Source organism: Rana temporaria, chromosome 1 (assembly GCF_905171775.1).
Source record: "Rana temporaria chromosome 1, aRanTem1.1, whole genome shotgun sequence".
Taxonomy (NCBI): Eukaryota; Metazoa; Chordata; class Amphibia; order Anura; family Ranidae; genus Rana; species Rana temporaria.
The window spans coordinates 682998137-683133052 of NC_053489.1; the positions used below are offsets into that span (position 1 = coordinate 682998137).

A 134916-nucleotide genomic window follows, 5' to 3' on the forward strand; every position below is an offset into this window, starting at 1 on the left:
ACTACGCCACCGCAACTTACAGCGTGAAATCGTTGAGGATTCGAAATTCCGCCAGGTAAGGTACGGCGGCGTAGCGTATCTCTGATACGCTGCGCGGATGTAATTCTCTCTGGATCTGGCCCTATAACTTTTGCGCAAACCAATCAATAAACGCTTATTGCGATTTTTTTACCAAAAATATGTAGAAGAATACGTATCGGACTAAACTGAGGATTTTTTTATATATATTTTTGGGGGATATTTATTATAGTAGAAAGTAAAAAATATTGAATTTTTTTCAAAATTGTCGCTCTATTTTTGTTTATAGCGCAAAAAATAAAAACCGCAGAGGTGATCAAATACCACCAAAAGAAAGCTCTATTTGTGGGAACAAAAAGACGCCAATTTTGTTTGGGAGCCACGTCGCACGACCGCACAATTGTCAGTTAAAACGACGCAGTGCCGAATCGCAAGAAACTGGCCCGGTCTTTGGCCAGCCAAATGGTCCGGGGCTTAAGTGGTTAAAAGAAAGTTCTATTTGTGTGAAAAAAAATTATAACAATTACATTTGGGTACAGTCTAGCATGAGTAATTGTCATTCAAAGTGTGAGAGCGCTGAAAATGGGCCAGGGCAGGGGGTGAAAGGAAGCCCGGAGCAAAAGACAGACAGCACTAAGCGCAGGGCGGCATGAGAAGGTGCCCAGCGGCCTGGGCTAGTGGGGGTTACTCTTTCCAGCGGGACGCAGGCAAGCAGGGGATTGGCCATGGCTGGGAGGCTGGGCAGTATGGGGGGGTCACAGGGCACGCAGCAGCTTCCGGTCAGCACATGAGGCGGAGAAACTTTTTGGAGTTTGGGTAGTGTGTGTGGTTGTCCTTTATTTAGATGTTTTCGGTTACATGGGATGCGGTTGGATCTTTGGAGGCATTGTAAAACAGGCTTATGGAATTTGATGGGTGGGGACACATCTGAGGTATGGGTCCCCGGTGAATACCAGTTATGTGGATTAACTGGGAAGGGAATGGTATATCTGCTGAAGGTGGTCATCCCCGAGTCGGTGCAATGCGGCTGTCACGTACCTGGTGATAGAGCCTGACGTGCAGGGAGCGGCTACTCTTGCTCCTCTGACTCCGGAGCCCCTGGTAGTGTGGACAGGGAGTGCGGGAGTACAGAGTCGCACAAACGCCTGGCAGGAACGCTGTGCAGGAACTGAGGTGGACTCCTGTAGACTCCAGGAAAGATGTCAGTGATGCCGGGAACAGCAGGATGACAGGTAGCTGGAGCTTGGTGCAGGAAGCCGGGATCAGCAGGATGACAGGTAGCTGGAGCTTGGTGCAGGAAGCCGGGATCAGCAGGATGACAGGTAGCTGGAGCTTGGTGCAGGAAGCCGGGATCAGCAGGATGACAGGTAGCTGGAGCTTGGTGCAGGAATCCGGGATCAGCAGGATGACAGGTAGCTGGAGCTTGGTGCAGGAAGCCGGGATCAGCAGGATGACAGGTAGCGGGAGCTTGGTGCAGGAAGCCGGGATCAGCAGGATGACAGGTAGCTGGAGCTTGGTGCAGGAACCCGGGATCAGCAGGATAACAGGTAGCTGGAGCTTGGTGCAGGAAGCCGGGATCAGCAGGATGACAGGTAGCTGGAGCTTGGTGCAGGAAGCCGGGATCAGCAGGATGACAGGTAGCTGGAGCTTGGTGCAGGAACCCGGGATCAGCAGGATAACAGGTAGCTGGAGCTTGGTGCAGGAAGCCGGGATCAGCAGGATGACAGGTAGCTGGAGCTTGGTGCAGGAAGCCGGGATCAGCAGGATGACAGGTAGCTGGAGCTTGGTGCAGGAACCCGGGATCAGCAGGATGACAGGTAGCGGGAGCTTGGTGCAGGAAGCCGGGATCAGCAGTATAACAGGTAGCTGGAGCTTGGTGCAGGAAGCTGGGATCAGCAGGATGACAGGTAGCTGGAGCTTGGTGCAGGAATCCGGGATCAGCAGGATGACAGGTAGCTGGAGCTTGGTGCCGGAAGCCGGGATCAGCAGGATGACAGGTAGCTGGAGCTTGGTGCAGGAAGCCGGGATCAGCAGGATGACAGGTAGCTGGAGCTTGGTGCAGGAAGCCGGGATCAGCAGGATGACAGGTAGCTGGAGCTTGGTGCAGGAACCTGGGATCAGCAGGATAACAGGTAGCTGGAGCTTGGTGCAGGAAGCCGGGATCAGCAGGATGACAGGTAGCTGGAGCTTGGTGCAGGAACCTGGGATCAGCAGGATAACAGGTAGCTGGAGCTTGGTGCAGGAAGCCGGGATCAGCAGGATGACAGGTAGCTGGAGCTTGGTGCAGGAAGCCGGGATCAGCAGGATGACAGGTAGCTGGAGCTTGGTGCAGGAAGCCGGGATCAGCAGGATGACAGGTAGCTGGAGCTTGGTGCAGGAAGCCGGGATCAGCAGGATAACAGGTAGCTGGAGCTTGGTGCAGGAAGCCGGGATCAGCAGGATGACAGGTAGCTGGAGCTTGGTGCAGGAAGCCGGGATCAGCAGGATGACAGGTAGCTGGAGCTTGGTGCAGGAACCCGGGATCAGCAGGATAACAGGTAGCTGGAGCTTGGTGCAGGAAGCCGGGATCAGCAGGATGACAGGTAGCTGGAGCTTGGTGCAGGAACCCGGGATCAGCAGGATAACAGGTAGCTGGAGCTTGGTGCAGGAAGCCGGGATCAGCAGGATGACAGGTAGCTGGAGCTTGGTGCAGGAAGCCGGGATCAGCAGGATGACAGGTAGCTGGAGCTTGGTGCAGGAAGCCGGGATCAGCAGGATGACAGGTAGCTGGAGCTTGGTGCCGGAAGCCGGGATCAGCAGGATGACAGGTAGCTGGAGCTTGGTGCAGGAAGCCGGGATCAGCAGGATGACAGGTAGCTGGAGCTTGGTGCAGGAAGCCGGGATCAGCAGGATGACAGGTAGCTGGAGCTTGGTGCAGGAAGCCAGGATCAGCAGGATGACAGGTAGCTGGAGCTTGGTGCAGGAAGCCGGGATCAGCAGGATGACAGGTAGCTGGAGCTTGGTGCCGGAAGCCGGGATCAGCAGGATGACAGGTAGCTGGAGCTTGGTGCAGGAACCCGGGATCAGCAGGATGACAGGTAGCTGGAGCTTGGTGCAGGAAGCCGGGATCAGCAGGATGACAGGTAGCTGGAGCTTGGTGCAGGAAGCCGGGATCAGCAGGATGACAGGTAGCTGGAGCTTGGTGCAGGAACCCGGGATCAGCAGGATGACAGGTAGCTGGAGCTTGGTGCAGGAAGCCGGGATCAGCAGGATGACAGGTAGCTGGAGCTTGGTGCAGGAAGCCGGGATCAGCAGGATGACAGGTAGCTGGAGCTTGGTGCAGGAAGCCGGGATCAGCAGGATGACAGGTAGCTGGAGCTTGGTGCAGGAAGCCGGGATCAGCAGGATGACAGGTAGCTGGAGCTTGGTGCAGAAAGCCGGGATCAGCAGGATGACAGGTAACTGGAGCTTGGTGCAGGAAGCCGGGATCAGCAGCAGGAGGGAGGTGTACTGTAGTACAGGCAGGGTCAGGCAGGACGGGTCAGACGCAGGCGGGCGGATCAGGTACAGAGGAGAGGCAAGAGCAAAGTCGTAGTTCAGGCCGGATCAGCAACAGGTGGGCAGCAGTCAGTTTGAAAGAGAAGGCAGAGACAAGGTCAGACAAGCCGGAGGTCAGGGCAGGCGGAGGTCAGGGTGATCAGAGACAAACCGGGTGCACAGGAACTGAAGTCAATCGGTAACAGGTGTTAGGTGGGTAACGGGAAGACCGCTGAAGACCGAGCAGCAAGAGGCTGCAAGATGAGACCCATTAAATAGCCTGAACTGGCACCAAATTGGCGTCAGCACGTGCCCGCGCGCCGTTGCCGCGATTGCCCGTGCGCGCCAAAGAACTGCGATTGCGCGCTCCCGTGTGCGCCAATGTGCTGCTAGCGCCACCTAGTGGCCTACTTCATCCATGACAGCGGCAGGGACCAGGTAGTGGTTAAGCAGATATAAGGTTAAAAAGATTTCTAGGTAGTGCCTCCAAGGATCGGAAGCCAAATAAGATGCTTTGCTTGGTTTTTGGTTATATTGTTAAATTATTTTATTTTAATAAAGGGGCCGTAGAACGGCCAGTTTTTTCCCAACCTTTGGTGTCAGTCTATTTTTTGATAAGTTATAGTGGGTGGATATATGTGGGATGGTCTAGGGCAGGGGTGCCCGACCTTTTGAAGAGGGAGGGCCACTTAAGCAACTTAACCAGTCGAGGGCCACAATGAGTGGAGCAGGCAGATGACAGGTCACGGCTACTCTATCGGCCCTCCGATCCGCCCAGATGAAAGGGGACCAATTCCATTCTGTTTTTTGGATTGGAGGTAGGCGGCCGTAAACAGACATCTGTCGCTCTATAGAGGTGAATTGAGGGTCCCATTTGGTCGGACTTGGCGCTTTCTTCCTCTACCACCAGCTTCATTCACAACACTGATGCTGTGGTATGGCGGGTCGGCAACCTGCGATCTGGGCTTGCCAACCCACCATTTCAGCGCAAGAGGTCATGGGCCACATCAGAGGGCTCCGCGGGCCACATGTGGCACCCGGGCCACTGGTTGGCCACCCCTGGTCTAGGGGGTTTCAGTGGGGGCCAGGTAAAGTATGGGTTACCCTTTCAAGTGTCCAGTAGGCAAGTGGTTAAACAACTCACTGCCGTGGACTTGCATGACGACCCCTGTGGCCTGCCTGTTGTACTTGTCCAGATGTTCCATTAAGAAAGATAAGGTCTCCCTCACCATTCAGCTCCTGACTGTGGCCAAGGCTTGCATCCCACAAACTTAGGGACTTGGAGGACCTCACAGCCACTTTACACAACAAAGAAGAGACCTTCCGAGACACTTGGCACCCATGGCAACATTTTGTCTTTACAGATGCCTATTTGGCTAGGGTGACCAGACATCCCCGGTTTTCGGGGACAGTCCCCGGATTGAGAACACTGTCCCCGGACCAAGTCTGTCCCCGGATTTCATTTTTAAAAATCTGGTCACCTTATATTTGGCTGAACCCACCCCCCCTGAAGTCTCGTACACACGGCCCGGTTTTCCTGACGGGAAAACTGCAAAGAGAGCTTTTGGCTGGGAATTTCCGGCTGTGTGTATCCTCCCTTGCAGTTTTTCCGACAAGAAAACTGTCAAAAACCGCCGGACAAAAAAAAAGAGAGCCAGCTGTCTTTTTTCCTGCCGGGAAAACCGGCGGACTTTTTCCCGGCTATTTTTGGCAGTTTTCCTATGGGAACAACCGCGATGGAGCATACACGCGGCCAGGATTCCCAACCAAAGCTCCATTGCAGTTTTCCCGTCGGGAAAAACTCTTGTGTGTAGGGGGGAAATACTTACCGAGCAGGTTCTCGGTTTTCCCCTCGGGATTTCCGACGTAAACTTTTCCCGCACGTGTGTACGGGGCACCAGTCAGACTTTTTCTTTTCTGCTCCCCGGGAGAGGATGCATGATTTTCTTTGCTTTTTCATCTGCTCACCCCCCTATTCTTCCTTTAATTTGTCCTTTTTTTTACCCCCCCGTTCTCTGAACATTCCATGCCATTGATATTGCAGTACACATGCATGTGATTTATTTTTAGGTCTCATTCCTAACACCGCTAGAAATGGTGGACAACGCGCTCCTTGCCGTCCTATAGTCCGTAGTGAATTGGAAAACCTCAATCCACCTTAGTGATTGTCCCAACCCTTTGTATCTTCCAGTAATTCCCACCACCATCTCCACAGAACTTTGTCTGTGATGTTCCCAATGAACCATTACCTTGTTTCTGCCTTGTTATGCCCCTTCATACTGGCTATGACAATATTTCTTCATTATTTGTATGATATTGCACCCTCTTCAGTGAACTTCCCAAGATGGTACTTACCTTATTTGTGCAATACAGGAAGTGAGAGGAAATCCCGATGTGTCACCCGGACTAGTGTCCCCATTGGAAGATTTTACCTCTGTCTGTTCTGGTGTCAACCCAAACTTTGGGATTTTGTTTTACTTTTACTTTTGGTGATAACTGTAAACAGGATGAATAGAGAGGGGGGGGGGGGTATAGAGAGAAAGAGAGAAAATATAGAGAGGGAGAATAGAGACAGGGAGAGGAGATAGAGAAGAGAGAGAAGATAGAGACAAGATGGAGAGGGAGGATAGAGAGAAGAGAGAGAGGAGACAGAAGATAGAGACGAGAGAGAGAAGACAGAAGACAGAAGATAGAGACTAGAGAGAGAGAGAGGAGACAGACGAGAGAGAACAGAGGGAGAGATAGAGGAGAGAGAGAAAGGAAAGAGAGACAGAGAGAAGTTAGAGAGAGGAGATGGGAGATAGAGAAGAGAGAGGAGCGAGACAGAGAGAAAATAGAGAGAGAGAGAGAGAGAAGAGACAGAAGATAGAGGAGGAAGAGAGAGAGAGAAACAGAGAGAAGATAGAGACAAGAGGGAGCGATAGAGTCAAAGAGAGGAGAGAGACAGAGCGAAGATAGGGAGGGTGGGAGAGAGACAGAGAAAAAGGATAGAGAGATAGAGAAGAGAGAGGGGGATACAGAAGATAGAGAAGAGAGAGAGAGACAGAGAGAGGGGGAGGAGGAGAGGGACAGAGAAAAAGGATAGAGAGACAGAGAGAAGATAGAGGGAGATAGAGGGGGGCAAAGAGAAAGAAAAGAGAAACAGAGAGAAGTTAAAGAGGAGACAGACGTTAGAGACGTTAGAGAAGAAAGTGAGAGAGAGAGAGTGAGAGAGGAGACATAAGATAGAGAAGAGAGAGAGAAAAGAGTGAGAGAGGAGACAGAAGATAGAGAAGAGAGGGAGAGAGACAAAGAGAAGATAGAGACAAGATGGGGAGAGATAGAGAGAGAGAGAGAGACAGAGAGGGTGGGAGAGAGACAGAGAAACGTGATAGAGGGGGATGGAGAAGAGATAGAGGGAGAAGAGAGAGGGGAATACAGAAGATAGAGAAGAGAGGGATAGAGAAGAGAGAGAGAGGGGGGAGGGAAAGAGAAAAAGGATAGAGAGACAGAAAGAAGATAGAGGGAGAGGGAGAAGAGAGAGTGGAGACAGAAGATAGAGGAGAGAGGGAGATATAAGGGGGGACAGAGAGAAGGGAAAGAGAGACAGAGATAAGTTAGAGAGGAGACAAAAGACAGAGAAGAGAGTGAGAGAGAGGAGACATAAGATAGAGAAGAGAGAGAGGAGACAGAAGATAGAGAAGAGAGAGGAGAGGAGACAGAATATAGAGAAGAGAGAGAGGAGACAGAAGATAGAGAGAGAGAGGAGGCGGAAGTTAGAGAGAGAGAGAGAGAGAGAGAGAGAGGGAGAGGAGAGGAGACATAAGATAAAGAGAGGAGATAGAAGATAGCGAAGAAAGAGAGAGGAGACAAGATAGAGAAGAGAGAGAGGAGAGGAGACAGAAGAGATAGAGAGAAGGGAGACAGAAGATAGAGAAGAGACAGAAGAGAGAGAGAGGGGAGACAGAAGATAGATAGATATATATAGAGAGAGAGAGAGAGAGAGAGGAGGCAGAAGATAGAGAAGAGAGAGAGAGAGAGAGGAGACAGAAGATAGAGAAGAGAGAGAGAGAGAGAGAGAGAGAGAGAGAGAGAGCGAGAGAGGAGGCAGAAGATAGAGAAGAGAGAGAGAGAGGAGACATAAAATAGAGAGAGAGAGAGAGAGAGAGAGAGAGAGAGAGAGAGAGGAGACAGAAGATAGAGAAGAGAGAGAGAGAGGAGACAGATGATAAAGAAGAGAGAAAGAGAGAGGAGACAGAAGATAGAGAAGAGAGAGAGAGGAGACAGAAGATAGAGAAGAGAGAGAGAGGAGACAGAAGATAGAGAAGAGAGAGAGGAGAGTAGACAGAAGATAGAGAAGAGAGGAGACAGAAGATAGAGAAGAGAAAGAGGAGAAGAGACAGAAGATAGAGAAGAGAGAGAGAGAGAGGAGACAGAAGATAGAGAAGAGAGAGAGAGGAGACAGAAGATAGAGAAGAGAGAGAGGAGACAGAAGATAGAGAAGAGAGAGAGGAGAGTAGACAGAAGATAGAGAAGAGAGGAGACAGAAGATAGAGAAGAGAAAGAGGAGAAGAGACAGAAGATAGAGAAGAGAGAGAGAGAGAGGAGACAGAAGATAGAGAAGAGAAAGAGAGGAGACAGAAGATAGAGAGGAGACAGACGATAGAGAAGAGAGAGAGAGGAGACAGACGATAGAGAAGAGAGAGAGAGGAGACAGACGATAGAGAAGAGAGAGGCGGGGGGGCAGAGAGAAAGGATAGAGAGACAGAGTGAAGTTAGAGAGGAGACAGAAGATAGAGAAGAGAGGGAGAGAGGAGACAGAAGATAGAGAAGAGAGGGAGAGAGAAGAGAGAGAGATTATTTTCTAACGTTGCATGTATATATTATTATTATATTTATATATCAATATTATCTGTGTATTATCTTTAATGTTACATTTATATATTATCATTATTGGTATCATTGTCATTATTATTGTATTGTGGGATTTTATGATTTTTAATATATTATTTTATGACCTTATCTTTATTATTATTATTATTATTATTATTATTATTATTGTATGACCTTATCTTTTATTATTATTATTATTATTTTCTGTGTATGTTCTTATTTTTAATATATATATATTATTATTATTATTATTATTATATGTATATATTATTATCTCTGTATTATCTTTTTTCACAGCACAGCACCCAATTTATTACACAACATGCACACAATATAATCCTGCCCCTGCATTGTGTTACACAGTCAGTGAGGATGAAAGAAGACAGCAGTCCATCCAATTATTATTGTTATATTCTGTGTGTTTATTATACAAGAAACAGCTAAAAACACAAACAGGATTTTCCTGCCTGTCCCCCATTGTTCTCCGGGATTGTAGATGAATACAGAGGAGTAAAACCAGAATGGATCCGTGGTGGAGATCGCACGCAGCGACATCGCTGACGTTGTCCAATCACAGAGCGACCCTCCTTCCTGCACACACAGACTACTTCCAGCTGCTGCCTGACCCCCTCCATCTCATTACACATGCATGGCTCAGGAATGTTTTTTTTTTTTTTTTTCAGCCCCTGGTGTGTGATCACACTCCAAAAACTCCACCCGGCGCCAAAAAAAAGTGCACACACCTAAAGAGCGATACACAAAACATGCAAAGGGTTGTGTTGTGTTGCTATGATCAGGGGATGGCTCAGGCATGATGGGAGATGTAGTCCCATAGCAGAAATGGCTAATGTATGATCAGTGGTGTAAGTCTGATCACTGGGGCATGATGGGAGGTGTAGTCTCTTGTAGGAGGTGACTGGGGCATGATGGGAGGTGTAGTCTCTTAGAGGAAGTGACTGAGGCATGATGGGAGGTGTAGTCTCTTAGAGGAAGTGACTGAGGCATGATGGGAGGTGTAGTCTCTTAGAGGAGGTGACTGAGGCATGATGGGAGGTGTAGTCTCTTAGAGGAGGTGACTGAGGCATGATGGGAAGTGTAGTCTCATAGAGGAAGTGACTGGGGCATGATGGGAAGTGTAGTCTCATAGAGGAGGTGACTGAGGCATGATGGGAGGTGTAGTCTCATAGAGGAAGTGACTGAGGCATGATGGGAGGTGTAGTCTCTTAGAGGAAGTGACTGAGGCATGATGGGAGGTGTAGTCTCATAGAGGAGGTGACTGAGGCATGATGGGAGGTGTAGTCTCTTAGAGGAGGTGACTGAGGCATGATGGGAGGTGTAGTCTCTTAGAGGAAGTGACTGAGGCATGATGGGAGGTGTAGTCCCTTAGAAGAGGAAGTGGATGTCTGGTAAGAATCATGAAGCCAGGAAGGAGAAGTCTCCCTCTTGTACAGGAAAAGGCTCCGCTGGAAGCTTTCCTCTGGATGGTTGGGGTGTGACGGAGGTCTGTATAGGAGGTAGGATGTGGGGGGGTCACCAGAGGACACACTGACATTGTATGGATGGGGACACGTCTCTATTATCCAACACTGAGCTGATCCAGGGAAAGAGACCGGTTCTCTTCAATGACAGATCCCCCCCCCCTCCTCTCCACCCCTATGTGCTCTGATGGGATACATTGTTAGTAGATCTGTGATAGGATACATTGTTAGTAGATCTGCAATGAGATACATTGTTAGTAGATCTGTGATGGGATACATTGTTAGCGGATCTGTGATGGGATACATTGTTAGTGGATCTGTGATGGGATACATTGTTAGTGGATCTGTGATGAGATACATTGTTAGTGGATCTCTGATGGGATACATTGTTAGCGGATCTGTGATGAGATACATTGTTAGTGGATCTGTGATGGGATACATTGTTAGTAGATCTCTGATGGGATACATTGTTAGTGGATCTCTGATGGGATACATTGTTAGTGGATCTCTGATGAGATACATTGTTGACGGATCTGTGATGGGATACATTGTTGCTCTCCCCAAGGACTACAAAACAACCCCCACCCATGTTATAGAGAGGGGGAGGTGTCCTGTAGTCCTGTCAGCATTACTCCTCCATTAATACAGTGAGTGAATGTTGTCATCTTTAGGACAGGAAGCGTGTTACTGTCAGGATCACCGGGTTTGTCAGGATTGAGCCTGGTGATTGGCTGCTCGGTCCTGGGAGTAAGGTGGGGGTCACATATACCTGGAAGCACCCCATATTTATTGCCCGCTGTTACATGCCCCCCCCCCCCAAGTCCGGGACATTACAGACCCTCTGTTATTGGGCTGATGTCATAAAGCATGGTCTGGGGGGGGGGGGGGGGGGGTGTTGATGTCACTTTGCTCGCTTGCCATTCTGTGCTTTTATTTTCTGCGGTGGCAGAAGGAACTTGTAGTCTTCCCATTCACAGATCCCTGTGATTGGATGATGAGGCTGTGAAGGCGGAGCTTCCACCGCAGCGCTAAATTTATATGGTCAAGGGAGAAGCCCCCTGTGATTGGAGTATATGGGAGGTGTAGTCCCTTAGAGGAGATGGCTGGGGCATGATGGGAGGTGTCCTCACTCTACATACTCATGCCCGGTCTTCTAGAATGCCCTCACTCTGCATACTCGTACCCGATCTTCTAAAATGTCCTCACTCTACATACTCGTACCCGATCTTCTAAAATGCCCTCACTCTACATACTCGTACCCGATCTTCTAAAATGCCCTCACTCTACATACTCGTACCCGATCTTCTAAAATGCCCTCACTCTACATACTCGTACCCGATCTTCTAAAATGCCCTCACTCTACATACTCACCCCCGATCTTCTAAAATGCCCTCACTCTACATACTCACCCCCGATCTTCTAAATTGCCCTCACTCTACATCTCACCCCCGATCTTCTAAATTGCCCTCACTCTACATCTCACTCCCGATCTTCTAAAATGCCCTCACTCTACATCTCACCCCCGATCTTCTAAATTGCCCTCACTCTACATCTCACCCCCGATCTTCTAAATTGCCCTCACTCTACATCTCACTCCCGATCTTCTAAAATGCCCTCACTCTACATCTCACCCCCGATCTTCTAAAATGCCCTCACTCTACATCTCACCCCCGATCTTCTAAATTGCCCTCACTCTACATCTCACTCCCGATCTTCTAAAATGCCCTCACTCTACATCTCACCCCCAATCTTCTAAAATGCCCTCACGCTACATACTCACCCCCAATCTTTTAAAATGCCCTCACGCTACATACTCACCCCCAATCTTTTAAAATGCCCTCACTCTACATACTCACCCCCGATCTTCTAAATTGCCCTCACTCTACATCTCACTCCCGATCTTCTAAAATGCCCTCACTCTACATACTCATCCCCGATCTTCTAAAATGCCCTCACTCTACATACTCATCCCCGGTCTTCTAAAATGCCCTCACTCTACATACTCATCCCCGATCTTCTAAAATGCCCTCACTCTACATACTCACCCCAGATCTTCTAAAATGTCCTCACTCTACATACTCGTACCCGATCTTCTAAAATGCCCTCACTCTACATACTCGTACCCGATCTTCTAAAATGCCCTCACTCTACATACTCGTACCCGATCTTCTAAAATGCCCTCACTCTACATACTCGTACCCGATCTTCTAAAATGTCCTCACTCTACATACTCGTACCCGATCTTCTAAAATGTCCTCACTCTACATACTCGTACCCGATCTTCTAAAATGTCCTCACTCTACATACTCGTACCCGATCTTCTAAAATGTCCTCACTCTACATACTCGTACCCGATCTTCTAAAATGCCCTCACTCTACATACTCGTACCCGATCTTCTAAAATGCCCTCACTCTACATACTCGTACCCGATCTTCTAAAATGCCCTCACTCTACATACTCACCCCCGATCTTCTAAAATGCCCTCACTCTACATACTCACCCCCGATCTTCTAAAATGCCCTCACTCTACATACTCACCCCAGATCTTCTAAAATGCCCTCACTCTACATCTCACCCCCGGTCTTCTAAAATGCCCTCACTCTACATACTCGTACCCGATCTTCTAAAATGCCCTCACTCTACATACTGATCCCCGATCTTCTAAAATGCCCTCACTCTACATACTCACCCCCGATCTTCTAAAATGCCCTCACTCTACATACTCACCCCCGATCTTCTAAAATGCCCTCACTCTACATACTCACCCCAGATCTTCTAAAATGCCCTCACTCTACATCTCACCCCCGGTCTTCTAAAATGCCCTCACTCTACATACTCGTACCCGATCTTCTAAAATGCCCTCACTCTACATACTGATCCCCGATCTTCTAAAATGCCCTCACTCTACATACTCACCCCAGATCTTCTAAAATGCCCTCACTCTACATACTCACCCCAGATCTTCTAAAATGCCCTCACTCTACATCTCACCCCCGGTCTTCTAAAATGCCCTCACTCTACATACTCGTACCCGATCTTCTAAAATGCCCTCACTCTACATACTGATCCCCGATCTTCTAAAATGCCCTCACTCTACATACTCATCCCCGTTCTTCTAAAATGCCCTCACTCTACATACTCGTCCCCGATCTTCTAAAATTCCCTCACTTTACATACTCATGCCCGGTCTTCTAAAATGCCCTCACTCTACACACTCATCCCCGTTCTTCTTCTAAAATGCCCTCACTCTACATACTCGCCCCCCGATCTTCTAAAATGCCCTCACTCTACATCTCACCCCCGATCTTCTAAATTGCCCTCACTCTACATCTCACTCCCGATCTTCTAAAATGCCCTCACTCTACATCTCACCCCCAATCTTCTAAAATGCCCTCACGCTACATACTCACCCCCAATCTTTTAAAATGCCCTCACGCTACATACTCACCCCCAATCTTTTAAAATGCCCTCACTCTACATACTCACCCCCGATCTTCTAAATTGCCCTCACTCTACATCTCACTCCCGATCTTCTAAAATGCCCTCACTCTACATACTCATCCCCGATCTTCTAAAATGCCCTCACTCTACATACTCATCCCCGGTCTTCTAAAATGCCCTCACTCTACATACTCATCCCCGATCTTCTAAAATGCCCTCACTCTACATACTCATCCCCGGTCTTCTAAAATGCCCTCACTCTACATGCTCATACCCGGTCTTCTAAAATGCCCTCACTCTACATACTCATCCCCGGTCTTCTAAAATGCCCTCACTCTACATACTCATCCCCGTTCTTCTAAAATGCCCTCACTCTACATATTCCTACTAGATCTTCTAAAATGCCCTCACTCTACATGCTCATACCCGGTCTTCTAAAATGCCCTCACTCTACATGCTCATCCCTGATCTTCTAAAATGCCCTCACTCTACATACCCGTACTTGATCTTCTAAAATGCCCTCACTCTACATACTTGCACCGATCTTCTAAAATGCCCTCACTCTACATACTCGTACCCGATCTTCTAAAATTCCGACAACAAGGCTGCATTTGATGGGCGCTGGTGAGGCTGCATTTGATGGGCGCTGGTGAGGCTGCATTTGATGGTCAAGGGTGGAGCCGGGGGGGGGGCGGCAAAATTAGGTTTCCCCCTAGGGTGTAAAAAATCCTTTCACCAGCCCTGCACAGTCTAACCATCGGTCCCAAACTCTAAGGTTAATTGGCATGGGTATCATTGAGGACGGAGGAACCCCGTTAGTTTCTGTTGAAGTTTTTATACATTAGAAATTGGCTTATGCAGGAAAGCCTCCCAAGGACCCCAATTTAGGATCAACATGGAGAACCAAACCCACAAAATTATAGACCTTAAGCCAAAAAGGGGAAGCTGCAGGACAAGTCCACCAAATTCGAATTATGAGTGCCTCGTTCAGTACAACCTCCAAAGCACTGCGAGGAAGCTTTGGGGACGACTTTAGATAAGTGATCTGGGGTCATGTACTAACGGGACAATAATTTGAAAGCATGTTATGACACAATTATATGAAATGCTCTCCAGATCCTCGCTCGCCTCCCAAATGACTCCTGGCATTTCTTCTTGCAGGACCCGTGCCCTAGTTGCTTTTGGCCGCGCTCTCTCCATCTTTGGGAAGCCAGGTTGGATAAATGAATTCAATTTCCCCAACGGCGGCTCAGTATGGCAGTCCTGGAAGTAGACGTAAGACAGAGGTGCTCAGGAACCTGAGTGGTCACCAAGAACAGGCCAAGATGGGCTACCAAGGATCACCCCGAGATGGAGAGACGGATGAGGTGGACAAGTTAAAAAGCAAGCTGATGATGGCATGGAACAATGTTAAATACGGTGAGTAGGAGATACAAGCATTTTATGATCAGGATACTTTTCCCGTTTGTGGTTTTATACACATCAAATTTTGTTTCTGTATACTGTAACTTCTGGTGAATCCATTCTTAACCAGGGTTTCTCCAGAGGGCGCTGGAGGCTCTTTCATGAACCCTTCCCTCACTGTCTAACAATTAAAGAGGGCCCTTCTCCACTCGCCACTTTGCCCTCAAGCCACCAAGATAAGGGGTCCTTCTTTGCAGACCTCCAACGTGAAGGGGTGTTTCTTCACTGACCACCGAAATAAGGAGGTCCTTCTCCCGGTGACCAGCAATATACTGCTGACAACCAATGTAAGGAACCCGTCTCCAATAACTATTTATGTACAGGAGCAATTCTCTACCAATGGAAAAGGGGCCCTTCCACCACCATCCACCAATGTAAGGAGCCCTTTACTGACCATTAATGTCAGCAACCCTTGCGTATCTGCTGACCATTAATGTGAGGTGGGCCTTTTTCTGCTGACCACCAATGTAAGGGTGCGGTTCTCTACTGACCACAAAAAAATAAGGAGGTCCCTCTCCCAATGACCAGCAATGTATGGGAGTTTTTCACTGCTGACAACCAATGTAGGGTGCCCTTCTCCACTAACCATAAATGTACAGGAGCACTTCCCAACTGTATACCAATTGAAGGGTGTCCTTCCCCACAATCCACCAATATGCGTAGCCCACATTGACCATTGTTGGGAGGTGAGCCCTTCTCTGCTGATCAACAATGTAAGGGGGTCCTTCTCTGATGATCACCAATAAAAGCAGGGCCCTCCCACTGACAACCAATGTAAGGGGGTCCTTCTCTGATGATCACCAATAAAAGCAGGGCCCTCCCACTGACAACCAATGTAAGGTGGGTCTTCTCCGTTGACCATCATAAGCTGTACAAGTAATACTTTTTTTTTGGAAGGACTTCCTTGAGACCTGAAAATGAGGGTTCCTCTGTGGTAAATGGGTTGAGAAAGTCTGTTCTGCCTCCGGCAGCTGTGGGAGCAATGAGGTGGAATCTGTATCATGATGCATATCTGAGTATCCAATGAAAGTACTTGAAACATTCTTAGATTTATTAAGGAAGATCTAATGTGTAAAAAATGTAGACGGTTCATAACGTGGTTGCAAACCGTTCCATAAGCTGAATATTATCTTTGCTGAGTGATGGACATCTGTGTCCAGCTCTTCTAGTAGATAACACCAATCACCATTACCACAGCTGTTAAGTCTTGTGAGATTTCGCTCAAAATCTAGAGCTCCTGTCCACTTTAATGCATCAACAGAACTCCTTATACACCATGTTTACCTTGCCGAGGTTCTCATCACAGAGATACAAAATCGTTTTTAGCCTCCTGGATATTTTGTTTGCATAGATCAGCCTTTTTCCACCTTTTTACCACAGAGGGACCTTTTGAAACCATTTTCAGGCCTTGGGGAACATCTGTTTGGTGGTCATTGGCAAGAATTCCCCTTACGTTGGTGGCCAGTGGCAAGAATGCCACTTACGTTGGTGGCAAGAATGCCCCTTACTTTGGTGGCAAGAATGCCCCTTGCGTTGGTGACCAGTGGCCAGAATGCCTCATACATTAGTGGCAAGAATGCCCCTTGCGTTGGTGACCAGTGGCAAGAATGCCCCTTGCGTTGGTGACCAGTGGCAAGAATGCCCCTTGCGTTGGTGGCAAGAATGCCCCTTGCGTTGGTGGCAAGAATGCCCCTTGCGATGGTGGCAAGAATGCCCCTTGCGTTGGTGGCAAGAATGCCCCTTGCGTTTGTGACCGGTGGAAAGAATGCCACTCCTTACAGATGACTAAAAAAAAATACTATTGGTGTTATGCCTCTGGCTCTTCCAAGTTGTGTTTTGCCCCAGATGTTGGTGGCCAGAATGCCTCATACGTTAGTGACAAGAATGCCCCTTGTGTTGGCGGTCATTGGCAAGAATGCCCCTTACTTTGGTGGCCAGAATGCCCCTTGCGTTGGTGGCCAGTGGCAAGAGAGCCCCCTGCGTTGGTGGCCAGTGGCAAGAATGCCCCTTGCCTTGGTGGTTAGAATGCCCCTTGCCTTGGTGGCAAGAATGCCCCTTGCATTGGTGGCCAGTGGCAAGAATGCCCCTTGCCTTGGTGGCCAGTGGCAAGAATGCCCCTTGCCTTGGTGGCCAGTGGCAAGAATGCCCCTTACGTTTGACCAGTGGCAAGAATGCCACTCCTTACAGATGACAAAAAAATAAAATAATAATATTGGTGTTATGCCTCTGGCTCTTCCAAGTTGTGTTTTGCCCCAGAACTATCAGCTACTATGCAATCGGCCACAGTTAATGGAAACCCTAGCAACCCATGGAGGAACCCTGGTTAAGAGTGGCTGGCTGACTGGTTAGAATGCCCTCTATAAGGCCAGACAGGCCTGGATGGACATAGACTTCTTGAATGTCCACATTCAGACACTGCTCCTTTAGCAACGTGTCTCCAGAGGAGGTAGCCCTGACTGACTGGAGAATTCTCGCATTAGTGGTCAGCGCCTTCCTGTCTCCAATCAGTCTCACACCTTATCAGTGAGAAACAAAATGTTTCCCCAGCTCCACTGCCAATAGAGAAGTCCACGAACTGTGATCCGGTGCCCTAGCCAGGACCACAAATACAATACTTGAATCAAAAAGGGCTGGCAACTCGGATGCTCTTGAATAAAAGTCCTTTATTGGTTACACGGGTACAGTGTATACGCTGATGCGTTTCGGCTAAGAGGCCGTCTTCATCAAAGCAGGCTTCTTAGCCGAAACGCGTCAGTATATAGCCTGTACCCGTGTAAACAATACAGGACTTTTATGATCAGTGACCCTTTCCCTGCTGAACCAGGCACTATATACGTCTTTACACCATGACCCACCATCTGTAGGTCACAGTTCACCTTTTAACCCTTTGTAACGACCTGAACTGCGAGGTGCAAGTGACCAGGCATTCACAAATCACATTGTCACTTGCCTCTCTCCTTCCCTTTTTGTTTTCCCCCTCCAGGGTGGACTGTGAAAATGAAGACAACTTTCAGTAGATCATCTCCTCTGTACCTGCTGGGCAAACACTACAACTTCAGAATGGAAGGTGAGAGCCAGTACATGGGTATGGTTTAGTTGGGATGTAAGACCGGTCATTCATGGTCCGTATGTGCGACCCATGGGTTTTTTTTCTCTAAAAGGACAGGGCCCTCTTTGTTCAGTCATCATCCGGAGTCCACATCTACATCCTGGAATGAGATGTTGGCTCAGAGACGACACATCATGTAGCCCCCGTTGCAGCTTTTCACCTTGTGACTTGCTACAAGGTTACAATGTTTCAGGCTGGTTATTGGGGGAGAAGAGATTGAGAAAATGCTGCCTCTGCCTGCAGCAGATTGATGACATTATGTCCGCCTAGACAGAGTCACTGGACTGAAGGGTGTTTTATCATTAAAAAAAAAGGTGGAGCCTTTCTGAGAAATGATACAGTTTTTGTGTACTTTGACATGTCAGGAATGTATTCATGCTTGCTAGTATTCAGAGGCAGCTGGTGCATAGAATTTTTGGGGGGTGCAAAAAAAAACATCAAACGCAGCCGCCACTGTGCCCATCAAATGCTGCCAGTGTGCATCCCCCCGTCTGCCTGGCACTTGCCTGTCTCGGTGGGGCAGTGGGTCACGGCTTCAATCCACGCTCTTCAATGTCTTTTCCCGTCCTCCTTTTTTTTTTTTTTTTTTTTGTCCTCTCTCTTCTCTTCCCTTCCCGTCCTCTCTTCCCTTCCCGTCTTCCCTTCCCGTCTTCCCTTCCCGCCTTCCCTTCCCGCCTTCCCTTCCCGCCTTCCCTTCCCGTCTTCCCTTCCCGTCTTCCCTTCCCGTCTTCCCTTCCCTTCCCGTCTTCCCTTCCCTTCCCGTCTTCCCTTCCCGTCCTCTCTTCCCTTCCCGTCCTCTCTTCCCTTCCCGTCCTCTCTTCCCTTCCCGTCCTCTCTTCCCTTCCTGTCCTCTCTTCCCTTCCTGTCCTCTCTTCCCTTCCCGTCCTCTCTTCCCTTCCCGTCCTCTCTTCCCTTCCCGTCCCGTCCTCTTCTTCCCGTCCTCTTCTTCCCGTCCTCTTCTTCCCGTCCTCTTCTTCCCGTCCTCTTCTTCCCGTCCTCTTCTTCCCGTCCTCTTCTTCCCGTCCTCTTCTTCCCGTCCTCTTCTTCCCGTCCTCTTCTTCCCGTCCTCTTCTTCCCGTCCTCTTCTTCCCGTCCTCTTCTTCCCGTCCTCTTCTTCCCGTCCTCTTCTTCCCTTCCCGTCCTCTTCTTCCCTTCCCGTCCTCTCTTTTCTTCCCTTCCCGTCCTCTCTTTTCTTCCCTTCCCTTCCCGTCCTCTCTTTTCTTTTCTTCCCTTCCCTTCCTCTCTTTTCTTTTCTTCCCTTCCCGTCCTCTCTTTTCTTTTCTTCCCTTCCCGTCCTCTCTTTTCTTTTCTTCCCTTCCCGTCCTCTCTTTTCTTTTCTTCCCTTCCCGTCCTCTCTTTTCTTTTCTTCCCTTCCCGTCCTCTCTTTTCTTTTCTTCCCTTCCCGTCCTCTCTTTTCTTTTCTTCCCTTCCCGTCCTCTCTTTTCTTTTCTTCCCGTCCTCTCTTTTCTTTTCTTCCCTTCCCGTCCTCTCTTTTCTTTTCTTCCCTTCCCGTCCTCTTCTTTTCTTTTCTTTTCTTCCCTTCCCGTCCTCTCTTTTCTTTTCTTTTCTTCCCTTCCCGTCCTCTCTTTTCTTTTCTTTTCTTCCCGTCCTCTCTTTTCTTTTCTTTTCTTCCCGTCCTCTCTTTTCTTTTCTTTTCTTCCCGTCCTCTCTTTTCTTTTCTTCCCTTCCCGTCCTCTCTTTTCTTTTCTTCCCTTCCCGTCCTCTCTTTTCTTTTCTTCCCTTCCCGTCCTCTCTTTTCTTTTCTTCCCTTCCCGTCCCGTCCCGTCCTCTTCTTCCCTTCCCGTCCTCTCTTTTCTTTTCTTTTCTTCCCTTCCCGTCCCGTCCCGTCCTCTTCTTCCCTTCCCGTCCTCTCTTTTCTTTTCTTCCCTTCCCGTCCCGTCCCGTCCTCTTCTTCCCTTCCCGTCCTCTCTTTTCTTCCCTTCCCGTCCTCTCTTTTTTCTTCCCTTCCCGTCCTCTCTTTTCTTCCCTTCCCGTCCTCTCTTTTCTTCCCTTCCCGTCCTCTCTTTTCTTCCCTTCCCGTCCTCTCTTTTCTTCCCTTCCCGTCCTCTCTTTTTTTTTTTTTCTTCCCTTCCTGTCCTCTCTTTTTTTTTTTTCTTCCCTTCCCGTCCTCTGCTACGGTTGGACGCCTGGTAGGTGGCTTCCATTCACAGCGCCTGTCGTTTCAGCCAATCAAGTGATGGGTAACAGACCCGAGCACCTGATTGGCTGAGGGCGGGTCAGTGTTAGGAAAAAAGTGAATATATATATATATATATATATATATATATATATATATATATATATATATATATATATATATATTTGCTCTAATCGGGTGCTTCCAAAAAATACCCCGCCACTGTAATTCAGGTGCCCGGCGCCCGAAAAGAGGTAGGGCACACGAATAGGAGGTGGCCACGGCAACCATAGATGGATAGATTCATGCATTGCATGAATCTATCTATGATGATGGAGAGGTGGCAGGAGAGAGGGAGCAGCGCCCCTTATGGACGCACCACCACTGCTAGTATTGTTGGTGAAACGTCTAAGATGTTGCCCTCGGCAGACACATTGTGGCCCCTTTAAAGACTTATTCTACTCCGTGTGGCCCATTGTATATAACGTTACATGCTTAGCTTAGCCAGATTTTTCTGAGACCTGTTTATGGTTGATCTTATTGGCTTAACCACTTCACGCAAAACGAGGTACCCGTACATCAGTACTTTGACGCTAAATACCAGGGTAATGGCAGCAGCTAGCTGCCATAACCCCAGTGTTTTCGGGAATGCCGTGCATTTCTCTTTAAGATAAGTTGCCCACCCCCCTCCCGCCGCAGTACGGTCGTCTCCACTGCTTACCGGATCCGCTGGTAGTACTGGAGACGATTGTGTCCTCTCCTGTGTATGCCTGGCTGCCGACTAAGGGGAAGATGGCCTTTGCTCGGCTCCATGGCATTGGAAGGCGGAAGGAACAACAGCCCATAGCTCTTAAAGGAGAATTATTATGATTATTTTTTTTTTTTTAAATCGCCCCGTCCCGACAAACTCGCACGCAGAAGCGAACGCTTACGTGAGTCGCGCCCGCATATGAAAACGGTGTTCAAACCACATGTGAGGTATCGCCGGGATCGTTGGAGCGAGAGCAATAATTCTAGCCCGAGACCTCCCTCTGCAACTCAAAACATGCTACCTGTAGAAATTTTTAAACCTCACCTATGGAGATTTCTAAGGGTAAAAATTTAACTCCATTTCAGGAGCGGGCTCAATTTTTGAAGCGTGACCTGTTGGGTATCAATTTACTCGGCGTAACAATATAAAAAAAAATATTGGGCTAACTTTACTGTTGTCGTTTTTTGGGTTTCAAAAAAGTGCGCTTGTAAGACCGATGCACAAATATGGTGTGACAGAAAGTATTGCAATGACCGCCATTTTATTCTCTAGGGTGTTAGAAAAATATATATAATGTTTGGGGGTTTTAAATAATTTTCTAGCAAAAAAAAAAATGATTTTAACTTGTAAACAACAAGTGTAGGAAAGAGGTTAAAATGTAAAAAGTGAACTCTGCTCAGCCATTAAAAACTATTTTGCCTCCATAGTAGTCTGATACTCGGCTAGTCTGGGGAGCATGTAGTAGACTCAATCACTTACCTTATTCTTTGCTCCCATGAGCTTCCTCGCCACCAGAGACAACCAGTCCCACAATGTACTGTTCAGGTGTCAGTGCGGCCGCCCCATACTGACATCTTCAAGCAAAATTACAACATGTAGCCCCCCAAATATGATATTAAAGGCATCTAAGAACACATTGTGACCTGTACAGCAGTGGCGTAGCGTGGGGGGTGCGAGGGGGGCCACCGCCCCGGGTGCAAAATTTAAAGGGGAGCTGTCACGAGTGTGGAGAGGAGGGAGCGCCAACAACAGATGGGACATCGGAACATATGCATGATGTCACCAATCCAGGCTTTACTAGTCATTATCAAGCACGCTCTCCTCTTCCCTACAGCCACTGCTGTCTCACACAGTGGATCATGTGACCAGACTGGAGCTAGCTGAAAATAGGTAAGTTCACGGGTCGGGGGCGCAAAATACTTGCCTTACCCCAGGCGCTGACAATCCACGCTACGCCACTGCTCTGCAGGCACCCCCTGACTATCTATCTATCTGATTTCCCAAAATATTTCCACTAAATTAAGGCTAGAGTTGGGGGATCTAAGGACGTAAACATGGACACCACTGTGGAAGGAGCATGTACGTTTATGTCCGAATCATCCAACCATCTCGTGGTTGTGTTATTGACCCACCGTCCTGGCAGCAAACCTGCCCATACATGCGTGCCACCATCCTCCCAGCTGAGCACACTCCGATATTTCCTTCTCTTGTATTCACAGATGACATCGAGAATTTCCAGAGGGATTTTGTGTCCCGGATTTGGCTGACGTACAGACGAGATTTCCCTGCACTGGAGGGGACACAACTGACCACAGATTGTGGTTGGGGCTGTATGATCAGGAGCGCCCAGATGTTGCTGGCTCAGGCTCTCCTGGTGCATCTTCTAAACAGAGGTCAGTCCCACTCACAAATGGAGGTCAGGACAATGAAGTGGGGGGGGGGGTTGTGATGGGAACAGGACTGTTACTGTATATAAGGGGGAGGGTGTGATGTTAAGGAGGCTGTAATGTGAAGTGGACTGTGATATAAGGGGGTGGCTGTGATGTGAAAGGGGGGGGGCTTTGATGTGAAGGGGGCACTTAGGACTGTGATGTGGAAGGGGGGGGGGGGGGTCTAAGGACACTGATGTCAAAAAGGGGAGGGCTGTGATATGAAGGGGACACTGAGGACATTGATGTAAAAAGGGGGGGGGGATGTGTATACCCCTAGAGGATGCCCAAAGAAATATAATAAGATCTGGGACAGGTGGCTGGAGGACCCCTCCACTTGCAATGCAGCGGACTAGACGTGGTCTCCGTCTGATGTCCGCCTACTCCCTCTGTAAACTCCCCCCCCCCCCTTTTTTTTTCTTTTGTTGCTCGGTGCCCCACGGGCTATGCCACGTCCACACTCCCTCTCCTCGATTTTTCCCACCAACCCCCTTTTTTTTTTTTTTTTATGTACATGTCTTCGTGAATGTCAAAAGGATATTATTTGTACTTGTAGTGCATGTTGCTCTTATCAACCGTTTGTTCATCTGTTTTTCTCTATGCTCAATAAGTCATTTTGATAAAAAAAAAAGGGGGGGGGGGTGTGATGTAAAGGGGAGATTGAGGTCTCTGATGTAAAGAGGGGCTGCGATATGAAAGGGAGGACTGGGGACATTAATGTAAAGGGGGGCAGGGGGCTGTGATGTGAAGTCAGGAATGAGGACAGTGATGTAAAAGAGGGGGACTGTGATGTGAATATGGAACTGAGGGCATTGATGTAAAAAGGGGGGGATGTTATGTTAAGGGGGGTCTGAGGACACTGATGTAAAGGGAAGTGACTGTGATGTGAAGGGCAGACTGAGGACACTGTTGTAAAAGGGGGAGGCTGTGATGTGAAGGGGGGACTGTGAACATTGATGTAAAAAGGGGGTGCTGTGATTTGAAGGGGGAGACTGTGGACATTGATGTAAAAAGGGGGTGCTGTGATTTGAAGGGCGAGACTGTGGACATTGATGTAAAAAGGGGGGACTGTGGGTATTGATGTAAAAGAGGGGGACTGTGGTGTAAAGGGCAGACTCAGGACAATAATGTAGGGGGGGGGGATATGTGATGTCAAAGGGTGACTGAGGACACTGATATAAAGGGGAGTGACTGTGACATGAAGGGTGGACTGAGGACACCCTTGTAAAAGAAGGGAGGAAGGAACAAACCTGAGGACTTTTTAGGTGTTGATACAGTAAAGAGATTAAAATTGATAAAATGTAATACATTTTATTGTAACACTAAAACATGGTAAAAAAATTCCTTATATCATTTGTTAGATTCAAGGCATATACAGACACTACCACTCGACATGTTTCGCTTCAGAAAAAGCTTCATCGGGAGAATCAGGTGTACTATATTGTATGTTTTTAAATGACAAAGAGACAGGAAAAAATTGCATATATAATTTGTAACAAGACCCTTGCTCGCTCGGTTCCGCTCTCCCGACACTCCTCTGCTGCTATTGAATCAGATTGCAGATCGCAGCGTCTGATGGTTCGGTCATCCAAGGCTCCGGGATCCGAACTACAGCTCTGTGCCGTTCGAAATCCATCAGAACAAACACCAGGCAGGCTGTATGTAAGTTCAAACAGGAAACCTCTTTTATTGGATGCACACAACACACTTTTATACAGCAGTTTGAACACCCCGCCCCCAACAACCGCTTTCCTATTGGTCAATTGTAAAGTACATTGTAGTTCTCGATTGGGTCCTCTTAGCCATGCAAATGAGGACTTGAAACGGGATCAGCAGGGATTGGTGCGATAGCTTGAATAGGAGGACTGCTATGTGTAATGAGACAGAGGCCCCAGGGGGCAATCAAAGTAAGCAAACAGCCAGACACAGAGCAATGCTTTTCCTCCAGATCATTGAGCTGTCTGGAGGGGGGGGGGGTTAGCCTTAAAGCGGGGGTTCACCCTATCGACCAAAAAAAAAATATTTTTTTTCTTTTACCTTAAAATCAGGCATTGTAGCGCGAGCTACAGTATGCCTGTCCCGAATTTTTTACCCCCGTACTCACCTTGTAGTCGTCCATCGAAGATACCGGGGAATGGGCGTGCCTATGGAGACGGAGGATGATTGACGGCCGGCTCTGGCGCGTCACGCTTCTCCGGAAATAGCCGAAATAGGCTTGGTCTTCACGACGCGTGCGCATAGCCTGTGCGCAGGCGCCGTGAAGAGCCGAGACCTACTCCGGCTGTCTTCGGGGAGAGTGACGTGCCAGGGCCGGCCGTCAATCATCCTCCCTCTCCATAGGCACGCCCATTCCCCGCGGGAGCCGAAATCTACGATGTCGGATTACAAGGTGAGTCCGGGGTTAAAAAAATCGGGACAGGCATACTGTAGCTCGCGCTACAATGCCTGTCTCGATGGTAAAATGTGTCGGGGGGGGGGGGGGGTGAACTACCGCTTTAAGACAGGGCAGAAGACCCCCCCACTGTGTAACTGATTCAAATACTTCAGCATTTCAAGGTCCATGACAATACTCCCCCCTGAGAAACAGTCCAACAGCCACAGTGGGACCCCGAACGGGTCAACTCGAGGATGTTGGAAAAGTAGTCCTAAGGTTCCAGGTCTGTCTGCAGGGATAACCCATCCGCCTTCCTGTTTTTGAGGCCCTGGCCCATAATTGGAAGGCAAGAGGCTAGCATTCAGTCCTCTCCAAAAGCCTCTGTCGCAGCTAGGTCTATCGCATAATTTTTTTTTATCATTTAAAGCATACAATATAGTACACCTGAATCTCCTGATGAAGCTTGTTTCTGAAACAAAACATGTAGAGTGGTAGTGTCTGTATATGCCTTGAATCTAACATGATATAACAAGGATTTTTTTTACCATGTTTTATTGTTATAATAACATGTATTAAATGTTATCTATTTACTGTATCAACACCCAAAAAAAAAATCCCCAGGTTTGTTCCTACCTCCTTTTTCTTATGATATATTGGAATGTGGTGTATTTTCTGATCTTTTTGCCCTTACTTTCATAAACTGTTGTAAAAGAGGGGGGGCTGTGATGTGAAGAGGGGACTTTGGACATTGATGTAAAAAGTGGAGGTGGACTGTGATGAAAAAGGGTGACTGAGGGCACTGATGTAAAAGGGAGGGGGGGGGCAGTGATGTGAAGGGGGACTGAGGACACTGATGTAGAAAGAAAGGGAGGACTGTGATGTAAAGGGGGAAGGGGGTGGGGGGCTGTGATGTAAAGTGAGATTCGGTCCACTGCTGGAAGAAAACTTTACTAATCAGATCTTAATTAAATACCCCTGCCCCGGGGTCCGGTCCCAGAACTTTGTCAGATAAGGAGAGGAAAGGGCCTGATAGAATTAGATCTACAGTGGAACCTCGGATTACGAGCATAATCTGTTCCAGGCGAATTCTGGTAATCCAAAATATTCACATATCAAAGCCACTTTCCCCATAGAAGTCAATGGAAACGAAAATAATTTGTTCCGCATTGAATTCAATGGCATGCAATACCGTGTGTGGCCAGAGGTGGGGGCGCTGGAGAGCCTCCGAAATGATCGGGGACAGCTCGCCTGACCTCGGAAAAGCCCGGGAACTGAGTATTTCCGATCGGCTCCGGCGCCCCCCGCACCTCTGGCCAAATGCGGTACTGCACACGCCATTCGCTTGAATTCTGCTCATTTTGCGGGACAACACTCGTGTAACGGTCACCACCGTTTACGATATTCCCATTCCATCGCCCCCACAACAGCTTATCCGACAAGCCAGCAGACATCAGACATGATCCAACTCTTTTCCCAGAATAACCGAGACACAAGCTCTAGTAACTGGTTCCAAAATGTATGAACACTTTTAATGGTATCTTGGCTTTCTTATATACAGTACAAACATGTTAAAGTTAATCACAGGGACAAAGAAACTCTCCACCCACACATCACACAATGGGGGCTTCAGTACACATTCAGATGGGCTAATTACTAATCATCCCCCAGACGTCCCGTCTCCGCATTAGAGGGATTAATTACTACAGCTTGACAAGTTCCCCTCACCTGTTACACAAAACACATTCCTTTACTAAACATAATTGACATGCTAATTCCCTACCCCTGAAAAGAGACATCTGACCTTTCCGACTTAGTTAGCATCTCACAATGGAATGTCTAGGAGCAGCCCCAATTAACATCTCAAAAGCATGTGTCCTCACATTGAATGAAAACACTCCACTGACCTGGTGGGGTCAGAATAACCACTTGTAATATCTCAAGATATCCTGCAATATGAATTATCAGTTATCAGTCACCCTCTGCCCAAAAGGGGCACAGGGTGACCCAAGAGTCGTTAGTGACGCTGGCACAGGAGTACCCCCCCCCCCATCCTTCAAAAGTCTCTGGGTGTCACGGGTCATTCCGTTACAACTCGCAAAACCGAGTCAGAATTAAAAAAAAATCTTCTGTCTGTTACCCAGAGCTCATACAGAAAGAGTCCTTTTCTCCCGAAGATGAGTGCCTGGTTTCCTTCAAAGACCTAATGGAAAGGCATCTTTTCTTCTTCCAGCTCAGTTCTGTGCCCAACTTCCCCACGTACCTATTTCAGCAAGGCCAAAGACATTTGGGTATGCCATCTTCATCATCTTCAGGAATTTTGCCTTGTTGAAACTGCAGCCTGGTCTTCTAATTACATCTGTGAAGCCTTCCTAGAGGAACCTACCTTGCCACCTGTGCCCCTTCCTCTGGTATAGTCTCAGCATACCCAACCTCCTCTGGATTCAGTGGACGTTCTTGCTGAGGTCACACAAACAACAAATTCAGTAACGGAATACTCGCCATTATTGTTGGGTAGAAGTGATTTGGGACAGTCTGCCAATTTGACAGTTTTTGCTTGTCTCGGCTTTATCTTTCAGATTGGTACTGGCCAGAAGCCTTAAACGTGCACTTTGTAGACATGGATCCCATTCGATCGTCCTCTCCGTCCAACATGAGTCTGTTCTCTACGGCATCATCGGCCTCCTGTCAGCCGAGTCATATACACTCCCCCTGGGAATCCCTTCCACATAGACGTCTTTTACAGCACCCTCACCAGGAGCAGATCCACAAGGACATCCTGCAATGGCTGTCGGACTACCCTGATGCCCCCTTTGGTCTGCACCACATGGTGAAATTGGGGGAGAGCTTCGGGAAGAAGGCTGGTGATTGGTATGGTCCCAGCATTGTGGCTCACATTTTAAGGTGAGATTGAAAGGTACTCTGTCCTCCCAAGTGTTTTTCTTTTTTTAATGGAACTAATATTGTTTTTTGGTCAACTATTTTTTAAATGTTTACATATTTATTAATCGATGTATATAAAGGGAACCCTCAAATCACTAGCATGGCAGAATGCGCCTTAATCTGACTTTGTTGTTATTTTAGGAGCCACCTAGAGTCCCATTCGTCAAGGAACACAGTGACCACTGTAAATCTATTTATCTCCTCACATGGGTAGTCCAGTAGAGAAGGGCCGCCGTGCATTGGTAGTCCAGTAGAGAAGGGCCCCCGTGCATTGGTAGTCCAGTAGAGAAGGGCCCCCGTGCATTGGTAGTCCAGTAGAGAAGGGCCCCTGTGCATTGGTAGTCCGGTAGAGAAGGGCCCCCCGTGCATTGGTAGTCCGGTAGAGAAGGGCCCCCCGTGCATTGGTAGTCCAGTAGAGAAGGGCCGCCCGTGTATTGGTAGTCCAGTAGAGAAGGGCCGCCCGTGCATTGGTAGTCCAGTAGAGAAGGGCCGCCCGTGCATTGGTAGTCCAGTAGAGAAGGGCCGCCGGTGCATTGGTAGTCCAGTAGAGAAGGGCCGCCGGTGCATTGGTAGTCCAGTAGAGAAGGGCCGCCGGTGCATTGGTAGTCCAGTAGAGAAGGGCCGCCGGTGCATTGGTAGTCCAGTAGAGAAGGGCCGCCGGTGCATTGGTAGTCCAGTAGAGAAGGGCCGCCGGTGCATTGGTAGTCCAGTAGAGAAGGGCCGCCGGTGCATTGGTAGTCCAGTAGAGAAGGGCCGCCGGTGCATTGGTAGTCCAGTAGAGAAGGGCCGCCGGTGCATTGGTAGTCCAGTAGAGAAGGGCCGCCGGTGCATTGGTAGTCCAGTAGAGAAGGGCCGCCGGTGCATTGGTAGTCCAGTAGAGAAGGGCCGCCGGTGCATTGGTAGTCCAGTAGAGAAGGGCCGCCGGTGCATTGGTAGTCCAGTAGAGAAGGGCCGCCGGTGCATTGGTAGTCCAGTAGAGAAGGGCCGCCGGTGCATTGGTAGTCCAGTAGAGAAGGGCCGCCGGTGCATTGGTAGTCCAGTAGAGAAGGGCCGCCGGTGCATTGGTAGTCCAGTAGAGAAGGGCCGCCGGTGCATTGGTAGTCCAGTAGAGAAGGGCCACCTGTGCATTGATAGTCGGTAGAGAAGACCACCCCCCCCTGCATTGGTGGTCAGTAGAGAAGGTCCCCCTAGAGAAGGTCCCCCGTGCATTGGTACTCAGTAGAGAAGGACTTTCTTGCAGTGGTGGTTTGCACATAAGGCCCCTGTTGTGTTTTTTTTTTTTTTCTGACTGTCACTAGAGAAGAACCCTCATCTGCTGGTGGTCAATAAAGAAGGTCCCCCATCCATTGGAGAAGGGCCCCTATGCATTGGTGATTAGTGAGAAGGGTCATATTTTCATTTGTGGTTCATAATAATAAAGTACCACTTCTATTGTTGGGCATCAGAAAAGGTCCTCCACTTGCAGTAAATCAAGTAACCTCTAGCAAGCCCTTAGGGTTCCACATGTTGAGAAAAGCTGGTGTAGATGTCACACTTCAGACAGAATGTGATTTTGGTGAACTCCTTGCCCTCTTCATTCATGTGTCTCTGTATCTCTGTCAGGAAAGCACTGGAGAACACGTCACACGTCCCTGAACTATCTGTGTATGTTTCCCAGGATTGTACAGGTATGATCTGCTCTCTGTGGTGGTGATGTTCAGGATTTACATAACACTTTAAAATTAAACAGTACAGTTGCAATACAAGAGGGTTAGGAGGGCCCTGCTGCTGAGCGCTTACGATAAGAGTGGAGGACATTGATCAGAAGCCAATGGAGGGATGAAAAACACTGAATGGAAACCAGTAGATGGATTTACAGTAAGGGGTGGAGGACACTGATTAGAAGATAGTGGAGGGATTGGCAGAAATGGGTGGAGGACACTGAATGGAAGCCATAGGAGGGATTGGCAGAGAGGGGTGGATGATAATGAATAGAAGCCAGTGGATGGATTTACAGTAAGGGGTGGAGGCCACTGATTAGAAGATGGTATAGGGATTGGCAGAGAGGGATGGAAGACACTGAATGGAAGCCAGTGGAGGGATTGGCAGAGAGGGGTGGAGGGATTGGCAAAGAGGGGTGGAGGACACTGAATGGAAGCTAGTGGAGGGATTGTCAGAGAGGGGTGGAGGACACTGAATGGAAGCCAGTGGAGGGATTGGCAGAGAGGGGTGGAGGACAATAATTAGAGGCCAGTGGCAGGATTGGCAGAGAGAGGTGGAGGCCAGTGGAGGGATTGGCAGGTTAATGATACTGAATGGAAGCCAGTTGAGGGATTGGCAGAGAGGGGTGGAGGGATTGGCAGAGAGGGGTGGAGGGATTGGCAGAGAGGGATGGGGGACACTGAATGGAAGGCAGTGGTGGGACTTGCAGAGAGGGGTTGAAAACACGAAATGGAACCCAGTGGAGGGATTGGCAGAGAGAGGTGGAGTCCACGGAATGGATACCAGTGGAGGGATTGAAAGAGATAGGTGGAGGACACTGAATGGAAGCCAGTGGAGGGATTGGCAGAGAGGGGTGGAGGACACTGTATGGAGGCCAGTGGAGGGATTGGCAGAGATAGGTGGTATACCCTGAATAGAGGTCAGTAGAGGGAATGGCAGAGATGGGTGCAGTACCATGAATGAAAGCCAGTGGAGGGATTGGCAGAGAGGGGTGGAGGACACTGAATGGAAGCCAGTAGAGGGATTGGCAGAGAGGGGTGGAGGACACTGAATGGAAGCCATAGGAGGGATTGGCAGAGAGGGGTGGAGGACACTGATTGGAGGCCAATGGAGATATTGGTAGAGAGGGGTGGAGGACTCTGAATGGTGGCCAGTGGAGGGCTTGGCAGAGAGAGTGAAGGCCATTGAATGGAAGCCAGTAGAAGGATTGGCAGAGAGGGGTGGAGGACACTGAATGGGAGTCAAAGGAGGGATTGGCAGAGAGGAGTGGAGGACACTGAGTGGTTGGTATGATGTATGAGTCTGGCAGCAGGAGTCATGACAGACTGAGGTGTCGGGGGGGGGGGGGGGTAGCCTGTATAGGGGGAGACCAACTACGAGGGAGTTGTATTGTGCGTTCACGCATCCATTAAAGCTAAACATGCTTCTGGAACATCCCCTGTCATACCCCCCCCCCCATAAACATTACCCAAAGTATCACTGACCTGCAAGAATATATATTTTTTAATATTGTTATACGAATATCTGTACCACAGATGTGTAATGTACAGGACTGTCCCCCGTCCCGTTCTCTCTATGGGTATCTTCTTTGTTGTGCAGTGTACAAGATGGATGTGGAGCGGCTGATGGATCCTGGGGATTCCCTCTCCGAGAAGAACCATGGAGGGAGGGCGGTTATCATCCTTGTACCCGTTCGTCTTGGCGGAGAGCATTTTAACCCAGTATATAAGCAGTGCATTAAGGTAATGTGATCCGTGGGGGGGGGGGGCTGGAGATGAGCCTGTTCTTTGCCATGAACAGGCGTACACTATTAACCCCTTCCTACCAGCCCTGGTGTCCCTTTAACTGGGCTATTACACCCATAGGGCGGACAGGTCTGCCTAGCGGTTTAGACATTTAATGGCTGTGCGTTGTTATTTTGAGGGGACAGCAAATTGACACTGTTATACAAGCTGTACACTCACTACACAACATTGTAGCAAAGTGTAATTTCTTCAGTTTTGTCACATGAAAAGATTTACAAAAATGTGAAGCAACGCAAACACAATGTGTTAACAGGGCCCTTTTATTTAGTGATGGGAGCTTTGATTGGCTTTCCAAGACCATTTGTAGACCCCAATAAGATGTAGTTATTGTCCATGTTATCCGGCACACCTCCCACCTTCAATGTTCTTCTACTAGGAGTTCCTGCAGATGCCGTCCTGCCTGGGCATTATTGGTGGAAAACCAAAACATTCGCTGTATTTCATTGGCTACCAAGGTTCGTACCCGCATCCGATTTGTTTTTCATAGCTAGTTAAGTATCTGCAGGACTTGATTATGTGATCACCTTTTTGTATATCTTTAGATAACCATTTATTGTACCTGGATCCACATTACTGCCAGAACTACATCGATTCCGGCAAAAAGGACTTCCCCTTAGAAGTAAGTTTTATGTTCTGCCGAAATCGGCGGAGGAGGAGGAGGCGAGGGGAGGACTCTGTTTTGTCTGATATTTATGTATTACCTCTGCAGAGTTTCCACTGCAACTCGCCTCGGAAAATGTCCATCTTGAAAATGGATCCCAGCTGCACATTCGCTTTCTACGCTAGGAATCGAGCGGACTTCGGAGCTCTGTGTGACCATCTCTTAAAGGTACAGGACAAGGCCTCTCCTAATTAATCTGCACAAGGAGGGTGTGTGGGGTCCCAGGATTAACTGTACCCAGTCAGCTGGTCGTCTTCACAGGGCCAGACCAGGGAAGGCTCCCTATTCCATACGGCTCCCTATTCCATACGGCTCCCTATTCCATCCATCCGGATCAGGGAAGGCTCCCTATTCCATACAGCTCCCTATTCCATCCATCCGGATCATGGAAGGCTCCCTATTCCATACAGCTTCCTATTCCATCCATCCGGATCAGGGAAGGCTCCCTGTTCCATAGAGCCGGACCGGGGTACTCTTCCCTATTGCATAGAGCCGGACCGGGGAACTCTTCCCTATTGCATAGAGCCGGACCGGGGGGACTGTCCCTATTCCATAGAGCCGGACCGGGGGGGACTGTCCCTATTCCATAGAGCCGGACCGGGGGGGACTGTCCCTATTCCATAGAGCCGGACCGGGGGGGGGACTGTCCCTATTCCATAGAGCCGGACCGGGGGGGACTGTCCCTATTCCATAGAGCCGGACCGGGGGGGACTGTCCCTATTCCATAGAGCCGGACCGGGGGGGACTGTCCCTATTCCATAGAGCCGGACCGGGGGGACTGTCCCTATTCCATAGAGCCGGACCGGGGGGACTGTCCCTATTCCATAGAGCCGGACCGGGGGGGACTGTCCCTATTCCATAGAGCCGGACCGGGGGGGGTGACTGTCCCTATTCCATAGAGCCGGACCGAGGGGGACTGTCCCTATTCCATAGAGCCGGACCGAGGGGGACTGTCCCTATTACATAGAGCCGGACCGGGGGGACTGTCCCTATTCCATAGAGCCGGACCGGGGGAGCTCACTCTATTCATGATTCACAAATTGGCATCTAAAGCGGAACCAAACTTCATGCAAATATGCTCTGTAAAGTCAATTACAGTTCCATAGGGCTGGACCGGGGAATTCTCCGTATTCCATAGGGCCGGACCGTGGGAATGCTCTGTATTTTATAGGATTCATAGTCCATTACAATTGCTCTAAGATCTTGTCAACATGGTGGCCTGGCTGGCAAGAGTTCAGTAGATGGTAATACTCCACAAAAGATGACATTTCAGTATATCAGTTGACGAGTTTCAGCCTTGTCGGCCTTATTCATAACGAAGAACCATCTGCCGACTGCCCACAGTAAATATATACGTCATTACTTTGACGTTAAATACCGGTGGTATGGAAGCAGCTAGCTGCCGTAACCCCGGTATCTTTATTCACTCTGGTTGATTCTCTACAAGATCAAAGTGGTCTCACAGGAGGCTTCTCCGCAGGGTCACTTTTTTTATAGGCAGCCGGAGAGCTGACCCCCCCCCCCCCCCCCCCCTTCCGCCACTTACTGGCCCTGTTGGCTGGACAGGAAGTCAAGTGAGGGCAAGATGGCCCCGACTTGGCTCTGTGCCCTTGGAGGACTGGAGCGACCTCTGACATCACTTCCCGTTCTCGGGCATAAACATTTATTATTTTTTTTTTCTTAAAGCCAAAATGTCAAATAATTAAAATAATTTATTTTGCTTTTTGAAGGTAAATGAGGGACACAAATACCCCTGATCTCTTAATAAAGAGGACCTGTCATGTTTATTTATATTACAAGGGATGTGTACATTCCTTTACATTCTATTTTATTTATATTCTATTTCAGGGGTCTCCAAACTTTCAAAACAAAGGGTCAAGTTTACTTGACTTTAAAACTTTCAGGGGGGTCGGACTGTAGCCAGTAGGAGTAGAAAATGCCTTGGCATCAGTGGGAGTAAATCATGCTATAGAGTTGGTGGTCAGTGGGGAAAAAAACGTTTTTAAATCATTGGTGTCAGTTGGGAGGAATGGTGCCCCACCATTGGTGTCAGTTGGGAGGAATGGTGCCCCACCATTGGTGTCAGTGGGGAGAAGTAGTACCCCACCATTGGTGTCAGTGGGGAGAAGTAGTACCCCACCATTGGTGTCAGTGGGTAGGAATAGTACCCCACCATTGGTGTCAGTGGGTAGGAATAGTACCCCATTGGTGTCAGTGGGTAGGAATAGTACCCCACCATTGGTGTCAGTGGGTAGGAATAGTACCCCACCATTGGTGTCAGTGGGTAGGAATAGTACCCCACCATTGGTGTCAGTGGGTAGGAATAGTACCCCACCATTGGTGTCAGTGGGTAGGAATAGTACCCCACCATTGGTGTCAGTGGGTAGGAATAGTTCCCCATTGGTGTCAGTGGGTAGGAATAGTTCCCCATTGGTGTCGGTGGAGAGGAATAGTTCCCCATTGGTGTTAGTGGGGAGGAATAGTTCCCCATTGGTGTCAGTGGAGAGGAATAGTACCCCATTGGTGTCAGTGGAGAGGACTAATGCCTTATCATTGGTATCAGTGGGAGGAATAGTGTCCCATCATTGGTATCAGTGGGAGGAATAGTGTCCCATCATTGGTGTCGGTGGGAGGAATAGTGCCCCAAGGGCCACATAAAGGCAAGCAAAGGGCCACATCCAACCCACTGGCCACAGTTTGGGGACCCCTATTCTATTATTTTGTTTTCTGTTATACTGTGTTCTATTTTGTTTTATTCTATTCGTTTCTATTCCATAAAGCAGCCTAAGAATTATTTCACTTTTATGTCTTACTGTATTTTTTGCAATATGTTTCGTATTTGGATAATTTGTTGAAATTTGTTACTATTGTGTTTTGGAAATTCAGATACATCTGACTCTCTGAATAACAAAAAATTTGTCCCGATTTTGATTCATACGGAAACAAGTCGCACATGTTAAAGTCTTTTTCCACTGTATAGCTCTGCCCAAATTTAAGACCTTTTAGGGACCCCGTTTTGATGTGGGTATTGGTAAGTAAACATGTACTGTATAATGGGCAAAACACTTGTTCGACCTTTGTCATATATATTCTATTTTCTTTGCCCACTAGGTATTAAGTTCTCCATCAGCAGAAGAGAAGTACCCCGTGTTTAGTATCTCTGATGGCCAGGCTCAGGAATTTCATGCCCCCGAGGGACTGGCACTCTCCTCTTTTGCCTTTGCTCGCCAGAAAAGGAGTGCAATGACTAAGAGGCCAAGCTCAGATGAGTTTGAGTTCCTATAGACCACAAAGAAAGGTGCCTTCTCCGCTTACACAGTGCAACACTGGAAACAGATCCAACCAATGGTGTGAAGACCAGAGGGCAGCAATTAAAGAGGAACAATCCATTTTATGTGCGTCTGTCCGAAAAAAATTGCTGTAACATGGATCTCTCATCTCGTCATTCAGTCACTTTCTGTTCTGATACACTGGTACGCTATGCTGTTACATGGAGGGCTCTACTCTGTTCTACAACCACTCCTTAGAAGTCCGAAATTCAAGAATCATCCTTTACTACAACCCTCAGCTCCTTAGGTGGCCAGAAACTCCAGAGCTATCCTATTCTACAACCCTTGGCTCTTCAGGTGGCCCAGAGCTCAAGGGTTATCCTTTTTTCTACAACCCACAGCTTTGAAGGTAGCCTGAAGCTCAAGTGTTACTCTGTTTCACAATCATCAGCTCCTCAGGTGTCCAAGAGCTCAAGGATTACCATGTTCTCCAACCTTCAAGTCCTTAGGTGGATCAGAGCTTGAGGGTTATCCTTTTCTACAACTCTCAGCTCCTTAGGTGGCCCAAAGCTTAAGGATTACCTTGAGCGACAACCTTTAGGAGGCCCAAAATGTAAAGAGGAAATTGATCTACAACCCTTAGGTTCTTAGGTGGCCCAAAACCTAAGGATTACCTCGGTCGACAACCCTTAGGTGGCCCAAAATGTAAGGATTACCTTGATCTACAACCCTTGGGTTCTTAGGTGGCCCAAAACCTAAGGTTTACCTCGGTCGACAACCCTTAGGTGGCCCAAAATGTAAGGATTACCTTGATCTACAACCCTTAGGTTCTTAGGTGGCCCAAAACCTAAGGATTACCTCGGTCGACAACCCGTAGGTTCTTAGGTGATCCAAAACTTAAGGATTATTTTGATCTACAACCCTTAGGTGGCCCAAAATGTTAGGATTACCCTGATCCACAACCCTCCGTTTCTTAAGTGGCTCAGAGCTTAAGGGTCAGGATCTCAGCCTGCAACGACTCCAAAACTGCTTTTCATACCAGGGTTTTTTTTGGGTATTGATAGACCTTTTGCCTGCTCTGATGGGACCCCATGTGTCTCAGAGTCTAGCTTGTCCCTTAAGCTATTATGGACCTGGCCATCTGTTTTGTTTGTGGAATTCCTATTGCTGTTTTGAAGAAGAACTACATCTCATCTTGAGAACTTTTCTTTTTCATGAAACGCCCCTTTTTTTGCAGCTGAAGGCTGTATACATACAGAGAATCTCCATGCTGCTTTTCCCGCCAAAAGGTGCAACGACAACACAAGTGCATACTGTACACTGACATTCAGGCCTCCGTGCAGATAAATTGATCTTGGCAGCTATAAGTTATGTATTTTAATGGGTTCCCCCACCCCCTCTTCCCTTTCTTTCGTTTTTAATTGGGTGTGTGTTGGGTACAGCTGCTGAGGATACCCCCCCCTCACAGTTTTTAAGGTAAAAACTAAAAAAAAAAAGAAAATAAAAAAAATAGCAACTTTTACTACCGTAGTACAGAACGCAAAAGCCATGCTGTATTACTTTCCTTACATGTGTTTTTATATTTTTTAATGTTGAATTCTATTCAAACTTGTTTCTTAAGCTGACCATACACTGGTAGATTTTCTTTTAGTTCAGCCTGACATCCTTCGTATGATGTCAAGTAGGAGGGGGCCAACAGAGCCACCCACAAAGAGAATTTTGTCTGGTTAATCAGGAAGCCGCCCAAATTTGCTCAATGTATGTCCAGTATTAAACAAAAAAAATTTAAGGGACAAGAGGTAACAAGCCTAGGGACTTTTGAGGTGTTGGATATAGGGATAGAAAGTGAATAATACAACCTATAAAATATATAAAATGAAGGAATTTTATTACAAAGGTAAAAAAAAAACATGAGAACAGTTTTACATTCATATCAGAAAATCACTTGTTCCGTCAGCATATTAAACAGACTCTACAGCTCTCAACGTGTTTCGCTCAGCAGAGCTTCCTCAGGAAAAGGCGGGGTGTCTTGTGCACACATGGAACTCGCATTTTCTTATCTAAATCTCAAGTGATATATTGACATAGAACAGCTTTGGTAAGGTTCATTTTCCCTGTACCCATATACACTTTTTTCTATGCCCTGACATTATTACTTTGTATACCGTATATACTCGAGTATAAGCTGAGTTTTTCAGCACGTTTTTTTGTTGTGCTGAAAATGCCCCCCTCGGCTTATACTTGAGTCGCCTTTTTGCGCCTGATCTCCCAAACTTTGGGAACTTGACACACATGTAGCTCCACTCTTTCTCTACAAGTATGCAAAGTTTGTTGTCCTGGAGACCTACGGCCGGGGAGCACCAATTTTTCAAAGGCGGGCACCCCTTCCATAGACTCCCATGTTAAACGGTAATTTCTCCGGTGAATTTGGGGACCCGGTCGTAGGTCCCCTGGACCCGGAACTTGGTACACATGTAGCCCCATTTCTCCTCTACAGGTATACAAAGATTGTTGTTTGGGGGACCTACGGCTGGGGAGCACCGATTTTTCAAAGGCGGGCACCCCTTTCATAGACTCCCATGTTAAACGGTCATTTCTCCGGTGAATTTTGGGACCCGGTACTGGCCGGTTGTAGGTCCCCTGGACCTGGCACACATGTGGCCCAATTTCTCCTCTACAAGTATACAAAGTTTGTTGTTTGGGGGACCTACGGCTAGGGAGCACCGATTTTTTTTTTTTTTTTTTTTTTTTTTTTTCAAAGCGGGCCACCCCTTCCATAGACTCCCATGTTAAATGTTAGTCTAGTCATGGGCACAGTGAGGCATGGGCACAGTGAGACATGGGCACAGTGAGGCATGGGCACAGTGAGGCATGCAGATGCACACCCTAGGCTTGTACTCAAGTCATAGAGTTTTCCCATTTTTTTTTTTTTGTGGTAAAATTAGGTGTCTCTGCTTATATTCGAGTCGGCTTATACTCGAGTATATACGGTACTTTTCTCAAAGCGTTCCTAAAGGATTTTTTTTTTTTTTTAAATAACACACATGTCATACTTGCCTCCACTGTGCAGTTCGTTTTGCACAGAGTGCCCCCGATCCATGTCTTCTGGGGTCCCTCGGCGGCTGTCTCTGGTCCTCCCCCCGCAATTGGTCACCACAGTCTTGCGGGCGCGCTCCCGTGATACAGCGAGCGGCCATAGCCGCTCACTGTATCGCTCGGCCCCGCCCCTCGGCGCGCCACGTCACTGGATGTGATTGACAGCAGCGCCAGCCAATGGCTGTGCTGCTCTCGATCCATTCGCTCTAGCCAATCAGCGGCCAGGCGAAGAGGATCGCGGGACTTTCGAGGGGTCAGGTCAGGGGGGCTCCGGGGGGGGGGGGGGCGGCGGCAGTATCAGATGTTTTTTCACCTTAATGCATAGATTGCATTAAGGTGAAAAAACATTTTCCTTTACAACTCTTTTAATATACTTGCATACGTTTTATATATGCCAATTTGTTTGTTTCACATGTTTTTGTGTAAAACCTAAAAACGAAAACCAACATGAGCATTCATTTCACTTTTTTGTTGTCTATAGCATATAAAACTCCACACCGGAATCTCTTGAGGAAGCTCTGCTGAGCGAAACATGTTGAGAGTGGTAGAGTCTGTTCAATATGCTTTTAATGGAACAAGTGATTTTCTGATAAGAATGTAAAACTGTTCATGTTTTATACCTTTTTGTAATAAAATTCCTTCATTTTATATGTTTTATATGTTGTATTAGTGACTTTCTAACACTTCAAAAGTCCAGAGGCTTGTTACCTCTCATCCCTTCAATTTTTGTGTTTATCTATATATTGGGATGTGGTGTTCTATTTGATCTCTCTGTCTTACCCTGTCAAAGTATGGCCAGTATTTCTTTTTGAGTAGAGGTAGGGAAGGATTAGATGCTTTAAAGAGGAAGTAAAACCTGATGGGTTTTTACTTCCTCTTTTGCTCGCAGCAAACCCTGCAAATTAAAAGAATACTAGCCCATTATGTGACACTTGCCTGCGAACGAATCCAGTGCTGTCCCCTGTGCAGGCTGCGTCCATCTTCTCGCCCCTCCTTTCTTTCCGGGGGCCACAGACTCCGACTCTGTGATTGGCCGGAGCCGCGTGAGGTCACTCCTGTGCATGCAGATACAGGGGAATATTTCTCAAACCGTGCAGGTTTAGGCAAGGCTGGACTGGGACAAAAATTTGGCCCTGGACTTCATCCAGACTGGCCCACTTTGACAGATCTCTCCCATGGAGGCCGGACAACTCCTGCCCCCCCCCCCCGGGCACCCAAGCCCCCTCTCCCCCTTCACTAGCCACTAGCCGTTCTTCTTTATTAGAGAACAAGGGCTGGTACTGGTACTCTTATAGGCAGTACCAGTGAGACCCAGATAGCAATAAAAACTACCAGGGATCTAAAGCCAGCCATAGATGGAGCGTGGTTGCAGGAAAGAACATCACAACAAACCTGCTCACAGAACCATTGTGTTGCCTCGTGTGGTGGGGGGGGGGTTGGAGCCATTTCCACTGGGTGAACACCGTGATTAATAGCCACTAGCTATAATCGCATGTTAAATTTGACAGGCTGGTTATACCCAAGTTGCTTGATCAACCCATTTTTGGTACATGCAGCCTGCCCATACATGGTTTGAATCTCGGCCGCCCCCTGCTGAACCGGCTGAGATTCGAACTGTCTGTGGTCGGCTTGATTCTTTTCCACTCCATCCAAAATGGAGCTCAATTGTATGATAATAGTCCATTCTGCTGTAATAATCTATATACAGCGGAAACTCGGATTGCGAGTAACGTGGTTTGCGAGTGCCGTCTTGCAATACGAGCAGGGTTCAAGCCAAAGCGGTGTGTGCAATACCGCGTTTGGCCTGAGGTGGGGGGGTGGCGCCGATCGGAGCCTTTCATAAATGCTTGGAAATACTCTGTTCCCGAGGTGTCCTTTCCGAGTGATTCTGAGGCTCTCCGGCGCACCCCCGCCTCTGGCCACATGCGGTATTGCATGCCATTGAAGTCAATGCAGAACAAATTATTTTAGTTTCCATTGACTTCAACGGGTAAACTCGCTTTTGATATGCGAGTACAGTGGAACCTCGGATTGCGAGTAACGCGGTTAACAAGCGTTTTAGAATACGAGCGCTGCGTTTCCTAAAATCCTTACCCGTTTTGCTAGTGTTGTCTCACGGAACGAGCAGGATTCAGGCCAAAGTGGTGTGCAGTACTGCGTTTGGCCTGAGGTGAGGGGGGGGGGGGCGCCTGAGCCGAACAAATTCATAGGAAATTAGGCTTCATTGATGAGTTTATCTGATTTGTAACCTATAGCATTTAATCGGAATGGGTCTCGTTGGGAGATTCTGATTGGTTTGAGCACTATGCTGGGGAGGATTTATGTCTGGGTTCGTTCACACTTGGTGGTTTGTTGTGCTGATGGTGTTCTTTTCCACTCCAAACTTTTTATTGAGTTTGCTTTTACTTTATTATAGGAACTGTAAGACACGCTTGGTGGTCATCACAGCTAATTACCGGTAACAGAGGGCTGGGGGGGATATCTGGGATGTAGAGGGGCAGCCAGGGGTCAAGGACCATCTGCATGGGGGGCCCCTGCCCTTTCCTCAAAGCAGATGGTCCTTGACCCCTGGCTGCCCCTCTACATCCCAGATATCCCCCCAGCACTATGACCCCTCTACACCCCAGATATCCCCCCCCCAGCACTCTGACCCCTCTACATCCCAGATATCCCCCCAGCACTCTGACCCCTCTACACCCTAGATATCCCCCCAGCACTCTGACCCCTCTACACCCTAGATATCCCCCCAGCACTCTGACCCCTCTACACCCTTCCCCCCAGCACGCTGACCCCTCTACATCCCAAATATCCCACCAGCACTCTGACCCCTCTACACCCCAGATATCCCCCCTAGCACTCTGACCCCTCTACAACCCAGATATTCCCCCAGCACTCTGACCCTTCTACACCCCAGATATCCCCCCCAGCACTCTGACCCCTCTACACCCCAGATATCCCCCCAGCACTCTGACCCCTCTACACCCTGGATATCCCCCCCAGCACTCTGACCCCTCTACACCCTAGATATCCCCCCCAGCACTCTGACCCCTCTACACCCTAGATATCCCCCCAGCACTCTGACCCCTCTACACCCTAGATATCCCCCCCAGCACTCTGACCCCTCTACACCCTAGATATCCCCCCCAGCACTATGACCCCTGTACACCCTAGATATCCCCCCAGCACTATGACCCCTGTACACCCCAGATATCCCCCCAGCACTCTGACCCCTCTACACCCCGGATATCCTCCCAGCACTCTGACCCCTCTACACCCTAGATATCCCCCCAGCACTCTGACCCCTCTACGCCCCAGATATCCCCCCAGCACTCTGACCCCTCTACATCCCAGATATCTTCCCAGCACTCTGACCCCTCTACACCCTAGATATCCCCCCAGCACTCTGACCCCTCTACGCCCCAGATATCCCCCCAGCACTCTGACCCCTCTACATCCCAGATATCCTCCCAGCACTATGACCCCTCTACACCCCAGATATTCTCCCAGCAGTCTGACCCCTCTACACCCTAGATATTCCCCCAGCACTCTGACCCCTCTACATCCCACATGTCCCCCCAGCACTCTGACCCCTCTACATCCCAGATATCCCCCCAGCACTCTGATCCCTCTACACCCCAGATATCCCCCCAGCACTCTAACCCCTCTACACGCTAGATATTCCCCCAGCCCTCTGACCCCTCTACACCCCAGATATCCCCCCAGCACTCTAACCCCTCTACACGCTAGATATTCCCCCAGCACTCTGACCCCTCTACATCCCAGATATCCCCCCAGCACTCTGACCCCTCTACACCCTGGATATCCCCCCAGCACTCTGACCCCTCTACACCCTGGATATCCCCCCAGCACTCTGACCCCTCTACACCCTGGATATCTCCCCAGCACTCTGACCCCTCTACACCCCATATATCCCCCCAGCACTCTGACCCCTCTACATCCCAGATATCCTCCCAGCACTCTGACCCCTCTACACCCTAGATATCCTCCCAGCACTCTGACCCCTCTACACCCTAGATATCCCCCCAGCACTCTGACCCCTCTACGCCCCAGATATCCCCCCAGCACTCTGACCCCTCTACATCCCAGATATCCTCCCAGCACTATGACCCCTCTACACCCCAGATATTCTCCCAGCAGTCTGACCCCTCTACACCCTAGATATTCCCCCAACACTCTGACCCCTCTACATCCCACATGTCCCCCCAGCACTCTGACCCCTCTACATCCCAGATATCCCCCAGCCCTCTGACCCCTCTACACCCCAGATATCCCCCCAGCACTCTAACCCCTCTACACGCTAGATATTCCCCCAGCACTCTGACCCCTCTACATCCCAGATATCCCCCCAGCACTCTGACCCCTCTACATCCCAGATATCCCCCCCAGCACTCTGACCCCTCTACATCCTAGATATCCCCCCAGCACTCTGACCCCTGTACATCCTAGATATCCCCCCAGCACTCTGACCCCTGTACATCATAGATATCCCCCAGCACTCTGACCCCTCTACACCCCAGATATCACCTACCTCCTACCTTCTTGATTTCTGTTTACCCTCACTGTCTCCATTGTAGGGGCCCCAGAGCATTACTTTGACCAGGGGCCCATGATGCTATTAAGATGGCCCTTTGTATGTGGCCCGTGATTCAAGGAATTTCTGCTACCATCAGAGGTAGTCTTCGACCAGATAACCCAAACGCCACAGACCCTTTATTGTTGAGTAAGTGCCCTCAGGTTCCTGCAGAAAAGGGTGGTGCCCAGAGAATGAAATGTTGGCCGGCTCTTGTGTCTGTTGGTCGTGGCCCCTACTTGCCCATCTCTTGATTTTCATTACAAAAACCTTGAATTGTAGCAATGGGCTATTGGCATAACCAGCAAACCCTTCCTTGATCAGAGCATCTTTCTTTTTCTAGGATCGCCCTTCAACATACCATAGAACATGCTGGTACTATTAATGAATAGTGAAATCTTGCCTCCCATTGACTCCTGATGCATTTACCTATAAGAGAATAAAGGGATGCATTGGAGTCAGACCGTTGTCTGCTAATTTAGCTTTGAAAAATATCACCTAGTTGGATCCCTGAGGTACCATCTACAATATGTGTCTGCTACATGTGTTATTTAACCAAAGGTTCACCAATCCTCCACCCAAATCCATTTACAGTGGAACCTCCAATTACAAGCATAATCTGTTCTCAGGAGATTGCTCGTAATCCAAAGTACTTGCATATCAAAGCGAGTTTCTCCATCGAAGTCGATGGAATCTAAAATAATTAGTTCCGCATTGACTTCAATGGCATGCAATACCGCATGCGACCAGAGGTGGGGGGGGCGGAGAGCCTCTGAAACAGCTGGAAAGGCCAGAGGACAGCTCGGCTGACTTCGGAAAGGCTTGGGAATGTAGACTTTCCGAACGGCGCCGTTCGTCTCCAGCGCCCCCCCCTCCCACCTCAGGCCAAACGCGTTACTGCACACTGCTTTGGCCTGAATCCTGCTTGTTTTGAGAGACCACACTCGCAAACCAGTGCTCGTATTGCGAAACGCTTGTCAAACACATTACTCGCAATCCGAGGTTCCACTGTACTTCTAAGAGGGGGGTTATGCCGACAGCCTGTGTTTATAAAAAAAATTATAGGGAAAAGGTGACAGGGTTTTTTGTAGTAACCCCCCCCTCCTCCACTTTGTATTCACCTTCTACCGTATATGCTCCCCTGATGCTTCCTCGAAGCCAGGAATCCAAGCTCTGTCCAAGCTCCATGTTGGGTGGTATTGGAGCTTACACAGGGTTGAAGACCTCCTCCTACTTGATATGGTATGGGCCTGGTTATTGGTTACTTCAGGCCTGACTACTGCATCTTGGGAAGAAGGTTTCTCCTTCTATACCCAGAAGCCCTCCAACAAGGCACAGCATAGGTGAATATATATATAAGGTTGGGGGGTGCATGCCAACAATTGACGGTGGACCTTCCATTAAGATGAAAGGTCTACTTTACCGATGGCCTCCCCTCCTCCCCGCTGCTTTTGTGAGGCAGTGCTGTGCCTCCTAGGAATGCTGGGTACTTGATGTCTTATGAGAATGAGCTGTGGTCTGGAGAACATTCTGGTGGGACTTTCAGCAACCAGCATTCCTGGCAGGCCACGGTGAGGTACAGTGGCATCACCCACACTACATTGTTGAAAGCCATGCCCAATGTATTTATTGTGTTTTCTCAAACCTTTTTTTTAAGCAACATGTATTGGATATGGTGGGATGTGAGAAAAATGGAGATTATGTTTGCAGTCTATAGGCCCCGTTATGAGGTTCCACTCACGGCCAGAATTGGGTGTTGCTCATGTTGGCGTTGAACGTTCCACAAGCCCCAGAAAATGTGAGCTCTGAGCCGAAAAGGCCCATAACGGACCTTCTCAGAGCCAGGACTAAGAAGCATGGTGTAGGTTGGTGATGGTGAACCTTAGCACCCCAGCATCATGGTAAATGTAGTTCCAAAACACCTGCCAAGGTTCTCCATCACTGGTGTAGGTCATTAGACGAGGTGCCCATTGACCCACCTGCAGTAACATGTCCCATGTTGAGGTATTCTTAGACCTGCTAAGGAGAGTTTTCATAACCGTACACTGGATACATGTGTGTCTTCGCCTGTCTTTTACACTGAAGGGATAGAATCAATCTGTATATTGTAAGAGATTGCTTTATTTATCTAGGGGAATAAAGCTTTTTAAATGGGGTTTCTTGCTGTGTGTGGTGTTCATAGACCTGAATTTATAGTCTGATTTATTTATTTTTTCATACATCACAGGACACAGAGTTGGTTATAAATTGTGACTACCAGAGCACTTTCAAATACATTTTGACAACCAAAACCACCTCTAATGTGTGAAGGACCCCCCCCCACCCTGGTGACTGTGGCCTGGGCAAAAAAAAAAGTCAAAACAATGTACTGATTAACGAGAGGGGGTGGGGACCAGAGGAGGCTCTAGACTTTGTGAGGCCTTAGGCAAAACTTGACATGGGGCCCCACTCTCGCCCATAATTGGAAAAATAATTCAAGGACAAGAGCCTCTTCCCCACAACCCTGGGTGGTGGTTGTGGGGGTCTGCGGGCGGGGGGGGGGCTTATAATCTGGAAGCCCCCTTTACCAAGGTGGCCCCCAGATCCTGCTCTTTAGTAACTAAGGGGCAGAAGCCACCCGGTGATGTCACCTGGTGAACCCACCCCCCTTGTGACATCATTGACTGAGGGCATGCTGGGTCATTGACGTCACAAGGGGTGGTGTCACCGATATTCACTGGTTGTTAGGGAAGCTGGCGGCCCCGCTCCTGAGTCAGGGCTCTTAACGCTGACTGAGCAGCCTTAAGGTCCCCTGTCCCTCAAAACTGGGGTAATGCATTGGGCAAATTAGGCAGCCACGAGGCTCCTGCGAGGCCTTAGGCAACCGCCTAATTTAAGAGCCGCCTCTGGTGGGGACAAAGGGACAGTGACTGATGCTGACCCTATAGCAGTGATGGCGAACCTTGGCACCCCAGATGTTTTGGAACTACAATGCTCAACTACACAGCAGAGTGCATGAGCATCATGGGAAATGTAATTTAAAAACATCTGGGGTGCCAAGGTTTGCCATCACTGCCCTATAGCTTTCCCTCCCCATGAATTGATGGACTATCTCGGTTCTGATAAACAATGACATACATATTATGCAAAAATAAGGTTTATTACAAAGAGAAGAACATATAGGGCCAGATTCTCAGAGGAGATACGACGGCGTATCTCCAGATACGCCGCCGTATCTCTGAGTCCGGCCGGTCGTATCTATGCGCCTGATTCATAGAATCAGTTACGCATAGATTTCCCTTAGATCCGTCAGACGTAAGTCTCTTACGCCGTCGGATCGTAACTGCATATTTACGCTGGCCGCTAGGGGCGTGTATGCTGATTTACGCGTCGAAATATGTAAATCAGCTAGATACGCGTATTCACGAACGTACGCCCGTCTGACGCAGTACAGTTACGCCGTTTGCGTTAGGCTTTTCCCGGCATAAAGTTACCCCTGCTATATGGTGGCGTAAGTGCGGCGTACCAATGTTAAGTATGGCCGTCGTTCCCACGACGAAATGTGAAAATTTTACGTCGTTTACGTAACTCCTCCGTGAATGGGGCTGGACGTAATTTACGTTCATGTCAAAACCAATACGTCCTTGCGGCGTATTAGGAGCAATGCACACTGGGAGATTTCCACGGACGGCGCATGCACCGTTTGTGAAAAACATCAATCACGTCGGGTCACATAGCATTAACATAAAACACGCCCCCCTGTCCCGCATTTGAATTAGGCGGGCTTACGCCGGCCGATTTACGCTGCACCACCGCAACTTACGGAGCAAGTGCTTTGAGAATACTGCACTTGCCCGTCTAAGTTGCGGAGGCGTAACGTAAATCAGATACGTTACGCCCGCACAAAGTTACGCGTCCCTTCGAGAATCTGGCCCATAATGTACATTTTAAATTTGAAAAAACTGAACCTCAAGAAATATCTGTTATTACAACATATAGAATGGTCTGGGTCTCGACTAGTTCCGCAGTGTTACCGCTTTCTCAGGAGGACCAATTTATGAAACAAATAACACAGTAAAACACAAACCTAATATGGTTCGACGATAGTAATACTGCAGCGTATATAAAAAGATAATAATAATGATGATGAAAATAGCTTACTCAGTGAGCCGCCCAAGCCGCCTAAACATGTTCCTTCCACGGCTTGGTGCCGCACACGACGACCTATTCACTGGGTAAGCTATTTTCTTCATCATTATCTTTTTTATATACGCTGCAGTATTACTATTTTCAAACCATATTATGTTTGTGTTTTACTGTATTGTTTGTTTAATAGATTGGTCCTCCTGAGGAAGCGATAATAGCACGAAACTAGTTGAGATCCAGGCCATTCTATATGTTGTAATAACAGATATCCCTTGGGGGGAATCCTGAGTTTTTGTTTTTTCAATTTTAAAATCTACATGATATATTCTTCTATTTGTAATAAACCTTATTTTTACATAGTAGGTATGTCGTTGTTTATCAGTAACAAAATAGTCCATCAATTCATTGGGAGGGAATGTCGTACGGTCAGCATCAGCCACTGTCCCTTTGTCCCCACCCGCCTCTTGTTTCTCTATACCCGGGGTCTCCAAACGTTTCAAATAAAGGGCCAGCTTATTGTCCTTCACACTTTAGGAAGGCTGGATTGTGGCCAACGAGGGCAGAACATTTCCCAGGCCCGGCATTGGTGAAAATAAATGTGGCCTCAGGGTTGGTGGTCAATAGGAGGAAGAGTAATGCCCCTATTAGTAGAAGAAGGAAGTGGAAGAAATTGTGCCCTATTGTTGGTTTCAGTGGGAGGAATAGTGCCCCATGGGCCAGCTAAAAGGCTAGCAAAGGGCCACATCTGGAGACCCCTGCTCTATACTAATCTGGATGATGGTACGTTGCTAAGACAAGTTATCTTCTGATTATATGAGGCTATACTCGAAATCTCCCCAACGTCCTGATTAAGATGAAAATATGAAACGACCTTCAGCAATAACGACAGCGGAGGTCGAAGAACCACCCCATTATAACAAAACAGTCCTTTGCCAGAGACCTGACACTCTTCTTGCCTAAGTACCCTTTGCCACCTTCAGACACTGGTGAAAAAAATGGAAGTACTTCCTGTATGGGAGGAGTTTATATAGGGGAGGACTTCCTGTCTGTTTCTGCAATTGTTCATTTCACCTATAGGTGGTGCAAAACCCAGGTAGTCCTGATTGATAACCTGCTCTGTGTCCCGTGATGTACTCCAAGAAATGGATTTTACAGGTAAGTACAAAAATCTTATTTTTCTCTTTTTTTTTTTTTTCCATCTCCTCTTTCACTTTTTTTTTACCTAGATGCCTTTACCACAACCTCTTTGGGTGCAATCTGTGTGCCCGCTGTCTCTGCCCACGAAATGCTCACCCACCCAGTCCTCACTTGGCACACAAAGCGCTCTTATTTTCGATAAAATAAGGGGAAATTATTTAGTCACATCACCCCCTGCCTCCATCCCCCTCTGTCACCAACACCCCCTGCCTTCACCCCCCTCTGCGGTGCCTACAATCACCCCCTACCTCCAATCTCCCCCTGCCTCCATTGCCCCCTACCTCCATCCCCCTCTGCGGTGCCACCACAGCCTCCAATCACCCCCTGCCTCCAATCTCCATGCGCAGTTCCAAGCCAAACCGATCTTGGCTATTTTTACTGGTACATTCCCGACATTTACGAATGGGGGAAAAAAGTGCCAGTTTTTACGAACTGTCCGTAAAAATACGGACGGTTGGCAACACTGCTCTATGGTAAACCACCACCGCCAGCGGCGGATTCCTTCTCTGGCTTCCTGATCGCACAGGAGAGACTGGAGAAGCACTGGAGATGGCAGCAGGAGGGGGGACGTCTCCTCCCGCCACCCGTATAAGCAATCATTTGGCCAAACAGCCACTAAGATGGCTTTTACATTATCGGTAAATCGCCGGCTGAAATAAAAGATATCTGGAGGACGCCTCTAGCTGCGCCCATCATTCAGATATCTCCACTTCAACTAAATGACGTGATTTAATCTGGTCACCTTACTTTAGAAAGCAGCCATAGTTGAGCAGACAAGCCTGTCTCCTGCCAGCAAGGGCCCCTGCTCTCTGTGTGGAAGCAGCGGCCTCCCTGCATAACTCCAAAACTCAAGAAAGTGGCTGCTTTATTTAGAAAGAATGTTTAGCCAGCAATAGATCACTAAACAATGATCTGTTGCTGCTGGGAGATGCTGGACAGAAGTAGAACAGCTCTGTGCCGGTAATATACATAGAAAGGTTGAGTGGGATTTTTAAGGTGCGTTAAAAAAACACAAAATATTTTAGATTTTATTATACAAAAATAAATAAATAGAATAGAAAAAATCTGAACCCGCAGAGTTGTCCCTTTTACATCAGAGTCCGCAGTAATAAAATTAATTGAAATTAAATAAAAAATTAATACATTGTAACCATTCAAATATAATAAAATATAATAACAATTTAGTAAAAATAAAATGAACAAAACAAATAATAATTATAATAAAAGTAAAATAACAAATAATAGTACTGTAGTAGCAATAATTAGTCAAAAATAAATAAAACAAATAAAAATAATAAGTAAAAGAAAAGCTACAACAAAAATAAGTTATTATAAAATAAATACAAATAATACGTGTATTTATTTTATGTTTAATAATAAATATTTTTTTTTTTTTTCCTTTTACTTATTATTAGGAATGTTATTAACAACTGATTATAAAATAAATTTAAATAATAATAATTAAAAAAAATTGTAACAATAAAATGAATAAATAATTACAAATAATAATATATATTTTTTTATAACAATTAGTAAAAATAAAAATGAATACAACAAATAATAATAAAACGTCTGTCAGTGAAGGGGTTAATGAAGATGGGGTGACACTCGGCAGGCATCGCCCTTTCTATTTATAGAACTGATCCCTCCCTCCTCCCTTCATGCCTTGTAAAGCACTCCAGACACTAGAGGTCAATCTCTTTCCCTCAGGACTCCCGAACGGCGGCTGCCATTTTGCGGTAGAGCAGAAATGAACAAGATTCTATAGGAGCGCATTCCAGACTCTAGAGGCCAAAGCCTGCCCGTCAGCACTCCGGGGGCCATTTTTGAATAGACCAGAAAATGAACGCTGTATATAAGACTACACCTCCCAGAATCCTCCAGGCCTCACTGCTCACCCCCCCAACTTGACTGACAGCTCAGCCGGCCAATCAGCGGTTTAGATCAGCTTCCTGCACTTCCGGGAGCCCAGGCTGGAGATAGCTACAGAGAGGGTGCAGAGTGTGGCCCCCGGGGGCCCCCCAGATAAAGGTGTGTGATATATTATCTGTGTATATTGAGAGACCCTGAGTTTCCCATTCTATAAGGAGTTTTCCAATGTATCTGGGATGGGATTATACACAGTGGCCCAGATTCATGTAGGGGCGCGCACTGATACGGCGGCGCAGCGTATCGTCTTTACGCTACGCCGCCGTAAATTACAGGAGCAAGCGCTGTATTCACAAAGCACTTGCTCCGTAATTTGCGGCGGCGTAGCGTAAAAGGGGCCGGCGTAAGCGCGCGTAATTCAAATGATCCGGTAGGGGGCGTGGATCATTTAAATTAGGTGCGTTCCTGCGCCGAACCTAAAATTTCCCGACGTGCATTGCGCTAAATGACGTCGCAAGGACGTCATTGGTTTCGATGTGAACGTAAATGGCGTCCAGCGCCATTCACGGACGACTTACGCAAACTACGTCAAATTTTCAAATCGCGACGCGGGAACGACGTCCATACTTAACATTGGCTGCGCCTCGTAATAGCAGGAGCAGCCTTACGCCGAAAACGAGTTACGCAAACAACGTTAAAAACTACCGCCGGGCGCACGTACGTTTGTGAATCGGCGTAAGTATGTAATTTGCATACTCTACGCTGACAACTACGGAAGCGCCACCTAGCGGCCAGCGTGAGAATGCACCCTAAGATACGACGGTGTAAGAGACTTATGCCAGTCGTATCTTAGGCTAATGTCGGCGTATGAATACAGAAAATAGATACGCCGGCGTAGCTTTGAATTTACGCGGCGTATCTATGGATACGCCGGCGTAAATATTCCTGAATCTACCCCACTGTATCATACTTCACATCCCAGAGATACAATGTATCATTATATGATAGATCTGAGGTGACAACATTTAAAAAAAAAAAACTATTTCCGGGGGCCCCTTTTTTCGCCGTGCGTCCAGCGAGCCATTGTTGGCGGAGAATGTATTTTAATTAGGGGGCGTGGCTTTCATTTTACATGGGTGTGGTTTTACAAGCAGAATATCATTACCTTAATTAAACATCTGCACCAATCAGCCAATGTATTGTGACCACCCACCTAATATCGGGTAGGTCCCCCTTTCCTGACCCGTCCAGGTATGGACACCTCTAGACATCTGAAGGAACGCGGTGGTCAGTATCACCAAGCCTTCAGTAGCAGGTCCTTTAAGTTGGGAGGTGGGGCCTCCATGGGTCAGACGTCCAGCACATCCAACAGATACTCGATTGGATGGGGATCTGGAGAATTTGGAGGCCAAGTCAACACCTCAAACTCGTGTTCCTCAAACCATCCTTGGATTCATCAGACCAGGCCACCTTCTTTCGTTGCTCTGTGCTGCAGTTCTGATGCTCATGTGCTGATTGTAGGTGTTTCTGTCTGTGGACACGGGTCAGCATGGGCACCCTGACCGGTCTGCGACAATCCAGCCCCCATAGATCAATGAGCCTTCCCTCAGCCACCTCCATCAATGAGCCTTTTCATCAGCCACCTAGCCACCTCCATCAATGAGCCTTCCCTCAGCCACCTCCATCAATGAGCCTTCCCTCCCCACCTCCATCAATGAGCCTTCCCTCCCCCACCTCCATCAATGAGCCTTCCCTCCCCACCTCCATCAATGAGCCTTCCCTCCCCCACCTCCATCAATGAGCCTTCCCTCCCCACCTCCATCAATGAGCCTTCCCTCCCCACCTCCATCAATGAGCCTTCCCTTCCAACTTCCATGAATGAGCCTTCCCTCCCCCCACCTCCATCAATGAGCCTTCACTCCCCCACCTCCATCAATGAGCCTTCACTCCCCCACCTCCATCAATGAGCCTTCCCTCCCCACCTCATCAATGAGCCTTCCCTCCCCACCTCCATCAATGAGCCTTCCCTCCCCACCTCCATCAATGAGCCTTCCCTCCCCCACCTCCATCAATGAGCCTTCCCTCCCCCACCTCCATCAATGAGCCTTCACTCCCCCACCTCCATCAATGAGCCTTCCCTCCCCACCTCCATCAATGAGCCTTCCCTCCCCACCTCCATCAATGAGCCTTCACTCCCCCACCTCCATCAATGAGCCTTCCCTCCCCACCTCCATCAATGAGCCTTCCCTCCCCATCTCCATCAATGAGCCTTCACTCCCCCACCTCCATCAATGAGCCTTCCTCCCCACCTCCATCAATGAGCCTTCCCTCCCCATCTCCATCAATGAGCCTTCCCTCCCCACCTCCATCAATGAGCCTTCCCTCCCCACCTCCATCAATGAGCCTTCCCTCCCCACCTCCATCAATGAGCCTTCTCTCCCCACCTCCATCAATGAGCCTTCCCTCCCCACCTCATCAATGAGCCTTCCCTCCCCACCTCCATCAATGAGCCTTCCCTCCCCATCTCCATCAATGAGCATTCCCTCTCCACCTCCATCAATGAGCCTTCCCTCCCTATCTCCATCAATGAGCCTTCCCTCCTCACCTCCATCAATGAGCCTTCCCTCCCCACCTCCATCAATGAGCCTTCCCTCCCCACCTCCATCAATGATCCTGCCCTCCCCACCTCCATCAATGAACCTTCACTCCCCCACCTCCACCAATGAGAATTCCCTCTCCCACCTCCATCAATGAGCCTTCCCTCTCCCACCTCCATCAATGAGCATTCCCTCTCCCACCTCCACCAATGAGCCTTCCCTCCAAACCTCCATCAATGAGCCTTCCTCTCCCCACCTCCATCAATGAGCCTTCCCTCCCCACCTCCATCAATGAGCCTTCCTCTCCCCACCTCCATCAATGAGCCTTCCCTCCCCACCTCCACCAATGAGCATTCCCTCTCCACATTTATCAATGAGTCTTCCCTCCCCACCTCCATCAATGATCCTTCCCTCCCCACCTCCATCAATGATCCTTCCCTCCCCACCTCCATCAATGAGCCTTCCCTCAGCCACCTCCATCAATGAGCCTTCCCTCAGCCACCTCCATCAATGAGCCTTCCCTCAGCCACCTCCATTATTGAGCCTTCCTCCCCCTCCTCCATCAATGAGCCTTCCCTCAGCCACCTCCATCAATGAGCCTTCCCTCAGCCACCTCCATCAATTAGCTTTCCCTCAGCCACCTCCTTCAATGAGCCTTCCCTCAGCCACCTCCATCAATGAGCCTTCCCTCAGCCACCTCCATCAATGAGCCTTCCCTCAGCCACCTCCATCAATGAGCCTTCCCTCAGCCACCTCCATCAATGAGCCTTCCCTCAGCCACCTCCATCAATGAGCCTTCCCTCAGCCACCTCCATCAATGAGCCTTCCCTCAGCCACCTCCATCAATGAGCCTTCCCTCAGCCACCTCCATCAATGAGCCTTCCCTCAGCCACCTCCATCAATGAGCCTTCCCTCAGCCACCTCCATCAATGAGCCTTCCCTCAGCCACCTCCATCAATGAGCCTTCCCTCAGCCACCTCCATCAATGAGCCTTCCCTCAGCCACCTCCATCAATGAGCCTTCCCTCAGCCACCTCCATCAATGAGCCTTCCCTCAGCCACCTCCATCAATGAGCCTTCCCTCCCCCACCTCCATCAATGAGCCTTCCCTCCCCCACCTCCATCAATGAGCCTTCCCTCCCTTACCTCCATCAATGAGCCTTCCCTCCCTTACCTCCATCAATGAGCCTTCCCTCCCCCACCTCCATCAATGAGCCTTCCCTCCCCACCTCCATCAATGAGCCTCAGCCTTCCCTCCCCATCTCCATCAATGAGCCTTCCCTCCCCACCTTTATCAATGAGCCTTCCCTCCCCACCTTTATCAATGAGCCTTCCCTCCCCACCTCCATCAATGAGCCTTCTCTCCCCACCTCCATCAATGAGCCTTCCCTCCCCACCTCCATCAAGAGCTTTCCCTCCTAACTTCCATGAATGAGCCTTTCCTCCTCATCACTATCAATGAGCCTTCCCTCCTCATCACCATCAATGAGCCTTCCCTCCCCCACCTCCATCAATGAGCCTTCCCTCCCCACCTCCATCAATGAGCCTTCCTCCCCCCACCTCCATCAATGAGCCTTCCCTCCCCCACCTCCATCAATGAGCCTTTCCTCCTCATCACCATCAATGAGCCTTCCCTCCCCCACCTCCATCAATGAGCCTTCCCTCCCCCACCTCCATCAATGAGCCTTCCCTCCCCCACCTCCATCAATGAGCCTTCCCTCCCCCACTTCCATCAATAAGCCTTCACTCCCCCACCTACATCAAGCAGCCTTGGCCACCCATGACTGTGTCGCTGGTTCTTATTGGTGTCCATGGAATGATGTATATCAGCTGGGGGGTAGGAAGTGGCCAGGAGTGATCCCTGTCAGATGGAGGTGTGCAGTGGTCTGTAAGTAATGTAAGCTGAGAACAGTTTGGGGCTAAGAATTGGCCACATAGTGATGTGTGGCAGCCTGGGGTGGAGCTGCAGAGGAGTGACAGCCTGGGTCATGGTGAGCAGTATGTAGTGGCAGGACGGTCAGTGAGCAGTATGTAGTGGCAGGACGGTCAGTGAGCAGTATGTAGTGGCAGGACGGTCAGTGAGCAGTATGTAGTGGCAGGACGGTCAGTGAACAGTATGTAGTGGCAGGACGGTCAGTGAGCAGTATGTAGTGGCAGGATGGTCGGTGAGCAGTATGTAGTGGCAGGACGGTCAGTGAGCAGAATGTAGTGGCAGGACGATCAGTGAGCAGTATGTAGTGGCAGGACGGTCAGTTAGCAGTATGTAGTGGCAGGACGGTCAGTGAGCAGTATGTAGTGGCAGGACGGTCAGTGAGCAGTATGTAGTGGCAGGACGGTCAGTGAGCAGTATGTAGTGGCAGGACGGTCAGTGAGCAGTATGTAGTGGCAGGACGGTCAGTGAGCAGATTGTAGTGGCAGGACGGTCGGTGAGCAGTATGTAGTGGCAGGACGGTCAGTGAGCAGTATGTAGCGGCATGGCGGTCAGTGAGCAGTATGTAGCGGCATGGCGGTCAGTGAGCAGTATGTAGCGGCATGGCGGTCAGTGAGCAGTATGTAGCGGCAGGGCGGTCAGTGAGCAGCATGTAGTGGCAGGGAGGTCGGTGAGCAGTATGTAGTGGCAGGGAGGTCGGTGAGCAGTATGTAGTGGCAGGGAGGTCTGTGAGCAGTATGTAGTGGCAGGGAGGTCAGTGAGCAGTATGTAGTGGCAGGGAGGTCGGTGAGCAGTATGTAGTGGCAGGGAGGTCGGTGAGCAGTATGTAGTGGCAGGGAGGTCGGTGAGCAGTATGTAGTGGCAGGGAGGTCGGTGAGCAGTATGTTGTGGCATGGAGGTCGGTGAGCAGTATGTAGTGGCAGGGTGGTCAGTGAGCAGTATGTAGTAGCAGGGCGGGCAGGAAGCAGCATGTAGTGGTAGGACAGTAAGCAGCTCAGTGGTAAGGCAGTCGGCGAGTAGTATGTAGTGTAAGTGAGCAGTATCTAATGTTAGGGTAGTCGGTGAGCACTATGTTGTGTATCATAGTATTAATAATTATTATTTATTTGTTACTTTACAGATCTGAATACGGAAGTAGGACAGCATGTGATGTCTCCAGCCAGTCAAAAATGTTCTAGCCCCTCCCATCTGTTCCCGTGCAAGGAATCACTGCAAATATCCACCACAGCCAATAAGAGCGAATGTTCACTCCGATACGATTACCGGCATAGCCAGTAAATGCTCCTGACAAGCTCAGCCAATCACCACAGGGCCAGACTCTTCTCAGCCAATCACCACAGAGCCAAACTCCTCTGAACCAATCACCACAGAGCCATACTCTTCTCAGGAAATCGCCGCAGAGCCATACTCTTCTCAGCCAATCACCACAGAGCCAGACTCCTCTCAGCCAATCACCACAGAGCCAGACTCCTCTCAGCCAATCACCACAGAGCCAGACTCCTCTCAGCCAATCACCACAGAGCCAGACTCCTCTCAGCCAATCACCACAGAGCCAGACTCCTCTCAGCCAATCACCACAGAGCCAGACTCTTCTCAGCCAGTCACCACAGAGCCAGACTCTTCTCAGCCAATCAGATCCCGCTCCTGGTATAGGTGGATCTTAGATCTGCCCTTCTATTGGCTGTTGGCTCTTTGGTGTCCAATGTGAGTGTAGATGCGTCGGTTGCTGTTGCTGCTGGTTTGTCCCGGTGTGTTGGGGCTCCTCCTGCAGCTGTGGCTCTTCTCAACTTCACACCACCCACTGGTGATTGGTATACTGTCAGCCCGCCAGCACCGCCCACTTCGGGATACGATCCGGAACACTTGGGGATCCCAGAGGCCCTACAAACCTTTCCTGCGCTTCATTGTTGGCTCCGAGCCCTGCTCGGTGCCCCCTGAGGATCGTGAGGACCCCTATTCCTGCCATCTGCTAAATATTACTTCCCCCACACTTCATCGTGAGATCCCAGCCTTTACCGGACCGCTGCCCTCTAGCTCCACCCACAACACACTCAGTGTCACCTTCCGAGTCCTCCACCCTATAATCATCACCCGCTTGGGAGCTTGGTGTCCAGGGTCCTCCCGGAACTTTATCGTTCGTCTTTTCCAGGCCGAACATGAGGAGCCGCTGTGCGGAGCCCGGTTCACCCCACTGAGCCCAGGGACACCTTCCCGAGTGGCCCCAAACAGTCTCAGGAAAACCGCCTGGGTCACCCCGACCAACCAAGAGACAACTACTGAAATCTGTTACAAGCCAGTGGAGCAGTTTATCCTTCCAGAAGGTTTCCATGGTACCATACGGTGGGACAGCCATGACCCAGAAGGTTTACCCATATGGAGCGTTCACCAGGTCACCCTGAACAGCGGCGGTGGGGTCCTGCGTCTTATCACAGCAGAAGAAGGGCTGCTACCCTATGACTTCTCACAGGGCGTGGAGGGCATCGCGGGAGGTTTCATCTACTCCATCCATGATGGCGAAGCCCTTCTACAGCACCTGCACACCTACCCACAGCGCCTGCAAGAGTACCAGGCCAAGCTTAAGGCAGAGGAGTCCGACCTGCGGGAGGAGAGTGACACCCACAGGGACATCGTCTTTGTGGACCTGGTGGACACTTACCGGAACGTCCCACGCAAGTTGCTGCTGTTCTATCGCTGGCTAGTGGGTTCCGTAGACTTTGACTTTCTACTGAAGACGGACGACGATTGCTTCATTGACTTGGATAACGTCTTCCGGGCCCTGGAGGCCAAAGAACTGAAGGGGCCCAATGCTTGGTGGGGCAACTTCCGCCTGAACTGGGGAGTGGACCGCACCGGCAAATGGCAGGAGCTGGAGTACCTGAGCCCCGCCTACCCTCCCTTTACCTGCGGTTCCGGGTACGTTTTATCGCAGGATATCGTACGCTGGCTTGCCGACAATGCCAACCGGCTAAAGACCTACCAGGGGGAAGATGTGAGTATGGGCATCTGGATGTCTGCCATTGGCCCCCGGCGCTACCAAGACGAGAACTGGTTGTGTGAGAAGACATGCGAGGGCGGGATGCTGTCCTCGCCGCAGTATTCGCCGCAAGAGTTATCCGAGCTTTGGCAGCAGAAGGAACGTTGCGGGAGGGCATGTGGATGTCCTAACAGATAACCAAAGATGAGATGTGCTTTATATCAGGGCAACTCCATATCTGGTACCCGGACCCCAGGGGTGGTACCCGACTTACAAGGAGACTAGGGTCAACTCCACCCCTAAGTTATGTTGAAACTTGAGCTAGCCCACTTTAAGGGGAAAAACAGGGTAAATAAAAATATGGAGAGGATTTGGGGCCCCAGGGTCAGTCATACCTGTATCCGGTACCCAGACCCCAGGGTGGGGGGGGAGTTGACTTCCAAGGGGACAAAGGTCAATTCCACCACCTAAACCACGTTGAGACTTGAGCAAGCTTACTTAAAGGGGAAAACACGGGTAAATAAAAATATGGAGTGGATTTGGGTCCCCAGGGTCAGTCATACCTGTATCTGGTACCCTGACCCGGGGAGGGGACTTGACGTCCAAGGGGACAGAGGTCAATTCCACCACCTAAACCATGTTGAGACTTGAGCAAGCCCACTTAAAGGGGAGGAACAGGATAAATTAAGGAATGGAGAGGATGTGGGGCCCCGAGGTTGGTTTTACCTTGAAGCTGGACTGTACCCCGGGGGGGAGGGATGGGGGTACCTGACTTCAAAGGGGGGCAACGATCAATGTCACCTCCAAAGATTTTAACCTGTTCATACTTGAGCAAGCCCTCTTAATGGGGGGAAAAACAGGGTACATCAAATATGGAGGGGATTTGGGGGCCCCCGGGAAGTCTTACCTTAAAGCTGAACTTCAGCTAGATAAATAAAAAGATACAAATGAATGCAGCTCTGTAATCAATGATACGTCAATAAATTTATTTTATAAATACGAGCAGTGTACATCAATGAAAGTAGAAGAGGAAGCACTCACACCGCCACATCTGTAAGTTTAAGAGGGAACAAAAAAAGGGTAACCCTGGGCCGGACTTTAAAGGCATAGAAAACAATGGAGAAGTAGAAAAAAATAACACTATTTATTAAGAAAAATACATGATATAAACAGAGCATTCAGAAAGAGTTAAAAATCATATAAAATTATACAAATTGTACAGTGAGCCCTTGTACGTCAACGCGTTTCGCCGTTAGGCTTCATCAGGACACGATCAAGGTTCAAAAGATAGCAAAAGAGAAAATCTGCACAGTGGTGCAGTGAGTAGCACTTTTGCCTAGCAGCAAAAGGGTCACTGGTTCGAATCCCGACCACGACACCATCTGCCTGGAGTTTGCATGTTCTCCCTGTGCCTGCGTGGGTTTCCTCCGGGTACTCCGGTTTCCTCCCACACTCCAAAGACATGCTGGTAGGTAAATTGGATCTTGTCCAATTTGGCCCAGTATATATATGTATCTGTGTGTATGACTGTGTGTCCCAAGCGTGTCATGATCCTACGGGGTAAAATGACCGCACCAGCCAAGCAGACTCTGGCTGGAAAAAGCGCCCAGAGGCGATTCAGTTCGCATGAGTTGCGCTATACAAGTCATTCATTCATTCAAAATCTCACTGTCTGAAATGAAACACATTCGAATTACAAATCTGATAGTGATCACATATGCATTAAAAAAAAGTGAGACTTGTTTTCTCTTTTGCTATCTTTTGAACCTTGAACGTGTCCTGATGAAGCCTAACGGTGAAACGCGTTGATGCACAAGGGCTCACTGTACATTTTATATGATTTTTAACTCTTTCTTAATGCTCTGTTTACATCATGTATTTTTCTCAACAAATAGTGTTATTTTTTTCTACTTCTCTATTGTTTTCTATGCCTTTAAAGTCCAACCCAGGGTTACCTTTCTAGTACCCTTTTTTTTTGTTCCCAGTGTACATCAGTGTAACCTTGAATCCCGCCTCCTGCAGTCCCTGTCCAGCAGGGCTGGAGCTTGTGAGGAAGAAGCAGCACAAGGAGCCCATTGGTTCATGCATGCTGATGTTAACATTGGTTCATGCATGCTGATGTTAAATCCAGGAAGTGAACAGGCAGCAGCTTCAGCTGCCCACAGTTAAAATGGCTGCCGCCAGACTCAGCGGAGGGAGATTTCTGCAGCATATTTTGGCAAGCACAGAATCGCAGTAGATACAAAATAATATGCAAAGGGGGTTGGAGGGGAAGCTTCAGAATGGCAAAGAGGTTTTTATTACAAGTGATGTGAGCGGACTGCAGTTCCTCTGTAACCCTTAATGAATTATTTAAACTAAATAATTAAGAGGAGAGATGGAAATCATACCTCACACTGACGCTTGTTGTTCTATAGGAAACTTCTCAGCATGTAGTTTAAATAATTCATTCCGGGTGCGTCCCCCTCCCTCCCTTTAGGCAGGTGGTATGTGACTCGGGCTCCTGTTTTCCTCTCTGATATCCTGGTGCTGCATTCACGTCCGACACCTAACAGGCATTTTTTTACATGAAGTAATAAGGTGAGTGTACCCCCACCCCAATTTAAGAGAGAAATTTCAGGATTTAAAAATAAATAAATAAAACACTTAGAAGCAAAATAATGGTCAGTGTCCCTCTGCAGCCGGTGTGTCCCTCTGCAGCCTGTGCATCCCTCTGCAGCCTCAAGTCATCTCGTACAGCCGTCATCGTGTCCCTCTGCCGCCTCGTGTCCCTCTGCAGCCCGTGTGTCCCTCTGCAGCCGGTGTGTCCCTCTGCAGCCTGTGTGTCCCTCTGCAGCCTGTGTGTCCCTCTGCAGCCTGTGTGTCCCTCTGCAGCCTGTGTGTCCCTCTGCAGCCTGTGTGTCCCTCTGCAGCCTGTGTGCCCCTGTGAAGCCTGTGTGCCCCTGTGAAGCCTGTGTGCCCCTCTGCAGCCTGTGTGCCCCTCTGCAGCCTGTGTGCCCCTCTGCAGCCTGTGTGTCCCTCTGCAGCCTGTGTGTCCCTCTGCAGCCTGTGTGTCTGGCCCTCTGAAGCCTGTGTGTCCCTCTGCAGCCTGTGTGTCCTCTGCAGCCTGTGTGCCCCTCTGCAGCCTGTGTGCCCCTCTGCAGCCTGTGTGCGCCTCTGCAGCCTGTGTGTCCCTCTGTAGCCTGTGTGTCCCTATGCAGCCTGTGTGTCTGGCCCTCTGAAGCCTGTGTGTCCCTCTGCAGCCTGTGTGTCCCTCTGCAGCCTGTGTGTCCCTCTGCAGCCTGTGTGTCCCCCTGCAGCCTGTGTGTCCCCCTGCAGCCTGTGTGTCCCCCTGCAGCCTGTGTGTCCCTCTGCAGCCTGTGTGTCCCCCTGCAGCCTGTGTGTCCCCCTGCAGCCTGTGTGTCCCCCTGCAGCCTGTGTGTCCCTCTGCAGCCTCAAGTCATCTTGTACAGCCGTCATCGTGTCCCTCTGCCGCCTCGTGTTCCCTTTGCAGCCTGTGTGTCCCTCTGCAGCCTGTGTGTCTCTCTGCAGCCTCAAGTCATCTCGTACAGCCGTCATCGTGTCCCTCTGAAGCCTGTGTGTCCCTCTGCAGCCTGTGTGTCCCTCTGAAGCCTGTGTGTCCCTCTGCAGCCTGTGTGTCCCTCTGAAGCCTATGTGTCCCGCTGCAGCATGTGTGTCCCTCTGCAGCCTCAAGTCATCTCGTACAGCCGTCATCGTGTCCCTCTGCAGCCTGTGTGTACCTCTGCAGACACACCATCTCTTCACGCAGCCGCCCGCCATCTCTTACAGCCGTCATCGCTCGGCGTCTGCAGTCACATGCACAGTCCCGCCCGTGTGTGACGTCAGAGCCGAGTAAAGGGAAGATGAAGGCTCGGTGAATTCCGGCGGCACTCGTTCCCCTCTGAGTCCGAGGTGCGCTCTCGGCGTATAACGCGCACCCCTGCTTTGTCCCCGATTTTCAGGGGAAATAAGTGCGCGTTATACGCAGATAAATACAGTATGTGAAAAGTGTGGGGGGGGGGGGGCATTTGTATGGCGCCCCCTTTACTCCGATAACTAAAATCTAGTGGAACCAATCGCCTTCAGAAGTCCCCTAATTAGTAAATAGAGTCCACCTGTGTGTCATGTAATCTCAGTATAAATACAGCTGTTTCATGAAGCCCTCAGAGGTTTGTTAGAGAACCTTAGTGAACAAACAGCATCATGAAGGCCGAGGAACACACCAGACGGGTCAGGGATAAAGTTGTGGAGAAGTATAAAGCAGGGTGAGGTTATAAAAATAAAAAAAATCTCCGAAGCTTTGAAGATCTCACGGAGCTTCTGTTCAACCCATCATCGGAAAATGGAAAGAGTATGGCACAACTGCAAACCTACCAAGACATGGCCGTCCACCTAAACTGACCGGGCCGGGCAAGGAGAGCATTCATCAGAGAAGCAGCCAAGACAAGCCATGGTAACTCTGGAGGAGCTGCAGAGATCCACAGCTCTGGGGTGGGGGGACAACGCCCACCTTATTACTTAAAGCGGAACTTCAGTCATTTTTTCATCTATTAAATATTCTGCCCTTGTTGTTGTTTTAACTTTGGATAGTAAAACTTTTTGTTTTCTGCCAGTAAATCCCTTATACAGTCCACTTCCTGTTTCCTTATACAGTCCACTTCCTGTTTCCTTATACAGTCCACTTCCTGTTTCCTTATACAGCCCACTTCCTGTTTTCCTTATACAGCCCACTTCCTGTTTTTCCTTATACAGCCCACTTCCTGTTTCCTTATACACTACAGCCCACTTCCTGTTTTCCTTATACAGCCCACTTCCTGTTTCCTTATACAGCCCACTTCCTGTTTTCCTTATACAGCCCACTTCCTGTTTTTCCTTATACAGCCCACTTCCTGTTTCCTTATACACTGAATGAATGAATGAATGAATAACTTGTATAGCGCGGCACATGCGAACTAAATCGCCTCTGGGCGCTTGTTGTTCCTGTCTCTTTTGGTATCAGAAGAGATGAGTTTTGATCTTTCTCCTGAATGCTAAGTGGTTTTCCTCCAACCGAATGCTGGTTGGTAAAGCGTTCCATAGTCTGGGACCTTGGACAGCAAATCTTCTTTGTCCTTTGGACTTGTAATTGGCTTTTGGTATTTGGAGCAGGTTTTGGTTGGTGGATCGCAAAACGCGATTGGGATTATGAGTTTTTATTTTTTCGCATAGATAATGGGGAGCATTCCCATGGATACATCTATGGGTTAGGCAGAGTGCTTTAAAAGTGATTCTGTCTTTTACTGGCAGCCAGTGAAGGGTTCTCAGTGAAGGTGAGATTGATTCCCAAGGTTTTTTCCCAGTCACTAGTCTGGCGGCCGTATTTTGCATGACTTGCAGACGAGCGATTTGGTACTTTGGGAGACCGAGGTAGAGGGCGTTTGCATAGTCCAATCTGGAGTTTACAATCGCTCCCACCACGGTCGCTATGTCTTCTTTGGGAATAAAAGGAGTAAGTCTGCGTAGTAGGCGCAGTAGATGGTGAGATCCGCTGACCACTGACCCTATTTGTGCATCCATTGTCATGTAGGAGTCAAAGATGACCCCAAGACTTTTGACTTTGGCGCTAGGGGTGATGATTTTGCCCAGAATGGGCGGGGGGGTCCAAGTTGTTGCAGGTTGATTCGTACGCTTAGCGTGAAACAGGAGAAGTTCTGTTTTCGCTCCGTTGAGTTTGAGATAACTCTTTGTCATCCAGTTCTCTATCAAAGAGAGGCATGTCTCTAGATTGAGATGGTGATCCTTTTTGTTGCAAATGCGGAAATACAGTTGCGTGTCGTCTGCATATGACTGGTAGAGCAGTTTTTGTCTGCTAATGATTTTGAAAAGAGGACGAAGATAGATGTTAAACAGCACTGGCGATAGAGGCGATCCTTGGGGGACTCCGTGCGATAACGTGCGTTTTTCAGAAGTGAAAGGTCCCAATTTCACTGTTTGTGATCGGTTTTCCAAAAAAGAGGAGAACCAAGATAGATCACCTTCTGCGACTTTGGCTACGTCTGCTAGCCGAGTCAGTAACAGTTTGTGGTCTACGGTGTCAAAGGCAGCGCTTAGGTCCAGCAAAACCAGGAGACAAGATTCTCCTTCGTCTGCGGCCTCGAGGGCATCGTCCCATATTTTGAGCAATGCTGTTTCTGTACCGTGTCCGGGGCGAAAACCCGATTGAAATGGATCAAGTAGGTTGTGGGTATCTAGATGCTGTTGCAGCTGTTGTACCACTACTTTCTCCATGACCTTGGAGAGAATGTTTAGGCCTGTTATGGGACGACGATGAAGTGGATCCTTGGGGTCTAGGGTGGGTTTCTTCAAGATGGGTCGGACTATGCCCTCTTTTAACTGTGAGGGCACTATGCCTTCCTTGAAAGAGTGGTTTATAAGCTGCGTGATAGGAGGTGCCAGGATGTCGGCGCATTCCTTCAGCAGTTTAGTGGGAATTATATCATTTGGCGCTGTGCTGTTTCGCAGAGTCCCGATGATATTTTTTGTGGCCTCAGTGGAGATGGGTTCTAGGGTGAACTTTTCAGATTGTGGTGAATTTCGGTGAATGTTGTGTGAGTAATTGCAGGGGGGGGGGTGAGGGGGGTATTGTTCTGCTGAATGCTTTCTCGGATTCCCTCAATTTTATTGATGAAGTAATCCGACAATTCATCGCAAAACTCTTGGGTGTCTGAGTTGGGGGCTTCCAGGCAAACGGGATTCATGGTCTGAGTGACCATCTTGAAGAGTTCGCGGGGGCGATTTAGGGCGCTGTTGATAGCCTTTGAAAAATAGTTTTTCTTGGCTTTGAAAATTTCTTTATGGTATTTTCTTGTTGTTGCTTTGTAGATGATGAGGTTGTCTTCTGAAGAGCTTCTTTTCCAGGCGGCTTCCGCCCTTCTGCGCTCTTGCTTCAATAACGACAGCTGGTTATTAAACCAGCTTGACGTGTTTTTCCGGATGCAGGTTTTCCGTTTTGGCGCTATTAAGTCGGCTGACTGTAATAGGGCTGTGTTAATGGCATCCAGTGTTTCTAAGGCAGTTTGATGAGGTTGAATTATTTTTACTTTTTCACTTAATGTGGTTTTGAAGAGTTCCGAATGGAGCTTCTTCTGACATCTAGTCCAGTGTGTTGTCACTGGTTTTGATGTTTTTGTTAAGGGGGAGATTTTGGAAATTGTGAATTTAATTGCATGGTGATCTGTCCATGGCAACGGTTCATTTTCCAAAATGTTTATTTCCAGATCTTGTCTGAAAATAAGATCGAGCGTGTGACCTGAAGTATGTGTGGGCCCACATACTAATTGCTGTAGCCCTAATCCTTCCAGGTGGTCGATGCAGGCGTCGGCAACGGGGTCTTGTGAGGAGTTGGCCCAAAGGTTGAAATCCCCGAGCAGCAACAAATGTTTGCTGTTCAGGGTGTAAGTAGAGATGAACTCCGTCAATGATGGCGGAAACTGCGATTTTGGCCCAGGTGGTCTGTAGCAGAGTAGAATACGGACGGTCTCCTGGGGATTTGTTTGCAGTTGCAGAGTAAGGGTTTCCATGAATGGAAGAGGGTTTTGGAGGACAGGTTTAGTGATCGCCAGGTGATTCCTGTGGATCACCGCCAGGCCTCCTCCTCTTTGTCCTATTCTGTTTTCGGTTATGATACGATAATTTTCTGGCACCAGTTCTCCGAGAATGGTGTTACAGTCGGCTGTGAGCCAGCTCTCTGTAATGAAGAGGCAGTCTAAATCGTGTTGCAAAATGAAATCATGGATTTCTAGTCGGTGTTTTACTGCCGATCTTTTGTTGATTAAAGCACATAATATGTGCTTAGGCTCGGGTATATGGCTGAGATTCTTGGGAATCGATCGTCGATCGATCCTCAATAATCGATCAATTCTTAGGGCTTTTTTGGCGATGGCTGGTAGTATTGCGGAAAAACGCCTCAGACCCCATATGGTTTCAGCAGAATATTGCCGAATAACCATGGTCGCCAAGCCTAGGGGGGGGGGGGGAGGGGGAGTTTTGGGTGATTGAGGGAAGATTAACTTAATCCTCCCTCCTGGCTTGGTCCAGAGGAAGGCAAAAAACCCTGGCCCAGCTGTGCCAATATGCTGTGGCCGGGGAAAAAATTCCTTCCTGACCCCTTGACAGGCGATCGGGCAGAGCCCTGGATCAAGTGCAGATTGAATTGTGGGGGGGGGGGAGTGAGGGGTTCTCCTTGTGGCTGGGTGTACCAAGATGGTTGCTGAACAAACAGCAGGGTCCAGGTTCGGGGCTGACTTTTACTGGATATGGTTCTACTGTAATGCTTCCGGCCGTTGTAGGTATCCTTTAGGGGTAGGGGGGGTGGAGGGGAGATACTGAGCAGTTGGTGGAAGATTGCAGGGTGTGGGAGGCTGCGCGCCGCTAGGCCTCAAGTGAAGCCGCGGTCTTTCCTAGATCGCGGCTGCCGCGATTCTTCACAGGCCGGCGCGGATGTCCGGAGAGATGCTGAAGAGCGGCCAGCGGTTGAGACGGGCAGTTGTTGGGGGGGATGCCTTGATGAAAAAAGTGGTGGTGTGAAAGAGGGGGTGAGGAGAAGAGGAAAGCCGAACTATGTGGGTTGCTGCAGCAGCTTGTCCTGAAAAGGACGGCCGCCGGCGATCCCAGTAGATGGCCCCGAGAGCAAGGGCTTACCTGTAGGCTCCCTGTGGAGGGAAAGAAGGAGGGAGCCACTGGACGTCGGGGGAAGCCAAGTAGTAGGTCTGCGGCGAAGATCTGACAAGCAGAGGCCGGGGAGAGCAGACAGCCGTGACAGGGAGGAGGATCAGGCTGAGCTGGAGGTGGAAACCCTGCCTGTCTGGCTCCAGGAGCCGTACGTCCTACTGCTAGGATCCGCACGACGATTACTACTGGAGCTCAGTTCTAGCCCTGGGGAGGAGTCACTCTTTCAGACTCAATCCTGGATTACTCAATCCTCAATCCTGGATACACTACAGCCCACTTCCTGTTTTCCTTATACAGCCCACTTCCTGTTTCCTTATACAACCCACTTCCTGTCTCCTTATACAGCCCACTTCCTGTTTCCTTATACAGCCCACTTCCTGTTTTCCTTATACAGCCCACTTCCTGTTTTCCTTATACAGCCCACTTCCTGTTTTCCTTATACAGCCCACTTCCTGTTTCCTTATACAGCCCACTTCCTGCTTTCCTTATACGGCCCATTTCCTGTTTTCTTATACAGCCCACTTCCTGTTTCCTTATACAGCCCACTTCCTGTTTTCCTTATACAGCCCACTTCCTGTTTCCTTATACAGCCCACTTCCTGTTTCCTTATACAGCCCATTTCCTGTCTTCTTATACAGCCCACTTCCTGTTTCCTTATACAGCCCACTTCCTGTTTCCTTATACAGCCCATTTCCTGTCTTCTTATACAGCCCACTTCCTGTTTCCTTATACAGCCCACTTCCTGTTTTCCTTATACAGCCCACTTCCTGTTTCCTTATACAGCCCACTTCCTGTTTCCTTATACAGCCCATTTCCTGTCTTCTTATACAGCCCACTTCCTGTTTTCTTATACAGCCCACTTCCTGTTTTCCTTATACAGCCCACTTCCTGTTTTCCTTATACAGACCACTTCTTGTTTCCTGATACATCCCACTTCCTGTTTCCTTATACAGCCCACTTCCTGTTTTCCTTATACAGCCCACTTCCTGTTTTCCTTATACAGCTCACTCCCTGTTTTCCTTATACAGCCCACTTCCTGTTTTCCTTATACAGCCCACTTCCTGTTTCCTTATACAGCCCACTTCCTGTTTCCTTATACAGCCCACTTCCTGTTTTCCTTATACAGCCCACTTCCTGTTTTTCTTATACAGCCCACTTCCTGTTTTCCTTATACAGCCCACTTCCTGTTTTCCTTATACAGCCAACTTCCTGTTTCTTGTCTGATCATTAGCCTAGGCTTATGACATCATGCACAGCTTATTACTTAAATCAGAACTTCAGTCATTTTTTCATCTTTCCATCTATTAAATCTTCTGCTCTTGTTGTTGTTTTAACTTTGGATAGTAAAACTTTTTGTTTTCTGCCAGTAAATCCCTTATACAGCCCACCTCCTGTTTCCTTATACAGCCCACTTCCTGTTTTCCTTATACAGCCCACCTCCTGTTTTCCTTATACAGCCCACTTCCTGTTTTCCTTATACAGCCCCTTTCCTGTTTCCTTCTACAGCCTTCAGTCATTTTTCCATCTATTAAATCTGCTGCTCTTGTTGTTGTTTTAACTTTGGATAGTAAAACTTTTTGTTTTCTGCCAGTAAATCCCTTATACAGCCCACTTCCTGTTTCCTTATACAGCCCACTTCCTGTTTCCTTATACAGCCCACTTCCTGTTTTCCTTCTTCAGCCTTCAGTCATTTTTCCATCTATTAAATTTTCTGCTCTTGTTGTTGTTTTAACTTTGAATAGTAAAACTTTTTGTTTTCTGCCAGTAAATCCCTTATACGGCCCACTTCCTGTTTCCTTATACAGCCCACTTCCTGTTTCCTTATACAGCCCACTTCCTGTTTCCTTATACAGCCCACTTCCTGTTTTCTTATACAGCCCACTTCCTGTTTTCCTTATACAGCCCACTTCCTGTTTCCTTATACAGCCCACTTTCTGTTTCCTTATACAGCCCACTTCCTGTTTCCTTATACAGACCACTTCCTGTTTCCTTATACAGACCACTTCCTGTTTTCCTTATACAGCCCACTTCCTGTTTGCTTATGCAGCCCACTTCCTGTTTTCTTATGCAGCCCACTTCCTGTTTTCCTTATACAGCCCACTTCCTGTTTCCTTATACAGCCCATTTCCTGTTTTCTTATACAGCCCACTTCCTGTTTTCCTTATACAGCCCACTTCCTGTTTTCTTATACAGCCCACTTCCTGTTTTTCTCATACAGCCCACTTCCTGTTTCCTTATACAGCCCACTTCCTGTTTTCCTTATACAGCCCACTTCCTGTTTTCCTTATACAGCTCACTCCCTGTTTTCCTTATACAGCCCACTTCCTGTTTTCCTTATACAGCCCACTTCCTGTTTCCTTATACAGCCCACTTCCTGTTTCCTTATACAGCCCACTTCCTGTTTTCCTTATACAGCCCACTTCCTGTTTTCCTTATACAGCCCACTTCCTGTTTTTCTTATACAGCCCACTTCCTGTTTTCCTTATACAGCCCACTTCCTGTTTTCCTTATACAGCCAACTTCCTGTTTCTTGTCTGATCATTAGCCTAGGCTTATGACATCATGCACAGCTTATTACTTAAATCAGAACTTCAGTCATTTTTTCATCTTTCCATCTATTAAATCTTCTGCTCTTGTTGTTGTTTTAACTTTGGATAGTAAAACTTTTTGTTTTCTGCCAGTAAATCCCTTATACAGCCCACCTCCTGTTTCCTTATACAGCCCACTTCCTGTTTTCCTTATACAGCCCACCTCCTGTTTTCCTTATACAGCCCACTTCCTGTTTTCCTTATACAGCCCACTTCCTGTTTTCCTTATACAGCCCCTTTCCTGTTTCCTTCTACAGCCTTCAGTCATTTTTCCATCTATTAAATCTGCTGCTCTTGTTGTTGTTTTAACTTTGGATAGTAAAACTTTTTGTTTTCTGCCAGTAAATCCCTTATACAGCCCACTTCCTGTTTCCTTATACAGCCCACTTCCTGTTTCCTTATACAGCCCACTTCCTGTTTTCCTTCTTCAGCCTTCAGTCATTTTTCCATCTATTAAATTTTCTGCTCTTGTTGTTGTTTTAACTTTGAATAGTAAAACTTTTTGTTTTCTGCCAGTAAATCCCTTATACGGCCCACTTCCTGTTTCCTTATACAGCCCACTTCCTGTTTCCTTATACAGCCCACTTCCTGTTTCCTTATACAGCCCACTTCCTGTTTTCTTATACAGCCCACTTCCTGTTTTCCTTATACAGCCCACTTCCTGTTTCCTTATACAGCCCACTTTCTGTTTCCTTATACAGCCCACTTCCTGTTTCCTTATACAGACCACTTCCTGTTTCCTTATACAGACCACTTCCTGTTTTCCTTATACAGCCCACTTCCTGTTTGCTTATGCAGCCCACTTCCTGTTTTCTTATGCAGCCCACTTCCTGTTTTCCTTATACAGCCCACTTCCTGTTTCCTTATACAGCCCATTTCCTGTTTTCTTATACAGCCCACTTCCTGTTTTCCTTATACAGCCCACTTCCTGTTTTCTTATACAGCCCACTTCCTGTTTTTCTCATACAGCCCACTTCCTGTTTCCTTATACAGCCCATTTACTGTTTTCTTATGCAGCCCACTTCCTGTTTTCCTTATACAGCCCACTTCCTGTTTCCTTATACAGCCCACTTCCTGTTTTCCTTATACAGCCCACTTCCTGTTTTCCTTATACAGCCAACTTCCTGTTTCTTGTCTGATCATTAGCCTAGGCTTATGACATCATGCACAGCTTATTACTTAAATCAGAACTTCAGTCATTTTTTCATCTTTCCATCTATTAAATCTTCTGCTCTTGTTGTTGTTTTAACTTTGGATAGTAAAACTTTTTGTTTTCTGCCAGTAAATCCCTTATACAGCCCACCTCCTGTTTCCTTATACAGCCCACTTCCTGTTTTCCTTATACAGCCCACTTCCTGTTTTCCTTATACAGCCCACTTCCTGTTTCCTTCTACAGCCTTCAGTCATTTTTCCATCTATTAAATCTTCTGCTCTTGTTGTTGTTTTAACTTTGGATAGTAAAACGTTTTGTTTTCTGCCAGTAAATCCCTTATACAGCCCACTTCCTGTTTCCTTATACAGCCCACTTCCTGTTTCCTTATACAACCCACTTCCTGTTTTCCTTCTACAGCCTTCAGTCATTTTTCCATCTATTACATTTTATGCTCTTGTTGTTGTTTTAACTTTGAATAGTAAAACTTTTTGTTTTCTGCCAGTAAATCCCTTATACAGCCTACTTCCTGTTTCCTTATACAGCCCACTTCCTGTTTTCCTTATACAGCCCACTTCCTGTTTTCTTATACAGCCCACTTCCTGTTTTCTTATACAGCCCACTTCCTGTTTCCTTATACAGCCCATTTCCTGTTTTCTTATACAGCCCACTTCCTGTTTTCCTTATACAGCCCACTTCCTGTTTTCCTTATACAGCCCACCACTATTAGTGGTCTCTCCACAAATCTGCCCTTTATGGAAGAGTGACAAGAAGAAAGACATTGGAGAAAGAAAGACATAAGACATCCTGTTTGCAGTTTGTGAGAAGCCAGGTGGGGGAGGGGACACAGCAAACATGTGGAAGAAGGTGCTCTGGTCACATGACACCAAAATTCAACATTTTGGCCTAAAAGAAAAGCGCCATGGGCCGGATTCTGATACAATGGAGTATCTTTCTGCGGGCGTATCGTATCTCAGATACGTTACGCCGCCGTAAATTAGAGCGCAAGTTCCGTATTCAAAAAGAACTTGCGCCCTTTGTTGCGGCGGTGGCGTAACGTATGTGGTCCGGCGTAAGCCTGCCTAATTCAAATGTGGATGATGTGGGCGTGTTTTATTCAAATGTAGTGTGACCCCACGCATTTGACGTTTTTTACGAACGGCGCATGCGTATTTTTACGTGTGACCCCACGCATTTGACGTTTTTTACGAATGGCGTATCTACCTAATTTGCATATTCGACGCGTAAATATATGTAAGCGCCACCTAGCGGCCAGCCTTAAATTGCAAATAAGATACGACGGCGTAAGGGACTTACGCGGGTCGGATCTTAGTCAAATCTATGCGTAACTGATTCTATGAATCAGGCGCATAGATACGACGCTGCACACTCAGAGATACGACGGCGTATCTCCTACATGAATCTGCCCCTATGTGTGGAGAAAACTAACACTGCACATCACCCTGAACACACCGTCCACACTGTGAAACATGGTGGTGGCAGCATCATGTGGTGGGGATGGTTTTCTTCAGCAGGGACAGGGAAGCTGGTCAGAATTGATGGGAAGATGGATGGAGACAAATACAGGACAATCTTAGAAGAAAACCTGTAATGCCCCGTACACATGATGGTGATTTCCGACGGGAAAAAGTCAGTCGGAAATCCCGAAGGGGAAAAAAAGAGAGCCAGTTCCCTTTTTTGCGGGCGGGTTTTGGCAGTTTTCCCGTCGTAAATCCCGGTCGTGTGTACGGGGCATTAGAGTCTGCAAAAGGCTTGAGACTGGGGGGCGGAGGTTCCAGCAGGACAACGACCCTAAAGTACAGCCAGAGCTACAATGGAATTGTTTAGATCAAAGCCTATTCATGTGTTAGAATATCTCATTCACAGTCCAGACCTAAATCCCATCGAGAATCTGTGGGCAAGACTTGAAAATTGCTGATCACAGACGCTCTCCATCCAATCTGACAGAGCTTGAGATATTTTACAAAGAAGAAGAATGAGGGAGAAATGTCCCTCTCTAGATGTGCAAAGCTGGTAGAGACATCCCCAAAAAGACTTGTAGAGAAAGGGGGTTCTACAAAGTATTGACTCCGGGGGGCGCCATACAAACTACAGAGATTGCTTCTGCCCCCCCGGGTCCCGTGCCAAGCGACTTCCCTGCTGCGTATAAACATAGGGCGTCACTCGCTTGTCATGAGCGCCATTCACAGGACAACTTTTTTTTTTTTTCTCTGATTGGATGGGGTGGAGACTGTGACATCACTGCTCCGCCTCCTCCAATCAGAGAACGCCTTGCATTCATTGAGGAGGAATACAGGACAACAATGTGAAAGGAGAAGGATCCATAAGCAGCACATCATGAAGCAGACCCACTGCACACAAAGCGAAATGAATGGCAGCCTCAGCCGGGACACGCCCCCCCCCCCCCAACGTGTTTCGCTCTGCCCCTTGGAGCTTAATCATGGGGAAGCTCCAACTACTACAGTGACAGCCGGCTTCTCCGGTGACCCCCCAGCTATGGAACATGTTTACATTTTCAGCGTAGTCGCATTCTTATAGCTGTAGTTGTCTTTTATCTCTCAGTGATCTTCCCACCTCCTCCGGCCATTGCAAAGCCCAGTGATGGTGTCACCTTCCTGTGACAGAGTGACACCTCCGGCCTTGTGTGGGGGAGGGGTGCGTGGAAGCGTGGCAGGTAATGTGCGTAGTCTGAGCTCCTCCCATCCCCAACAGCTAATTTGCATAGTCTGAGCCTACCCCCCCCCCCCCAACATCTAATGTGCATAGTCTCTTCTTCCCTCATCTTTCTGTTAGGTATAGTGATTTAAGTGGGGGACTCTGTTGGGGACAGTAATGTAAGGGGGACTCTGTTGTGGACAGTGATGTAAGGGGGACTCTGGGACAGTGATGTAAGTGGGGACTCTGGTGTAAGGGGGACTCTGTTAGGGGCAGTGATGTAAGGGGGACTCTGTTGTGCACAGTGATGTAAGGGGGACTCTGTTAGGGGCAGTGATGTAAGGGGGGACTCTGGGACAGTGATGTAAGTGGGGGGACACTGATGTAAGGGGGATTCTGTTAGGGACAGTGATGTAAGGGGGACTCTGTTGTGGACAGTGATGTAAGGGGGGGACTCTGTTAGGGGCAGTGATGTAAGGGGGACTCTGTCGTGGACAGCGATGTAAGGGGGACTCTGTTGGGGACAGTGATGTAAGGGGGACTCTGTTGAGGACAGCGATGTAAGGGGGACTCTGTTGGGGACACTGATGTAAGGGGGACTCTGTTGGGGACACTGATGTAAGGGGGACTCTGTTGGGGACAGCCATGTAAGGGGGGACTCTGTTGGAGACAGTGATGTAAGGGGGACTCTGTTAGGGATAGTGGTGTAAGGGGGACTCTGTTAGGGACACTGATGTAAGGGGGACTCTGTTGGGGACACTGATGTAAGGGGGACTCTGTTGGGGACAGCCATGTAAGGGGGGACTCTGTTGGAGACAGTGATGTAAGGGGGACTCTGTCGTGGACAGTGATGTAAGGGGGACTCTGTTGGGGACAGTGATGTAAGGGGGACTCTGTTGAGGACAGCGATGTAAGGGGGACTCTGTTGGGGACACTGATGTAAGGGGGACTCTGTTGGGGACACTGATGTAAGGGGGACTCTGTTGGGGACAGCCATGTAAGGGGGGACTCTGTTGGAGACAGTGATGTAAGGGGGACTCTGTTAGGGATAGTGGTGTAAGGGGGACTCTGTTAGGGACACTGATGTAAGGGGGACTCTGTTGGGGACAGCGATGTAAGGGGGACTCTGTTGGGGACAGTGATGTAAGGGGGGACTCTGTTGGGGACACTGATGTAAGGGGGACTCTGTTGGGGACAGCGATGTAAGGGGGACTCTGTTGGGGACAGTAATGTAAGGGGGTACTCTGTTGGGGACACTGATGTAAGGGGGACTCTGTTGGGGACAGTGATGTAAGGGGGGGACTCTGTTGTGGACAGTGATATAAGGGGGACTCTGTTGGGGACGCACAGGGCATGCCAGGTGTGCCTAATCACCCCATGTGATGCAGAGTCCCCCTGTTTGGACCCCTGATATTTCACCAAACCCCCCTAACGGGGCTCCTAAGAAAGTAGAATAAAAAAATATATAAAAAATAAATAAAAAAATAACAAAACATTTAATAATAAAAATAAAATCTACTGCCACCAATCTCTGCCCTCCTGACACCGTCCACCTCTCTAACGCCCCCGTCAGTATAATACACAATCACACACACATAAGTGTTTGAGCTTTGGGGTGCACACCTAGGCCAGCACCGGGTAGGAGGTGAGTATTGCAGCGGGCTGCTTTGTATTATAGAGAGCGGATTGGGCTCCTCATATTCATTTCACGTGCCGGTGGTGATCCTTCAGGATCGGTCATCATTGAAAAATCTCCTTCCTTCAGAAAAGAAATCCCCGGTGATCCTACCAGTCCACGTCCCTTCCTCCCGCAGGGTGACAACGCTATTTACCCGGCAAGGAATTCCCCAAAGTGTTGTCACCCTGAGCAGCTGTGTCACTGTGTACATGGAGGAGGGGGGGCAGGTCAGCATTGTCACCGATCGAACCACCCCCACCCCCGCAGGGTCCATTCTTTAATCCTGACTCCAGCAGAGTGATGACCTCAGCAGCCCCTGTGATCATCTCCATGACTGTCGGAGGCCGGGCGCGATGTGATGACATCACACCCAGGCACCCGGAAGTAAACAAAGCCGCGATGGCGGCTAGTAAGAATGAGATATCTGTGAATTTTTTTTTTCACGATCTCATGCTTTCCAGCCTGGAGGAGAGATGTGGGGTCCCCCCCGCCTCTCTCCATAAAGAGGACCTGTCACACACTATTCCTATTACAAGGGATGTTTACATTCCTTGTAATAGGAATAAAAAGTGATAACATTTTATTTTATTTTTTAAATTGAAAAAATAAATAAAATAATAAAACCAAACATTTTTTTTTTTTAAACGCCCCTGTCCCCGGTAGCTCGCGCTCAGAAGCGAACGCGCACGTACGTCCCGCCCACGTATTTAAACACCGTTGAAACCCCACATGTGAGGTATCGCCGCGCGCGTTAGAGCGCCAGCAACAATTCTAGCGCTAGACCTCCTCTGTAACTTTAAACTGGTAACCTGTAAAAAAAAAATTCAAAGCGTCGCCTATGGAGATTTTAAAGTAACAAAGTTTGGCGCCATTTCATGAGCGTGCGCAATTTTAAAGCGTGACATGTTGGGTATGTATTTACTCGGCGTAACATTATCTTTCGTATTTTACAAAAAATTTGGGCTAACTTTACTGTTGTTATTTTTTAAATTCATGAAACCATTTAAAAAAAAAAAAAAAGGAGTTTAAAAAATGATTGCGCACATACCGTGCAAGATAATAAGTTGCAATGACTGCCATTTTATTCCCTAGGGTGTCTGCTAAAAAAAACATATATAATGTTTGGGGGTTCTGAGTAATTTTCTAGTAAAAGAATGATGATTTGTACATGTAGGAGAGAAGCGCCAGAATAGCCGCGGTGTGGAGGTGGATATAAAAGCCCGGTATTGAAGGGGTTAATCTCGTGTCAAATCTGATGAGTTTACTAAAGTCGCGAAAATTCTCGTACGACAGAATAAAAAATTCGGAAGTGATGTCACGTGTTGTAATGCATTTGTATTGCATTTTCGAACGACATTTCCGTGCATATCCGATAGAATAATATCGGATGAATTGTCCTCATTGGCTCTCGAAAGCTCTGCACTAACGATCCAATTATCGTACGATCGATAGCCGAATATAGCCGAATATAGCCGAAATAGGACTTCACGGCGCATGCGCAGTCAGCTCCTAGTCTGTGCGCAGGTGCCGTATAGCGCCGTGAAGAGGCCGAGTCCTACTCCGGCTATTTTCGGGAAGCGTGACGCGCCATAGCCGGCCGTCAATCATCTTCCCCTCTGCATAGGAACGCCTATTCCCCGCGGCGAGTCTGAAACGAAAGTAATGGATTAAACTGTGAGTACGGCGCAAAAAAAATAAATAAAGGCATACTGCTACGCTAGTATGCGGAATGGCATGGTAGAAACTTGGGGCCAGATTCACAGCAGAAATACGCCGGCGTATTTTCAAATTTGCCGTGTCGTATCTTGATTTGGAATCCTCAAACCAAGATACGACGGCTTTTGGCTAAGATCCGACAGGCGTACGGCTTCGTACGCCTTCGGATCGTAGGTGTAATACTTCGGCGCCCGCTGGGTGGAGTTTGCGTCGTTTTCCAGCGTCGGGTATGCAAATTAGCTGTTTACGGCGATCCACGAAGGTACTCGCGTTCGTCGCATTCTCTTACGTCGTCGCTAGTCGGTTTTTCCCGTCGCAAACTTAAGCCTGCTATTTCATGGCTTAGATTTAGACCAGCCATGTTAAAGTGTAGCCGTCGTTCCCGCTTCGAATTTCAATTTTTTTTTTTTTTTGCGTAAGACGTCCGGGAATACGAAAGTACGTTACGCACGTCGCCGTTCAAAAAACACGTCGGGGCGCCGTAATTTTGTGCAAAGCATGGCGGGAAATTTCCAAACGGAGCATGCGCAGAACGTTCGGCGCGGGAATGCGCCTAATTTAAATGGTACACGCCCCATTTGAATTAGGCGGGCTTGCGCCGGACGGCTTTACGCTACGCCGCCGCAAGTTTAGAGGCAAGTGCTTTGTGAATCAAGCACTTACGCTGGAAACTGGCGGCGGCGTAATGTAAACGGGATACGATACGCCTACAAATCTACATGAATCTGGCCCTTGTTTTTTAGGGTGAACCTCCACTTTAACTCAAATGTGAGACGTCTTAGGAACAGTGCTTAGGGAACTACAACTCCCAGCATGCTCTGCAGCCTCTGGTCACCAGGTGGGATGCTGGGAGTTGTAGGATTTTGAGGGCAGGGCTCTCTGTAGAGGGGGAGAAGCTGTGTGTGGGCATGTGACTGCAGAGAACTACATTTCCCATAATGCTCCACAACCCCCCCCCCCAGCCAATCAGGAGGTGAGAGGAACTTCCTGGATCTCAGACTGCAGAGAGGAGCACAGAAGGCTGCAGAGTGTGGCCCCTGGGAGCCCCCAGACACAGGTCAGTGATAGGTGGGGGGGATGTGGGCTGTGATAGACTGTGCTGGAGGTTGTGTGTGATCAACAGATACATTGTATACAATCTACATACACTGAGAGATGCATTGTTTACATGATCTGTACACAGCGATACATTGTATAAGATCTCTACACACTGACAGATACTTTGTATACAATCTCCATACACAGCGATACATTGTATACAATCTCCATACAGAGATACATTGTATACGATCTCCATACAGAGATACATTGTATACGATCTCCATACACTGATACATTGTATACGATCTCCATACACTGATACATTGTATACGATCTCCATACACTGATACATTGTATACGATCTCCATACACTGATACATTGTATACGATCTCCATACACTGATACATTGTATACAATCTACATACACAGCAATACATTTTTATACATGATCCGTACACAGATACATTGTATACAACCTCCATACACTGACACATACATTGTATACATGCTCTGTACACAGATACATTGTATACGATCTCTACACATTGACAGATACTTTGTATACAATCTCCATACACAGCGATACATTGTTTACATGATCTGTACGCAGACAGATACATTGTATACAAGATCCACCCACACACAGGTTGAACTGGATGGACTGGTGTCTTATTATGTAACCCATACACAGACATACATTGTGTACGAGATTCCTCCATATAGATCTGTATACATTGATCACAGACACATGTAGAGATGATACAATGTATAGACTGGAGGGTCATGTGATGATACAATGTATAGACTGGAGGGTCATGTGATGATACAATGTATAGACTGGGGGGTCATGTGATGACACGGATACAATGTATAGACTGGGGGGTCATGTGATGACACGGATACAATGTATGGACTGGAGGGTCATGTGATGACACGGATACAATGTATAGACTGGAGGGTCATGTGATGATACAATGTATAGACTGGAGGGTCATGTGATGATACAATGTATAGACTGGAGGGTCATGTGATGATACAATGTATAGACTGGACGGTCATGTGATGACACGGATACAATGTATAGACTGGACGGTCATGTGATGACACGGATACAATGTATAGACTGGAGGGTCATGTGATGACACGGATACAATGTATAGACTGGAGGATCATGTGATGACACGGATACAATGTATGGACTGGAGGGTCATGTGATGATACGGATACAATGTATAGACTGGACGGTCATGTGATGACACGGATACAATGTATAGACTGGAGGGTCATGTGATGACACGGATACAATGTATAGACTGGAGGGTCATGTGATGACACGGATACAATGTATAGACTGGACGGTCATGTGATGACACGGATACAATGTATAGACTGGAGGGTCATGGGATGACACGGATACAATGTATAGACTGGGGGGTCATGTGATGACACGGATACAATGTATAGACTGGAGGATCATGTGATGACACGGATACAATGTATAGACTGGAGGGTCATGTGATGATACAATGTATAGACTGGAGGGTCATGTGATGATACAATGTATAGACTGGAGGGTCATGTGATGATACAATGTATAGACTGGACGGTCATGTGATGACACGGATACAATGTATAGACTGGACGGTCATGTGATGACACGGATACAATGTATAGACTGGAGGGTCATGTGATGACACGGATACAATGTATAGACTGGAGGGTCATGTGATGACACGGATACAATGTATAGACTGGACGGTCATGTGATGACACGGATACAATGTATAGACTGGAGGGTCATGGGATGACACGGATACAATGTATAGACTGGGGGGTCATGTGATGACACGGATACAATGTATAGACTGGAGGATCATGTGATGACACGGATACAATGTATAGACTGGGGGGTCATGTGATGACACGGATACAATGTATAGACTGGGGGGTCATGTGATGACACGGATACAATGTATAGACTGGGGGGTCATGTGATGACACGGATACAATGTATAGACTGGGGGGTCATGTGATGACACGGATACAATGTATAGACTGGGGGGTCATGTGATGACACGGATACAATGTATAGACTGGGGGGTCATGTGATGACACGGATACAATGTATAGACTGGAGGATCATGTGATGACACGGATACAATGTATAGACTGGAGGATCATGTGATGACACGGATACAATGTATGGACTGGAGGGTCATGTGATGATACAATGTATAGACTGGAGGGTCATGTGATCATACAATGTATAGACTGGAGGGTCATGTGATGACACGGATACAATGTATAGACTGGAGGGTCATGTGATGACACGGATACAATGTATAGACTGGAGGGTCATGTGATGACACGGATACAATGTATAGACTGGGGGGTCATGTGATGACACGGATACAATGTATGGACTGGAGGGTCATGTGATGACACGGATACAATGTATAGACTGGGGGGTCATGGGATGACACGGATACAATGTATATATGATCTGACTTTGTGCCTTGCCCACTATCGTATCATCTGGCTTTGTGCTGGTGCCCACCATCGTGTCATGTGATGATCTGGCTCTGTACTGGTGCCCACCATTGTGCCATGTGATGATCTGGCTCTTTGCCAGTGCCCGCTATCATGCAATGTGATGATCTGGCTTTGTGCCGGTGCCCACCATCGTGCCATGTGATTATCTGGCTCTGTGCCACTGCCCACCATTGTGCCATGTGATGATCTGGCTTTGTGCCTGTGCCCACCATCATACCTTGTAATGATTTGACTTTGTGCTGGTGCCCACCATCATACCATGTGATGATCTGGCTTTGTGACAGTGCCCACCATCTTGCCATGTGATGATTTGGCTCTGTGCCAGTTCCCACCATCATACCATATGATAATCTAGTCCTGCGTCAGTGCCCACCATTGTACCATGTGATCTGACTTTGTGCTAGTGCCTACCATCGTACAATGTGACGATCTGGTCCTGCATCAGTGCTCATAATCATACCATGCAATAATCTGACTCTGTGCTGGTGCCCACTGTGCCATGTGATGATCTGGCTTTGTGCCAGTGCCCACCATCGTACCATGTGATGATCTAAGTCTGCATCAGTGCTCGCCCTCGTACCAAGTCTTGATCTGGCTCTGCGTCAGTTTTCGCCATTGTACTATGTGGATGATCTGGTCCTGCACCAGTGCCCGCCATCATACCATGTGGATTATCTAGCTCTGTGCCAGTGCCCATCAGTGTACCATGTGATGACCTGACTCTGTCCCATTGCCCATAAAACCATGTGGTGATCTAGCTCTACACTAGTGGCCACCTCGATACCATGTGGTGATCTGGCTCTATGCCTGTTCCCACAATTGTACCACATGGTGATCAAGCTCTGCCCCCGTGCCCATCATTGTACCGTGGTGATCTAGCTCGGTGCCATTGCCCACCATCGTTTTATATAGATGGTCTGACCTTTAAACCAGTGCCTACCATCATATCATGTGGTGGTCTGGCTGTGTACACCAGTGCCTACTTTCCTACCGTGTGTTCATTTGTCTCTGTGCCAGTGCCCAGCATTGTACCATGTGGGTGATCTGGCTCTGCACCAGTGTCCACCATCATGCCGTGGGAATAATCAAATTGTTCGGCAATGCCCACCATCATGCTGTGGAGATAATCTGGCTCCTTTCCAATGCCCACCATTGTGTCTTGTGATGATCTGGCTCTGCACCAGTGCCCATCTTCATGCCATGTAGCGGACTGGCAAGACACATGGTTGGTAAGGAAACACTGAAGGGATCCATATGATAGATGAGATGTAATATTCAGACATTGCGCTTGCTGGTTACACAATATGTGTCCTCTATATCCTGAGCAGACCCCTGCCTCTCCTAGGTGGGGGGTTGTGTCCCGTCTGCCCCCCTCCCCCCTCCGGTGATGAGGACTTTGCCCTGGGACAGGCGGTCATGTGATCTGTATCTTGTGCTCTTCACATACAGAGATGTTTGTGTCCCCTGTACATTATCGGCTCCTCTCCCCTCCCGGCTGGATTTCAGTTATTCCTGAAACAGATGTAAGTAATGGGTCTGTCCTGATTTCTCCAGTTCAGGTGACTGTCTGTGGTTTGGGTCGGCGTGATCCGGGGGTTTGGGTCGGCGTGATCCGAGGTTTGGATCCTCAGCATCCCTGCGTTAATCCCGGCGGCCTCCTCTGGATCTCGGCAGTCTCCTCTGTATTACGGCAATGTCCTCTGCATCCCAGCGGTCTCCTCTGGATCCCGGCAGTCTCCTTTGTATTACGGCAATGTCCTCTGCATCCCGGCAGCCTCCTCTGGATCCCGGGAATCTCTTCTGTATAACGGCAATGTCCTCTGCATCCCGGCGGTCTCCTCTGCCATGATGCAGAGGAGACTGCCGGGAGGCAGAGTCCTTGGCATCACAACGGTCTCCCCGGCTGGCTCCTTTACATCCCTGCGTTCATCCCGGTGGTCTCCTCTGATCCTGGGGTTTGGGTTGGCGTGATCCGGGGGTTTGGGTCGGCGTGATCCGGGGGTTTCGGTCGGCGTGATCCGGGGGTTTTGGTCGGCGTGATCCGGGGGTTTTGGTCGGCGTGATCCGGGGGTTTGGGTCGGTGTGATCCGGGGGTTTGGGTCGGCGTGATCCGGGGGTTTTGGTCGGCGTGATCCGGGGGTTTCGGTCGGCGTGATCCGGGGGTTTGGGTCGGCGTGATCCGAGGGTTTGGGTCGGCGTGATCCGGGGGTTTGGGTCGGCGTGATCCGAGGTTTGGATCCTCTGCATCCCTGCAGTCTCCTCTGCATCCCGGCGGTCTCCTCTGCATCCCGGCGGTCTCCTCTGCATCCCTGCGTTAATCACGGCGGTATCCTCTGGATCCTGGCAGTTTCCTCTGTATTACGGCAATGTCCTCTGCATCCCAGCGGTCTCCTCTGCCATGATGCAGAGACCTCGGCATCCCAAACGGTCTCCGCGGCCGGCTCCTCTGCATCCCTGCGTTCATCCCGGGGGTATCCTCTGGATCCCGGCAGTCTCCTCTGTATTATGGCAATGTCCTCTGCATCCCGGTGGTCTTCTCTGCATCCCGGCAGTCTCCTCTGCCATGATGCAGAGGAGACCGCCGGAAGGCAGAGTCCTTGGCATCACAACGGTCTCCCCGGCTGGCTCCTTTACATCCCTGCGTTCATCCCGGCCGTCTCCTCTGGATCCTGGCAGTCTCCTCTGATCTGGGGGTTTTGGTCGGCGTGATCCCGGGGTTTGGGTCGGCGTGATCCGAGGTTTGGATTCTCTGCATCCCGTGCCTTAATCCCGGCGGTCTCCTCTGGATCCCGGCAGTCTCCTCTGTATTACGGCAATGTCCTCTGCATCCCAGCGGTCTCCTCTGCCATGATGCAGAGTCCTCGGCATCCCAAACGGTCTCTGCGGCTGGCTCCTCTGCATCCCTGCAGTCTCCTCTGCATCCCTGCGTTCATCCCGGCGGTCTCCTCTGGATCCCGGCAGTCTCCTCTGTATTACGGCAATGTCCTCTGCATCCCGGTGGTCTCCTCTGCATCCCGGCAGTCTCCTCTGCCATGATGCAGAGGAGACCGCCGGAAGGCAGAGTCCTTGGCAACACAACGGTCTCCCCGGCCGGCTCCTTTACATCCCTGCGTTCATCCCGGCCGTCTCCTCTGGATCCTGGCAGTCTCCTCTGTATTATGGCAATGTCCTCTGCATCCTGGCGGTCTCCTCTGCATGCCTGCGGTCTCCTCTGCCATGATGCAGAGGAGACCGCTGGGATGCAGAGTCCTCTGCATCACAACAGTCTCCCCGGCCGGCTCCTCTGCATCCCTGCGTTCATCCCGGCGGTCTCCTCTGCATCCCGGCAATGTCCTCTGCATCCCGGCGGTCTCCTCTGCATCATGGCAGTGTCCTCGGCATCACAACGGTCTCCCCGGCTGGCTCCTCTGCATCCCAGGGGTCTCCTCTGCATCCCGGCAGTCTCCTCTGCATCCCGGCGGTGTCCTCGCTGTGCATCTCTTCCTGTTCTCAGGACCCGCTTTCCTGATTGGCTGGGAGTCAGAATCTGTGTGAGATGGCGAATATTCATTCGCTATTGTCATATAACTGGGTGGGCTCGATTCGCAGTGCTCTGCACCCCCGAGACCATTCTTTTTTTTAAACTTATCAGAGCCCCTGGCTCTAATCACGTGCTTCAAACAAAAAACACCCCCACATTGGAATCCATGCATCTGGTGCCCTGTATATAGATCAGGGGGGCAGACGCATTGATGGGGGGGGGCGGCACCCCCAATGGATGGGCCGCCACGGGTCATATATATTTTTCAGTACGCATCTTTTGGCTTGTGCCACACAAGTCCGCTCACCATGATTGCGACGTTATTAACAATTGGGCTGCATTTACATCTGCTGCCTGCTTTGTCGTGCATTTTAGAAACTCGCTGCAAAAACGCAACATGGCGAGGCAAGCGTGATGCGTGTTTCCGGAAACTTGCACAAAGTGTGTGTGCGTGTTTGCCACACATTTGGAAATGCATAAATCCGAATGCAGTTTACATGGTAATGCAAGTGTGACGCACATTGCTGCGAGTTTTTTTTTTCTAGCAGGTTGCGGTGTGTTCATAAATGCGCAGGTCTAAGTGGCGCACATTTCAACGCAGTTTCGAAATGTACGGCAAAGTGTGCTTCCTGCCTTCAGTTTTGTAAATGCGCAAATGAGAATGCAACTTTAACCCCTTCAATACCGGGCTTTTATACCCACCTCCATACCAGGCTTTTATACCCACCTCCATACCGGGCTTTTATACCCACCTCCATACCGGGCTTTTATACCCACCTCCATACCGGGGCTTTTATACCCACCTCCATACCGGGCTTTTATACCCACCTCCATACCAGGCTTTTATACCCACCTCCATACCGGGCTTTTATACCCACCTCCATACCGGGGCTTTTATACCCACCTCCATACCGGGCTTTTATACCCACCTCCATACCAGGCTTTTATACCCACCTCCATACCGGGCCTATTCTGGCACTTCTCTCCTACATGTACAAATCATCATTCTTTTGCTAGAAAATTACGCAGAACCCCCAAACATTATATCTGTTTTTTTTTTAGTAGACACCCTAGGCAATAAAACGACGGTCATTGCAACGTTTTATCTTGCACAATAATTTTTCAAACGCCTTTTCTTTGGAAAAATATTGTTTCATGAATTAAAAAAAATAACAGTAAAGTTAGCCGATTTTTTTTTTTTTGTAAAATATGAAAGATTATGTTACACCGAGTAAATAGATACCTAACATGTCACGCTTTAAAATTGCGCACACTCATGGAATGGCGCCAAACTTCGGTACTTAAAAATTGCCAGTTTAAATATACAGAGGAGATCTAGTGCTAGAATTGTTGCTGGCACTCTAACGCACGCGGCGATACCTCACATATGTGGTTTAAACGGCGTTTACATATGTCGGCGGGACTTACGTGTGTGTTTGCTTGAAGTGGTTAATGGTACTGCAAGCTTGAGACTCCATTCTGCACGTTTTTGAAACGCACAGCAAAGCGCGCTCTCGGAAATGCGCAGGTGCGAATGCAGCCTAAATGCAGAAATGCAGAGCAAAGGGCGCATTTTCTGTGCGAGTTTTGCCACGTGTACTGAAACCTACAGATGCGAACTCGAAGCAAGCGTGACGCGTTTCCGCAATTTTTGGAAACGCAAAAGACAGCGCCCGAATTGCGCTTTTGGAAAGGTAAAAAATACCAACGCTTTTAAAAACGCGTGGCAGCGCACGCATCGCACTTCCGTCGCCATTTAGAGTGCGTTTTGCATCTGCGCATTTCCGAAATGCAGGTAAACCCACACAAAAAGGCGGATTGCAATGTAGGTTGCGCTTGGATCTGTGCGTTTTCTACCACGTGTGTTGCGCATTTTCTATGCTGGCTGACACGCATGTTTTTTAATTTATTTGAATTGCCGCACATTTTCGAAACTTGTGGCAGAGCATGCGTTTTCTGTGTGGCTGGCTCGCATTGGGAAATACGCAGATGTAAACGCAAGCGAATTAATTGCTAGCGACGCCCCATCACGTGGGCGCCCATCACTCGTAAATGGAAGGATAGAACACCTGGACGGGTATCCCTATCTTAGTCAGGTGACTGTCACTTTCTGCGGAGGCCAATCAGATTAGAAAATAACTGTCACTTTTCTGACAACCAGTAATCTTCTGTGTGGAATCTATCCTGATGTATCTCCAATAGAGAGAGTTCTGAGCGCGCTCAGTCCCTGCACGGTGACGCCGATGCTCTCTGTATCCAAAGCGTCCGAGGAGACTCCAAGGGTGAGAACCCCCTCCCCTCCCCCGTATCGGTATTAATAGTCTGTCCCTGGCACATTGTTGTCAGAGCTCCTGACAACTCGCAGAGAGATGAGAATCAGATGACTTTCCTGGCAGACGTACCCAACGTTTTCCTGGGACTGCGCCCAGTGCCAGCCGCGTGACCTCCGCCCTCCCCTCTTCTACAGACGTTCCCTCCGAGCCGGGAGAGACGGCCGGACTTTACTGTAAGTTACCGACACGCTTAATGTGATTATCATTCCCGTTATTCTGTATCCAAGCTTCATTGTATATTCACCGTTCCGGTCATCTGCTGACAGCCGGATTTAAAGGGGGACTACACCCATCATGGGCCCCTGGGCAAAGTAATGCTCTGGGGCCCCTACAATGATGACAGTGCAGGTAAACAGACATTAACCACTTAAGGACCGGACCAATATGCTGCTCCATGACCCAAGGGGTTTTTACAATTCGGCACTGCGTCGCTTTAACAGACAATTGCGCGGTCGTGCGACGTGGCTCCCAAAAAAAATTGGCGTCCTTTTTTACCCACAAATAGAGCTTTCTTTTGGTGGTATTTGATCACCTTTTGCGGTTTTTATTTTTTGCGCTATAAACAAAAATAGAGCGACAATTTTGAAAAAAATGCAATATTTTTTACTTTTTGCTATAATAAATATCCCCCAAAAATATATCTAAAATTATTTTTTTTCCTCAGTTTAGGCCGATACGTATTCTTCTACCTATTTTTGGTAAAAAAAAACGCAATAAGCGTTTATCGATTTGGTTTGCGCAAAATTTATAGCGTTTACAAAATAGGGGATAGTTTTATTGCATTTTTATTAATTATTCTTTTTTTACTACTAATGGCGGCGATCAGCGATTTTTTTCGTGACTGCGACATTATGGCGGACACTTCGGACAATTTTGACACATTTTTGGGACTATTGTCATTTTCACAGCAAAAAATGCATTTAAATTGCATTCTTTATTGTGAAAATGACAGTTGCAGTTTGGGAGTTAACCACAGGGGGCGCTGTAGGAGTTAGTGTTCACTTAGTGTGTGTTTACAACAGTAGGGGGGTGTGGCTGTAGGACTGACGTCATCGATCGAGTCTCCCTATAAAAGGGATCACTCGATCGATGCGCCGCCATAGTGAAGCACGGGGAAGCTGTGTTTACATACGGCTCTCCCCGTTCTTCAGCTCCGGGGAGCGATCGCAAACAAATAGCCGCGCCGTCTTCCCGGATCGCTCCCCGAGGGAACCCGACCGCCGCATGTAGCGGGGGGGGGGGGTCCCGATCGGACCCCCGACCCACGTCTAGGCAGGGACGTACAGATACGCCAATGTGCCTGTACGTGCCATTCTGCCGACGTATATGTACATGAGGAGGTCGGGAAGTGGTTAAGTAGGTAGGAGGCAGACGGCCTCCCCTTGCATCTATCACTCTCAGTGCCATCATGGGGCCCCCAATTTCAGGGCAGTGTGGGCTCAAGGACCAGCTGCTTTGGGGAAAGTGCAGGGGCCCCCGGGCAATGCCCAGGTGTGCCCTCTCATGAAGACAGCCCTGACTACACCCAAGGACAATCTATAGGACCTCAACGATGAACACCCAATCCATCTTCTTTTGGAATCTCGGTGATTCTTCTTTGTGTATTTATTCCACAACTCTGAGACTTCCTGTAATAAAGACCGCTAACTGCGTCTCTCTCTCTCTTGTGCAGGGGGACTGGTCTTGTCTCCGCCCCTTCCTGTAGTTTTAATGCAGTGGGTGGAGTCTGCTGGGCACCTCTTTCTTTGTGCAGGGGGACTGGTCTTGTCTCCGCCCCTTCCTGTAGTTTTCAGCAGTGGGTGGAGTCTGCTGGGTCCCTCTTTCTTTTTGCAAGGGGGGCTGGTTTTCTCTTCGCCCCTTCCTGTAGTTTTAATGCAGTGGGTGGAGTCTACTGGGTCCCCCTTTCTTTGTGCAGGGGGACTGGTCTTGTCTCCGCCCCTTCCTGTAGTTTTCTGCAGTGGGTGGAGTCTGCTGGGCACCTCTTTCTTTGTGCAGGGGGACTGGTCTTGTCTCCGCCCCTTCCTGTAGTTTTCTGCAGTGGGTGGAGTCTGCTGGGCACCTCTTTCTTTGTGTAGGTGGACTGGTCTTGTCCCCGCCCCTTCCTGTAGTTTTAATGCAGTGGGTGGAGTCTGCTGGGCACCTCTTTCTTTGTGTAGGTGGACTGGTCTTGTCCCCGCCCCTTCCTGTAGTTTTAATGCAGTGGGTGGAGTCTGCTGGGCACCTCTTTCTTTGTGCAGGGGGACTGGTCTTGTCTCAGCCCCTTCCTGTAGTTTTAATGCAGTGGGTGGAGTCTGCTGGGTCCCTCTTTCTTTTTGCAAGGGGGGCTGGTTTTCTCTCCGCCCCTTCCTGTAGTTTTAATGCAGTGAGTTGAGTCTGCTGGGCACCTCTTTCTTTGTGCAGGGGGACTGGTCTTGTCCCCGCCCCACCTGTAGTTTTCTGCAGTGGGTGGAGTCTACTGGGTCCCCCTATCTTTGTGCAGGGTGACTGGTCTTGTCTCCGCCCCTTCCTGTAGTTTTAATGCAGTGGGTGGAGTCTACTGGGCACCTCTTTCTTTGTGCAGGGGGACTGGTCTTGTCTCTGCCCCTCCTGTAGTTTTCTGCAGTGGGTGGAGACTGCTGGGCCCCTCCCACAGCTCTGCTTTCTTTCCTTGTGCAGGGGGACTGGTCTTGTCTTCGCCCCCTCCTGTAATTTTCTGTAGTAGGTGGAGCCTGCTGGGTTCCTCCCCACCGCTCTGCTCGCTCTCTGTTTGTACAAGGTGACTGGTCTTGCCTCCACCCCCTCTTGTAGTTTTCTGTAGTGGGTGGAGCCTGTGGGATCGGTCCCACAGCTTTGCGCGCTCTCTCTTGTTGTGCAAGGTGACTGGTTTTGGCTCCGCCCCATGGTGTTTTCTGCAGTGGGTGGAGCCTGTTGGGGGGCCCCCCCCAAAGCTCTGCCTTCTCTTCTTGTGCAGGGGGACTGGTCTTGACTCTGCGCCTCCTATAGTTTTCTATAGTGGGTGGAGCCTGGTGGGCTCCTCCCACAGCTCTGCCTTCTCTCCTTGTGCAGGGGGACTGGTCTTGACTCTGCGCCTCCTATAGTTTTCTATAGTGGGTGGAGCCTGGTGGGCTCCTCCCAAAGCTCTGCCTTCTCTCCTTGTGCAGGGGGACTGGTCTTGCCTCCACCCCCTCTTGTAGTTTTCTGTAGGGGGTGGAGCCTGTAAGATCGGTCCCACAGCTTTGCGCGCTCTCTCTTGTTGTGCAAGGTGACTGGTTTTGGCTCCGCCCCATGGTGGTTTCTGCAGTGGGTGGAGCCTGTTGGGCTCCTCCCACAGCTCTGCCTTCTCTCCTTGTGCAGGGGGACTGGTCTTGCCTCCACCCCCTCTTGTAGTTTTCTGTAGGGGGAGGAGCCTGCTGGGTCCCTCCCCCACAGCTCTGTTCTCTCTCCTTGTGCAGGGTGACTATTCTTGTCTCCACCCCTCCTATAATTTCCCGTAGTGGGTGGAGCCTGCTGGGCCCCTCCCGTATCTCTGCAGAGGCTATGCACAGCACAGTGATGTCACCGCTGGGTTTGCAAAGACCTTTTATGCGCACAAAGTGGATTTTTATCCTCCGTGGCTACTGAAGAATAGATTTAAATACGTTTTTGTGTCCGGAGTTCAGCTTTAAATTTTAGTGACTGCATTTGTTTTATTTTTATTTTTTTTTCAGTCACATTTTCTGGAAGTACAGAAATGCCGAACTTTTAAAACGTTTTAATTCTCTGCTTTCCTGGGTCTCTTTTGTAAAACTGCATTACACCTCCCCCAACTGTGGTATGGAGGCGAGGGAGAGGTGTTCTGTAGTCCTGTGCCTGTTTGACAGTGCTGCTCCTCCTAGGATTTGCCCAGCACAGTCCCACACCTTGGCCTTAATTCCCTGAGATCACATCATCAACTGTATTTGAATCACTGCCCATGTGCAAAGAAAGACCTTATTTTCTGGGATCAGGGCTGCAAGTGGGTGGTCCTTGCCTATGTAGAGTGGGCATCTGGGCCAAACCAACCCATACAGTGGGTGTGCACACCCATATCCACATTGTGGTCAGATGAAATTACCAGAGACCTGCGATCCAAAACCATACTTTTGGTGTGTTTTGGAGTACACCCAATGCGTTTCGTCATGGAAGACATCAAGGGCCCTGATGACGTCTACTATGACGAAACGCGTAACTTTATTACCCTATGCAAATTGTCTTTTCCTCTTTGTGTTATCTTGCGAAAACGTATCAGTATTTCCCAGGATGTGTGTGTGCTGGCGTGTCCTGAGACCGGCATTATTTAACCCTTTAAGCACAGTTTAGCCATGTATTATATGGTTGTCACGCAAGTCTGGTTAGAGCCTCCGATACTCGCTTAATCGAGCGCAGGCTGGTGGGTGTTTTTACTCATAAATAGTCACTTGGAAAAACTGGATCGCTTGGTACTTTTTCTTTGATCCGCAATACAGTGGAACCACGGATTACGAGTATAATCCATTCCAGGAGAATGCTCGTAATCCAAAGCGCTCGCATACCAAAGCGAGTTTCCCCATTGAAGTCAATGGCAACGAAAATTATTTGTTCCGCATTGACTTCAATGGCATGCAATACCGCATGCGGCCAGAGGTGTGGGCGGGCGCCGGAGAGCCTCGCAAACAGACGGAAAGGCCCAAGGACAGCTCGGCTGACCTCGGAAAAGCTTGGGAACTGAGTATTTCCGTGTCTTTTCCAAGCATTTCCGAACGGCGCCGGTCAGCTCCGCCCCCCCCTCAGGCCAAATGCGGTACTGCACACCGCTTTGGCATGAATCCTGCTTGTTTTGCGATAGAACACTCACAAACCGAGTTAGGATTGTTAAAAATACAGCCCTCGTATTGCGAAATGCTCGTTAACCACGTTACTCGCAATCCGAGGTTCTGCTGTACTATAAAGAGTTTAAACACTTAAGGACCGCCTCCTGCACATATACGTCGACAGAATGGCACGGCTGGGCACAAGCACGTACTTAAGTGCCCAGCCGTGGGTCACGGGCACACGGCCCTGTCCGAAGCAACGCGGCCGCGGGATCCGCGGACCCGATCACTGCCGGAGTCCCGCGATCGGTCCCCGGAGCTGAAGAACGGGGAGAGGTGAGTGTAAACACACCTTCCCCGTTCTTCACTGTGGCACCGTCATCGATCGTGTGATCCCTAATATAGGGAAACACGATCAATGACGTCACACGTCCAGCCCCGCCCCCTACAGTTAGAAACACATATGAGGTCACACTAACCCCTACAGCGCCCCCTAGTGGTTAACTCACAAACTGCAATTGTCATTTTCACAGTAATCAGTGCATTTTTATAGCATTTTTTGCTGTGAAAATGACAATGGTCCCAAAAATGTGTCAGAATTGTCCGAAGTGTCCGCCATAATGTCGCAGTCACGAAGAAAAATCGCTGATCGCCGCCATTAGTAGTAAAAGAAAAAAATAATAATAATAAAAATGCAATAAAACTATCCCCTATTTTGTAAACGCTATAAATTTTGCGCAAACCAACCGATAAACGCGTATTGCGATTTTTTTTAACAAAAATATGTAGAAGAATACGTATCGGCCTAAACTGAGGAAAAAAAAAATTATATATTTTTGGGGGATATTTATTATAGCAAAAAGTAAAAAATATTGAAAAATTTTCGCTCTATTTTTGTTTATATCGCAAAAAATTAAAACCGCAGAGGTGATCAAATACCACCAAAAGAAAGCTCTATTTGTGGGAAAAAAGGACGCCAATTTTGTTTGGGAGCCACGACGCAGGACCGCGCAATTGTCAGTTAAAGCGACGCAGTGCCGAATCGCAATAACTGGCCAGGTCCTTTACCTGCATTTTGGTCCGGCTCTTAAGTGGTTAATGTCAGAATATTATCACAGGAACAATAAGTCGGTGATATACATTTTATTGGACTTTTTTATATTTATTAACCACTTCAATACCGGGCACTTCCTGCCCAAGCCAATTTTTCAGCGCCGCCGCTCTTTGAATGACAATTGCACGGTCACGCATCACTTTACCCAAATGACATTTTTATAATTTAATTCACACAAATAGAGCTTTATTTTAGTGGTATTTAATCGCCGCTGGGGTTTTTTTTTTCTTTGCTAAATAAACAAAGAAAACAACAGAACATTTGGGGAAAAAATGTGTTTTGCTAAGTTTCTGTTATATTTTGCAGATAAATAATCTTTCTTCATAAATTTAGACCAAAATGTATTTGGCTACAATTCTTTTGTGTGAATAACCCAAACCAATGTATAATATTTGGGTAAAGTAGTTATTCCTGCGCTACAGTGGAAACTATGTGTGCAGAGGGTAAAGGTGCGGCAACTACCGTATGGGCCAACCACTACCCACAGTGAGACATGGGGAAAAAATCAAGAGATGGTGTTGCCCTCCAATAGCATAGAATGGTGTAATTGGTAAAATGTATAAATAACCCCTACCCTGCCTGGTGACACACTTTGGAGCCGTCTTACCTTGCTGACCACCCAGCCTGGAAGGAAGCCTTAACCCCCTAGGTGCCACACCACTGGAAGGACGAATAGGAGCTATCCCCCTCTACCCTCGAGTGATTCCATTGGTTTTTATTAACCCTTTCATGCCCAAGCCTTTGGTGTTTACAAGTTAAAATCCGTATTTTTTGCTAGAAAATTACTTAGGACCCCCAAACATTATATATATATATATATATATATATATATATATATATATATATATATATATATATATATATATATATATATATATATATATATATATATATATATATATATATATATATATATATATATATATATTTTTAGCAGAGAATCTAGAGAATAAAATGGCGATTGTTGCAATATTTTATGTCACACGGTATTTGTGCCGCGGTGTTTCAAACGCATCTTTTTGGGAAAAATGTACATTCATGAATTAAAAAAAAAAATGAAAAAGTAAAGTTAGCCCAATTTTTTTGCATCATGTGAAAGATGATGTTACGCCGAGTAAATAGACACCAAGCATGTCACGCTTTATTAATTGCGCACACTCCTGGAATGGCGACAAACTACGGTACCTAAAAATCTCTATAGGCAGCGCTTTAAACTTTTTTTTTACGGTTACCAGGTTAGAGTTACAGAGGAGGTCTAGGGCTAGAATTATTGCTCTCGCTCTGACAATCGCGGCGATACCTCACATGTGTGATTTGAACACCGTTTTCATATGTGGGCGCAACTTCCGTATACGTTTTCTTTGTTGCGCAAGCTCGCGGGGAGGGGGGCGCTTTAAAATTTTTTTTTTTTTTTTCTTATTTATTGTTATAATATAATTTTTTTTTTTTTTTACATTTTGATCACTTTTATTGCTGTCACAAGATATGTAAACATCCCTTGTGACAGTAATAGGTGGTGACAGGTCCTCTTTATGGAGGGATCGGAGGGTCTAAAAGATCCTTTGCACTTCAAAGTATTCAGATCGCCAAAAACAGCGATTCTGAATACTGTGTACTTTTTTAAATCCGGCGCCATTGGCAGCGGAGAAACCCGGAAGTAATGTCATGACGACGCTTCCGTGTTTACATTGCGGAGACTAGATCAAAGCCGTTTACGGCTTAGTGTCAGTCTGCGCCTGGACACTGGAGGCGCCGGATGGAGGATCGAGTCTCCTGGTGGGACCGGAGGCCCGGTCGGAGCAGCGAAAGGCTTCACTCGCACTTTGCAATTTCTTTTGATTAAATTGCATCACCTCTTGGACTGAGTCGCATCATCCATCATTGGTGTATATCAGTTATGTTCAGTCATTCATGTTGATGGGAGCATAACACAATCCTGCGATTTCCTCTGCGACTGCATATATTATTATCTTTACGTTGTGATTTTATTTCTACACCGGAGTCACCTTATCTGCACTGTTTGCACATTCATTCAGTACACCTTTTGGATGCACCTCATCTGAGCATTTATAGCGATTTTTATCTTCCAGTCAGTCTATTTGCACATTCATTTATCAATTATACTATTTCGGTTATTTATACATTTTTACCAATTACACCATTCTATGCACTTGGAGTGCAACACCATCTCTTGATTTTTTTTTCCAATGTATAATATTTAGTCTGTAGGAAAGTTTATAGAGTCCACAAACTATGGGATATCTGAAAATTGATTAATCCTGACGTCCGATCTCGTTTCTTGAGGCCAGAAAATGGCAAATATCCCCCAAATTACCCCTTTTTCGACAGTAGACAGTCCAAAGTATTTAGTAAGAGGCATGGCAATTTTTTTTTTTTTTAAGTAATATTTTTATCACAATGTTTTGGAAAATTAAGAAATATATATATTGGGCCAGATTCAGGTACAAAAGCGGCGGCGTAACGTATCGCATTTACGTTACACCGCCGCAAGTTTTACGGGCAAGTGCTTGATTCACAAAGCACTTGCCTGTAAAGTTGCGGCGGCGTAGCGTAAATCCCTCCGGCGCAAGCCCGCCTAATTCAAATGGGGCGTGGATCATTTAAATTAGGCGCGTTCCTGCGCCGAACGTATTGCGCATGCTCCATTTTGAAATTTCCCGCCGTGCTTTGCGCGAAATTACGTCGCACCGAGGTGATTTTTTTAACGTCGATGTGAGTTACGTCCTTTCCTATTCACGGATGACTTGCGCAAAAAAAAAATTTAAATTCGACGCGGGAACGACGGCCATACTTTAACATGGCACGTCTATCTATACACCTTAGAATAGCAACTTTAACTATACGCCGGGAAAAGCTGACGTAAGAGAATGCGACGGCCGCGCGTACCTTCGTGGATCGACGGAAAAAGCTAATTAGCATACCCGATGCGGAAAACAACGAGAACTCCACCCAGCGGGCGCCGAAGTATTACACCTACGATCCGAAGGCGTACGAAGCCGTACGCCTGTCAGATCGAAGCCAAAAGCCGTCGTCTCTTGGTTTGAGGATTCAAACTAAAGATACGACGCGGCAAATTTGAAAGTACGCCGGCGTATCAGCAGATACGCCGGCGTACTTCTTCTGAGAATCTGGCCCATTGTTTTTTAGATTTTTTTTTTTTTTATTATTATATATTTTTTTACATACTGTCACCAATGCAGTACAGCGTCATCATATAACTGGGGTGGCAGTGATCAGGGACACTGACTGGTGACCAGTATGTAAAAATAATTTTATTAATTTTATTAATTTTTTTTTCATTACTTTTTTTACAATTTGTATTTTCTTTTCTTTTTTTACATGTAGTGACCAGAGCAATACACTGTTACCATAGTAAGCAAGTGCCTTGGGTTACAAGCATTCTCCTGGAATGGATTATGCTCATAATCCAAGGTTCCACTGTAACTGTGAATTTTACAGTTCTAAGCAACCATTTTTTTTTTCTGAAATGAAAACTGCTCATTTTGTGTTTAGCTGTGATTGGCCACAGCTCATCACATGGTACAGATGGGCTGTGATTGGCCCTGTCTGTACCATGTGATCACTGTGACCAATCACAGAGCTCATCAAAATAAAACACAATGAAAGGCATGAATCAAAGTCATTCATTGTGTACAATTATCATATGATCTGCTGTGATCGGCCACAGCAATCGCATGGTACCGGCAGCGGGGCCAGTACAATGATCTGCCATCAGCCAATTCCGGTGGACACAGCGAGTGACAGATTGCGCCGGTGCTCCCGCCTCTCCGTCGTATTACAATAGGCCGGGCGGGAAGGGCTTAATCACATATATCTTCCTATGATGATTATGCATGTATTGATGATTATATATGTTTTTAATGTATCCTGTTCTATTTTATAAATTATTATTTTCTTTTGTATAAATATAAGTGATGTTTGCTTTTTCTATTCAGCTTCTGTTTGATCTTCTCATGAAATGATTATGAGGCAGCTGACACTCTTCCTGTGCAGCGGAGTACCATATGGCGGCCTCCACCTCCGCGCTACGGTCGTGATGCTGACAGTCTACATTTCATCTGCAGCCTTTGTCCTCCAATCACGTTCAAAGATCCTGGCAGGAAATTCATACAATGGTCTCTTAATTGGACTGTGACTGGGTGAACTGTCATACTGGCCCAAAAAAAAATTGAAACCTTGTCCAGCTAGTTATAAGTAAAATAATAGCAAAAATGTAAAAGGGATTTTAGGGCACCGAAAGACAATCAAACAGTGATTAAAATCAAAATATTTGTTTTAAATAGGTTTAAATAGGTTATAAATAGGTTTAAAAAGTGTTAAAAAAAATAAAAAAAAAATAAACAAAACCACAATATGTAACATAAGCATACTAAAGTTTCCCACTAAAAGTATAACAAAAACCTCCAAGTTCAAGTAGATGGATATTTCGGGGCTTGGTTTATATTGTAGAACATTGGTGATATCCATCTACAAAGGACACCATGGAGTTTCCCACTAAAGGTATAACAAAAACCTCCAAGTAGATGGATATCACCAATGTTGGATAAGATAAACCAAGCCCCAAGATATCCATCTACAAAAGGACCCAATGGGGTTTCCCACTAAAAGTATAACACAGGCCTCCAAGTTCAAGTAGATGGATATTTCGGGGCTTGGTTTATATTGTAGAACATTGGTGATATCCATCTACTTGGACTTGGAGGTCTTTGTTATACTTTTAGTGGGAAACTCCATTGGGGTCCTTTTGTAGATGGATATCTTGGGGCTTGGTTTATCTTATCCAACATTGGTGATATCCATCTACTTGGAGGTTTTTGTTATACCTTTAGTGGGAAACTCCATGGTGTCCTTTGTAGATGGATATATTGGGACAGGGCTCGACAAATCCCAGGCGCCGGGTCGCCATTGCGACTACAAATTTCACCCTGGCGCCTGGGCTTTGATCAGTGACAGGTGCTTCTGCTAAAGGGTGGGTTGCGGGGTCTTGGCCAGGAACGTGATTAGCAGTGGCAGCGGGGATGGAGCAGGAAGAGTGTGGCACAGCAGCGGCTGACACGATGGGAGGAAAACCAGAGTAAAACTGATTGAGAAAAAATGCTGGGGAGGAGATACGCTGAAGCAGATGTCTGAGGTAGGCGGCCGCCTTTGAAAACACGTGCAATGTGTTCACAACCGTTACGTGCTTTACGCGGGAAGCGTTGTTCTCTGTCCAGCTGAGCGGCAATAGGTTGCAGCTTCCTCTCTGCGAACTCCCGGCATGTGTCCTGCAGTGTGTATCAGGCAACTTGCCGCTCTGGTAGACAGTGTGCAGGCAGCGGGAAGCTGACGTCATCCGAAGTGGCCGTCCTCCCGGTGTGTACGGTTAGAGTGTAGCAGACATGTACCATGGGTTGACCGGCTGTGTGCCGCGCTTGGCGGCCGCTTCATTTAGGTGAGCACGGAGTGAATATGGTGACCTTGTGCTGACCTCTGTACCCTGGCTGACCTCTGTGTTTTATGTCCCCAAAGCTTCCCGCTGCCTGCACACCGTCTACCAGAGCTGACAGGGAGTGTAGGACACAGAGTGGCACGAGGGCCGAGGGCACCAGCTGAGGCTTGACAGAAACCCGATGGCCGTAGATCACCAGACAGGCACTGGGAACTGGAACTGTCGCTGGATCAGTAGGCAGGAGTGTAGCCGGATCATAGGCCAGGAGGTCATCAACACCCGGGCAGAGCAGGTACAGGAACATGAGACTAAAGCAAGAACAGGATACAAGCCAGGTTCGGTAAACAATTGGGCAGCAAGGTACAGGAGAATGAGACAGGAGCAAACACAGGCCAGGGTCACAGGTAGTCAGGCGGGAGTCCAGAGGGGGGATCAGGTAAAGCCGGGTCAAACACAGGTAGACTGGAAAAGGATCAGGGCACAAGAACAAGCTGAAAGACTACTCAGCAATGTATTCATGTCATTGCATGGTTTAAATAGGCTGTTTGGCACCAGTACGTGCACGTCTCGCAGGCAAGTGGTTGTAAACCCACTTTTGTAAGTTACACCTACAGGTAAGCCTAGATTAAGGCTTACCTGTAGGTGTTCGCAATATCTCCTAAACCTGCACGGTTTTGGAGATATTTGCCGAATGACAGGCACCGCTGTCTACGGTGCAACGGCATGCAGGTGCACTAACAGTAGCCGAGCTAAGCTCGGCAATGCCGTGTTTGATGGCTCCTGCGCGCATGACGTCATCGCCGCTCCGGCCAATCATAGCGCCAGAGTGGCGATTACATGAATAAGATCGCTGTAGACATGGCGGCGGAGGACACGGAGGAGAACTTCGGGGGCTTGGTTCTCAGGTAAGTTGTAAAAATGTAAAAGGGTTTACTTCCTCTTTAACTGCAGTTAGAACAATGAAGTCAGATGCAGGCTGTGCTTTCTGATATGAATATCTGGGTTGGAAAAAACAGGCTGGACAAATTTTCAAAAGTTGTTGGCCGTTAGGACCGGTTATCCTCCTATATTTTGGCTGTAGATGTAGCTGTTTGTCTCATTTTCCACTATATAGCTGCTCATGACCAACTGGAAGAACCCGGAGACCATCTTGCCAATGTGCTCCCCATATAGTGGTTGTTAACAGTTCTGTCAGAGACCATTCTATAAATTTCCATTCCATGGTGGACGGTAAGAGAGGACAAAGGCTTCAGATGAAATGCAGGTGGTCAGTAGGACTATATAAGTGGAGATACTTTAGCTCCAGGTGGTAACTCTACATACTGTATGTCCACAGGGGTTGATCCTTATGCAAAGCTCACACACATACAATGAAGGTGAAATTGGCTAAGCCCAGCTTTTCCAAATAACATTTTTTTGTTGTTCTGTTTCTAGATATGAAGGAGTCCAAACTGAACTGAGAGTGATCTGACAATTTTCAAGGAATAGTCATCTGTGACCTTCATCCGCCATCATGTATACCTTCTTGCCCGAAAACTTTATGCCAGTCAAACAGAAGGTTTCTAAGGAGCAGAAGCCTCTCATCGGTGCTGTCCTTCTGGGTATCGTCCTGGTCATCTGTGCAATAGTGTCTTGGTGCTATTACTCTATCTCTCTCCAGAAAGCTGATCGCCTGAAGACAGAGCTGCTGTATCTAAAAAAGGATGGGTTCATCATACAAAACCACCAGGGGAGGGTGGTGTTCAGAATGGCTTTTCAGTCTGGAGTTCTGGATTTAGATTCTTGCACAAAAGAGGGGGCGATATTGTCCTGTTCCAGGTCAGAAAAGGGACCCCTAAAATTCTTTGTCCAGACGGTCCACAAGGATAAAGACACTGTCATGTGTTACCGGGTGCGCTGGGAGGAGTTTGTTGCCGATACGGCAGTCCAGCACACCATGTATTGGGATGATGCCTACTGGTACGGAGGCGCTGAGATGCGTACACAAAACTGGCCAATTAAATTATCCGGATACCAAGAACCCAAACCGTTTATTACTGGTGATGTTTATACCTTTAAAGATAGCTTTGGCGGAATCTTGGAAAGTTACTGGCTGTCGTCCAATGCGACAGCCATTAAAATTAACGCCTCCGTCCCTTTCCACCTTGGATGGAATAGCACAGAGAAGGTTTTCTTTTTTGAAGCAAGGTATACCAATTCGCCTTACAAACCCCTTCCAGATAAACCGCCATTCCCTGAACTCAGCTACCGAGTGTGCGTGGGGTCAGACGTGACCTCCATCCACAAGTACATGGTCAGGAGGTACTTCAATAAGCCCAGTCGGATACCTTCAGAAAGTGCCTTCAAGTATCCGATATGGTCAACATGGGCACTGTATAAAACCAACATCGATCAGGAGAAGTTGCTTAACTTCACTGAGAACATAAAGAAATACCACTTTAATTATAGCCACATAGAGATAGACGATATGTACTCCAAGTATTACGGAGATTTTGATTTTGATCCGGTGAAGTTTCCAAATCCAACGGCTATGTTTAAGAAGTTAAAGGAAGATGGGTTCAAAGTGACCCTTTGGATTCATCCTTTCATCAACTATAACTCCTCCAACTTTGGAGTTGCCATAGAGAGGGGGCTGTTTGTGAAGGAGCCTACGGGTCAGTTGCCCGCCATGGTTAAGTGGTGGAATGGGATTGGAGCTATTCTTGATTTCACAAACCCCAGCACAAAGGAATGGTTTCAGAACAACCTCAGACAGCTGAGAACAAAATACGGAATTTCATCATTTAAGTTTGATGCTGGGGAAACCAGCTATCTGCCAAAACAGTTCAGCACCTTTCAACCTTTGGCGGATCCCAACATATTCAGCAGACGGTACACTGAGATGGCTGACCAGTTTTATGACCTCGCTGAGCTCCGGGTTGGTTACCAGTCTCAAAACATATCGTGTTTCTTCAGGATCATCGACCGTGATTCTGTTTGGGGTTACGAGCTTGGGTTAAAGTCTCTCATACCTACTGTCCTTACCATAAGCATGCTTGGATATCCTTTCATCCTTCCGGATATGATTGGCGGAAATCTCTATGGCAATTTCACAAAAGATACGAAAGAGCTTTATATCCGGTGGTTGGAGTTGTCTGCGTTCATGCCCTCAATGCAATTCTCCGTGCCTCCATGGCTCTTTGATAAGGAAGTGATTGAAATTGCCCAGAAGTTCACCAGAATCCATGAATCTCTGGTGGCCCCCCTTTTGCTAGAGCTTGCTGGGGAAGTGACCGACACTGGCGACCCCATCATACGACCCATCTGGTGGATTGCTCCAAATGACGAAAGAGCCCACAAAATCGATTCCCAGTTTCTGATTGGAGACACCTTAATGGTGGCTCCTGTTCTGGAGCCGGGAAAGCAGGAGCGCGACGTCTACCTTCCCATCGGCAAGTGGCGTAGTTACAAGGGAGAGCTCTATCAAAGGACACCCATACTTCTGACAGATTATCCTGTAGACTTGGATGAAGTGGCCTATTTCACTTGGGTGTCTTAAATTTACTCGGAGGTAATAGTAGAAGAAAATTCAGCATCTCACTTAGCCATAGCACCAGCATATCATTGTACAAGCAAATGGGTACTAATGTGATATTGAAAGGTATTCCGTCAACTAACGCCATTGGGCCATGGTGTCACTATAGCTCTGTGTCTTCTCAATTTGCGTTTATTGCCAGGGAAGGAAGACTCTAATCCTAGTAATATTGCAAGACTTTCCATCAACTAACGCTACTGGGCCATGGTGTCACCATATCTGTGTCTTCTCAAATTGCGTTTATGGCCAAGAAAGGAAGACTCTAATCCTAGTATTATTGTACGACTTTCCATCAACTAACGCTACTGGGCCATGGTGTCACCATATCTTTGTCTTCACAAATTGTGTTTATGGCCAAGGAAGGAAGACTCTAATCATAGGTTACAATCTCCTTCACACATCGGAATCTAAACTACATGGAATACAAGCATTGTGCTAATTTTTTAACCAGTCTGGTCTGCTGGGCACATTGATAAAGGGTTAAAGTCCAGTGTTATTTTGCTTGCCTTAGATTGATTTACGAGGACAGTAATTTTGATGCACTTTATCTGACCTGCCAAGTTCAGAAAATGCTTGATGTGAAAAAGGGAATCTATTTTTTATATATACACTGTTTTTTCTTTCTTTGTTTTATTGTTAATGCTGGTGCTCACCAGGCGCCTCTTTCCCAGGAGGTGCCGTACTGCTCCACCATAATCCAGCTGCCACGCCAGCAAGATTTGCTGGCCCGGGCAGCCAAGAGAACCTATGATTATACAGGAAATGTTGCCTTTTGCTACGATTCATCTCCTCAAACTTGCAAATTGTAAAAAATTCCTGTTGCAATTTTTGGTTTTGCTCTCCAGTCGTTCAGAGATGTATCAGAACACTACGGGAGAGGTCATGTTTTGAGTATCCATCCCTAGTTAGTGGTAGATAAGGATGAGCTCCGGCGTGTTCGCACATCCCACGTGAAGAGCCCGCCAGGAAGTCGGCACTGCGCTGCGCTAATCCCAGTCAGTGAGACATTGTCCCGATGCGCGGCTACAGAGGACGGGAAATGTCTCACTGCCTGTGATTAGTGCAGTGCAGTGCCGACTTCCTGGCGGGCTCTGCACATGCGGCTGTGTGAACACGCCAGAACTCATCCTTGGTGGTAGACTAAAGGTTGGTTGTAGTTCCAATTTTGGAAGAGTAAGTTGAGGGCTTTAGAGTTTTCATTAGTATAGGAGATGGCTCATAATGAACATAATTGTTTCCTAAACTGACAAAGACAACTTTGTTAAGAAGAATTTGTCTTGTTGCATATTAAAAAAAAAAGGCCTTGAGTGACCAGCAGCTTCATAGCAATTGATGATCCCAGGACATTGCCCCTGAAGACTGATATAATCAGTACATTTGTAGACCCAGGGAGGGGAACTAAGAAATGTCCACCCCCCTTTTTTTTATTTTATTTTTTTATTTTAGCCATATAAAGGGGTGAGGAGGCGGGTGCCTTATATTGTTTTATATATATTTTTTATTAAAGGGATTTGACACCCAATTGAACTTTCATTTTAAACCAGCAAATTACCTTTCAGGTGTATATGCAGAAAAGGTTTTATTTCATCAATGTTTACACCCAAGATTCTCACAATTTTCTATTGGGTCTTAAGTTCTTCAGTGAAAAATAAACCTTTAAAGTCGTTCAGTTTGCTTCTATTAGAAAGCAGCCAAGCCCTGAGTAGAAAAGCTTGTCCCCAGCCAGCATGCTGCGTGGAAAGACCTTGTTCTCTGTGTGGGAGCAGTGGTCTCCCTGTAGAGGTCCAAATTGCTCTCTATTGAGTCAGACCAATATATATTCCATCAGTATGGAGCCAGGAGACTTTTTGTGATTGTTGAGCTTTAGTTAATTCAGCATGGTATCTGTTGGACCTCTGTAGAGAAACCACTTGGACCAGAGGTCCAAAATCCCCCCTCCTTTAAGTCGGACCTATACATATTAAATATAAGGAAGCAGGCATTTGTGATTGCCAAGCTCTAGCTGTGACTCGGCAAGGGGTGTGTTGGACTTCGGCATAGAGATCACTTGGACCAGAGGCCCAAAATCCCCCCGGTTGAGTCAGACCTTGTCAGATAGAAGGGAGCAGGAGTTTTGAAGACCACAATTGAGTCAGGCCTAGAGAAATATAAAATAGAAGGAAGCAGGAGTATTAGTGATTGCCGAGCTCTAGCTCTGACTTAGCAGGGAGTTTGTTGGACCATTGCAGAGAGACCACTTGGACCAGAGGTCCAAAATCCCCCCTATTGAGTCAAATCGATATATATATTAAATCAGAAAAGAGCAGGAATTTTAGTGACTGTTGAGCTCTAGCTCTGACTTAGCAAGGAGTGTGTTGGACTTTTGCAGAGAGACCACTTGGGCCAGAGGTCCAAAATCCCCCCGCTGCTGAGTCAGACCTGTAGATAATCAATTTGTAGGAATATAGATATTTAATCAGAAGGAAGCAGGAGTTTGTGACTGCCGAGCTCTAGCTCTGATTTAGCTGGGGGTGTGTTGGACATCCTGTAGAGAGACCATTTGGACCAGAGGTCCAAAATCCCCCCCCCCCATTGAGTCCGACCTATACATATTTAAATAGTAAGGAGCAGGAGTTTTAGAGACCGCTTAAACCAGAGGTCCAAAATCTCCCCCCCTCCTTTAAGTAAGACCTATTCATATCAAATAGATGGGAGCAGGAGTTTTAGTGATTGCCTAGCTCTATCTCTGATTCAGCTAGGAGGGGGGATGTTGGACCTCTGTAGAGAGACCATTTGGACCAGAGGTTAATCCTTCCCTGCTGAGTCAGACCTATAGATATTCAATTAGTAGGAAGCAGAACGTTTTTGTAATTGTTGAGCTCTAACTCTAACTCCCCAGGGGGTGTGTTGGACCTCTGCACAATCCACACTTCACAATCCCCCTATTGAGTCAGACTTATACATATTCAAATAGAAGAGAGCTCTGACTCAGAAGTGGGTGTGTTGAACCTCTGTAGAGGAACCGCTGCTTCCACACAAGGGTTCCTATGCACCATGCTGGCAGGGGATAGGATTTTCTACTCGGGCTGTGTCTGCTTTCTTCAAACAAATGAACTGTAAGACATTGAACATACCTTTGTTATGATGCCCCTGGAATGTCTTTAGCTGATTTAAAATGAAAGTTTAGTTGGGTTTCACAGATTAACGCACATGTATAAGACGTGAACAGATATATATATATATTTTTTTTTGCATGGTTGTCTGGAGGTCAAGGTCAGTTAAATGTAAGAAGAGCTATGACCTGGCTGTTTTTGTAGCATTACAAGCAATTAACAATTGTGTGTTTTTTGGTCATGTTAGGGGCAGTTACTGCACAAATTCAGTATCTCAGATGAGGCTAGGACATGGCCCAGGACACTGCATTGGGGGGACAGTGGGCCAAGATACAGGACTGTCCTGGCAATTCTGGCAATGCGCCTATCACCGCTGATTACCATTCTTCTTTATTTAACATAATTCTGGCATTTTTTTGATGCCAGACTTTTATAAACTGGGGAAACCTAAGCCCGGTTTAACGATAAAATAACTTGGTTCACCTTTGAGTACACAATCGCCTTCAGTGAGCCAGTCACAAGTTGAAGGAACCATCCTCAACTAAATTGGGTGTCTTCTTTAGAACCTTTGCATAGGATCATCCGAAGACCAGTCTAAAGGGTTTCGTACCAGATAAAGCCCTTAGTCGTAGCTGGTCCCCTCAACAAACAACCTTCACATAGGATTATCACAGAGGAGACCAGTCCTGAAAGGTTTTGTACCAGATCAAATCCTTAGTAGCTGGTCCACCGACAAACAACCTTCACATAGTATTGTCGTAGAGAAGACCAGTCTGAAGGGTTTTCTAAGAGATAAAGTCCTTTGTTGTACCTGGTCTCCACAGCAAACAACATTCACATAGGATCATCACAGGGAAGACCAGTCTAAAGGGGTTTCTACCAAATAAAGTCCTTAGTCATAGCTGGCCCCCAACAAACAACCTTCACATAGCATCATTATAGAGAAAACCAGTCTCCAGGGTTTTCTAACAGATAAAGTCCTTAGTCATAGCTGGTCCCCACAGCAAACAACCTTCACATAGGATCATCAAAGAGGAGACCAGTCCTAAAGGGTTTTGTACCAGATAAAATCCTTAGTAGCTGATCCCCCCAACAAACAACCTTCACATAGGATTGTCACAGTGAAGACTAAAAGGTTTTCTAACAGATAAAATCCTTAGTCGTAGCTGGTCCCAACAGCAAACAACATTCACATAGGATCATCACAGGGAAGACCAGTTAAAAGGGATTTCTACTAGATAAAGTCCTTAGTCATAGTTGGTCTCCCAACAAACAATCTTCACATAGAAAACCCTTGAGACTGGTCTTCTCTATAATGATTCTAACATATAAAGTCCTTAGTTGTAGCTAGTCCCCACAACAAACAACATTCACATAGGATCATAACAGGGAAGACCAGGCTCAAGGGGTTTCTACCAGATAAAGTCCTTTAGTCATAGCTGGCTCCCAACAAACATCCGTCACTTAGGATCTTCACAGAGCCGAACAGTCTGAAGGTTTTTTTACCAGATAAAGTCCTTAGTTGTAGCGGGTCCACCAAGAAACAACCTACATCTAGGATCAGCACAAAAAGAACCAGTCTGTAGTGTTTTATATCAGAGCAGGCCCTCAACCAAAGCAAACAACCTTCACATATAATGATCACGGAGAAGGTTCTTTGCCAGAATGTTCCCCTAGTCATAGCTGGTCCACACAACAAACAACCTATACATAGGATCAGCACTAGGAGAATTAATCTGTACTGTTTTGTACCAGAACAAGTCCTCAGTTGTAGCTGGGTCCCATAACAAGCAACCATCACACGGGATCAGAAAAAAGAGAAACCGTCAAAAGGGTTTTGTACCAAGCCATATTCGTTCTTCACAACACACTACCTTCACACAAGAGCAGCACAAAGAGGACCAGTCTGTACTGTTTTGTACCCGAACCAGTCCTTAGTCATAGCTGGTCCCCACAACAAAAAAACCTTCACACAGGATCACACAGCGAGGACCAGTCTGAAGTGTTTTGGTCCACTCTGATGTTATGTGACCAATAAAACTGAATATTTGAAAGGATTTTCAGTATTAGAATGTTGCTGAAGATTATCCCCTAGATCTTCATTAATAGACCCTTAGAGAGCAATTTCAGCATTGTCCCTCAGGATGTCCCTTACCGTACAGAGCCTAAAATAAGAGATTTTGCTCCCTAGACATTGCACTTGCCCCGTAGTAATTCTCAGAGTAACACACCAGGAACCATCTGGGTAACACCACAGAGGATTGTGTTAATTGGGTGATTAATATTTGTGCCAAACAGTTTATATATTGCTATATTCTCCATGGAGGAGGTTACCAGATCCTCCTAATCAAGGAATGCTATCTTGCCCTTTTGAACCAGTAATATCCCCTAAAGCTGGCTATGGATGGTTCAAATCTAGGCCAGTTCAGCAGGGTCCGCCCAAGATTCGAATCATGTATAGGCAGGCTAAATGTACACAAGTTGATCGATCAACTTGGGTACAGCCAGCCTGTCGGATTTTACATGTGATTTTTGGCCAGTGGCTATTATAGCCACTAGGAATAATCGCTGTGTTTTCCCAGCGGGGATGGGTCCCAGCCCTCGCTGGGAGAACACAATGGCTCTGTGGGAGGGATTCACCCATCAACACTGACTGTGTTGATGGGGGAATCAAGCTTCAGCTATGACTGGCTTTAGTCTTCTTTCCATGTTATTTTTGATGTCCCACTTGCCACTGGTCTGTCAAATGGAGGCTAAAGAAAATGCACAGATGTGGCATAAAACCCATTTTATTATTTCCCATTGTAGAAAGTGTTGACTTTTTCATAATGAGTTCTAGAGGGAACAATAGTAATCGTAATTTTCCAGTGAAGGCTGGCCAATGACAGGGCACATTGGACTGCGGCTGTCCTCCACCATTGGGCGGATATCTCCCCAGAACAGATGGGTGGCCACTTCTAGTCTTTGTACCCACTTGTAGATGAACACAGATTTACCAACTTCATCTGGAGCATACTTTGGTGAAGTTTTAGTTCTCTTTTTTTTTTATGGAGAACAGTTGGTGATCGCTGAACGCTTCCAGCATGTTATCACTACATCCAATACCAAGCTATTCTGTGCTCAGACTCGCTTGTCACACTCTACACATTACCTTCAGTGGTTCTCGTATCTGTTGTAGTACTTGCATTCGTCTGGCTGTGAATGACCACCCATCATAGATCAGACAAAAAGGAACTATGTCCATACAAACAAACCCATTAACTAATTTTGTTGTTTTTTTGTTAAATATTCTGAAGTATATTTCTAGAACATGTGGAGGCCTGAGGCTTAGAACTTCTGTGTTTTGGAGGTTGATAGTGGCCAATATACATGGTGTCTATCCAGTCTCGTTTTTATGTTTTTTGAATCAGTAGTTTACTAGAATTCAATTTTTATGTTTTTGCACTAGGACGGGATTGGCTTTGATTGTACAGAAAATATAAATAACTGATATATAAACCCTCTGCTTTCCGCTCAAGGTTCTCTTTAGTATATTGTGCAGTGTATGGGCCTACATGCCTTAGGATTTATCTGTAGAAAGGACAGTGCTTTCCTTTCCCAGATAAAACTCTTTAAAGACTCTGCCTAGAGCTTATTGGTACAATTGGCTCAATGCTTCCTGAATGAGCATTTTACCCCCCCCCCCCTGAAGTTGACTTTGGCATTAGATGGGCAATTGTTGCAATACATTGGCAGTAAATGAGTACTTGTCCAGACTGCTTCCATCCAACTTTTCTTTCCTTTGCTGGAGGCCTCTATTCCAGCAGAAGGCGTTAGTTCCAGATCTCAACATATACAATCTGTGTCCAGAGGAAAGAGCTGGAGGAGCTCTTGGCCTTAACCACCTGGCTAGCTATACTAGCCACTGTATGATTGAAGGGAGGAGTAAACTGGGCAAAGTTTGGTTTGCAGGACATTTGGCGAACCCAGCGGGAAGTCTAACCCTGAACATAGTGCCGAACCCTATTTAAGTCTATGGGAGTTGAAACTTGCTGTTTTTATTCCCTTGCCTTTTTCGAGGCCCATTTGCAAGTATGTCCATGCAACAGCCATTTCTATTCACAAAATAGCATTAACAGGAGGTAAAGGGCACGCAGACAAGGAGCATTGGGCTAATGATATCCCTGTGCCCTACATGCTACAGCATTCTCTAGAGCAGCCTTTCTCAACTATTTTAACCGGAGGAACTCTATAACTGTTTTAGGTCTTGGGGAACCCTAGCTAAGATTAGTCCATCGGAGGTAATTAGGAAAATTCCTCTTGCATTGGTGGACAGTGGGAAGAGTGGTGGTTAGAATACCACCCTTACAGGTAGTTGACAAGATCACTGGTGATATGCATATGACTCTGCCAAGTGGCATTGGCCCCAGAACTATGCAGACAGATTTATCTGTAGAAAGGACAGTGCTTTCCTTTCCCAGATACAGCTCTTTAAAGACTCTGCCTAGAGCTTATTGGTACGATTGGCTCAATGCTTCCTGAATGAGCACTCTCTACTCCCCCCCCCCCCACCCCACCGAAGTTGACTTTAGCATTAGATTGGCAATTGTTGCAATACATTGGCAGTAAATGGGCACTTGTCCAGACTGCCTCCATCCAACTTTTCTTACCTTTGCTTGAGGCCTCCATTCCAGCAGAAGGTGTTAGTTCCTGATCTCAACATACACAATCTGTGTCCAGAGGAAGGAGCTGGAGGAGCTCTTAGCCTTAACCACCTCTACAGCCCTGGCTTGCCATATCCGTCACTGCGTGATTGAAGGGAGGAGTAAACTGGGCAAAGTTCAGTTTGCAGGACATTCGGCGAACCCAGCCGGAAGTCTAACCCTGAACATAGTGCCGAACCCCATTTAAGTCGGCCTTTCTCAACTATTTAAATCGGAGGAACTCTAGAATTGTTTTAGGCCTTGGGAAACCCTAGCTAAAATTAGTCCATTGGGGGTAATTGGGAAAATTCCCCTTGCATGGGTGGACAGTGGGTAGAGTGGTGGTTGGAATGCCATCCTTACAGGAAGTTAACAAGATTACTGGTGTTATGCATATGACTCTGCCAAGTGGCATTGGCCCCAGAACTGTGCAGACACCATTGAATAATAGGTCAGTCTACACCTAAGCTCAAGGAACCCCCTAGTATCCTCTGAAGTGTTTTAGGAAACCTCACTAGGGTTTTACCGAACCCTTTGTTGAAAATGGCTTCTCTAGAATTTTTAGAGAGCTGTATCTGGGAAAGGACAACACGGAGGTAATCAATACCTTACACTTGCCTCCTGTTGTCCTTTCCATAGATATTTCCTGGAGATCTCTCAAGGGTCCTCCTGAAATTGATTGTATGGCAGATGCTGGGGAAATCTACTTTACAGATTATATCTCCTGGGAACTCCATTGGTGGGATCTCGATGTTGAGTTGCCAGATCAGTTGTGGTCATGATGTATTCATGGAAAATCCAATACAATGAGGAGGAACACCTTGGAGCTGTGTTAGACTTCAAGGTGAGCTGAAAATATAAATTGAGATCCCACTGCTGAAGCCCCCAAGACATATAAATGGACAGATGATCCAACATAGTAGACTAGACACCTATGACTGAAAGGTCCATTTTGGATGACCTGACCTTGACATATAAATATAATGCTGGCAAATCCAGCCCAGGTTATGGTCCCATAATTACCTGATAAGGATATGATTGTATGGGGCTCTTGTATGGGTGACACCAGCAGACAACGATGGTACAAGGCTCTTGTATGGGTGACACCAGCAGACAACGATGGTACATGGCTCTTGTATGGGTGACACCAGCAGACAACCATGGTACAGGGCTCTTGTATGGGTGACACCAGCAGACAACCAAAGTACAGGACTCTTGTATGGGTGACACCAGCAGACAACCATGGTACAGGGCTCTTGTATGGGTGACACCAGCAGACAACCATGGTACAGGGCTCTTGTATGGGTGACACCAGCAGACAACCATGGTACAGGGCTCTTGTATGGGTGACACCAGCAGACAACCATGGTACAGGGCTCTTGTATGGGTGACACCAGCAGACAACCATGGTACAGGGCTCTTGTATGGGTGACACCAGCAGACAACCATGGTACAGGGCTCTTGTATGGGTGACACCAGCAGACAACCATGGTACAGGGCTCTTGTATGGGTGACACCAGCAGACAACCATGGTACAGGGCTCTTGTATGGGTGACACCAGCAGACAACCATGGTACAGGGCTCTTGTATGGGTGACACCAGCAGACAACCTTGGTACAGGGCTCTTGTATGGGTGACACCAGCAGACAACCATGGTACAGGGCTCTTGTATGGGTGACACCAGCAGAAAATGATGGTACAGGGCTCTTGTATGGGTGACACCAGCAGACAACCATGGTACAGGGCTCTTGTATGGGTGACACCAGCAGAAAATGATGGTACAAGACTCTTGTATGGGTGACACCAGCAGAAAATGATGGTACAAGACTCTTGTATGGGTGACACCAGCAGAAAATGATGGTACAAGGCTCTTGTATGGGTGACACAAACTGACGACGGTGGTGCTTGTAGCTGAGCCGTATCCAGACGCTGCTGATCCCACCCCAAGTTAAATAAGACACATCGACTAATCATCATGTGAATGTGAATAACCAAAGGAAAAATCTAATTTTGTTGAACGTAATAAGCTAAAAACATGTTTTTTACTGATTTATATATTTTTAATACAGATATTATGGGTATATCTTAGGTTATTTTTGGAAAGAGGGATGAAAATAACCGCATCTAATTCTGTCCTGTCCATTTTTTCTACATCTAGAGCGATGCGTGTAATAAAAGGCGTGTTTACAAATGTTTATCCATAGAGGAAATTAAAATAAAGACGTAGGATCTGACACACAAAGGAAAACTCTAGGCATCAAAGAGAACAAAGTATTAACGTGTCCGATTTTTTTTTTTGTTTGTTTGTTTTTAAAAGGGAATTTATCATTAAAATGTGTCTGTGTGATGTGCCTTTACCTGTATATTCATGTCATTGAGAATGTTGGGATTCAAAATAAAAGACGCGCATTTCTAAATGTGGTGTTTTGGGTGAAATTCTTGTGTACGGATGAGTTTGTCTATAGTTAAAGCTGAAGTTTAATTTGCTTAGAATTTTCCATCCCCAACTCCCCCCCCCCCTCAATATATACAATCCTCTACCCACAGTTGATCCCGAATAAGGCAAAAAAAAGCCCTATGAAGCATGGTACAATTTGCTATAAAGGGGGAAAAATGCTTCTTCATACCCTGAAGGCAATCAGATATTCCCTGGATAAACAATAAATGTCCATGTCCTATAGGGCCCAATCATGCCAGAATGCAATGTACAACAGCATTTCTTTTGAATTCTAGTATTCTCCAGAATCCCTGTATCTCCAGTGTCCTCCTGAGTTCTAGTGTTCTCCAGAATCCCTGTGTCTCCAGTGTCCTCCTGATTTCTAGTGTTCTCCAGAATCCCTGTGTCACCAGTGTCCTCCTGGGTTCTAGTATTCTCCAGAATCCCAGTGTCTCCAGTGTCCTCCTGATTTCTAGTGTTCTCCAGAATCCCTGTGTCCCCAGTGTCCTCCTGATTTCTAGTGTTCTCCAGAATCCCTGTGTCTCCAGTGTCCTCCTGAGTTCTAGTGTTCTCCAGAATCCCAGTGTCTCTAGTGTCCTCCTGAGTTCTAGTGTTCTCCAGAATCCATGTGTCTCCAGTGTCCTCCTGAGTTCTAGTGTTCTCCAGAATCCCTGTGTCTCCAGTGTCCTCCTGAGTTCTAGTATTCTCCAGAATCCCTGTGTCTCCAGTGTCCTCCTGGGTTCTAGAGTTCACTAAAATCCCTGTGTTTTCAATGTTCTCCTGAATTCTAGTTTTCAATAGAAATCATGTGCCTCCTGAGTTCTAGTGTTCACCAGAATCTCTATGTCTCCAGTGTCCTCCAATGTGCCTCCTGAGTTCTAGTATTCACCAGAATCCGCATGTCTCAAGTGTCCTCCTGAGTTCTAGTGTTCACCAGAATCCCTGAGTCTCCAGTGTCCTCCTGGGTTCTAGAGTTTACCAAAATCCCTGTGTTTCCAATGTCCTCCTGAATTATAGTTTTCAATAGAAATCATGTGCCTCCTGAGTTCTAGTGTTCACCAGAATCCGCGTGTCTCCAGTGTCCTCCTGGGTTCTAGTGTTCTCCAGAATCCCTGAGTCTCCAGTGTCCTTCTGAGTTCTAGTGTCCTCCTGAATTCTAGTGTTCTCCAGAATCCCTGTATCTCCAGTGTCCTCCTGAGTTCTAGTGTTCTCCAGAATTCCTGTGTCTCCAGTGTCCTCCTGAGTTCTAGTGTTCTCCAGAATCCCTGTATCTCCAGTGTCCTCCTGAGTTCTAGTGTTCTTCAGAATCCCTGTGTCTCCAGTGTCCTCCTGAGTTCTAGTGTTCTCCAGAATCCCAGTGTCTCTAGTGTCCTCCTGAGTTCTAGTGTTCTCCAGAACCCTGTGTCTCCAGTGTCCTGAGTTCTAGTGTTCTCCAGAATCCCTGTGTCTCTAGTGTCCTCCTGAGTTCTAGTGTTCTCCAGAATCCGTGTGTCCCCAGTGTCCTCCTGAGTTCTAGTGTTCTCCAGAATCCCTGTGTCTCCAGTGTCCTCCTGAGTTTTAGTGTTCTCCAGAATCCCAGTGTCTCCAGTGTCCTCCTGAGTTCTAGTGTTCTTCATAATCCCTGTGTCTCCAGTGTCCTCCTGAGTTCTAGTGTTCTTCAGAATCCCTGTGTCTCCAGTGTCCTTTTGAGTTCTATTGTTCTCCAGAATCCCTGTGTCTCCAGGGTCCTCCTGAGTTCTAGTGTTCTCCAGAATCCCTGTGTCTCCAGTGTCCTCCTGAGTTCTAGTGTTCTCCAGAATACCTGTGTCTCCAGTGTCCTCCTGAGTTCTAGTGTTCTTCAGAATCTCAGTGTCTCCAGTGTCCTCCTGAGTTCTAGTGTTCTCCAGAATCCCTGTATCTCCAGTGTCCTCCTGAGTTCTAGTGTTCTCCAGAATCCCTGTGTCTCCAGTGTCCTCCTGAGTTCTAGTGTTCTCCAGAATCCCTGTGTCTCCAGTGTCCTCCTGAGTTCTAGTGTTCTCCAGAATCCCTGAGTCTCCAGTGTCCTTCTGAGTTCTAGTGTTCTCCAGAATCCGTGTGTCCCCAGTGTCCTCCTGAGTTCTAGTGTTCTCCAGAATCCCTGTGTCTCCAGTGTCCTCCTGAGTTTTAGTGTTCTCCAGAATCCCAGTGTCTCCAGTGTCCTCCTGAGTTCTAGTGTTCTTCATAATCCCTGTGTCTCCAGTGTCCTCCTGAGTTCTAGTGTTCTTCAGAATCCCTGTGTCTCCAGTGTCCTTTTGAGTTCTATTGTTCTCCAGAATCCCTGTGTCTCCAGGGTCCTCCTGAGTTCTAGTGTTCTCCAGAATCCCTGTGTCTCCAGGGTCCTCCTGAGTTCTAGTGTTCTCCAGAATACCTGTGTCTCCAGTGTCCTCCTGAGTTCTAGTGTTCTTCAGAATCTCAGTGTCTCCAGTGTCCTCCTGAGTTCTAGTGTTCTCCAGAATCCCTGTATCTCCAGTGTCCTCCTGAGTTCTAGTGTTCTCCAGAATCCCTGTGTCTCCAGTGTCCTCCTGAGTTCTAGTGTTCTCCAGAATCCCTGTGTCTCCAGTGTCCTCCTGAGTTCTAGTGTTCTCCAGAATCCCTGAGTCTCCAGTGTCCTTCTGAGTTCTAGTGTCCTCCTGAGTTCTAGTGTTCTCCAGAATCCCTGTGTCTCCAGTATCCTCCTGAGTTCTAGTGTTCTCCAGAATCCCTGTGTCTCCAGTGTCCTGAGTTCTATTGTTCTCCAGAATCCCTGTGTCTCCAGGGTCCTCCTGAGTTCTAGTGTTCTCCAGAATCCCTGTGTCTCCAGTGTCCTCCTGAGTTCTAGTGTTCTCCAGAATCCCTGTGTCTCCAGTGTCCTTCTGAGTTTTAGTGTTCTCCAGAATCCCTGTGTCTCCAGTGTCCTCCTGAGTTTTAGTGTTCTCCAGAATCACTGTGTCTCTAGTGTTCTCCTGAGTTTTAGTGTTCTCCAGAATCACTGTGTCTCTAGTGTTCTCCTGAGTTTTAGTGTTCTCCAGAATCACTGTGTCTCTAGTGTTCTCCTGAGTTTTAGTGTTCTCCAGAATCCCAGTGTCTCTAGTGTCCTGAGTTCTAGTGTTCTCAAGAATCCCTGTGTCTCTAGTGTCCTCCTGAGTTTTAGTGTTCTCCAGAATCCCTGTGTCTCCAGTGTCCTCCTGAGTTTTAGTGTTCTCCAGAATCCCTGTGTCTCCAGTGTCCTCCTGAGTTCTAGTGTTCTCCAGAATCCCTGTGTCTCCAGTGTCCTCCTGAGTTCTAGTGTTCTCCAGAATCCCTGTGTCTCCAGTGTCCTCCTGAGTTCTAGTGTTCTCCAGAATCCCTGTGTCTCCAGTGTCCTCCTGAGTTCTAGTGTTCTCCAGAATCCCTGTATCTCCAGTGTCCTCCTGAGTTCTAGTGTTCTCCAGAATACCTGTGTCTCCAGTGTCCTCCTGAGTTCTAGTGTTCTTCAGAATCTCAGTGTCTCCAGTGTCCTCCTGAGTTCTAGTGTTCTCCAGAATCCCTGTATCTCCAGTGTCCTCCTGAGTTCTAGTGTTCTCCAGAATCCCTGTGTCTCCAGTGTCCTCCTGAGTTCTAGTGTTCTCCAGAATCCCTGAGTCTCCAGTGTCCTTCTGAGTTCTAGTGTCCTCCTGAGTTCTAGTGTTCTCCAGAATCCCTGTGTCTCCAGTATCCTCCTGAGTTCTAGTGTTCTCCAGAATCCCTGTGTCTCCAGTGTCCTGAGTTCTATTGTTCTCCAGAATCCCTGTGTCTCCAGGGTCCTCCTGAGTTCTAGTGTTCTCCAGAATCCCTGTGTCTCCAGGGTCCTCCTGAGTTCTAGTGTTCTCCAGAATACCTGTGTCTCCAGTGTCCTCCTGAGTTCTAGTGTTCTTCAGAATCTCAGTGTCTCCAGTGTCCTCCTGAGTTCTAGTGTTCTCCAGAATCCCTGTATCTCCAGTGTCCTCCTGAGTTCTAGTGTTCTCCAGAATCCCTGTGTCTCCAGTGTCCTCCTGAGTTCTAGTGTTCTCCAGAATCCCTGAGTCTCCAGTGTCCTTCTGAGTTCTAGTGTCCTCCTGAGTTCTAGTGTTCTCCAGAATCCCTGTGTCTCCAGTATCCTCCTGAGTTCTAGTGTTCTCCAGAATCCCTGTGTCTCCAGTGTCCTCCTGAGTTCTAGTGTTCTCCAGAATCCCTGTGTCTCCAGTGTCCTCCTGAGTTCTAGTATTCTCCAGAATCCCTGTGTCTCCAGTGTCCTCCTGGGTTCTAGAGTTCACTAAAATCCCTGTGTTTCCAATGTTCTCCTGAATTCTAGTTTTCAATAGAAATCATGTGCCTCCTGAGTTCTAGTGTTCACCAGAATCTCTATGTCTCCAGTGTCCTCCAATGTGCCTCCTGAGTTCTAGTATTCACCAGAATCCGCATGTCTCAAGTGTCCTCCTGAGTTCTAGTGTTCACCAGAATCCCTGAGTCTCCAGTGTCCTCCTGGGTTCTAGAGTTTACCAAAATCCCTGTGTTTCCAATGTCCTCCTGAATTATAGTTTTCAATAGAAATCATGTGCCTCCTGAGTTCTAGTGTTCACCAGAATCCGCGTGTCTCCAGTGTCCTCCTGGGTTCTAGTGTTCTCCAGAATCCCTGAGTCTCCAGTGTCCTTCTGAGTTCTAGTGTCCTCCTGAATTCTAGTGTTCTCCAGAATCCCTGTATCTCCAGTGTCCTCCTGAGTTCTAGTGTTCTCCAGAATTCCTGTGTCTCCAGTGTCCTCCTGAGTTCTAGTGTTCTCCAGAATCCCTGTATCTCCAGTGTCCTCCTGAGTTCTAGTGTTCTTCAGAATCCCTGTGTCTCCAGTGTCCTCCTGAGTTCTAGTGTTCTCCAGAATCCCAGTGTCTCTAGTGTCCTCCTGAGTTCTAGTGTTCTCCAGAACCCAGTGTCTCCAGTGTCCTGAGTTCTAGTGTTCTCCAGAATCCCTGTGTCTCTAGTGTCCTCCTGAGTTCTAGTGTTCTCCAGAATCCGTGTGTCCCCAGTGTCCTCCTGAGTTCTAGTGTTCTCCAGAATCCCCGTGTCTCTAGTGTCCTCCTGAGTTTTAGTGTTCTCCAGAATGCCAGTGTCTCTAGTGTCGTCCTGAGTTCTAGTGTTCTCCAGAATCCCTGTGTCTCCAGTGTCCTCCTGAGTTCTAGTGTTCTCCAGAATCCCTGTATCTCCAGTGTCCTCCTGAGTTCTAGTGTTCTCCAGAATCCCTGTATCTCCAGTGTCCTCCTGAGTTCTAGTGTTCTCCAGAATCCCTGTATCTCCAGTGTCCTCCTGAGTTCTAGTGTTCTCCAGAATCCCTGTATCTCCAGTGTCCTCCTGAGTTCTAGTGTTCTTCAGAATCCCTGTGTCTCCAGTGTCCTTTTGAGTTCTATTGTTCTCCAGAATCCCTGTGTCTCCAGGGTCCTCCTGAGTTCTAGTGTTCTCCAGAATCCCTGTGTCTCCAGGGTCCTCCTGAGTTCTAGTGTTCTCCAGAATACCTGTGTCTCCAGTGTCCTCCTGAGTTCTAGTGTTCTCCAGAATACCTGTGTCTCCAGTGTCCTCCTGAGTTCTAGTGTTCTCCAGAATCCCTGTATCTCCAGTGTCCTCCTGAGTTCTAGTGTTCTCCAGAATCCCTGAGTCTCCAGTGTCCTTCTGAGTTCTAGTGTCCTCCTGAGTTCTAGTGTTCTCCAGAATCCCTGTGTCTCCAGTATCCTCCTGAGTTCTAGTGTTCTCCAGAATCCCTGTGTCTCCAGGGTCCTCCTGAGTTCTAGTGTTCTCCAGAATCCCTGTGTCTCCAGGGTCCTCCTGAGTTCTAGTGTTCTCCAGAATCCCTGTGTCTCCAGTGTCCTCCTGAGTTCTAGTGTTCTCCAGAATCCCTGTGTCTCCAGTGTCCTCCTGAGTTCTAGTGTTCTCCAGAATCCCTGTGTCTCCAGTGTCCTTCTGAGTTTTAGTGTTCTCCAGAATCCCTGTGTCTCCAGTGTCCTTCTGAGTTTTAGTGTTCTCCAGAATCACTGTGTCTCTAGTGTTCTCCTGAGTTTTAGTGTTCTCCAGAATCCCAGTGTCTCTAGTGTCCTGAGTTCTAGTGTTCTCAAGAATCCCTGTGTCTCTAGTGTCCTCCTGAGTTTTAGTGTTCTCCAGAATCCCTGTGTCTCCAGTGTCCTCCTGAGTTTTAGTGTTCTCCAGAATCCCTGTGTCTCCAGTGTCCTCCTGAGTTCTAGTGTTCTCCAGAATCCCTGTGTCTCCAGTGTCCTCCTGAGTTCTAGTGTTCTCCAGAATCCCTGTGTCTCCAGTGTCCTCCTGAGTTCTAGTGTTCTCCAGAATCCCTGTGTCTCCAGTGTCCTCCTGAGTTCTAGTGTTCTCCAGAATCCCTGTATCTCCAGTGTCCTCCTGAGTTCTAGTGTTCTCCAGAATACCTGTGTCTCCAGTGTCCTCCTGAGTTCTAGTGTTCTTCAGAATCTCAGTGTCTCCAGTGTCCTCCTGAGTTCTAGTGTTCTCCAGAATCCCTGTATCTCCAGTGTCCTCCTGAGTTCTAGTGTTCTCCAGAATCCCTGTGTCTCCAGTGTCCTCCTGAGTTCTAGTGTTCTCCAGAATCCCTGAGTCTCCAGTGTCCTTCTGAGTTCTAGTGTCCTCCTGAGTTCTAGTGTTCTCCAGAATCCCTGTGTCTCCAGTATCCTCCTGAGTTCTAGTGTTCTCCAGAATCCCTGTGTCTCCAGTGTCCTGAGTTCTATTGTTCTCCAGAATCCCTGTGTCTCCAGGGTCCTCCTGAGTTCTAGTGTTCTCCAGAATCCCTGTGTCTCCAGGGTCCTCCTGAGTTCTAGTGTTCTCCAGAATCCCTGTGTCTCCAGTGTCCTCCTGAGTTCTAGTGTTCTCCAGAATCCCTGAGTCTCCAGTGTCCTTCTGAGTTCTAGTGTCCTCCTGAGTTCTAGTGTTCTCCAGAATCCCTGTGTCTCCAGTATCCTCCTGAGTTCTAGTGTTCTCCAGAATCCCTGTGTCTCCAGTGTCCTGAGTTCTATTGTTCTCCAGAATCCCTGTGTCTCCAGGGTCCTCCTGAGTTCTAGTGTTCTCCAGAATCCCTGTGTCTCCAGGGTCCTCCTGAGTTCTAGTGTTCTCCAGAATCCCTGTGTCTCCAGTGTCCTCCTGAGTTCTAGTGTTCTCCAGAATCCCTGTGTCTCCAGTGTCCTCCTGAGTTCTAGTGTTCTCCAGAATCCCTGTGTCTCCAGTGTCCTTCTGAGTTTTAGTGTTCTCCAGAATCCCTGTGTCTCCAGTGTCCTCCTGAGTTTTAGTGTTCTCCAGAATCACTGTGTCTCTAGTGTTCTCCTGAGTTTTAGTGTTCTCCAGAATCACTGTGTCTCTAGTGTTCTCCTGAGTTTTAGTGTTCTCCAGAATCACTGTGTCTCTAGTGTTCTCCTGAGTTTTAGTGTTCTCCAGAATCCCTGAGTCTCCAGTGTCCTTCTGAGTTCTAGTGTCCTCCTGAGTTCTAGTGTTCTCCAGAATCCCTGTGTCTCCAGTATCCTCCTGAGTTCTAGTGTTCTCCAGAATCCCTGTGTCTCCAGTGTCCTGAGTTCTATTGTTCTCCAGAATCCCTGTGTCTCCAGGGTCCTCCTGAGTTCTAGTGTTCTCCAGAATCCCTGTGTCTCCAGGGTCCTCCTGAGTTCTAGTGTTCTCCAGAATCCCTGTGTCTCCAGTGTCCTCCTGAGTTCTAGTGTTCTCCAGAATCCCTGTGTCTCCAGTGTCCTCCTGAGTTCTAGTGTTCTCCAGAATCCCTGTGTCTCCAGTGTCCTTCTGAGTTTTAGTGTTCTCCAGAATCCCTGTGTCTCCAGTGTCCTCCTGAGTTTTAGTGTTCTCCAGAATCACTGTGTCTCTAGTGTTCTCCTGAGTTTTAGTGTTCTCCAGAATCACTGTGTCTCTAGTGTTCTCCTGAGTTTTAGTGTTCTCCAGAATCACTGTGTCTCTAGTGTTCTCCTGAGTTTTAGTGTTCTCCAGAATCCCAGTGTCTCTAGTGTCCTGAGTTCTAGTGTTCTCAAGAATCCCTGTGTCTCTAGTGTCCTCCTGAGTTTTAGTGTTCTCCAGAATCCCTGTGTCTCCAGTGTCCTCCTGAGTTTTAGTGTTCTCCAGAATCCCTGTGTCTCCAGTGTCCTCCTGAGTTCTAGTGTTCTCCAGAATCCCTGTGTCTCCAGTGTCCTCCTGAGTTCTAGTGTTCTCCAGAATCCCTGTGTCTCCAGTGTCCTCCTGAGTTCTAGTGTTCTCCAGAATCCCTGTGTCTCCAGTGTCCTCCTGAGTTCTAGTGTTCTCCAGAATCCCTGTATCTCCAGTGTCCTCCTGAGTTCTAGTGTTCTCCAGAATACCTGTGTCTCCAGTGTCCTCCTGAGTTCTAGTGTTCTTCAGAATCTCAGTGTCTCCAGTGTCCTCCTGAGTTCTAGTGTTCTCCAGAATCCCTGTATCTCCAGTGTCCTCCTGAGTTCTAGTGTTCTCCAGAATCCCTGTGTCTCCAGTGTCCTCCTGAGTTCTAGTGTTCTCCAGAATCCCTGAGTCTCCAGTGTCCTTCTGAGTTCTAGTGTCCTCCTGAGTTCTAGTGTTCTCCAGAATCCCTGTGTCTCCAGTATCCTCCTGAGTTCTAGTGTTCTCCAGAATCCCTGTGTCTCCAGTGTCCTGAGTTCTATTGTTCTCCAGAATCCCTGTGTCTCCAGGGTCCTCCTGAGTTCTAGTGTTCTCCAGAATCCCTGTGTCTCCAGGGTCCTCCTGAGTTCTAGTGTTCTCCAGAATCCCTGTGTCTCCAGTGTCCTCCTGAGTTCTAGTGTTCTCCAGAATCCCTGTGTCTCCAGTGTCCTCCTGAGTTTTAGTGTTCTCCAGAATCCCTGTGTCTCCAGTGTCCTCCTGAGTTTTAGTGTTCTCCAGAATCACTGTGTCTCTAGTGTTCTCCTGAGTTTTAGTGTTCTCCAGAATCACTATGTCTCTAGTGTTCTCCTGAGTTTTAGTGTTCTCCAGAATCCCAGTGTCTCTAGTGTCCTGAGTTCTAGTGTTCTCAAGAATCCCTGTGTCTCTAGTGTCCTCCTGAGTTTTAGTGTTCTCCAGAATCCCTGTGTCTCCAGTGTCCTCCTGAGTTTTAGTGTTCTCCAGAATCCCTGTGTCTCCAGTGTCCTCCTGAGTTCTAGTGTTCTCCAGAATCTCTGTGTCTCCAGTGTCCTCCTGAGTTCTAGTGTTCTCCAGAATCCCTGTGTCTCCAGTGTCCTCCTGAGTTCTAGTGTTCTCCAGAATCCCTGTGTCTCCAGTGTCCTCCTGAGTTCTAGTGTTCTCCAGAATCCCTGTGTCTCCAGTGTCCTCCTGAGTTCTAGTGTTCTCCAGAATCCCTGTGTCTCCAGTGTCCTCCTGAGTTCTAGTGTTCTCCAGAATCCCTGTATCTCCAGTGTCCTCCTGAGTTCTAGTGTTCTCCAGAATCCCTGTATCTCCAGTGTCCTCCTGAGTTCTAGTGTTCTCCAGAATCCCTGTATCTCCAGTGTCCTCCTGAGTTCTAGTGTTCTCCAGAATCCCTGTATCTCCAGTGTCCTCCTGAGTTCTAGTGTTCTCCAGAATCCCTGTATCTCCAGTGTCCTCCTGAGTTCTAGTGTTCTCCAGAATCCCTGTATCTCCAGTGTCCTCCTGAGTTTGTGTTCTCCAGAATCCCAGTGTCCTCCTGAGTTCTAGTGTTCTCCAGAATCCCTGTGTCTCTAGTGTCCCCCTGATTTCTAGTGTTCTTCAGAATCCCCGTGTCTCTAGTGTCCTCCTGAGTTCTAGTGTTCTCCAGAATCCCCGTGTCTCTAGTGTCCTCCTGAGTTTTAGTGTTCTCCAGAATGCCAGTGTCTCTAGTGTCGTCCTGAGTTCTAGTGTTCTCCAGAATCCCTGTGTCTCCAGTGTCCTCCTGAGTTCTAGTGTTCTCCAGAATCCCTGTATCTCCAGTGTCCTCCTGAGTTCTAGTGTTCTCCAGAATCCCTGTATCTCCAGTGTCCTCCTGAGTTCTAGTGTTCTCCAGAATCCCTGTATCTCCAGTGTCCTCCTGAGTTCTAGTGTTCTCCAGAATCCCTGTATCTCCAGTGTCCTCCTGAGTTCTAGTGTTCTCCAGAATCCCTGTATCTCCAGTGTCCTCCTGAGTTCTAGTGTTCTCCAGAATCCCTGTATCTCCAGTGTCCTCCTGAGTTTGTGTTCTCCAGAATCCCAGTGTCCTCCTGAGTTCTAGTGTTCTCCAGAATCCCTGTGTCTCTAGTGTCCCCCTGATTTCTAGTGTTCTTCAGAATCCCCGTGTCTCTAGTGTCCTCCTGAGTTCTAGTGTTCTCCAGAATCCCCGTGTCTCTAGTGTCCTCCTGAGTTTTAGTGTTCTCCAGAATGCCAGTGTCTCTAGTGTCGTCCTGAGTTCTAGTGTTCTCCAGAATCCCTGTGTCTCTAGTGTCCTCCTGAGTTCTAGTGTTCTCAAGAATCCCCGTGTCTCTAGTGACCTACTGAGTTTGTGTTCTCCAGAATCCCTGTGTCTCCAGTGTCCTCCTGAGTTTTAGTGTTCTCTAGAATCCCCGTGTCTCTAGTGTCCTCCTGAGTTTTAGTGTTCTCCAGAATGCCTGTGTCTCCAGTGTCCTCCAGAATCCCTGTGTCTCCAGTGTACTCCTATGAGGTTGTTTACATTCCCAGAATCTGACAGCTACAAACCAGAGCACTTCCAGGTTCACTATTAAGGAGGAGGAAAGGCAAACCTCCTCTACTCTGCCACCCTTAATGTTTGGTGTTAAATTCGAGCATTACTCGGGCCAGAGATGTAATGTTAATAATGCATACCCTGAATGATTCTTGCAGATAACTTTTTTTGCATTAAATGCACAGTCAAAGTAACATTTGGGGAAGGAAGGGCAATTGGATAAAGCACAGCAAATGAGTATGTATTGTACAATATGTCCCCCCCCCCCCAAAAATGCATTGTAATTCTAATGATTCTTGAATTAGCCACTCTCTGCCCTGTATATAAAGTATCTCAAGAGTGGCTCATTAAAAGAATGGTCCTTACCACCACCTTGTGGCTAGGCAGAAAAATGACAAGCAGTTTGAAGGAACAATTTAACCACTTAAGACTCGGACCAAAATGCAGGTAAAGGACCCAGCCAGTTTTTGCGATTCTGCACTGCGTCGTTTTAACTGACAATTGCGCGGTCGTGCGACGTGGCTCCCAAACAAAATTGGCGTCCTTTTTTTACCACAAATAGAGCTTTCTTTTGGTGGTATTTGATCACCTCTGCGGTTTTTATTTTTTGCGCTATAAACAAAAATAGAGCGTAAATTTTGAAAAAAAAAACAATATTTTTTCCTTTTTGCTATAATAAATATCCCCCAAAAAATATATATAAAAAAAAATGTCCTCAGTTTAGGCCGATACGTATTCTTCTACCTATTTTTGGTAAAAAAAATCGCAATAAGCGTTTATCGGTTGGTTTGCACAAAAATTATAGTGTTTACAAAATAGGGGATAGTTTTATTGCATTTTTATTAATAATTTTTTTTTTTTTACTACTAATGGCGGTGATCAGCGATTTTTTTTTTTTCCGTGACTGCGACATTATGGCGGACACATCGGACAATTTTGACACATTTTTGGGACAATTGTCATTTTCAGAGCAAAAAATGCTATAAAAACGCATTGTTTACTGTGAAAATGACAATTGCAGTTTGGGGTTAAGTGTGACCTAATTAATGTTTCTAACTGTAGGGGGGCGGGGCTGGACATGTAACGTCATTGATCGTGCTTCCCTATATCAGGGAACACACGATCAATGGCAGTGCCACAGTGAAGAACGGGGAAGGTGTGTTTACACACGGCTCTCCTCGTTCTTCAGCTCCGGGGACCGATTGCGAGACTCCAGCGGCGATCGGGTCCGCGGGTCCCGCGGCCGCGGAGCTTCGGACCGGATCACGGGCGCGCGCCCGCGACCCACGGCTGGGCACTTAAAGAGGATGTACGTGCTTGTGCCCAGCCGTGCCATTCTGCCGACGTATATGTGCAGGAGGCGGTCCTTAAGTGGTTAAAGCGTAGGTCTGGCACATTTTTTTCTTTTTAAAAGTCCGCAGCTGCAAATACTGCAGCTGCAGACTTTTAAAATATGGACACTTGCTTGTCCAGGGCGCCCGTGATGTTGGCACCTGAAGCCGACCCGTCCCTCGGCTCTCGGGTGATGCTGCCTCCATCTAGACACATCACAGAGGTAACATATTTATGCCGTCCCAATCTAACCAGCGGCTCCTGAGGGGGTAGCGCTACCTATGTCTCCTCCTGTATCTTCTTAGTCCAACCCTCCAGTACTTTTAGCCTTCCCATTGGTGGCTTGACGGTTATATTACCAAGTGTAACGGTCAGGGGTTAACACCGTTCACAATCTCCCATTCCATCAACCCAAGACAGCTTCCGACACTCCAACCATCCAGCAGACCCGAACCATTCCATAAGAATTCACTCAATAACGAGACTGACAAGCTCTGTTACTGAGTCAAATGTATGAACCCTTTTAATGGTAACTCTCAGTCTTATATGCAGTACAACATATTACAGTAATCAAAGGAACAAAGAACTCTCCACCCACACATCACTTCAATACACACTCTCTTAGACAATGACATCCCGTTGAGCTAATTATTCCCCAGACATTCTGTCTCCGACAATAAGCGATTCACCTGCAGAATACACATTTCTATGACGGACGTTTTGGGCACCGATCTAACATGACCTAATTACCACAGCTGAGAAGTCACATTCCACACATAAAACAGTATTAGCATACTTAATGAAAGGTCTTGGAGCAGACTCAATTACCATCTCAACAGCCTGTGCTACACAGAGGAATGAGTCATTATTGACCGGTAGAGTCACAATATTAGTTCTTTGCAGACATTAAGGAATGTATCGAGGATTACTGTCCCTGCTAAAACAATCCCACATATGTCCCTTATTTCCTGGCTCAATCTGTGCCCAAAAGTCACTCCTGTTACATGGCTCCCTCCTTGTGGAACACTCCGGCAAACCCGACTTGATCCTTTCCGGGTGAACTTGGGGATGTCCGGAACTAGGAGGCCGGGATGATGTCTGTTTGCCGGGATAACCCATCAGCATTGCCATTTGGCTTACCAGGTCTGTAGCTGATGGTGAAGGTGAATAATGGAATTCAGTTCTGGAACAGTCACTTGCTTTGCTCTCTCAATGGCTCCCAAAACCTGTTGCTGATGCTCTTGGGACAGATAAGGCACCACCTGGGCGCAAATCCCATTTAACCTTTTGACAATTTCTGCCTGTTTGTGCATTTCAATGTTCAAGCCACGGGACATCTCATAATACATGACGTAGTGTCGTTGCATCTCCGATTTCTCACTGGCCAACTTGTCACATTCCCCTTTTAGACTGTGATATTGTGCTGGATCTACGGTACATGTCGGGGAAGGTAGTCTTACCCGGGTCTCAGCAGCAAGCGAGTTGGTTTCAGCAACGTGGGTCTGGGCACAGGTAGTCACTGTGTGGGCTTCAGCGGGACACATCGGGGCGTACGCAGAAACAAGGGGGGCCAAATCATTCCCCATTGGTACATCCACTGGCAAATCCTTCATTACCCCCACATTCACATTTCCCGAACCAACCTCCCAATCCAGGTGAACCCGGGCAACGGGTAGCCGGAAGACGGTGCCTCCCGCTACTCTTACGGCTACGGTGTCTCCGGTGTGCTGGCTCTCTGGGATGAGTTTCTTCTGTAGCAGGGTCATCGTGGCCCCAGTATCACATAGCCCATTGGCTACCTTTCCATTGACCCAGACAGTCTGCCTGTGTTGCTGCCTGTTGTCCTGGTTAGCTGCTTGTATCGGATCTGCCTCATGCAGAACGCCCCAATGTTCTTCCTCCTCAATGCAGTGGGCCGCAGGCATGGATGTGCAGGGGTTTTCCCTTTCTGACTGTCTCCATGACTGTGACTGCCTGGGTGGATTCAATGGACAGTCTAGCTTTCTTTGTCCTAGCTGTTTACACCCAAAACACCTGATGGGTTGTGAGTAGCCCTGGGAGTTGAACCTAGGCTGCTGAGGATAAGTGGCCGCTGGAGGTGGTGTTGTAGGACGGTCCGACTTGGGTTTGTAGGCAATAGCCGGCGGGGGTGCCGCTGATCGATAATCCACCCGAGCTGTTGTCTTGACCACAGAGTTGTGGAGCAGTCTGTGTGCAGAGCAATGTGGACCAGTCTTTGTGCAGAACAATGTAGAGCAGTCTGTGTGCAGGGCAATGGGGAGCAGGGCAATGGGGAGCAGTCTGTGTGCCGAACAATGTGGAGCAGTTTGTGTGCAGAGCATTGTGGAGGAGTCTGTGTGCAGGGCAATGTGGAGCAGTCTGTGTGCAGAACAATGTGGAGCAGGGCAATGTGGAGCAGTCTGTGTGCAGAACAATGTGGAGCAGTCGAACTCCACATTGCTCTGCACACAGACTGCTCCACATTGCCCTGCACACAGACTGTTCCACATTGCTCTGCACACAGACTGCTCCACATTGCCCTGCACACAGACTCCTCCACAATGCTCTGCACACAAACTGCTCCACATTGTTCGGCACACAGACTGCTCCACATTGTTCTGCACACAGACTGCTCCACATTGTTCTGCACACAGACTGCTCCACATTGCCCTGCACACAGACTTCTCCACATTGTTCTGCACACAGATTGCTCCACATTGCCCTGCTCCACATTGTTCTGCACACAGACTGCTCCAGATTGTTCTGCACACAGACTGCTCCACATTGTTCTGCACACAGACTGCTCCACATTGTTCTGCACACAGACTGCTCCACATTGCCCTGCACACAGACTGCTCCACATTGCCCTGCACACAGACTGCTCCACATTGTTCTGCACACAGACTGCTCCACATTGTTCTGCACACAGACTGCTCCACATTGTTCTGCACACAGACTGCTCCACATTGCCCTGCACACAGACTGCTCCACATTGTTCTGCTCCACATTGCCCTGCACACAGGCTGCTCCACATTGCTTTGCACACAGACTGCTCCACATTGCCCTGCTCCACATTGCCCTGCACACAGACTGCTCCACATTGTTCTGCACACAGACTGCTCCACATTGCCCTGCTCCACATTGTTCTGCATACAGACTGCTCCACATTGTTCTGCACAAAGACTGGTCCACATTGCTCTGCACACAGACTGCTCCACATTGCTCTGCACACAGACTGCTCCACATTGCTCTGCACACAGACTGCTCCACATTGCCCTTCTCCACATTGTTCTGCACACAGACTGCTCTATATTGTTCTGCACACAGACTGCTCCCCATTGCCCTGCTCCACATTATTCTGCACACAGACTGCTCCACATTGTTCTGCACACAGACTGCTCCACATTGTTCTGCACACAGACTGCTCCACATTGCCCTGCACACAGACTGCTCCACATTGTTCTGCACACAGACTGCTCCACATTGTTCTGCACACAGACTGCTCCACATTGTTCTGCACACAGACTGGTCCACATTGCCCTGCTCCACATTGTTCTGCACAAAGACTGGTCCACATTGCTCTGCACACAGACTGCTCCACATTGCTCTGCACACAGACTGCTCCACATTGCTCTGCACACAGACTGCTCCACATTGCCCTTCTCCACATTGTTCTGCACACAGACTTCTCCACATTGTTCTGCACACAGACTGCTCCCCATTGCCCTGCACACAGACTGCTCCACATTGTCAGTTCTGCACAAAGACTGCTCCACATTGCTTCCACATTAATTCCACATTACTACAGGACTCTCCTACACTCCTCAACCAATAGGCTTGACAACACGGCAAACAGATGGCGTGCTGATATATCTGAGCTGACAGAGGATATCTCCACATTGTTTTGCACACAGACTGCTCCACATTGCCCTGCTCCACATTGCCCTGCACACAGACTGCTCCACATTGTTCTGCACACAGACTGCTCCACATTGCCCTGCTCCACATTGTTCTGCATACAGACTGCTCCACATTGTTCTGCACAAAGACTGGTCCACATTGCTCTGCACACAGACTGCTCCACATTGCTCTGCACACAGACTGCTCCACATTGCTCTGCACACAGACTGCTCCACATTGCCCTTCTCCACATTGTTCTGCACACAGACTGCTCTATATTGTTCTGCACACAGACTGCTCCCCATTGCCCTGCTCCACATTATTCTGCACACAGACTGCTCCACATTGTTCTGCACACAGACTGCTCCACATTGTTCTGCACACAGACTGCTCCACATTGCCCTGCACACAGACTGCTCCACATTGTTCTGCACACAGACTGCTCCACATTGTTCTGCACACAGACTGCTCCACATTGTTCTGCACACAGACTGCTCCACATTGCCCTGCTCCACATTGTTCTGCACACAGACTGCTCCACATTGCTCTGCACACAGACTGCTCCACATTGCTCTGCACACAGACTGCTCCACATTGCCCTTCTCCACATTGTTCTGCACACAGACTTCTCCACATTGTTCTGCACACAGACTGCTCCCCATTGCCCTGCACACAGACTGCTCCACATTGTCAGTTCTGCACAAAGACTGCTCCACATTGCTTCCACATTAATTCCACATTACTACAGGACTCTCCTACACTCCTCAACCAATAGGCTTGACAACACGGCAAACAGATGGCGTGCTGATATATCTGAGCTGACAGAGGATATCTGGCCGGAAGTTCTTCCTCTCCAGGTTCCCGCTGTCATCTCTTCCCATGACTAATGGTAATCCAGACTAAATTGTTGTATAGGTCTTACTTTACACCATGCTTACTATATAAATTACATAAGCTACCCTCTGCAGTGTACACTCGATGCGGCATAGCTGATGGTACATTCTTTCATCTAATGTGGGAGTGTACTCCGATTAGACAGTTCTGGTCGGAGGTCACGGCCTTTATCAGCTCCGTAGCTCGCTAGCATTAGCAACCCCCCCCCACTCGTTTACTTACCTGACCCCTTTTAAAGTCCCGTGCCGTGAACTGGCCGGCTTCTCGGCTCATTCATTGGTTGCGCTGTTGTCAATCATATCCAAAGACGCGGCGTGCCGAGGGGCGGGGCCGAGTGATACAGTGAGCAGCTATACCTGCCGGCTGTATCACAGGGGCGCGCCTGCAAGAACTTACCACCCTGCAAGAGAGCTTGCATGAAGGTGAAAAGTTCTTGCGGGGGGAGCCGAGACAGCCGCAGAGGGACCCAAGAAGACCAGGATCGGGGCCACTCTGTGCAAAACGAGCTGCACTGTGAAGGTAAGTATACCATGTTATTTAAAAAAAAAATTCTCTTTAGTGTTCCTTTTGTAGCGCCCCCTTGCTTTCAGCATGGGCACTACGCTAAAGTAAGTAGGGAATGGGATAGTTACATTGCTCCCATTCGGTGTTTGTCTAAATTTTGGACTTCTGTCATTCCAGAAATGTCCACTGGGTCAGTCTGTGGTCAGGGAGTGCAATGCCACCCCTGGCCGGCAGTTGGCGCCAGGGGGGTTTTCCTTTGCGGGGCATGCTGGGGGAGAGTATATTTGTGACAGGGGTCATGTGTTAAGAAATCTTTGCGGGGTCCCCGTTCCAGGTGCGGTAGCCACCTTCAGGGTACGCGCATCCATGGACCCTGCCGGCGCGGCCCACCTGGCCAAAGCTGAAAACAGCATCGAACCTCGTCCTGAGAAAAAAGGGGACCCCAGTGCTTCGCTGGGTTCCAAGGCCTGTTGAGAGAATCCCAGTCTGGGGTATCAGGTGTCCAGACCACTGACATGTATGCTTGCTGTCATCCGGGGCCCTATATAGGAAAGTCTACTGGGAGGATTCTCTCTCCTTATTCACCTAAGTCCTTTATTGAAATTGGCCTGTGGCAGAGGCCCTAGAGCCGGGTCTGTGAGAGAGACCTGTTTCTCCCAGCTAGTTCAGAGTGACACTTCGGCTGCCGGGCCTATTATGAGGGCCTGTCCGGGGGCACTTTACCCACTCCGAGCAGAGTGGCGACGAGTTACAAAAAAAATGGTGCTGTACAGAGCAGTACTGACTGCTCCATTTGATATCCAGGCCTGATACCGCAGGGTTCTTTTTCTTTCCTTCATCAACCTTGACCTTCCCAATTTATGTTGATGTTGGCCGCGTTTGGCCTGGACAATAAAGCATTGAAAACTCTTTATTGGATGTCTGGACCTTCGCTCACTACCACTGTGCTTGCAGGATGTCTCCAATTTACAAGCCAACCTCAATGCTCTGTCTAATTGGGTGACTAAGTGGAAGATGAGGTTTAATGTTGATAAATGTAAAGTTATGCACTTGGGGGCTAAGAATATGCATGCATCATACATACTAGGGGGAGTACAACTGGGGGGATCTGTAGTGGAGAAGGATCTGGGGGTTTTAGTTGATCATAAGCTCAATAATGGCATGCAATGCCAAGCTGCGGTCTCCAAAGCGAGCAAAGTCCTTTCTTGTATTAAGAGAGGTATGGACTCCAGAGACAGAGATATCATTTTGCCCCCCTGTACAAATCATTAGTAAGACCTCATCTGGAATATGCAGTTCAGTTTTGGGCACCAGTTCTCAAAAAGGATATCGGAGAACTGGAGAAAGTGCAGAGAAGGGCAACCAAACTGATAAGAGGCATGGAGGAGCTCAGCTATGAGGAGAGATTAGAGGAACTGAATTTATTCACTCTTGAGAAGAGGAGAATAAGGGGGGATATGATCAACATGTACAAATATATAAGGGGTCCATATAGTGAACTTGGTGTTGAGTTATTCACTTTACGGTCAACACTGAGGACAAGGGGACGCTCTTTACGTCTAGAGGAAAAGAGATTTCACCTCCAAATACGGAAGGGTTTCTTCACAGTAAGTGCTGTGAAAATGTGGAACAGACTCCCTCCAGAGGTGGTCAGCTCAGTAGATTGCTTTAAGAAAGGCCTGGATTCTTTCCTAAATGTACAGAATATAACTGAGTACTAAGATTTGTAGGCAGGGCTTTTTTTCAGGGGGAACTTGGGGGAACTCAGTTCCACCACCTCTGGCTCAGACCCTTTGGTGCCTGCTCACCACAATCACTTGTAAACACAGAAGTCTGGTTTCTGTGTTTTACAAGTGACAGCTTTGTAACCCCCTGAACTCTGCACTCTGTATGTAAAGCAATTCTGGTATTTAATGCCCTTTTTAAGACCCTTCTACTGTTTGTGAAATCTGAACGGGTCGTGGTTGAGTTCCTGCACCTATTTTCTGAGAAAAAAAGCTCTGTTTGTAGGTAAAGTTGATCCAGGGTAAATCCGATTGCCTCTCAGGGGATCAGGAAGGAATTTTTTCCCCTGCTGTAGCAAATTGGATCATGCTCTGCTGGGGTTTTTTGCCTTCCTCTGGATCAACTGTGGGTATATAGGATTGTACTGTGTTTTTTTTTTTTTGTGGTTGAACTGGATGGACTTGTGTGTTTTTTCAACCTGACTAACTATGTAACTATGTAACTATGTTCTCACAACTGCACCCCTAGACAACGCCAGGGTAACTCAGTAGGCCGATCCCAAATTCAACCAGCGGCTCCTTTGGGGGTGAGCGCTACACTTTAATTAAGGTGTCTAGGAGTATGCCCCTGAACTCTGAATGAAGAATGACTTATGAGGAATTAAATATTGACTTCTGTGTTGCTCTGTACCTATTGAATTTATACCAGACCTATGTTTTCTGTCAAGGTTTGAGCGTTTTCGCTCCATATGTGAATTTGTATGTTTGTTTATTTGTTGTGTGTTGAGAAAAAAAAAAAGAAAAAAATTCATGCTCCTAACCGCGCCCAGTATTGAAACCCTTGACTTATCTGTACCCCTTGAAAGGAGTGACACTGCTCTATTCTACAATATGGTCTGCTGAATCTATGGGCCAAATCCTCAAAAGAGATACGACGGAGTAAGTGCTGTTACTCCGTCGTATCCCTGGTCCTAACTATGGAACTGATCCACAGAATCAGTTTTCCATAGTTAGGGAGAAGATCCGACATGTGTAATTGAATTACACTGCCGCATCTTAGGATGCAGTACCGCATCCGCCGCTGGGGGCATTTTGTGTCGAAATGCCGCCTCGGGTATGCAAATTAGCACTTACGGAGATCCACGAAGCTTTTCTGCTTTGTTTTTTCTCTGTAAGTATTAAGTTGCATACGCAAAATTAGGGCTGCTTTTACAAAGTGTAAAGTTAGTACACACCTTCTGTCTAGCGACGCGTTTTTTTTTCGAATTTGAATTTTTTTTTCGCGCCGTATCTTTTTTTTTTTTCGACGCAACTTTATTGACCCGTCGCAATCCACAAAGCCCGGCGTAACGTAATTTCGTGCTATGCACGTCGGGAAAATGATGTCACGAGCATGTGCAGTACGGCCGGCGCGCCTCATTTAAATGGGAATCGCCCCCATGAAATGAGGAACGCCTTGCGCCGGCGGAATTTAAGTTACACGGCCAGAAATTTCTAGGTAAGTGCTTTGTGGATCGGGCACTTAGGTAGAAATTTTAAGGCAGTGTAACTTAAATTTGAATTTCGCCGTTACGCCGGGTCTTTGTGGATTTGGCCCTATGTTTTTAGGGGAATAGTTACCCCAAACTATTTTTACAGATTTTCTAATAAATGTGATTTTTTTTTAAAATAAATAAATTGCTGTATGCTTCACTCTGGGAAAAGGCATCAACATCTTTAACCACTTGCCGACTGGGCCTGCCGGCTTGCATGACTGAGTTATTGTCATTCAAAATGTGAGAGCACTGAAAGCTGAAAATTGGCTTTGTTAGGAAGGGGGTGTAAGTGGCCGGTGGGCTAGTGGTTGAAATCCCACCAATTCTATTTGTTTGTTTCTCTGTTACTAAATCTCCATTCTTCTCCCTGTATTCTTCTTTTCAATAAATTTAGGATTACAGTAACCAAGCAGCGGAACCCATCGAGGACAAACGGACAACTGTCAATCAAAAGGGGATTAAACATTTTATTTTGATTTGGTTTATTGATTACAAGGAAGATTTATTTGTGGATATACATTTATTTTATCATCTCATGATTATTTATTTTAAATTTGTTTAGTTGAACACCAGGCAAGAACAGAAATAACGTAGCTATGTGTTCATTAAACAGGAACTCTCACCAGAAGTTACAATTCTTGTTAAATTCCACAGGGGACCCAGTGAACATCGCACGTATTCCAGTTCAAATCTTTGCCAATCTGTGTAAATTTCTGTCCTTGGCGGCTGTAGCTCCACCCCAGGCTGAAGCCCAAATTATGGGTGTTCGTTTGGTGGAGGTACAGTCAGCACTAAAATCACCGCCCCTCTTCAATCTGCAGCCACCTCCTCTGGGAATACACATGGGAGAACCTGTACAACCTTCACCCTTCTGGTCTTGACTTTGCCAGGACCAAACTGCAGCTCTGCCCGTATCGCAGTCCTAAAGAAACGTTACCCACACTCAACTGGTTTACACATAGACTGCTAAGAGGCGGTGCTCATGGCTGGAGTGTGTGCTCCCAAGGCATCAATCCATAGAAGAAATTAGCCAGCAACCCGGGACGTTCCAAGTGTGCCGCCTTTAAAGGAGATGTCCAGCCTGAGCTTGTTTAGCTGGGCTTCTGAATGTGCCCTGACGTCACAGAAATCAGTCCAGGCACCGCGTCATCACGACAATAAAGTCTGGATCCGCCCAGGGCTGGTGCAAGGATTTTTGACACCCTAGGCAAAACCGAATTTTGCCGTCCCCCTTTGGCTCCACCCCTGACCTCACTCCCTTTGCCTTGCCCTTCCCATGTATACCCCACCTTTTTAATGAAGTGCCCATCAATTGCAGCCCACCAGTGCCCATCAAATACAGCCTCACCAGCGCCCATCAAATGCAGCCTACCAGTGCCCATCAATGAATGTTTGCTTGCTTCCATTCATTCGGGAGTCGGGGCACAGACACAGTCCTCCTCAGCCGCTGCACCTCTGAAACTATGTGTGAATGGAGTGATGTCTGCCTGCCGATGCTGAGACTTAGTTGTAGAGAGAAGAGAGCAGGAACACCAGTGGCCCTAGGCAGCTGCCTAGTTTGCCTAGTGGTAGCACCGGCCCTGGATCCACCAGGTGCCTGGACTGATGCCCGTCTCAGCCTCTCAGCGAGCCGATGAGAGCCTGGGATGGCCGCTCCCCGCCCCCTCCACAGCTCAGCGTTCCAGTGAGCGAGGAGGGGGCAAAGCAGAGAGCTGTTGATTGACAGTCAGCAGCTTTCTGCTGGGGTAGCTGAGAGAACCAAGCCACCGGCGGTGTTCGATTGCTCAATTCTCAGTGCAGAGAATGCCGGGGGACAGATGCAGCATCTACTTCACTCTCCTCTGCAAAACTGGAGGAAGACAGGCAGCTCAGTCTTTCTTAGTACACAGATGTTTGTTCACCATGAAGCTGTCAGAGAGGTGTAGCAGAGGTCCGCAATGTCAGAGGAGTATAGCAGAGGAAGCAGAGAGATGCAATGTCAGAGGAGTATAGCGGAGAAAAAAGAGGCCTGCAATGTCAGAGGAGTATAGCAGAGGAAACAGAGGTGTATAGCAGAGGAAGCAGAGGTGTATAGCAGAGGAAGCAGAGAGCTGCAAGTCAGAGGAGTATAGCAGAGGAAGCAGAGAGCTGCAATGTGAGAGGAGTATAGCAGAGGAAGCAGAGGTGTATAGCAGAGGAAGCAGAGAGCTGCAAGTCAGAGGAGTATAGCAGAGGAAGCAGAGGGCTGCAATGTCAGAGGAGTATAGCAGAGAGCTGCAATGTCAGATGAGTATAGCAGAGGAAGCAGAGAGCTGCAATGTCAGAGGAGTATAGCAGAGGAAGCAGAGAGCTGCAATGTCAGAGGAGTATAGCAGAGGAAGCAGAGAGCTGCAATGTCAGAGGAGTATAGCAGAGGAAGCAGAGGGCTGCAATGTCAGAGGAGTATAGCAGAGGAAGAAGAGAGCTGCAATGTCAGAGGAGTATCGTAGAGGAAGCAGAGAGCTGCAATGTCAGAGGAGTATAGCAGAGGAAACAGAGCGCTGCAATGTGAGAGGAGTATAGCAGAGGAAGCAGAGGGTTGCAATGTCAGAGGAGTATAGCAGAGGAAGCAGAGAGCTGCAATGTCAGATGAGTATAGCAGAGGAAGCAGAGAGCTGCAATGTCAGAGGAGTATAGCAGAGGAAGCAGAGAGCTGCAATGTCAGAGGAGTATAGCAGAGGAAGCAGAGGGCTGCAATGTCAGAGGAGTATAGCAGAGGAAGCAGAGAGCTGCAATGTCAGAGGAGTATCGTAGAGGAAGCAGAGGGCTGCAATGTCAGAGGAGTATAGCAGAGGAAGCAGAGGGCTGCAATGTCAGAGGAGTATAGCAGAGGAAGCAGAAAACTGCAATGTCAGAGGAGTATAGCAGAGGAAGCAGAGAGCTGCAATGTCAGAGGAGTATAGCAGAGGAAACAGAGCGCTGCAGTGTGAGAGGAGTATAGCAGAGGAAGCAGAGGGTTGCAATGTCAGAGGAGTATAGCAGAGGAAGCAGAGAGCTGCAATGTCAGAGGAGTATAGCAGAGGAAGCAGAGAGATGCAATGTCAGAGGAGTATAGCTGAGGAAGCAGAGAGCTGCAATGTCAGAGAAGTTTAGCAGAGGAAGCATAGGGCTGCAATGTATGAGGAGTATAGCAGAGGGCTGCAATGTCAGAGGAGTATAGCAGAGGAAGCAGAGAGCTGCAATGTCAGAGGAGTATAGCAGAGAAAGCAGAGAGCTGCAATGTCAGAGGAGTATAGCAGAGGAAGCAGAGAGCTGCAAGTCAGAGGAGTATAGCAGAGGAAGCAGAGAGCTGCAATGTCAGATGAGTATAGCAGAGGAAGCAGAGAGCTGCAATGTCAGAGGAGTATAGCAGAGGAAGCAGAGAGCTGCAAGTCAGAGGAGTATAGCAGAGGAAGCAGAGAGCTGCAATGTCAGAGGAGTATAGCTGAGGAAGCAGAGAGCTGCAATGTCAGAGGAGTATAGCTGAGGAAGCAGAGAGCTGCAATGTCAGAGGAGTATAGCTGAGGAAGCAGAGAGCTGCAATGTCAGAGGAGTTTAGCAGAGGAAGCATGTGATGAGACTTCTTTAATATGTCATTACATGTAATTTCTTATTATTTTAATGGCTTGG

The 134916-nt window shown here is 47.8% G+C and overlaps 3 protein-coding genes across 6 annotated transcripts; all 3 read left to right on the top strand.

Annotated features, from left to right (window-relative positions):
• The first annotated feature begins 9598 nt into the window (after nt 1–9598).
• On the top strand, nt 9599–37090 carry ATG4D (autophagy related 4D cysteine peptidase). Of its 3 annotated transcripts, none has more exons than XM_040335687.1 (11): nt 9599–9812; nt 14488–14745; nt 17774–17857; nt 22287–22460; nt 27447–27771; nt 29413–29477; nt 31111–31253; nt 31693–31771; nt 31859–31935; nt 32026–32145; nt 35089–37090. In XM_040335687.1, exons 2-11 carry the CDS (start codon nt 14550–14552, stop codon nt 35260–35262), a joined length of 1437 nt encoding a protein of 478 aa, XP_040191621.1. In that variant the 5' UTR covers nt 9599–9812; nt 14488–14549; the 3' UTR covers nt 35263–37090. The 3 variants fall into 3 exon arrangements, with proteins under 3 accessions (XP_040191621.1, XP_040191619.1, XP_040191620.1); XM_040335685.1 differs by having other exon boundaries at nt 9600–9920; XM_040335686.1 differs by having other exon boundaries at nt 9600–9907.
• A 13077-nt stretch (nt 37091–50167) lies between these two features.
• On the top strand, nt 50168–58723 carry B3GALNT2 (beta-1,3-N-acetylgalactosaminyltransferase 2). The gene is made up of 2 exons (XM_040335688.1): nt 50168–50286; nt 55771–58723. Exon 2 carries the CDS (start codon nt 56365–56367, stop codon nt 57820–57822), a length of 1458 nt encoding a protein of 485 aa, XP_040191622.1. The 5' UTR covers nt 50168–50286; nt 55771–56364; the 3' UTR covers nt 57823–58723.
• An 18388-nt stretch (nt 58724–77111) lies between these two features.
• On the top strand, nt 77112–101024 carry MYORG (myogenesis regulating glycosidase (putative)). Of its 2 annotated transcripts, none has more exons than XM_040335689.1 (2): nt 77112–77198; nt 98395–101024. In XM_040335689.1, the coding sequence occupies exon 2, from the start codon at nt 98474–98476 to the stop codon at nt 100496–100498; it is 2025 nt and encodes a 674-aa protein (XP_040191623.1). In that variant the 5' UTR covers nt 77112–77198; nt 98395–98473; the 3' UTR covers nt 100499–101024. The 2 variants fall into 2 exon arrangements, with proteins under 2 accessions (XP_040191623.1, XP_040191624.1); XM_040335690.1 differs by lacking the exon at nt 77112–77198 and adding an exon at nt 85597–85762.
• Nucleotides 101025–134916: the final 33892 nt, after the last annotated feature.

Excerpts from the sequence above, each read along its gene's own strand:
- ATG4D (XM_040335687.1), top strand. The coding sequence starts at position 14,550 with ATGAATTCAATTTCCCCAACGGCGGCTCAGTATGGCAGTCCTGGAAGT. Across the intron at positions 14,746-17,773 it reads ATGGAACAATGTTAAATACG|GGTGGACTGTGAAAATGAAG; the intron begins GTGAGTAGGAGA and ends TTCCCCCTCCAG. Across the intron at positions 32,146-35,088 it reads TGTGTGACCATCTCTTAAAG|GTATTAAGTTCTCCATCAGC; the intron begins GTACAGGACAAG and ends TTTGCCCACTAG.
- B3GALNT2 (XM_040335688.1), top strand. The coding sequence starts at position 56,365 with ATGCGTCGGTTGCTGTTGCTGCTGGTTTGTCCCGGTGTGTTGGGGCTC.
- MYORG (XM_040335689.1), top strand. The coding sequence starts at position 98,474 with ATGTATACCTTCTTGCCCGAAAACTTTATGCCAGTCAAACAGAAGGTT.